The 144,179-nt window shown below is 44.1% G+C and overlaps 1 protein-coding gene across 1 annotated transcript; it reads left to right on the top strand.

Annotated features, from left to right (window-relative positions):
* Positions 1-38,705: 38,705 nt before the first annotated feature.
* Positions 38,706-137,027, top strand: TMX3 (thioredoxin related transmembrane protein 3). Its single transcript, XM_089657138.1, has 16 exons — positions 38,706-38,840; positions 38,980-39,034; positions 54,582-54,621; positions 61,687-61,810; positions 72,863-72,908; positions 78,240-78,320; positions 88,398-88,497; positions 96,557-96,634; positions 97,859-97,925; positions 109,122-109,220; positions 116,288-116,345; positions 119,824-119,877; positions 122,495-122,551; positions 123,681-123,810; positions 127,363-127,431; positions 129,988-137,027. Exons 1-16 carry the CDS (start codon positions 38,807-38,809, stop codon positions 130,249-130,251), a joined length of 1,356 nt encoding a protein of 451 aa, XP_089513264.1. The 5' UTR covers positions 38,706-38,806; the 3' UTR covers positions 130,252-137,027.
* Positions 137,028-144,179: the final 7,152 nt, after the last annotated feature.

Raw genomic sequence — 144,179 nt, 5'->3', positions numbered from 1 at the left:
CTCGCCTCGTAATGGGGTCAGTCTGGTGTCAGTCTCGCCTCGTGATGGGGTCAGTCTGGTGTCAGCCTCGCCCCGTGATGGGGTCAGTCTGGTGTCAGCCCCGCCTCGTGACGAGGTCAGTCTGGTGTCAGCCTCGCCTCCTGAGGGGGTCAGTCTGGTGTCAGTCTCGCCTCGTGATGGTGTCAGTCTGGTGTCAGCCTCGCCTTGTGATTGGGTCAGTCTGGTGTCAGCCTCGCCTCGTGATGGGGTCAGTCTGGTGTCAGTCTCGCCTCGTGATGGGGTCAGTCTGGTGTCAGTCTCGCCTCGTGATGGGGTCAGTCTTGTGTCAGTCTCGCCTAGTGATGGGGTCAGTCTGGTGTCAGTCTCGCCTAGTGATGGGGTCAGTCTGGTGTCAGCCTCACATCATGATGGTGTCAGTCTGGTGTCAGCCTCGCCTCGTGATGGTGTCAGTCTGGTGTCAGCCTCGCGTCGTGATGGGGTCAGTCTGGTGTCAGTCTCGCCTCGTGATGGGGTCAGTCTGGTGTCAGCCTCACATCATGATGGTGTCAGTCTGGTGTCAGCCTCGCCTCGTGATGGGGTCAGTCCGGTGTCAGTCTCGCCTCGTGATGGGGTCATTCTGGTGTCAGCCTCACCTCGTGATGGGGTCAGTCCGGTGTCAGCCTCGCCTCGTGATGGGGTCAGTCCGGTGTCAGTCTCGCCTCGTGATGGGGTCAGTCTGGTGTCAGCCTCGCCTCGTGATGGGGTCAGTCTGGGGTCAGCCTCGCCTCGTGATGGCGTCAGTCTGGTGTCAGCCTCGCCTAGTGATGGGGTCAGTCTGGTGTCAGCCTCACATCATGATGGTGTCAGTCAGGTGTCAGCCTCGCCTCGTGATGGGGTCAGTCTGGTGTCAGCCTCGCCTCGTGATGGGGTCAGTCTGGTGTCAGCCTCGCCTCGTGATGGGGTCAGTCTGGTGTCAGCCTCGCCTCGTGATGGGGTCAGTCTGGTGTCAGCCTCGCCTCGTGATGGGGTCAGTCCGGTGTCAGTCTCGCCTCGTGATGGGGTCATTCTGGTGTCAGCCTCACCTCGTGATGGGGTCAGTCCGGTGTCAGCCTCGCCTCGTGATGGGGTCAGTCCGGTGTCAGCCTCGCCTCGTGATGGGGTCAGTCCGGTGTCAGTCTCGCCTCGTGATGGGGTCAGTCTGGTGTCAGCCTCGCCTCGTGATGGGGTCAGTCTGGTGTCAGCCTCGCCTCGTGATGGCGTCAGTCTGGTGTCAGCCTCGCCTAGTGATGGGGTCAGTCTGGTGTCAGCCTCACATCATGATGGTGTCAGTCAGGTGTCAGCCTCACCTCGTGATGGGGTCAGTCTGGTGTCAGCCTCGCCTCGTGATGGGGTCAGTCTGGTGTCAGCCTCGCCTCGTGATGGGGTCAGTCTGGTGTCAGCCTCGCCTCGTGATGGGGTCAGTCTGGTGTCAGCCTCGCCTCATGATGGGGTCAGTCTGGTGTCAGCCTCGCCTCGTGATGGTGTCAGTCTGGTGTCAGCCTCGCCTCGTGATGGGGTCAGTCTGGTGTCAGCCTCGCCTCGTGATGGGGTCAGTCTGGTGTTAGCTTTGCCTCGTGATGGGGTCAGACTGGTGTCAGCCTCACATCATGATGGGGTCAGTCTGGTGTCAGCCTCGCCTCGTTATGTGGTCAGTCTGGTGTCAGCCTCGCCTCGAGATGGTGTCAGTCTGGTGTTCAGCCTCGCCTAGTGATAGGGTCAGTCTGGTGTCAGCCTCGCCTCGTGATGGGGTCAGTCTGGTGTCAGCCTCACATCATGATGGTGTCAGTCTGGTGTCAGCCTCGCCTCGTGATGGGGTCAGTCTGGTGTCAGCCTCGCCTTGTGATGGTGTCAGTCTGGTGTCAGCCTCGCCTCGTGATGGTGTCAGTCTTGTGTCAGCCTCACCTCGTGATGGGATCTGTCTGGTGTCAGCCTCACATCATGATGGTGTCAGTCTGGTGTCAGCCTCGCCTCGTGATGGGGTCAGTCTGGTGTCAGCCTTGCCTCGTGATGGGGTCAGTCTGGTGTCAGCCTCGCCTAGTGATGGGGTCAGTCTGGTGTCAGCCTCACATCATGATGGTGTCAGTCAGGTGTCAGCCTCGCCTCGTGATGGGGTCAGTCTGGTGTCAGCCTCGCCTCGTGATGGGGTCAGTCTGGTGTCAGCCTCGCCTCGTGATGGGGTCAGTCTTGTGTCAGTCTCACATCATGATGGTGTCAGTCTGGTGTCAGCCTTGCCTCGTGATGGGGTCAGTCTGGTGTCAGCCTCGCCTCGTGATGGTGTCAGTCTGGTGTCAGCCTCGCCTCGTAATGGGGTCAGTCTGGTGTCAGCTTCGCCTCGTGATGGGGTCAGTCTGGTGTCAGCCTCGCCTCGTGATGGGGTCAGTCTGGTGTCAGTCTCGCCTCATGATGGGGTCAGTCTGGTGTCAGCCTCACATCATGATGGTGTCAGTCTGGTGTCAGCCTCGCCTCGTGATGGTGTCAGTCTGGTGTCAGCCTCACCTCGTGATGGTGTCCGTCTGGTGTCAGTCTCGCCTCATGATGGGGTCAGTCTGGTGTCAGCCTCACATCATGATGGTGTCAGTCTGGTGTCAGCCTCGCCTCGTGATGGTGTCAGTCTGGTGTCAGCCTCACCTCGTGATGGTGTCCGTCTGGTGTCAGCCTCGCCTCGTGATGGGGTCAGTCTGGTGTCAGCCTCGCCTAGTGATGGGGTCAGTCTGGTGTCAGCCTCGCCTCGTGATGGGGTCAGTCTGGTGTCAATCTCGCCTCGTGATGGGGTCAGTCTGGTGTCAGTCTCGCCTCGTGATGGGGTCAGTCTGGTGTCAGCCTCGCCTCGTGATAGGGTCAGTCTGGTGTCAGCCTCGCCTCGTTATGTGGTCAGTCTGGTGTCAGCCTCGCCTCGAGATGGTGTCAGTCTGGTGTTCAGCCTCGCCTAGTGATAGGGTCAGTCTGGTGTCAGCCTCGCCTCGTGATGGGGTCAGTCTGGTGTCAGCCTCACATCATGATGGTGTCAGTCTGGTGTCAGCCTCGCCTCGTGATGGGGTCAGTCTGGTGTCAGCCTCGCCTTGTGATGGTGTCAGTCTGGTGTCAGCCTCGCCTCGTGATGGTGTCAGTCTTGTGTCAGCCTCACCTCGTGATGGGATCTGTCTGGTGTCAGCCTCACATCATGATGGTGTCAGTCTGGTGTCAGCCTCGCCTCGTGATGGGGTCAGTCTGGTGTCAGCCTTGCCTCGTGATGGGGTCAGTCTGGTGTCAGCCTCGCCTAGTGATGGGGTCAGTCTGGTGTCAGCCTCACATCATGATGGTGTCAGTCAGGTGTCAGCCTCGCCTCGTGATGGGGTCAGTCTGGTGTCAGCCTCGCACCGTGATGGGGTCAGTCTGGTGTCAGCCTCGCCTCGTGATGAGGTCAGTCTTGTGTCAGTCTCACATCATGATGGTGTCAGTCTGGTGTCAGCCTTGCCTCGTGATGGGGTCAGTCTGGTGTCAGCCTCGCCTCGTGATGGTGTCAGTCTGGTGTCAGCCTCGCCTCGTAATGGGGTCAGTCTGGTGTCAGCTTCGCCTCGTGATGGGGTCAGTCTGGTGTCAGCCTCGCCTCGTGATGGGGTCAGTCTGGTGTCAGTCTCGCCTCATGATGGGGTCAGTCTGGTGTCAGCCTCACATCATGATGGTGTCAGTCTGGTGTCAGCCTCGCCTCGTGATGGTGTCAGTCTGGTGTCAGCCTCACCTCGTGATGGTGTCCGTCTGGTGTCAGTCTCGCCTCATGATGGGGTCAGTCTGGTGTCAGCCTCACATCATGATGGTGTCAGTCTGGTGTCAGCCTCGCCTCGTGATGGTGTCAGTCTGGTGTCAGCCTCACCTCGTGATGGTGTCCGTCTGGTGTCAGCCTCGCCTCGTGATGGGGTCAGTCTGGTGTCAGCCTCGCCTAGTGATGGGGTCAGTCTGGTGTCAGCCTCGCCTCGTGATGGAGTCAGTCTGGTGTCAATCTCGCCTCGTGATGGGGTCAGTCTGGTGTCAGTCTCGCCTCGTGATGGGGTCAGTCTGGTGTCAGCCTCGCCTCGTGATAGGGTCAGTCTGGTGTCAGCCTCGCCTAGTGATGGGGTCAGTCTGTTGTCAGCCTCACATCATGATGGGGTCAGTCTGGTGTCAGCCACGTCTCGTGATGGTGTCAGTCGTGTGTCAGTCTCGCCGCGTGATGGGGTAAGTCTGGTGTCAGCCTCACATCGTGATGGTGTCAGTCTGGTGTCAGCTTCGCCTCATGATGATGTCAGTCTGGTGTCAGCCTCGCCTCGTGATGGGGTCAGTCTGGTGTCAGCCTCACATCATGATGGTGTCAGTCTGGTGTCAGCCTCGCCTCGTGATGGGGTCATTCTGGTGTCAGCCTCGCCTCGTGATGGGGTCAGTCTGGTGTCAGCCTCGCCTCGTGATGGTGTCAGTCTGGTGACAGCCTCGCCTATTGATAGGGTCAGTATGGTGTCAGCCTCGCCTCGTGATCGGGTCAGTCTGGTGTCAGCCTCACATCATGATGGTGTCAGTCTGGTGTTAGCCTCGCCTCATGTTGGGGTCAGTCTGGTGTCAGCCTCGCCTCGTGATGGGGTCAGTCTGGTGTCAGCCTCACATCATGATGGTGTCAGTCTGGTGTCAGCCTCGCCTCGTGATGGGGTCAGTCTGGTTTCAGCCTCGCCTCGTGATGGGGTCAGTCTAATGTCAGCCTCGCCTCGTGATGGTGTCAGTCTGGTGTCAGCCTCGCCTCGTGATGGGGTCAGTCTGGTGTCAGCCTTGCCTCGTGATGGGGTCAGTCTGGTGTCAGCCTCGCCTAGTGATGGGGTTAGTCTGGTGTCAGCCTCACATCATGATGGTGTCAGCCTGGTGTCAGCCTCGCCTCGTGATGGGGTCAGTCTGGTGTCAGCCTCGCCTCGTGATGGGGTCAGTCTGGTGTCAGCCTCGCCTCTTGATGGGGTCAGTCTGGTGTCAGCCTCGCCTCATGATGGGGTCAGTCTGGTGTCAGTCTCGCCTCGTGATGGTGTCAGTCTGGTGTCAGTCTCGCCTCGTGATGGGGTCAGTCTGGTGTCAGTCTCGCCTCGTGATGGGGTCAGTCTGGTGTCAGTCTCGCCACGTGATGGTGTCAGTATGGTGTCAGCCTCGCCTCGTGATGGGGTCAGTCTGGTGTCAGTCTCGCCTTGTGATGGGGTCAGTCTGGTGTCAGCCTCGCCTCGTGATGGGGTCAGTCTGGTGTCAGCCTCGCTTAGTGATGGGGTCAGTCTGGTGTCAGCCTCGCTAGTGATGGGGTCAGTCTGGTGTCAGCCTCGCTAGTGATGGGGTCAGTCTGGTGTCAGCCTCGCCTCGTGATGGGGTCAGTCTGGTGTCAGCCTCACATCATGATGGTGTCAGTCTGGTGTCAGCCTCGCCTAGTGATAGGGTCAGTCTGGTGTCAGCCTCGCCTCGTGATGGGGTCAGTCTGGTGTCAGCCTCACATCATGATGGTGTCAGTCTGGTGTCAGCCTCGCCTAGTGATAGGGTCAGTCTGGTGTCAGCTTCGCCTCGTGATGGGGTCAGTCTGGTGTCAGCCTCGCCTCGTATGGGGTCAGTCTGGTGTCAGCCTCGCCTCGTGATGGTGTCAGTCTGGTGTCAGCCTCGCCTCGTGATAGGGTCAGTCTGGTGTCAGCCTCGCCTCATGATGGGGTCAGTCTGGTGTCCGCCTCACATCATAATGGTGTCAGTCTGGTGTCAGCCTCGCCTCGTGATGGGGTCAGTCTGGTGTCAGCCTCGCCTCGTGATGGTGTCAGTCTGGTGTCAGCCTCGCCTCGTGATGGTGTCAGTCTGGTGTCAGCCTCACCTCGTGATGGTGTCAGTCTGGTGTCAGCCTCACATCATGATGGTGTCAATCTGGTGTCAGCCTCGCCTCGTGATGGTGTCAGTCTGGTGTCAGCCTCGCCTCGTGATGGTGTCAGTCTGGTGTCAGCCTCGCCTCGTGATGGGGTCAGTCTGGTGTCAGCCTCGCCTCGTGATGGGGTCAGTCTGGTGTCAGCCTCGCTTCGTGATGGGGTCAGTCTGGTGTCAGCCTCGCCTCGTGATGGGGTCAGTCTGGTGTCAGCCTCACATCATGATAGTGTCAGTCTGGTGTCAGCCTCGCCTTGTGATGGTGTCAGTCTGGTGTCAGCCTCGCCTCGTGATGGTGTCAGTCTGGTGTCAGCCTCGCCTAGTGATAGGGTCAGTCTGGTGTCAGCCTCGCCTCGTGATGGGGTCAGTCTGGTGTCTGCCTCACATCATGATGGTGTCAGTCTGGTGTCAGCCTCGCCTCGTGATGGGGTCAGTCTGGTGTCAGTCTCGCCGCGTGATGGGGTAAGTCTGGTGTCAGCCTCACATCATGATGGTGTCAGTCTGGTGTCAGCCTCGCCTCGTGATGGGGTCAGTCTGGTGTCAGCCTCGCCTCGTGATGGGGTCAGTCTGGTGTCAGCCTCGCCTCGTGATGGGGTCAGTCTGGTGTCAGCCTCACCTCGTGATGGGGTCAGTCTGGTGTCAGCCTCGCCTCGTGATGGGGTCAGTCTGGTGTCAGCCTCGCCTCGTGGTGTCAGCCTCACATCATGATGGTGTCAGTCTGGTGTCAGCCTCGCCTCGTGATGGGGTCAGTCTGGTGTCAGCCTCACATCATGATGTTGTCAGTCAGGTGTCAGCCTCGCCTCGTAATGGGGTCAGTCTGGTGTCAGCCTTGCCTCGTGATGGGGTCAGTCTGGTGTCAGCCTCGCCTCGTGATGGGGTCAGTCTGGTGTCAGCCTCGCCTCGTGATGGGGTCAGTCTGGTGTCAGCCTCACCTCGTGATGGGGTCAGTCTGGTTTCAGCCTCACATCATGATAGTGTCAGTCTGGTGTCAGCCTCGCCTTGTGATGGTGTCAGTCTGGTGTCAGCCTCGCCTCGTGATGGTGTCAGTCTGGTGTCAGCCTCGCCTAGTGATAGGGTCAGTCTGGTGTCAGCCTCGCCTCGTGATGGGGTCAGTCTGGTGTCAGCCTCACATCATGATGGTGTCAGTCTGGTGTCAGTCTCGCCTCGTGATGGGGTCAGTCTGGTGTCAGCCTCGCCCCGTGATGGGGTCAGTCTGGTGTCAGTCTCGCCTCGTGATGGGGTCAGTCTGGTGTCAGCCTCGCCCCGTGATGGGGTCAGTCTGGTGTCAGTCTCGCCTCGTGATGGGGTCAGTCTGGTGTCAGCCTTGCCTCGTGATGGGGTCAGTCTGGTGTCAGCCTCGCCTCGTGATGGGGTCAGTCTGGTGATCACTTTCTTGTACTCGATGGAACAGCTCTTTCTTTTTGCAGTCATCTTGTCCACACTTTGCAACTTATGAAGTAAATAGTGACGTATATAATATAATGTGAAAATACAAGTATAGTACTTTTAAGCTGACCTTGACTAGGCCTTATTTTTGGGGTAGGGCTTATATTACAGAGCAGCCTGAAAATCATGCTAGGGCTTATTTTCGGAGTAGGTCTTATTTTCGGGGAAACACGGTAGGGAATGCAGGGTCCTGGGTTTAGTAACACTTTAAATCCAGTGTTTATAGTCAGTAAAAGAAATAAGACCTGTGTCTGTAATTGTGCATGGTGCGATGATTAGTAATGAGCTCTGGTGTGTTTGGACTAGGATCCAAAGGGGCCAATAATTTGTGGATGGGGCATTCCCCGCCCTGCAAACATGCATAAGCAAGATATATGCATACTAAATGTGACTGCAGGCAGGGAATTGTTCATACAGGTGACAGATTCCTGGATGGTTTGCACAATTGGCAGGGCTTTCATAACACTTGGGCACCCCTGAGCATGGTCTGGGGCCCCAAGTGCATTGGGGCCATGCAGTTCCACCTATTTTAGAAGGGGGAATCACATGTAGACAGATTCAGTGCGGCGAGTTACCGATCTTTTATGTAGCTCTCCCTGCAGAAGCTGAAAGCCGGCATCTCTTCTTCTTCTTGCTGACTTGCACCTGCTACAGCAGCCACACAGAAGATCAGTTACCCGCTGCACTGAATACCTGCTGGATTGGAGGAAGATAAAAAGAGTCTGTGGTGGCGGAGGCGGGTGAATGATGGCCAGGGGACCCAGGGATATAGCGAGGAGAGTGCCTTGTCTTTGTGTACAGTGGTGAGCTCAGCTCTCTATCCCTATCTGTAGAGTGTGACCATGTCTGTGCATTCAAGTGTATTCGTCTATTGGGGTGGTAGGACTACAGGTCTCAGAACACCCGGCATCATAGTTTCTTTTCAGGGGTAGATGGTTGCTATTGCTTGGGGTGTGGTAGTCAGCAAGGGTCACAGACCCCCCCTTGCCAGACCTGCGTATGGAGGGTGCCCTCTGTGCGCAGTGCTCTGGGCCATATTGAGTGATTTAAAGCAGACCTTCACCAAAAAAGGGGAAGTCCACCCCCCTTTAAATAAAGTTTTTATGTTATTAAAATTATTAATTTTATTAACCACTTGCCCTCCAAAGGATTTACCCCCCCTTCCTGACGAGGCCATTTTGTGAGATACCGCTCTGCGGTATCTTAACTGACAATTCTGCGGTCATGCAATGCTGCACCCAAATTAAATTTATGTCCTTTTTTTTCCCACAAATAGAGCTTTCTTTCTGTGGTATTTGATCACCCCTTTTATTTTTTGTGCTATAAGAAAAAAAGACCGACAATTTTGAAAAAAAAAAACAATATTTTTGACTTTTTGATATAAAACATATCCAGTAAAAAAATTTGAAAAATCTAATTTCTCCATAAATTTAGGACAAAATATATTCTGCTACATGTCTATGCTAAAAAAAATTGCAATACGTGTAAATTAATTGGTTTACATGAAAGTTATAGCATCCACAAATGGTGAAATATATACTGGAATTTACATTTTTTTTTATACTAGTAATTAGAGATGAGCGAATCGAAGTAGGCGAAGTGGAATTCGTTTCGAATATTAGGAAAATTTCGATTCGCGTCGAATCCGAAAATAAGCAGACTTCGGATGCGCGAATCAAAATTTTTCCTAAAATGGCGGCGACATGTGCGGCGACGGAGCGGGGATGTCTGGGAAGGCGCGCAGACAAGGCGCGCTGACCCATAATGCATTCATTCATGACATGTGATCGCATTAGCCAATCAGCAGCCAGCCAGCCAGCACAGTGTAATGGTCGAGCTATAAATGGCGGCCATTTTAGAATTCTCCATTTGCCTCCAGTCATTCAACAGAGGCAGACCTGGCTGTATTCAGGGAGAGAGTTAGGGACAGAGAAACGTTAGTTAGGGCCATAGAAACGTTACATAGGGCCACAGAAACGTTTACTTAAAGCCACAGAATCGTTAGTTAGGGCCACAGAAACGTTACTTAGGGACACAGAATTGTTACTCAGGGACAGACAGAATTGTTACTGAGAGATACAGAATTGTTACTGAGGGCCACAGAATCGTTACTTAGGGCCACAGAAACGTTACTTAGGGCCACAGAATTGTTACTTAGGGACAGACACAGAATTGTTACTGAGGGACACAGATTTGTTACTGAGGTCCACAGAATCGTTACTTAGGGCCACAGAATTGTTACTTAGGGACAGACACAGAATTGTTACTCAGGGACACAGATTTGTTACTGAGGGCCACAGAATCGTTACTTAGGGCCACAGAAACGTTACTTAGGGCCACAGAATTGTTACTTAGGGACAGACACAGAATTGTTACTGAGGGCCACAGAATTGTTACTTAGGGACAGACACAGAATTGTTAGTGAGGGACACAGATTTGTTACTGAGGGCCACAGAATCGTTACTTAGGGCCACAGAAACGTTACTTAGGGCCACAGAATTGTTACTTAGGGACAGACACAGAATTGTTATTGAGGGACACAGAATTGTTACTGAGGGCCACAGAACCGTTACTTAGGGCCACAGAAACGTTACTTAGGGCCACAGAATTGTTACTTAGGGACAGACACAGAATTGTTACTGAGGGACACAGATTTGTTACTGAGGGCCACAGAATCGTTACTTAGGGCCACAGAATTGTTACTTAGGGACAGACACAGAATTGTTATTGAGGGACACAGAATTGTTACTGAGGGCCACAGAAACGTTACTTAGGGACACAGAATTATTACTCAGGGACAGACAGAATTGTTACTGAGGGATACAGAATTGTTACTGAGGGCCACAGAATCGTTACTTAGGGCCACAGAAACGTTACTTAGGGCCACAGAATTGTTACTTAGGGACAGACACAGAATTGTTACTGAGGGACACAGATTTGTTACTGAGGGCCACAGAAACGTTACTTGGGGCCACAGAAACGTTACTTAGGGCCACAGAATCGTTACTTAGGGCCACAGAAACGTTACTTAGGGCCACAGAAACGTTACTTAGGGCCACAGAATTGTTACTTAGGTACAGACACAGAATTGTTATTGAGGGAAACAGAATTGTTACTGAGGGCCACAGAACCGTTACTTAGGGCCACAGAAACGTTACTTAGGGCTACAGAAACGTTACTTAGGGCTACAGAAACGTTACTTAGGGCCACAGAATCTTTACTTAGGGACACAGAATCGTTACTTAGGGACAGAGAAACGTTACTTAGGGCCACAGAAACTTTACTTAGGGCCACAGAATTGTTACTTAGGGACAGACACAGAATTATTACTGAGGGATACAGAATTGTTACTGAGGGACACAGAACCGTTACTTAGGGCCACAGAAACGTTACTTAGGGCCACAGAATCGTTACTTAGGGGCACAGAAACGTTACTTAGGGCAACAGAAACGTTACTTAGGGCCACAGAATTGTTACTCACGGACAGACACAGAATTCTTACTCAGGGACAGACACAGAATTGTTACTCAGGGACACAGAATTGTTACTGAGGGACACAGAATTGTTACTGAGGGACACAGAATTGTTACTCAGGGACACAGAATTGTTACTGAGGGACACAGAATTGTTACTGAGGGACACAGAATTGTTACTGAGGGCCACAGAACTGTTACTTAGGGCCACAGAAACGTTACTCAGGGACACAGAATTGTTACTCAGGGACAGACACAGAATTGTAACTCAGGGACAGACACAGAATTGTTACTGAGGGCCACAGAACTGTTACTTAGGGCCACAGAAACGTTACTCAGGGACACAGAATTGTTACTCAGGGACAGACACAGAATTGTTACTGAGGGACACAGAATTGTTACTGAGGGACACAGAATTGTTACTGAGGGACACAGAATTGTTACTGAGGGCCACAGAACTGTTACTTAGGGCCACAGAAACGTTACTCAGGGACACAGAATTGTTAATCAGGGACAGACACAGAATTCTTACTCAGGGACAGACACAGAATTGTTACTCAGGGACACAGAATTGTTACTGAGGGACACAGAATTGTTACTGAGGGCCACAGAATCGTTACTTAGGGCCACAGAAACGTTACTTAGGGCCACAGAAACGTTACTTAGGGCAACAGAAACGTTACTTAGGGACACAGAATTGTTACTCAGGGACAGACACAGAATTGTTACTCAGGGACACAGAATTGTTACTCAGGGACACAGAATTGTTACTGAGGGACACAGATTTGTTACTGAGGGACACAGAATTGTTACTCAGGGACACAGAATTGTTACTGAGGGACACAGAATTGTTACTGAGGGACACAGAATTGTTACTCAGGGACAGACACAGAATTGTTACTCAGGGACAGACACAGAATTGTTACTGAGGGACACAGAATTGTTACTGAGGGCCACAGAACTGTTACTTAGGGCCACAGAAACGTTACTCAGGGACACAGAATTGTTACTCAGGGACAGACACAGAATTGTTACTCAGGGACAGACACAGAATTGTTACTGAGGGACACAGAATTGTTACTGAGGGACACAGAATTGTTACTGAGGGACACAGAATTGTTACTGAGGGCCACAGAACTGTTACTTAGGGCCACAGAAACGTTACTCAGGGACACAGAATTGTTAATCAGGGACAGACACAGAATTCTTACTCAGGGACAGACACAGAATTGTTACTCAGGGACACAGAATTGTTACTGAGGGACACAGAATTGTTACTGAGGGACACAGAATTGTTACTCAGGGACACAGAATTGTTACTCAGGGACACAGAATTGTTACTGAGGGACACAGAATTGTTACTGAGTGCCACAGAACTGTTACTTAGGGCCACAGAAACGTTACTCAGGGACACAGAATTGTTACTCAGGGACAGACACAGAATTGTAACTCAGGGACAGACACAGAATTGTTACTGAGGGCCACAGAACTGTTACTTAGGGCCACAGAAACGTTACTTAGGGCAACAGAAACGTTACTTAGGGACACAGAATTGTTACTCAGGGACAGACACAGAATTCTTACTCAGGGACAGACACAGAATTGTTACTCAGGGACACAGAATTGTTACTCAGGGACACAGAATTGTTACTGAGGGACACAGAATTGTTACTCAGGGACACAGAATTGTTACTGAGGGACACAGAATTGTTACTGAGGGACACAGAATTGTTACTCAGGGACACAGAATTGTTACTCAGGGACAGACACAGAATTGTTACTGAGGGACACAGAATTGTTACTGAGGGACACAGAATTGTTACTGAGGGCCACAGAACTGTTACTTAGGGCCACAGAAACGTTACTCAGGGACACAGAATTGTTACTCAGGGACAGACACAGAATTGTTACTGAGGGACACAGAATAGTTGAATTAAAGAGAATGTCAGACAACATGCAGAGGAGTGGCAGCGGAGGCAATGTTTTAGGAGCGAGCAGACGTGGCAGCAGAGGAAGGGGTCGAGGCAGCACTATTCGCAGCCAGAGGCCAGTGCTCCCGGTGTCATCCAGTACAGTGAGGAAGAGCTAACAGAGGGCGGTCAGGAACGGGGGGAGACATCCGCCTCTTCAGCAGCCAGCTAGAGACAGGTCTGTCTCCTGACCCACACGCAGCCGAGGGGGCTAGTAGTGAGGCGGAGACCCTAATTGATGATGATGAGGCTGATCGCACTTGGCAGCCTCGTCGTCATCAGGCTATTGCTTCCGCATCATCAGGAGAAGAGGGTGGCAGCTTGGCAGCGAGCAAAACAGTCGGTGGGTTGTCTCCATCGCCACACTCTGCCATGTGCCACTTTCAGGTCTCCTCACACACTGCTGGTGTGTTCCATTTTTTGTCATAGGGTGCTGGCAGATTACGGGCCTCCCATAGCTGCTGCCAGGCCCCTAATCTGCCATGGGCCCCTGTACCGCCTCCTCATGCTGCTGCCAGGTCCACAGTGTCTCATGCCATGTGCCACTTTCAGGTCTCCTCACACTGCTGGTGTGTTCCATTTTTTGTCATAGGGTGCTGGCAGATTACGGGCCTCCCATAGCTGCTGCCAGGCCCCTAATCTGCCATGGGCCCCTATACCGCCTCCTCATGCTGCTGCGAAGTCCAGAGTCTCTCATGAGTCCCTGTACGGCCTCCCATTGCTGCTGTCTCCATCGCCACACTCTGCCATGTGCCACTTTCAGGTCTCCTCACACACTGCTGGTGTGTTCAATTTTTTTGACATAGGGTGCTGGCAGATTACGGGCTTCCCATAGCTGCTGCCAGGCCCCTAATCTGCCATGGGCCCCTATACCATCTCCTCATGCTGCTGCGAAGTCCAGAGTCTCTCATGGGTCCCTGTACGGCCTCCCATTGCTGCTGTCTCCATCGCCACACTCTGCCATGTGCCACTTTCAGGTCTCCTAACACACTGCTGGTGTGTTCCATTTTTTGACATAGGGTGCTGGCAGATTACGGGCCTCCCATAGCTGCTGCCAGGCCCCTAATCTGCCATGGGCCCCTATAGCGCCTCCTCATGCTGCTGCCAGGTCCAGAGTGTCTCATGGGTCCCTGTACGGCCTCCCATTGCTGCTGTCTCCATCGCCACACTCTGCCATGTGCCACTTTCAGGTCTCCTCACACTGCTGGTGTGTTCCATTTTTTGTCATAGGGTGCTGGCAGATTACGGGCCTCCCCTAGCTGCTGCCAGGCCCCTAATCTGCCATGGGCCCCTGTACCGCCTCCTCATGCTGCTGCCAGGTCCACAGTGTCTCATGCCATGTGCCACTTTCAGGTCTCCTCACACTGCTGGTGTGTTCCATTTTTTGTCATAGGGTGCTGGCAGATTACGGGCCTCCCATAGCTGCTGCCAGGCCCCTAATCTGCCATGGGCCCCTATACCGCCTCCTCATGCTGCTGCGAAGTCCAGAGTCTCTCATGGGTCCCTGTATGGCCTCCCATTGCTGCTGTCTCCATCGCCACACTCTGCCATGTGCCACTTTCAGGTCTCCTCACACTGCTGGTGTGTTCCATTTTTTGTCATAGGGTGCTGGCAGATTACGGGCCTCCCCTAGCTGCTGCCAGGCCCCTAATCTGCCATGGGCCCCTGTACCGCCTCCTCATGCTGCTGCCAGGTCCACAGTGTCTCATGCCATGTGCCACTTTCAGGTCTCCTCACACTGCTGGTGTGTTCCATTTTTTGTCATAGGGTGCTGGCAGATTACGGGCCTCCCATAGCTGCTGCCAGGCCCCTAATCTGCCATGGGCCCCTATACCGCCTCCTCATGCTGCTGCGAAGTCCAGAGTCTCTCATGGGTCCCTGTACGGCCTCCCATTGCTGCTGTCTCCATCGCCACACTCTGCCATGTGCCACTTTCAGGTCTCCTCACACACTGCTGGTGTGTTCCATTTTTTGTCATAGGGTGCTGGCAGATTACGGGCCTCCCATAGCTGCTGCCAGGCCCCTAATCTGCCATGGGCCCCTGTACCGCCTCCTCATGCTGCTTCCAGGTCCACAGTGTCTCATGCCATGTGCCACTTTCAGGTCTCCTCACACACTGCTGGTGTGTTCAATTTTTTTGACATAGGGTGCTGGCAGATTACGGGCCTCCCATAGCTGCTGCCAGGCCCCTAATCTGCCATGGGCCCCTGTACCGCCTCCTCATGCTGCTGCCAGGTCCACAGTGTCTCATGCCATGTGCCACTTTCAGGTCTCCTCACACTGCTGGTGTGTTCCATTTTTTGTCATAGGGTGCTGGCAGATTACGGGCCTCCCATTGCTGCTGCCAGGCCCCTAATCTGCCATGGGCCCCAGTACCGCCTCCTCATGCTGCTGCCAGGTCCACAGTGTCTCATGGGTCCCTGTACGGCCTCCCATTGCTGCTGTCTCCATCGCCACACTCTGCCATGTGCCACTTTCAGGTCTCCTCACACACTGCTGGTGTGTTCCATTTTTTGACATAGGGTGCTGGCAGATTACGGGCCTCCCATAGCTGCTGCCAGGCCCCTAATCTGCCATGGGCCCCTATAGCGCCTCCTCATGCTGCTGCCAGGTCCAGAGTGTCTCATGGGTCCCTGTACGGCCTCCCATTGCTGCTGTCTCCATCGCCACACTCTGCCATGTGCCACTTTCAGGTCTCCTCACACTGCTGGTGTGTTCCATTTTTTGTCATAGGGTGCTGGCAGATTACGGGCCTCCCATAGCTGCTGCCAGGCCCCTAATCTGCCATGGGCCCCTGTACCGCCTCCTCATGCTGCTGCCAGGTCCACAGTGTCTCATGCCATGTGCCACTTTCAGGTCTCCTCACACTGCTGGTGTGTTCCATTTTTTGTCATAGGGTGCTGGCAGATTACGGGCCTCCCATAGCTGCTGCCAGGCCCCTAATCTGCCATGGGCCCCTATACCGCCTCCTCATGCTGCTGCGAAGTCCAGAGTCTCTCATGTGTCCCTGTACGGCCTCCCATTGCTGCTGTCTCCATCGCCACACTCTGCCATGTGCCACTTTCAGGTCTCCTCACACACTGCTGGTGTGTTCCATTTTTTGTCATAGGGTGCTGGCAGATTACGGGCCTCCCATTGCTGCTGCCAGGCCCCTAATCTGCCATGGGCCCCAGTACCGCCTCCTCATGCTGCTGCCAGGTCCACAGTGTCTCATGGGTCCCTTTACGGCCTCCCATTGCTGCTGTCTCCATCGCCACACTCTGCCATGTGCCACTTTCAGGTCTCCTCACACACTGCTGGTGTGTTCCATTTTTTGACATAGGGTGCTGGCAGATTACGGGCCTCCCATAGCTGCTGCCAGGCCCCTAATCTGCCATGGGCCCCTATAGCGCCTCCTCATGCTGCTGCCAGGTCCAGAGTGTCTCATGGGTCCCTGTACGGCCTCCCATTGCTGCTGTCTCCATCGCCACACTCTGCCATGTGCCACTTTCAGGTCACCTCACACTGCTGGTGTGTTCCATTTTTTGTCATAGGGTGCTGGCAGATTACGGGCCTCCCATAGCTGCTGCCAGGCCCCTAATCTGCCATGGGCCCCTGTACCGCCTCCTCATGCTGCTGCCAGGTCCACAGTGTCTCATGCCATGTGCCACTTTCAGGTCTCCTCACACACTGCTGGTGTGTTCAATTTTTTTGACATAGGGTGCTGGCAGATTACGGGCCTCCCATAGCTGCTGCCAGGCCCCTAATCTGCCATGGGCCCCTGTACCGCCTCCTCATGCTGCTGCCAGGTCCACAGTGTCTCATGCCATGTGCCACTTTCAGGTCTCCTCACACTGCTGGTGTGTTCCATTTTTTGTCATAGGGTGCTGGCAGATTACGGGCCTCCCATAGCTGCTGCCAGGCCCCTAATCTGCCATGGGCCCCTATACCGCCTCCTCATGCTGCTGCGAAGTCCAGAGTCTCTCATGGGTCCCTGTACGGCCTCCCATTGCTGCTGTCTCCATCGCCACACTCTGCCATGTGCCACTCTCAGGTCTCCTCACACTGCTGGTGTGTTCCATTTTTTGTCATAGGGTGCTGGCAGATTACGGGCCTCCCATAGCTGCTGCCAGGCCCCTAATCTGCCATGAGCCCCTATACCGCCTCCTCATGCTGCTGAGAAGTCCAGAGTCTCTCATGGGTCCCTGTACGGCCTCCCATTGCTGCTGTCTCCATCGCCACACTCTGCCATGTGCCACTTTCAGGTCTCCTCACACACTGCTGGTGTGTTCAATTTTTTGACATAGGGTGCTGGCAGATTACGGGCCTCCCATAGCTGCTGCCAGGCCCCTAATCTGCCATGGGCCCCTATACCGCCTCCTCATGCTGCTGCCAGGTCCAGGTGAACGTAGTCACACAGGGGAGGAACTTCTCAGTGTAATGAACAGAGAAATCGACAGATGGCTGTCTCCGCGCAAACTGAAAATCGGAACCATGTTGACCGACAACGGAAAGAACATGGTGTCTGCTCTGCGTCAAGGAAGGTTGTGCCATGCGCCATGCATGGCTCACGTGTTCAATCTGGTTGTCAAGCGGTTCCTAAAATCCACCATCCCACTGCAAGACATCCTTAAAATGTCACGTAAACCTTGCATGCATTTCAGCCATTCCTACACCGCAAAGCACACCCTCCTTGAGCTGCAGCGGCAGAACGGAATTCCACAGCATCGCCTGATCTGCGACGTTGCAACAAGGTGGAATTCAACCCTACACATGGTAGACCGCCTTTACGAACAGCGAAAGGCCATCACCGATTTCATTATGTTACAAGCGGATAAAGGTACTCCCCTGTGTAACTTCGATGTCAGCCATTGGCAGCTCATGCGTGACACCTGCCGCTTGCTCAGGCCCTTTGAGGAGGCCACGCTATTCGTGAGTCGGCAGGACTATGGGATGAACGACGTCATTCCTCTGTTGCACGTGCTGGAACAAATGCTGTTAACAATGGCTGGTCAGGGTGCGGTAGACGTGGCGCACAGATCTCAACGCCACATGACCCCTGTGGGGGCAGGACAGGAAGAAGAGGAGGAGGTAGAGGAGGACATTTGTGCTCAGGAATTATTGAGTGAAATGGGTGGTTTTTCCACTCAGCGGACAGGAGTGGAGGAGCAGGAGCATCTGGTAGAGGAGGAGGAGACAGAGGACCCAGACGCACCGTGGCAGTATGCTGTGGAGATGGAGTCAGGGAGTCCCTCGCATTCCTTGGCACAAATGGCCCATAGCATGCTCGGTTGCTTGCGTAGCGACAGCCGAATAAGAACCATCAGACAGAGGGATGACTTTTGGCTGTCCACCTTGTTGGACCCTCGCTACCGTTCAAAAATGGTGGCCTTTTTCACACCTGCTGAGAGGGAGGCCAAAATAACGTACTATAAAAACCACCTATGTAGTCAGTTGGTCTCTGCCTTTGTGCGCCAACGTCCATCCTCAGACACCGTGGGCCCTGTGCGCTCGCGTTCCGCTGCCATGGCAGCAAAGGAGGGGTGGGGTGGTAGGAGCAGTGGCAGCTCCACCAGCAGCGGCTGACTCAGTCTGCAGTCGATGATGAGTAGCATTCTTCACCAGCGCAGTGAGGAAACTACTAACCAGCCGCAGCAGCAGCAGCATCAGGTGGACCTGGAGCAGGACCTCAAACAACAGGCTTGGGCCTACTTGGACAGCACCCTGCTAACCGAGGTAGACAATCCCCTTGACTACTGGGCAACGAAACTTGACCTTTGGCCCCAACTAGCTGAATTTGCCCTTGAAAGGCTGTCATGCCCGGCCAGTAGCGTGGCATCGGAGCGCGTGTTTAGTGCGGCAGGAGGTATTGTAACTCCGCGGAGGACACGACTGTCCACCCAAAGTGTGGAGAGACTCACGTTTGTGAAAATGAATCAGGCGTGGATTAGTCTGGATTTCAAACCACCAGTTCCTGACACAACTGACTAAATCCGCCATGAATCATGCCCCTGCCATGTGCCACTTTCAGGTCTCCTCACACTGCTGGTGTGTTCAATTTTTCATCATAGGGTGCTGGCAGATTACGGGCCTCCCATAGCTGCTGCCAGGCCCCTAATCTGCCATGGGCCCCTGTACCGCCTCCTCATGCTGCTGCCAGGTCCAGAGTCTCTCATGGGTCCCTGTACGGCCTCCCATTGCTGCTGCCTCCATCGCCACACTCTGCCATGTGCCACTTTCAGGTCTCCTCACAATGCTGGTGTGTTCCATTTTTTGTCATAGGGTGCTGGCAGATTACGGGCCTCCCATAGCTACTGCCAGGCCCCTGATCTGCCATGGGCCCCTGTACCGCCTCCTCATGCTGCTGCCAGGTCCACAGTGTCTCATGCCATGTGCCACTTTCAGGTCTCCTCACACTGCTGGTGTGTTCCATTTTTTGTCATAGGGTGCTGGCAGATTACGGGCCTCCCATAGCTGCTGCCAGGCCCCTAATCTGCCATGGGCCCCTATACCACCTCTTCATGCTGCTGCCAGGTCCAGAGTCTCTCATGGGTCCCTGTACGGCCTCCCATTGCTGCTGTCTCCATCGCCACACTCTGCCATGTGCCACTTTCAGGTCTCCTCACACACTGCTGGTGTGTTACATTTTTTGTCATAGGGTGCTGGCAGATTACGGGTCTCCCATTGCTGCTGCAAGGCCCGTAATCTGCCATGGGCCCCTGTACCGCCTCCTCATGCTGCTGCCAGGTCCAGAGTCTCTCATGGGTCCCTGTACGGCCTCCCATTGCTGCTGTCTCCATCGCGACACTCTGCCATGTGCCACTTTCAGGTCTCCTCACACACTGCTGGTGTGTTCCATTTTTTGTCATAGGGTGCTGGCAGATTACGGGCCTCCCATAGCTGCTGCCAGGCCCCTAATCTGCCATGGGCCCCTGTACCGCCTCCTCATGCTGCTGCCAGGTTCAGAGTCTCTCATGGGTCCCTGTACGGCCTCCCATTGCTGCTGTCTCCATCGCCACACTCTGCCATGTGCCACTTTCATGTCTCCTCACACTGCTGGTGTGTTCCATTTTTTGTCATAGGGTGCTGGCAGATTACGGGCCTCCCATTGCTGCTGCCAGGCCCGTAATCTGCCATGGGCCCCTGTGCCGCCTCTTCATGCTGCTGCCAGGTCCAGAGTGTGTCATGGGTCCCTGTACGGCCTCCCATTGCTGCTGCCAGGAGGCAGCAGGGTCGCAGCAGTGTCAGTGGAGGCAAACGGCCACGGAGTAGAGCACCAGCTCCACTGCAGCCTACCACCACGGCCAGTAGTGGTGCCGGTGTGCACGGAGGAAGTAGCAGTCAGCCAGTGAGGAGTAGCGGGGGCAAAGTTTCCTACTCGGCAGTGTGGCAATTTTTCGTCAAGCCGCCCGAGGAAGTAAACGTAGCCGTATGTCGACTATGTGGCCAGAAAGTCAAGCGTGGCCAGGGGGCCCATGTTGGGACTACAGCCTTGCGTCAGCATATGCAGCGTCGCCATTCGGGCCTCCCATTGCTGCTGCCAGGCCTTAATCTGCCATGGGCCCCTGTACCGCCTCCTCATGCTGCTGCCAGGTCCACAGTGTCTCATGGGTCCCTGAACCGCCTCCCATTGCTGCTGTCTCCATCGCCACACTCTGCCATGTGCCACTTTCAGGTCTCCTCACACACTGCTGGTGTGTTCCATTTTTTGTCATAGGGTGCTGGCAGATTACGGGCCTCCCATTGCTGCTGCCAGGCCCCTAATCTGCCATGGGCCCCTGTACCGCCTCCTCATGCTGCTGCCAGGTCCAGAGTCTCTCATGGGTCCCTGTACGGCCTCACATTGCTGCTGTCTCCATCGCCACACTCTGCCATGTGCCACTTTCAGGTCTCCTCACACACTGCTGGTGTGTTCCATTTTTTGTCATAGGGTGCTGGCAGATTACGGGCCTTCCATTGCTGCTGCCAGGCCCCTAATCTGCCATGGGCCCCTGTACCACCTCCTCATGCTGCTGCCAGGTCCACAGTGTCTCATGCCATGTGCCACTTTCAGGTCTCCTCACACTGCTGGTGTGTTCAATTTTTTGACATAGGGTGCTGGCAGATTACGGGCCTCCTATAGCTGCTGCCAGGCCCCTAATCTGCCATGGGCCCCTATACCGCCTCCTCATGCTGCTGCCAGGTCCAGAGTCTCTCATGGGTCCCTGTACGGCCTCCCATTGCTGCTGTCTCCATCGCCACACTCTGCCATGTGCCACTTTCAGGTCTCCTCACACACTGCTGGTATGTTCCATTTTTTGACATAGGGTGCTGGCAGATTACGGGCCTCCCATAGCTGCTGCCAGGCCCCTAATCTGCCATGGGCCCCTATAGCGCCTCCTCATGCTGCTGCCAGGTCCAGAGTGTCTCATGGGTCCCTTTACGGCCTCCCATTGCTGCTGTCTCCATCGCCACACTCTGCCATGTGCCACTTTCAGGTCTCCTCACACTGCTGGTGTGTTCCATTTTTTGTCATAGGGTGCTGGCAGATTACGGGCCTCCCATAGCTGCTGCCAGGCCCCTAATCTGCCATGGGCCCCTGTACCGCCTCCTCATGCTGCTGCCAGGTCCACAGTGTCTCATGCCATGTGCCACTTTCAGGTCTCCTCACACACTGCTGGTGTGTTCAATTTTTTTGACATAGGGTGCTGGCAGATTACGGGCCTCCCATAGCTGCTGCCAGGCCCCTAATCTGCCATGGGCCCCTATAGCGCCTCCTCATGCTGCTGCCAGGTCCAGAGTGTCTCATGGGTCCCTGTACGGCCTCCCATTGCTGCTGTCTCCATCGCCACACTCTGCCATGTGCCACTTTCAGGTCTCCTCACACTGCTGGTGTGTTCCATTTTTTGTCATAGGGTGCTGGCAGATTACGGGCCTCCTATAGCTGCTGCCAGGCCCCTAATCTGCCATGGGCCCCTGTACCGCCTCCTCATGCTGCTGCCAGGTCCACAGTGTCTCATGCCATGTGCCACTTTCAGGTCTCCTCACACACTGCTGGTGTGTTCAATTTTTTTGACATAGGGTGCTGGCAGATTACGGGCCTCCCATAGCTGCTGCCAGGCCCCTAATCTGCCATGGGCCCCTGTACCGCCTCCTCATGCTGCTGCCAGGTCCACAGTGTCTCATGCCATGTGCCACTATCAGGTCTCCTCACACTGCTGGTGTGTTCCATTTTTTGTCATAGGGTGCTGGCAGATTACGGGCCTCCCATAGCTGCTGCCAGGCCCCTAATCTGCCATGGGCCCCTATACCGCCTCCTCATGCTGCTGCCAAGTCCAGAGTCTCTCATGGGTCCCTGTACGGCCTCCCATTGCTGCTGTCTCCATCGCCACACTCTGCCATGTGCCACTTTCAGGTCTCCTCACACTGCTGGTGTGTTCCATTTTTTGTCATAGGGTGCTGGCAGATTACGGGCCTCCTATAGCTGCTGCCAGGCCCCTAATCTGCCATGGGCCCCTGTACCGCCTCCTCATGCTGCTGCCAGGTCCACAGTGTCTCATGCCGTGTGCCACTTTCAGGTCTCCTCACACTGCTGGTGTGTTCAATTTTTTGACATAGGGTGCTGGCAGATTACGGGCCTCCCATAGCTGCTGCCAGGCCCCTAATCTGCCATGGGCCCCTGTACCGCCTCCTCATGCTGCTGCCAGGTCCACAGTGTCTCATGCCGTGTGCCACTTTCAGGTCTCCTCACACTGCTGGTGTGTTCAATTTTTTGACATAGGGTGCTGGCAGATTACGGGCCTCCCATAGCTGCTGCCAGGCCCCTAATCTGCCATGGGCCCCTATACCACCTCCTCATGCTGCTTCCAGGTCCAGAGTCTGTCATGGGTCCCTGTACGGCCTCCCATTGCTGCTGTCTCCATCGCCACACTCTGCCATGTGCCACTTTCAGGTCTCCTCACACTGCTGGTGTGTTCCATTTTTTGTCATAGGGTGCTGGCAGATTACGGGCCTCCTATAGCTGCTGCCAGGCCCCTAATCTGCCATGGGCCCCTGTACCGCCTCCTCATGCTGCTGCCAGGTCCACAGTGTCTCATGCCATGTGCCACTTTCAGGTCTCCTCACACTGCTGGTGTGTTCAATTTTTTGACATAGGGTGCTGGCAGATTACGGGCCTCCCATAGCTGCTGCCAGGCCCCTAATCTGCCATGGGCCCCTATACCGCCTCCTCATGCTGCTGCCAAGTCCAGAGTCTGTCATGGGTCCCTGTACGGCCTCCCATTGCTGCTGTCTCCATCGCCACACTCTGCCATGTGCCACTTTCTGGTCTCCTCACACTGCTGGTGTGTTTAATTTTTTGACATTGGGTGCTGGCAGATTACAGGCCTCCCATAGCTGCTGCCAGGCCCCTAATCTGCCATGGGCCCCTGTACCGCCTCCTCATGCTGCTGCCAGGTCCACAGTGTCTCATGCCATGTGCCACTTTCAGGTCTCCTCACACTGCTAGTGTGTTCCATTTTTTGACATAGGGTGCTGGCAGATTACGGGCCTCCTATAGCTGCTGCCAGGCCCCTAATCTGCCATGGGCCCCTATACCGCCTCCTCATGCTGCTGCCAGGTCCAGAGTCTCTCATGGGTCCCTGTACGGCCTCCCATTGCTGCTGTCTCCATCGCCACACTCTGCCATGTGCCACTTTCAGGTCTCCTCACACACTGCTGGTGTGTTGAATTTTTTGACATAGGGTGCTGGCAGATTACGGGCCTCCCATTGCTGCTGCCAGGCCCGTAATCTGCCATGGGCCCCCGTACCGACTCCTCATGCTGTGACGTTGCAACAAGGTGGAATTCAACCCTGCATATGTTAGACCGCCTTTACGAACAGCAAAAGGCCATCACAGATTTCCTGATGTTAAAAGCGGATAAAGGTACTCCCTGTGTAACTTAGATGTCAGCCATTGGCAGCTCATGCGTGACACCTGCGCTTGCTCAGGCCCTTTGAGGAGGCCACGCTATTCGTGAGTCGGCAGGACTATGGGATGAACGACGTCATTCCTCTGTTGCACGTCCTGGAACAAATGCTGTTAACAATGGCTGGTCAGGGTGCGGTAGACGTGGCGCACAGATCTCAACGCCACATGACCCCTGTGGGGGCAGGACAGGAAGAAGAGGAGGAGGTAGAGGAGGACATTGGTGCTCAGGAATTATTGAGTGAAATGGGTGGTTTTTCCACTCAGCGGACAGGAGTGGAGGAGCAGCAGCATCTGGTAGAGGAGGAGGAAGAGGAGACAGAGGACCCAGACGCACGGTGGCAGTATGCTGTGGAGATGGAGGCAGGGAGTCCCTCGCATTCCTTGGCACAAATGGCCCATAGCATGCTCGCTTGCTTGCGTACCGACAGCCGAATAATAACCATCAGACAGAGGGATGACTTTTGGCTGTCCACCTTGTTGGACCCTCGCTACCGTTCAAAAATGGTGGCCTTTTTCACACCTGCTGAGAGGGAGGCCAAAATAACGTACTATAAAAACCACCTATGTAGTCAGCTGGTCTCTGCCTGTCTGCGCCAACGTCCATCCTCAGACACTGTGGGCCCTGTGCGCTCGCGTTCCGCTGCCATGGCAGCAGGGGAGGGGTGGGGTGGTAGGAGCAGTGGCAGCTCCACCAGCAGCAGCTGCCTCAGTCTGCAGTCGATGATGAGTAGCTTTCTTCACCAGCGCAGTGAGGAAACTACTAACCAGCCGCAGCAGCAGCAGCAGCAGCAGGTGGACCTGGAGCAGGACCTCAAACAACAGGCTTAGGCCTACTTGGACAGCACCCTGCCAACCGAGGTAGACAATCCCCTTGACTACTGGGCAACGAAACTTGACCTTTGGCCCCAACTAGCTGAATTTGCCCTTGAAAGGCTGTCATGCCCGGCCAGTAGCGTGGCATCGGAGCGCGTGTTTAGTGCGGCAGGAGGTATTGCAACTCCGCGGAGGACACGACTGTCCACCCAAAGTGTGGAGAGACTCACGTTTGTGAAAATGAATCAGGCGTGGATTAGTCTGGATTTCAAACCACCAGTTCCTGACACAACTGACTAAATCCGCCATGAATCATGCCCCAAACATGTGCCACTTTCAGGTCTCCTCACACTGCTGGTGTGTTCCATTTTTTGTCATAGGGTGCTGGCAGATTACGGGCCTCCCATAGCTGCTGCCAGGCCCCTAATCTGCCATGGGCCCCTATACCGCCTCCTCATGCTGCTGCCAAGTCCAGAGTCTCTCATGGGTCCCTGTACGGCCTCCCATTGCTGCTGTCTCCATCGCCACACTCTGCCATGTGCCACTTTCAGGTCTCCTCACACTGCTCGTGGGTTCCATTTTTTGTCATAGGGTGCTGGCAGATTACGGGCCTCCCATAGCTGCTGCCAGGCCCCTAATCTGCCATGGGCCCCTATACCGCCTCCTCATGCTGCTGCCAGGTCCAGAGTCTCTCATGGGTCCCTGTACGGCCTCCCATTGCTGCTGTCTCCATCGCCACACTCTGCCATGTGCCACTTTCAGGTCTCCTCACACTGCTGGTGTGTTCCATTTTTTGTCATAGGGTGCTGGCAGATTACGTGCCTCCCATAGCTGCTGCCAGGCCCCTAATCTGCCATGGGCCCCCGTACCGACTCCTCATGCTGCTGCCAGGCCCGTAATCTGTCATGGGCCCCTGTTGTCGCTTGTTGGCATATTCCGCTCGTTCAGATGCTCCTTCTCCTGCTACTCCTCTTCACGGATTCCGTCAGCAGTCTTTCTTGGAATCCGTTTCCAAGAGACAACAGTTTGCGAGCACGCACCCGACGGTGCAGAAGCTGAACGTCCTCCTGTCCAAGTTGCTGCTGCCAGGCTCGTAATCTGTCATGCGCCCCTGTACCGCCTCCTCATGCTGCTGCCAGGTCCAGAGTGTGTCATGGGCCCCCGTACCGACTCCTCATGCTGCTGCCAGGCCCGTAATCTGTCATGGGCCCCTGTACCGCCTCCCCATGCTGCTGCCAGGTCCAGAGTGTGTCATGGGTCCCTGTACGGCCTCCCATTGCTGCTGCCAGGCCCGTAATCTGCCATGGGCCCCCGTACCAACTCCTCATGCTGCTGCCAGGCCCGTAATCTGTCATGGGCCCCTGTACCGCCTCCTCATGCTGCTGCCAGGTCCAGAGTGTGTCATGGGCCCCCGTACCGACTCCTCATGCTGCTGCCAGGCCCGTAATCTGTCATGGGCCCCTGTACCGCCTCCCCATGCTGCTGCCAGGTCCAGAGTGTGTCATGGGTCCCTGTACGGCCTCCCATTGCTGCTGCCAGGCCCGTAATCTGCCATGGGCCCCCGTACCAACTCCTCATGCTGCTGCCAGGCCCGTAATCTGTCATGGGCCCCTGTACCGCCTCCTCATGCTGCTGCCAGGTCCAGAGTGTGTCATGGGCCCCCGTACCGACTCCTCATGCTGCTGCCAGGCCCGTAATCTGTCATGGGCCCCTGTACCGCCTCCCCATGCTGCTGCCAGGTCCAGAGTGTGTCATGGGTCCCTGTACGGCCTCCCATTGCTGCTGCCAGGCCCGTAATCTGCCATGGGCCCCCGTACCAACTCCTCATGCTGCTGCCAGGCCCGTAATCTGTCATGGGCCCCTGTACCACCTCCTCATGCTGCTGCCAGGTCCAGAGTGTGTCATGGGTCCCTGTACGGCCTCCCATTGCTGCTGTCTCCATCGCCACACTCTGCCATGTGCCACTTTCAGGTCTCCTCACACAGCTGGTGGTTTCCATTTTTGTCATAGGGTGCTGTATGGCCTCCCATTGCTGCTGCCTCCACCGCCACACTGTGGCTCCACACTCTGGTTTTGGCCCCGTGACTGCCCAAATGAGTGAAGTGTGCGGTGATTCTAAGATCGACGGCACTCATCTGCATGTCATACTGACTGTCAGTATTATTTCTCTTCCCCAGCAGACTCCAAGGGCATTTAAATTAAAGGTACAGTGTTCTGCACTAATATAAAGTCTCTCTGAAGCCTAGAAACACCCTTTTATAAGTTAAATTCGCAGCGAATATATTCGACTCGAATCAAAATTTTTCCACGAATTCGCCGAATCAGTCGAATCGAATTTTTGAATACTTCGCTCATCTCTACTAGTAATGGCAGTTATCAGCAACTTATTGAGGGACTGAGGTGGGCATTCTGCCACTGGGTGGGAACTGACTAACTACCACTGACATCCCCTGTGACACTAATACAGTGATCAGTGCTACCAAAAAGCACTGACACTGGACTAATGACACTGGGCCGAAAGGGGTTAACATCCAGGGTGGTCAAAGGGTTAACTGTGTGCTGTTTTACATTATGTGTGTTTTACTAGGGTAACATGCTGTTGTGTATTTCTCTGCTACACAGCAGTATGTTCTTGCTGACAGGAGAGAGACCTGTGTTGTTTACACACAGGTCTCTCCCCTGTCAGTGTTACTTGGCGATCGCGGGGGCTGGCAAAGAATTTCCCGGTGATTGACATCCATAGCCGCCAATGTAAATGCAAATCACATATATATACATGACTTTGCGCAGCCCTGCCGCCCTGTAGCAGTAGTTCTGCTATAGGGCGGGGGGGCAAGTGGTAAAACCTCAATAGAGTTCTACATCCTAAATAAAAGCCATTCAAAATTACTTACTGACAGGTATTTTGCATTTATTCTTTTGTTATTTCTAATGTTTAGGGGGGTAGCCGCACTGGATGGCTACATTGTTGTAATAAGAGAAGTACTGAAACATCAACCAGTCTGAGCTCAGAGCCTGTGTTGGTGGGGAGATCACATGACCAATGCCTAGGCATTTAGTAGGTGGTCAAACTAAAGAGATCCTGAAGCACCAATTTCTTTCCTTTATTTAATATTCAGTTTCTTGCATAGTTCCAGCCAACTCTTTAAAGCTAGCAGTTGAATAAAGAGAGCCTGGTGTCAGCATAAAACAGAGAAAGGGAGTGGAGGATCTATGTCCCCAGTCCCTTTCTCTGACCCAAAATGACCCTTCCAACAGCGTTGTGAAAAAATGTAAAAATTAAAAAAACTGTAAAACATTTAAAAAAAAATGTAAAAAAATAGAACAAAAATTGTAAAAAAAAATAAAATAAATGAATATGGGGAAAAAAGGATCAGTGTCTACAGGGTGAAAGTGTGCACAGAGGGTGGGACAGTGTGTACAGTGGGTGAATTTAATTTGGATTGTGTTATTTGTTGTTTATAATCCGACTAAAAAGCCAAACCCAATATGCAACATAATTTAGCCACATCCACTTTTACTGTGGCCTGCTATGCATGTCGCAGGTCACCATCTCCCTGGTAGGGGCCCCAGTGCATTACTTTGCCCAGGGGGGCTTGATGCTATTAAGATGGCACTGACATATGGGTTTGAATCCTAGTCCAAACATGCCTAAGCTCATCACTGGCCATTTTGCGCAGGATTGGAGGAGGATTGTACAATGTTAGACAGGAGCTTCTCGGTTGTGAAGTCATGCAATGTAATAGACTGCTATAATTAAATACAGTTCTGTGATGCTTACTTTTCTATCTAATCCTACAAGATTAAAGGATAAACACACTACCTGTATCCAGAGTTAGTCTATTTCCATTAATAAGCTCCTCATTGCTATGCATACCCTTCCAGAAATCATCCATTTTCAGCTTCCAGCAACCAGGCCTCACTCTAAGATTCCACTTATGCTCTAGCTGAAATCAATAAGTCAAGAGGTAACTAAGAGCTCCTAAACATGTGTTTTGAAACAGTAGCAAACTCCATAAAGATATGTATTAAATGGATTGCTTGTACTAGCTGACAACTACATAATGGAATTGATTTACTAAAGGAATAGAGCATGTTCACTTTGTAAAGTCTCTGTTCACTTTGCAGTTTGAAAGTTCACTTATCTTAGTGGCTGAGATGAAGCTGTGTTCACTGTAATCATCCAGTCATGTGCAAACAAAAATCCTATTTTTTATTATCTATTGCAGATGATCGAGTATTCGAAGTAATACGCAGCTGGGGGGAAAGTCTGTATGGGAAAGGGGGACTGTACTGAGGGGAGAACTGTACTATGAAGGGGGATCTTTACTAGGGAGTAGGGGGAAATCTGTACTGGGAAAGGGAAGGGAGGTAATTTTTCTTTGACCCCTACATTCTGCACTCCTGACTCCATCACTGTGCATTACACACTCCTGACCCCTTCACAAGGTGCATTACACGCTCCTGACCCCGTCACTTTGTTCATAATGCACTCCTGACCCTTTCACTATGTGCATTACACACTTCTGACCCTATCACTCTGTGCATTAAGCATGCCTGATTCCATCACTTTATGCATTACCCACTCTTGACCCTTTCACTCTGTGCATTACGCACTCCTGACCCCTTAACTATATGCATTACGTACTCCTGACCCCATCATTCTGTGCATTATGCACGCCTAACCCCTCACTTTGTGCATTATACATTCCTGACCCCTTTCTCTCTGTGCATTACACACTCCTGACCCCATCACTTTGTGCGGTATGCACTCCTTACCCCTCTACTTTGTGCATTACGCACTCCTGACCCCTTCACTCTGTGCATTACACATTCCTAACCCCTTTCTCTCTGTGCATTACACATTCCTGACTCCTTCACTTTGTGCATTACACACTTCTGTCCCCTTCATTCTGTGCATTACGCACTCCTGAACCCTTCATTTTGAGCAATATGCACTCCTGACTCCTTTACTTTGTGCATTATCCACTCCTGACCACATCACTCTGTGCATTACGCACCTCTGACCCCTTCACTCTGGGCATTACACACGCCTGACCCTTTCACTTTGTACATTACACACTCCTGACCCCTTCGCTATATCCATTACACACTCTTGACCCCTACACTCTGTGCAGTACACATGCCTGACTCCTTCACTTTGTGCATTACACACTTCTGATCACTTCACTCTGTATATTACGCACTCCTGACCCCTTCACTCTGTGCATTACACACTCCTGACCCCTCCACTCTGTGCATTACGCACTCCTGAACACTTCACTTTGTGCATTACGCACTCCTGACCACATTACTCTGTGCATTACACACTCATGACCCCTTCACCCTGTGCATTATGCACTCCTGTCCACATCACTCTGTGCATTACACACTCCTGACCCCTTCACTCTGTGCAGTACACATTCCTGACCCTTTCACTCTATGCAATACACACTCCTGACCCCTTCATTCTGTCCAGTACACACTCTTGACCGTATACTCTGTTCATAATAATTAAAGAATATTTTTTGGGTACAAGGACTGTGACATACGCTCCCATGTACACAATGTGCAGGCTCAATTTTTATGGCCCTTCTCCTACCACCACAATTCCTCTAATATTTTCCTCTAGCTGCCCAAGGCTGAACTCCCCAATCCCCACAGGATACTAATTATCTACAGGCCTGTGGAAAAGATAAGAGAAGTCGTAAAGTGGTGAGGAGTACCTAATCTGACACATTCTGTCCATAATACCACTATCATAGGCAGGCCTGATCCAAGTCATATCCGTAATCCATCTTTATAAAAGGTTTGTTGAAAGAGCCCTAAAGGTCCCATGTTGCTCTTGGCTCCAAACATCTGGCTCTGAGTTCAAGTTTGTGGAGATGATGGCACAGGATGAGATTGTGATCATAACTCTTTACTTCCTACAGAACTGCAGTAGTATACAGACGTGACCATTAAAATACTCCTGGGGGCCATACTGACCATTCTGCCCGTAGTGTTGTCAGACAAGTTCTGGCTATTCATCCATCAAAAGATCAATCAGTGTTACTGTTCAACCAGCACCCAATTAGCTGTTATATGGTCACCAATGTGATCTCAGGTCAGTTTGCCCTGAGGGCATGCTTTAGTTTTATATCAACAGAAATCATGAAAAAAAACAAAAAAGCTTCCTGGTACCAAATCCTATTGATACAGAAGAAAAAGAAAATGAACTGCTAAGTACAGCAAAGGCATTGGATTCTTTGGGCACAGTAAGAGACCACACAGTAAAATATATAATAATTTATTGACATAAAAGAGTCATATATTCATAATAGGACCCATAGTACAAACATGCCCCTCAAAAGAGGGAGCAAGAGCAAAAAAGATCATAATTATAAGCACAATGCCTCCCTCATGTGTATAAAAAAAAATACCACTGAGCACATAATTACAATATGCATACATCAAAATACGGTCAATGCATTTCGCCTGTGCATTTGGCTTTTTCAGGACCGTAGCTTGAATATGAGGGAGAATAGTGCGACTGCATGTATAAAGAGAATACAAAATGAATGTACAAACAAACACACAAATATACATAAGATAAATCACATAATTATATGTATTTTACTGTGTGGTCTATTACTGTGCCCAAAGAATCCAATGCCTTTGCCGTACTTAGCAGTTCGGTTTCTTTTTGTTCTGTATCAACAGAAATCAATTTTTATCAGCTCTAACAACTCATGTTTATTTGAAAATATCATTCTTTACATGCACAAGGCTTTTCAAGGTTTGGTAAATACGTGTTTGTACCAGGGGCGGACTGACAACTCATGGGGCCCCCAGACAATAGGAAATCATAGGGCCCTTGTGTCCTCGCCCACAATCAAACCACACCCAAAAAAGCCTATGAAAGGTACCAGGGGCATCTCATGGGGCCCCTACTGACCCTGGGCCCCCGGGCACTGCCCGAGAGCCTACATGGTAAGCCTGCCCCTGGTTTGTACATGAGACTTATAGTACAGGAGCAGAATTGCACATTTTTGGCCTCAAAGACTTTATAAATGGATGCCCCTTTCCTTTTGGAAGGCGTTTCCATTAAAGTTTATGGAAACAAAATGTGCCCCAAAGAAGCTCATGTTGTTTTTTTGACATGTGACAAGTGACACAACAATCAGGCATGAATGGGTCTAAGTAGAATAGATACACTGCTCAAAAAAATTAAAGGAACACTTTGAAAACACATCAGATCTCAATGGGGAAAAATATCATGCTGGATATCTATACTGATATGGACTGGGTAATGTGTTAGCAACATAAGGATGCCCCATCGTTTGATGGAAATGAAAATTATGAACCTACAGAGGACTTAATTCAAAGACACCCGAAAATCAAAACGAAAAAATTATGTAGCAGACTAATTCATTATGATGAAATTTAATTGCAGAAACTCAAAATGGTACTCAGTAGTTTTTATGGCCCCCCATGTGCTTGTATGTATACCTGACAACGTCAGGGTATGCTCCTAATGAGACAATGGATAGTGTCCTGGGGTATTTTCTCCCAGATCTGGACCAGGGCATCACTGAGCTACTGGACAATCTGTGGTGCAACCTGGCGGCGGCGTTGGATGGACCAAAACATGATATCCCAGAGTTTGTGTATTGGATGTGGGTCAGGCAAGCGTGGGGGCTATTCAATGTTATCAATTCCTTAATCCTCCAGGAACTGCCTGCATCTTGCCACATGAGGCTGGGCATTGTCATGCACCAGGAGGAACCCAGGACCCACTTCAGCAGAGTAGGGTCTGACAATGGTCCAAAGATTTCATCACGATACCTAATGGCAGTTAGGGTGCCATTGCCTGTGCGTCCCTCCAAGGATATGCCTCCCTAGACCCTCACTGACCCACCACCAAAATGGTCATTCTGAATGATGTTACAGGCAGCATAGCATTCTCCACAGCTTCTCCAGATCCTTTCATGTCTGTCACATGTGCTCAGGGCAAACCTGCTCTCATCTGTGAAAAGCACAGGGCGCCAGTGGTGGACCTGCCAATTTTGGTGTTCAATGGCAAATGCCAATCGAGCTCTATGGCACCGGGCAGTGAGCACAGGATCCACTAGAGGCCGTCTGACCCTCAGGCCACTCTCATGAAGTCTGTTTCTGATTGGTCAGAGACATTCACACCAGTGGCCTGCTGGGGGTCATTTTGTAGGGCTCTGGCAGTGCTCATCCTGTACCTCCTTGCACAAAGGAGTAGATACCGACCCTGCTGATGGGGTAATATTGCCCAGTAGGCAGGTGGTTAAGGACCTTCTACCACCCTGTCCAGCTCTACTAGAGTAACTGCCTGTCTCCTGGAATCTCCTCCATGTTCTTGAGACTGTGTTGGAAGACACAGCAAACCTTCTGGCAATGGCGCGTATTGATGTGCTATCCTGGAGGGGTTGGACTGCCTGTGCAAACTCTGTAGGGTCCAGGTATCGCCTCATGCTACCAGTAGCGACACTGACCCTAACCAAATGCAAAACTATTGAAAAACAAGTCAGAAAAGATGAGTAGAGGGAAAAAAATGTCAGTGGTCTCCATCTGTAAAACCATTCCTGTTTTTGGGGTCATCTCGTTGTCCACCTAGTGCACCTGTTGTTAATTTCATTAACACCAAAGCAGCTGAAACTGATTAACAACCCCCTCTGCTACTTAACTAACCAGATCAATATCCCAGGAGTTTAATTGACTTGATACTATACTCTGATTAATAAAGTGTCACTTTAATTTTTTTGAGCAGTGTATATCAGTGAAAAAAAACTAAAACTCCACAATGAGTGAACTGAGACACATCAACAAACAAAGCTCTTCTCTTCATCCACCAACACCAGTGCATTACTGCAGTGTAGATAAAATGCAGGCTTACCAGATTAAAAGACCCCCATATTCAGAGTGGTCATAAACCACTTGCCTACCGGGCATTTTCATCCCCTTCCTGCCCAGGCCAAGTTTCAGCTTTTAGCGGTGTTGCACTTTGAATGACAATTGTGCGGTCATGTAACATTGTTCCCAATATGAAATTATACTTTTTTTTGGACAGATAGAGAATTCTTTTGGTGATATTTAATCCCCACTGTTTTATTTTTTGCTAAAGACTGAAATGTTTGGAAAAAAAAAACATTTTTCTTAATTTCTGTAAGAAAATTTTGCAAATAAGTAATTTTTCTTCTTCACTGATGAGGCAGCACAGATGGGCACTGATGATCAGTGCCATGATTATCAATGTAAATGTGCCTGTGAGAATTGCTGGTTACTGGCTCACCTTTCCTCACACTGTGACAACGCATGAGCAAAAGACTGCCAATAAGCAGAAAGTCTGTTTACACTGTGATCAGCTGTGATTGGACACTGCTGATTACCTAGTAAAGGGCTGCTGTGATTGGTCCTTTACCTCGCCCTGTGATCAGTTGTGTTCGAAGGGGGTGGGGTTCTAGGAAAACGTCAACAGACGCCATCCCAGAACTAGCCAACCGCGTTGTAGCCATCATTCGACTACAGCATGGTTGGCAACTGGTTAATCACATTTATACGCCAGTATTTTACTGATCATTAGGCAGGAACTTTTCTCCTAGAAAACACGTTCAATAACATCAGTAACAATTTTATGGTTGAGTAAACGAAACCTAAAATCTTGAACCTATGCATGCATTTGATGTACATTTTACATGCAGCTGATGCGCATTTACACACAGTTGACGTGCACTTTTCTATCTGCATTTGTCTTGTGAGGTCACTTCCTTCTTCTTTCTTTCCTTGGGCCTTATGTGCACAGTGATGCGTTGCAGTGCGGTTTTGCTTGTTTGAGGTGCGGAAAAATGCAGCAAACTGTACTTTTCTGCACTGCAATGGTGTGAACTCTGCCCATAGGATAGCCTGGATTTTGGACTGTCTGTACAATCCAAAATGCAGCCAATTGCATCCCACTGCATTAGGTGTGAAACGGTCCTTAGGCTGGCCATACAGTATACAATTTTCTTCTACAATTTTCCTTAAGGCTCCGTTCACACCAATGCGGTTTTTTTTGTGCTTTTTGCAGAAACGCACTACAGTCCATTTAACATGGTTTCTTATGGAACATGTTCACATCTATGCTTTTTTGATCTGCTGCGTTTTTGGATAGGGTCAGGAACTTTTTTAACCACTTGCCGGCCTGCCACTGTAGAAATACGGTGGCAGGGCGGCACGGGCAGGCAAAACCACGTTTTAAAACATGTGTTTTGTAAACAGATAGGGGGCGCGCACGAGGCGCGCCGCCGCCTTATCTGTCCCGCCGATCATCGCCGCGGATGTCAGTCGCCGGGTCACAGCCGGTCCTTACTGACAGTAGCTGTGCTGTCTGTCACTTCCCTGACAGCTCAAGGACGAGCTGATCGAGAAAGAAGAGTTTCTCTCTCTCGATCAGCGGTGTCCCGTGCAGCACACACCCCCGCCCCCTAGTAAAACACTCCCCCTCACACAGATAACCCTTCCCTGCAAAATAAAGTTAACCCCTTCCTCCCCAGTGCCATTAGTAGTGTCAGTGTTTTTTTTTTTTTGCACTGATCACTCTATTAGTGTTTTTGGGGATGTCAGTGACCCCAAGTCAGTACCCCCCAATGTCAGAATGTCCGCCGCAGTCCCGCCATAAGTCGCTGGTCGCTGCCATAAGTCACTGATCGCCGCCATAATTCTCTGATCGCCGCCATTATTAGTATAAAAAAAAACTAAAAATCCCGGTATCTTTCCCACCATTTGTAAACGCTATAACTTTCACGTAAACCAATTTACACGTATTGGTTTTTTTTTTTTTTAGCAAAGACATGTCGCAGAATGCATTTTGGCAGAAATTTATGACTAAATTTGATTTTTGCATTTTTTTTTTACTGGACATGTTTTATAGCAAAAAGTCCAAAATATTGTTTTTTTTTCCTTAAAATTGTCAGCCTTTTTTTTTATAGCGCAAAAAATAAAAACCGCACAGGCAAATACCACCAAAAGAAAGCTCAATTTGTGGGGGAAAAAAAAAGATGTTAATTTCATTTATGTACCGTATTGCATGACCATGCAATTGTCCGTTAAACTAGCGCAGCGCTGTATAGCAGAAAAATGGCGTAAATTGCAGTATTTATACCATAGTTTGTAGACACTATAACTTCCACACAAAGCAATCAATATACACTCATTGGTATTTTTTTTTACCAAAAACATGGAGCAGAATACATTTTGGCCTAAATTTATAACCAGCTTTGAGTTTACTATATATTTTTTATAGCTGAAAGTAAAAAATATTGTTTTTCTTCAAAATTTTTGGCCTTTTTTTGTTTATAGCGTGAAAAATAAAGAGTGCACAGATGATCAAATACCACCGAAAGAAAGCTCTATTTGTGTGAAAAAAAGGACGTAAATTTTGTTTGGGTGCAGCATTGCATGACCGCGCAATTATCAGTTGAATTAGTGCAGCGCCGAGTAGCAAAAAGAGGCCTGGTCATTAAGGGGGGTAAATCCTCTGGAGCTCAAGTGGTTAAAAGCAAAAAGCAGCATTTTTGCTACAATAGAGTTCAATGAAGAATCTGCTGAAATGCATGGTAGTGTATTTTTGCCACATTTTGCGTTTTGCATTTTTATTCAGCCCAGTAAAAAAAAAAATTCCACTTTAAAAAATAAAAAAAGAGCTGAATAAAACGCGTCACAAATATGTAAAAAATGTCTTAGGCTAGGTTCACACCTATGTAGTTTGCGTTTGATTCGTTTCTGCAGCGCTTTTTGTGTTTTTACACATGCATTTTTTTTGTGCGTTTTGCGTTTTTTCCAACTTGTTCCTGGGCAGATTAAAACACAAAACGCATCATAAACATGTCAAGAACGCACTACATGCATTTATGCAGCATCTCCATTGAAGTCCATCAAACCAAAAACGCAACATTTTGCATTTAAAAAGTCCCTGACCCTTTCCAAAAAACGCACCAGGAGAAAACGCGGAGATGTGAACCTGTCCTATAGGAAATCATGCTAAATGGACTGCTGTGCGTTTCTGCAAAACGCAACAGAAAACGCATAGGTGTGAACCTAGACTTAGCCTGGGTTCACACTGATGTGATTCAGCACATCACATGTGATTCACACAGGAACTGCACCATATTCCTGTGCAAATCACATGCAATTTCTGTGCAGTGCAATTTGAGCCATTTTGTACGGCTCAAATCGCACTGCATCGCAATAAAAAAGTTCAGGACCCTTTTTTAGTCCGCACCAGAATGATCGCATGGGTGTTCACGCCCATACAATCTGATTCTGCACATCGCACCGCATTTTGCAAACTGATTTTGGGATGTCATTAACTTACAGTTCACTCCCACAGTGGTTCGTATGAACAGGGTACGATTGTGATGCGGTGCGGAAATCGCACAGAAACCGATGTGAATTCCGCACCGCATCAGTGTGAACCCAGTCTTATGCAAGCCATAGACGGTTCGTTTATCGGATGAATTTTCAGCCAAAAAGCAAAAAAATCGGTCGTTCTGTTGCCACCAATGATTACGAAGATCGGCTGTTTTTCGTAAATTTTCCAGCATGACCGGTAAAAGAAATGAGGGGGAACCGCGATTATTCTTTCAAACCGTCTATTGCCTGCATTAGATTTACCAAAAACCAAATTTAACAAACCTGCTCCCCATTCACACCTGAGACCTTGTAACACTAACGAGTCACATGACATCGGGGAGGGAAAATGGCTAATTGGGCCCAGTTTGGACATTTTCACTTAGGGGTGTACTCACTTTTGTTGCCAGTGGTTTAGACATTAATGGCTGTGTGCAGGGGCGGACTGACAACTCATGGGGCCCCAGAGCAACAAATGGTCAGTCCGCCCCTGGCTGAGTGTTGAGTTCTTTTGAGGGGACAGCAAACTTACACTGTTATACAAGCTGTACACTCACTACTTTATATTGTAGCAACGTGTCATTTCTTCAGTGTTGTCACATGAAAAGATAGAATAAAATATTTACAGAATGTGAGGGAATGTACTCACTTCTGGGAGATATTGTAGTTGAAGGGAAATCTAAAGGAAATTGGACAGAAATGTGTAAGGAAATTGTATAAGGCTAGGTTCACACCTATGCAGTTTGCGTTTGAGCCATTTCTGCATTGCGTTTTGCGTTGCGTTTTTGCCACGTTTTGAATTGTTTTCCCTTTTTTTTGTTGCTAGGCAGATTGAAAATGCAAAACGCATTTAAAATGCGGCAAAAATACAAAAAACAAACTACATTCTTTTCTGCAGCGTTTCCATTGAAGTCTATAGAACCAAAAACGCAACTTTTTGCACCCAAAAAAGTCCATAAGCCTGAGTTCACACTGATGCGGTGTGGAATTTGCAGTGGTTTCATCACAATTGCACTCTATTCATGCGAACCGCTGCGGGTGTGTATGTTAACAACACCCTGAAATCGGTCCGTGAAAAGCGGTGCGATGTGCAGAATCAGATCGCAGGGGTGTTCACACCCCTGCGATCCGATTCTAGTGCGGACCAAAAAAAGCGTCCTGCACCATTTTGGTGTAGATGCGGTGCGATTTGAGCCATACAAAATGTATGGCTCAAATCGCACCCCACAAAATTGGCATGGGATTTGCACAGGAATGCGGTGCAACATGCGATATGCTGCACCACACAAGTGTAAACCCAGACTGACCCTTTCCAAAAAACGAACTGGGTGAAAACAAGATGTGAATGTGTCCCACAGGAAATCATGTTAAATGGACTGTAGTGCGTGTCTGCAAAACGCTGCGGAAAGAGCTTAGGTGTGAATCTAGAGTCATGTATGACCAGCTTTACTCTGGTATGTCGCTAAACACGGGGCACGTTTGCGGACGCCGCTGTGCGTACGGTTCCATTGATTTCGGAAGTGCTGCATTTAGGTGCGAATGAGCCCTCTTACCCTTATGTATCCAATACATTGAGGACATGAAGATCAGGGACATGCAATGGATTCGATTGTAAGCTCCATGAGCAAGGCCCTTCTATTCCTTCTGTACTGATATGTATTGTGATTGTATTGTCCCCCTTATATTGTAAAGACCGGAGCACACTGTTGTCACTATATACATCCTGTCTAATAATATGGGATGTGTATGTGTGCCTCCCATACAGTGTACACATCTCCTGCTCATGGACTGGACCATACAATGATAGGAGCACACAGCCCCGCCCCCCTCCACATTACAGGGAGTGGCCTCCTCCCTTCTCTGTTTCCTTCCGGTATCACATCCTTCGAACATGGCAGCTGCCGGCCTCTGCTTCTTAGCAACAGGTAAGGATGACAGGCCGCGTCCATCGGTGATCGGTGATGGTCGGGGGGGTGTGTGTGTGTCCATCCATGGCAGTGCTGATCGTGCTGTGTGTGCTCATCAGACCTGAACTGTCACTGACCTCCTTGTCTTCTCTTGCAGTCTCCTTGTACCTGCTGGCCCCCACTTCTGCTTTTGTAGAGGATCTGGATGAGACGTAAGATTTCCTCTTTATTTACACATCTGCCTGTCCTCTTGATCTCATTGTGTGTGATGGCTGTTCTCCTGCAGATAATCAGTGGAGTGATCCAAGGACACACAGCCTGGATCTTGCCTCTTCCATTCAGAAACAAGACTTTCCTCCAGCAGGGCTGTGGGGCTCATTCACACAATCGGTATATGTGATGGTGTACGTTGTATAGGGGCGGGGTGATGACTTGTGCTGCGTACAAACGCAGACCTGATATATTGCTGTCTAACGCACCTGAGAAAACGCTCACACGGCTGCGACCACCGAATTCCCGCGGCAGGAATTGGAGGATCGTTGTGGCTGGGATGTGCGGGGCATGTGATTCGCAGCGGCTGCTCAGCCTTTGTACTAACAGTAGCCCTGCTGTTCACACGCAGCTTTGTTGTTTATTTTGGCATGCAGTTATTATACAGGATTTAAATAGCACCACCCGTTCGTTCAGCACTGTACATTATAATGGGAGACAATACAATAATACACGAGGGGTTCGAGGGCCCTGCTCCTTGGAGCTTACAATCTAGGAGACCGTTTCACACACATGTTAGCGAGGTGTGTTGGAGCAACATGGCCCTGCTGTGTGCATGCAAAGGGATGCGCTTTTTTTAAATGCAGTTTTGCGTGTGTTTCTGCATCCAATCTGCATGAATCTAACATGAAGGATGCTGGAGAAAAGAGAAGCGGTTGCCTGTAATCATGTATTTTCTTTCCCCATGAACTCCAGCTAACATTTTCTTGGCAGGCAGGCTCCATTCACACTTGGCATTTCCAGAACGCACAACAAAGTGCACAGAAAACCTGCAATTTGCTGCACATTTCCGAAATGCACTGCAAATCTGCATCACACTCGCAGCGCCATTGATAATATCACCTCAAGCGCTGCAAAGGCGCTATAAATGTGGCAGCACAGTGGCTAAGTGGTTAGCACTTACGCCTGGCAGTACTAGGGTTGTTGGTTCAAATTCCAACCACAGCACCACCTGCCTGGAGGCTGCATGTTCTCTGTTTGAGTGGGTTTCCTCCGTGTACTCCGGTTTCCTCCCACACTCCATAGACATGCTGGTAGGTTAATTGAATCCTGTCTAAATTGTCCCTAGTATGTGTATGTATGAATGTGAGTTAGGGACCTTAGATTGTAAGCCCCTTGAGCCCTGGTTCACACTGATGCATAGTGGAATTTGCAGAAATTTCTGTGCGAATTCCGCACCGCATCAGAATCGCACTCCGTTCATGCGATCCGCTGCAGGTGTGTATGTTAACACTCCAAAATCGGTATGCAAAACGCAATGTGATGTGCAGAATCGGATTGCATAGGTGTGAATACCCATGCGATCCGATTCTAGTGCGAGCAAAAAAAAAGGGTCTTCCACGTTTTTGGTGCGGTGCGATTAGAACCATACAAAATGTATGGCTCTAATCGCACCGCACACAAATCGCATGTGATTTGCACAGGAATGCGGTATGGATCACATGCGATGTACCGCACTGCATATATGTGAACTCAGGGTTAGGGACTGACGTGAATGTAAAATATATATGTAAAGCGCTATATAAATTGATGGCGCTATATAAGTACCTATAATAAACGTGCCAAAATGCACAATGAAAAAAAAGGTCCCATGCTCTGCTCCGAAAAAAAAAAAGCAGCTTCTTTGGGGTGTTTGTCACATGACAAGTAGAAACGCTACAAAGTGTACCAAAAAAAAGTTCTGCTACACTGCTTGCCATTTTTTTTTTTTTTTTTCTTTTGGGGAAAAAGGTTTAACATGAATATATAAATGCTGATGGCTGTAAGTAGGGATGCATTGAATTTTCGGTGTCCAAAACATTTAGCCGAAAACACCCCTATATGAAAATAAGCAGGTACAGGTGCCGAAAATATCTCCGCCTCCTGCCGCCTGAACACCCAATCAACAATCACGGCGTTGGGCATAGAAATCAGTGAAGGAAAGATGGCCTCATCTCTATGCCCTTGGAGGACTGGAGCAACTTCATTACGTTACTTCAAGTTCAAGGCCATTTTTTTTTTTTTTTTTTTTTTTAAGAGCACTAGATCAATCCTTTTTTTTTTTTTTTTAAGAGCACTAGATCAATCCTTTTTCTTGATCTAATGCTTTACATTGTAGAGGAGAGATGTGGGGTCTTATTGACTTCATATCGCTCCATAAAGAGGACTTGTCACCGCTTATTTCTATCACAAGGGATGTTTGCATTCCTTCTGATAGGAATACAAGTGATTAAAAAAAAAAAAATGAAAGGGACAGTGTAAAAAAAAAAAAAAAAGTAATAAAATAAATAAAAGCTTAAAGTTCCCCCCCCCCCCCCCCCGTGCTTGTGCATAGTGGTGAACGCAACGCATACGTAGGCCACACCCACATATGCAACCAGTGTTCAAACCACACATGAGGTATTGCCCTGAACATCCGAGTAAGAGCAATAATTTTAACACCTCTGTAGTTTTAAACTCGTAACCTGTGAAAAACTTTAAAGCTTCACCCATGGAGATTTTGAAACCCGTGGTTTGGTGCCATTCCATGAGCATGTCCAATTTTAAAGCATGACATGTTGGGTATCTATTTACTTGACGTAACATCATCTTTCATATTGTTAATCATTAAAGTGTATTTTTTTTCCTAAAAAAATAGCATTTGAAAATATATTAATTTTTAAAACCTGTCCATTTCGGTTTTCGGCCAAGTGCATTCTGAAGTTTCGGCACCAGAATTTTCATTTCGGTGCACCACTAGTTGTAAGCACCCCTGTCAGTGGCAAATTATTATACAGGATTTATGTAGCGCTATATATAAAATGACTAGTCTCAACCCTCTAACTGCTACATTTGCAGGACAGCTTGTTATGTTGGAAAAACAACAGACTTACTGGCAGGATCACTAGGTGAAAATAGATGAAAGCCTAAAAAAGAAAACTAAGGCAGTCACCATCCAAGAATTGTTAAGCTGCAAAATAATAAATGTTTGCCATTGAGTTTAATACCGCTTTAAAACTAAATTCCAGATACAGCAATTTTTGTTTAGTTATATTGGATTACTGTAGGTATGTTCGCTCCATACCTGTGGGATCCTTGTGGAAGCTGGAAATCACTGTAGTAGACACCAATACTGCAGTGATCGCCACTAACATCCGGGTCCTGTGCTGAGCAATTGCCATGCTGCTAACTGAACACAGGAGGTTGATTGCTCAGCACAGGTGCCATTCAGTTGGTTGGAATGAAAAATGATTTGGAATGAAAAATGCTTTTCATTCAATGATCTCATTGAATGAAAAGCATTCTCTGATTGGACGAGGTAGAGATTTGAGGCAGTAGCATTGCAAAATCCACCAGAATGCTTTGGCATGTGGGCTAGTGGGAATGATCATTTAGTCCTGTTAACACTACTGCTCTGTGATTCTGGCAGTAAAATGCACCACATTCCTGTACCATTTATTTTGTATGGCTCAATTCGCACCACACCCACATGAAAGGCGCAGCCACCTTCTTTTTTTTTTTTCTTCTCTGCATTGAAAATGGTTCTAAAGACTCAAGGTTTTTTACCTTCATGCATTCTATGTATGAAGGTAAAAAACCTTTTGTGTGCAGCATTCCCCACAGCACCCCCCTAATACACAGCTAAGCCCCCTCTCGATCCAGCGATGTGCACTTGAGTCTTGGCTATCCCGGAACTCCCTCTTCTCATTGGCTGAGACAGAAGAGGAATCCATTGGCTCCTACTGCTGTCAATCACATCCAGTGAGCCAATGGGAAGAGAGAGGGAGCAGGGGCCGAGCCACGGCTCCGTGTGTGACTGGACACACAGAACAGCAGGTTCCCCCATAGCAAGCTGCTTGCTGTGGGGGCACCCGACAGGAGGGAAGGGCCAGGAGCGCCAGCAGGGGACCCGAAAAGAGTGCAAAACCACTCCACACAACAGATAAGTATGACTTTTTTTGTTATTTTTCTTTAAAAAAAAATAAGCCTTTAGTATCACTTGAAATGTGATTGCATGGGTGTTCACACCCATACGATTCAATTCAGCCAATCGCATTGTGTTTTGCAAATCACATTTGGGGTGTTGTTAACTTAAAGTGTTACTAAACCCCGGACCCTGCATTCACTTTATCCAGTCTCCCACAGTACACACAACATGGAAGTGCAATTATTTTAGTAAATATAAACTGATAAATACCTTTTCTCATCAGCAGTTACAGCAGTCTTGTGACTTCTATCAGTGTCCAGCAGAGCACTGATTAAAGCTTGTAGGATGAATTTTCTTTTTGCTCTACGAAGATGCAAAACCCCTGACCCTCTGTCTGGATAGTGCTGATTGGCCCTGTGCTGATTACATGCACTCTCCCAAGAAGAAGAAAGAACCCCTCTCTAGCAATACACACTACACTGAGCATGTGCAGAATGGCTATGGGTTCAGTCCGGAGACAAGACGTGGACATTTGAACAAGAGGGGGAGCAGAGAAGTCAGGATCAAACAGCAGTATTGTCATCTTTTGCACAGTTGGTGCTTACTCACACGTGTGTTGATTATGAAGAATGAAGCAGTGCTCATTAACACACCTATGGCATTTATGATGTGTTTATGTTGTGTTTATGAAGCACTGAAAACACTTCAAGAATGCTTGATAAATATCCATGAATGTGCTGCTTTTCCAGTGGGAGATGCTTAAAGCGGAACTTTACTCTCTCAATCAACATTGACTATTTTTAATCCTTCTGCTGCTAGCATTTGTAAATGGATAGGAAGGTTTATCATATTGACTTGTTTTAGGGCCAGTTCACACTATAGAAACACAGTCCTGATGCATTTTTTCATGCACATTTTTTATGCGTTCTGGTGCATTTTTTTTATGCATTCTAGTTCATTTTTTCCCCTCTCTTATTCAATTTAAATAGGGAAATGTGTGTTCCAGTGCGCTTTTGGTGCATTCCGGTGCACTTTTGATGCGTTTTACTGCGTTCCAGTACAGTTCTGTGCAGAAAAAATGCAGCATGTTTTTTTTTTTTTTTTTTTGCATCCGGAACGCACTGGAACTGCAAGCACTAATGTGAACTTTGACATTGAAAACCATTTACCCTACTTTCTGTGCGTTTTGGATGCAGAAAAAACACAACTGAAACACATGTAGTGTGAACTGGCTCTTAAACTTTTTAACACGTCTTCAGTCAGTGGTGTCCCGAGGCAGGTGCGGTAAGTTGTAAAGAAAGCCGACGATCCCTGCAGGATGGATCAGATCCTTCCTGTGGGGATCGTCGGCTTTCTTTACAACTTACCTTTTTTGTGGAGCGGTTACAGTGTCACCCCGTATAGGTTACATGCCGATGATCCCCGCAGATTGGATCGGATGTGCGGATTGGGGAGCATAATTAATCGGAGTCCGATCCATTATGCTAAATCCGCATATCCGATCCATTCTGTGGGGATCGTCGGAGGGGATGTCATCAAGTGTTATCGCACCAGGTGACACCAACCCTAGGGACGCCCCTGTCTTCAGTTACTTCCTGGCTTCCATGCCTGGGCAAATGATGTCATACATTCCAGGAGCCTTCAGGAGAGGAGGGAGGGTTCTCAGCTCAGCCAATGCCTGAGCTTAGGGCAGATGGATTCCAGAAAGTAACTGCTACATGAATCATCTGCCCTTACTCAAGATGGCCACTGCCAGAAATGCTAGCGTGTGTTTTTCTCACTAAAATAAAGCATTGAGACATGGAGTGATGGGTGGATTTGCTCTGAATATTAGCAATGAATGAATCAGCAGTTTTGGCTTGTGGTGCTCAGATGCAGTGCATTTCCACTTTAAAGGGGAAGTGATGTAGAGGAATGGATCTACTTTGACACGTGGCTAGGCTATGATGTGTTTGCAGACATGTTTGTGAATTCTTTGAAAGATGGATTTGCATACCTTGATCTCTGAAGCTTGTCTTGGTCCAGCTCACCTTTTCTGAAACAAAAAGCAATGCCACTGGCAGTAATACTCAATGTATCTGGTCCTGACCATCAGTATTGCTGGCTGGCTTACTGCTTTTGCCTGCACATAGAAGCAAATGGAGTTACTACACGGCTGCCCTGTACAACCAAGAAGTGACTGGAGCTGCTCTGTCCTAGTTCTCTCTTATTTCCCATTGCATTCTGGGATACCGGAACCTCCACTGTCTCTCCCCGAGTGCCCAGCTAACACTTTATAAACGTGTCACTAACACTCTATAGATGCTAGAAGTGTTGTTAAATGGTGCTTACAGAGTGCTATTATTGAAATCAATGGAGGCACTAACAAGTGTCAATGCCTCATGAAAGTGACTTGCCACTTTACCCTTTCCCATCGGCTCCCGGCCCTTTAAAGGATAAGTTCACCTTTTGGAGAAAATCAATGCACATTTTTTTCAGGTAAAAAAATGTGCATTTATTATTTTTGTCCAAAGGAGCCTGTAAAGCAGGGGTGTCAAACTCCATTTCATCGCGGGCCGTATCAGCATTATGGTTGCCCTTAAAGGGCCGATTGTATATGTAAGACTAGATGGCCAGAGCACCCCCACCCCCCATTACATCAGATGACAAGGATCCTACACGCTCCCTAACATCATTGTGCGCCCTCTTTGGGGGCAGAGCTGGAAAGCAGAAATTGCAGGGTCTGGAGGAGGACCAGAAGAGGAGTGGAGTCAGTTACCAGAGTCTTTTTAATGCTGAGACCAGGGAAGGCAGAGATGAGGGGGTGCTGCAGCTGCACTGAGAGGTGCAGGATTTGGCAGAGGAGTTCTATTCTCCTCTCTGCTGCCGACTGCTGAGACAAGGTGGAGGCGGAGACAAGGGGGTACCTGCAGGAGAGGTGCAAGGGCCACATGAAATGGTCTGGAGGGCCGGATTCAGCCCATGGGCCTTGTGTTTGACACCTGTGCTGTAAACCATTGCACCAGCGATCAGTAGATTGCTGATGCCATGCAGGTCTCCTGCAGACCTGCCAGAATTTCTGCTTGCCGTATGGGATGTATGGGCAAGCTGATATGCTGACAGGAAGCTTCAATGAACTACCATGGCGCTTCACAGCACTGCGGTAGTTCATTGAAAACTACAAGCCGACAGCCGCTAAGGCTGCTGGGACTTGTAGGCACTCATTCACAGAACACTGTGAATAAGTGATGTGACCAGGTGGGCGGAGCCCTGCACAGCCACACTGCTTTCAAATCTGACAGTACAGGGACACGTCTTCCCGTACTAAATGTCAGAGGGAGGAGGGGGCAGTGGGCACTGCTGTGGCTATGGGAACATGTTATATGTTCCACCCTAAAAACAGGTGGAACATGTTCCAAAGGTGAACTTCTCCTTTAAGTGGATCTAAATGCTGGAAGGTTGAAGTGCGCATTCTGATCATGTGATCACAGTAGTAGTAGTAGATAAAAATATTGAAAAATGAAAAGGAGGTAGTGGTGGTGGTGGGGGGGCTTGATGGAGCAATTGGTTCTTTTCCTGCTGTCACTCTTCATTGTTTTTATTTTTTAACTCTTTTCTGCATGGAGGTGGATGCAGCATGCAGAGGGCATCCTGATCATGCGATTGGCAGTCACAGATTATTATTATTATTATTCAGGATTTATATAACGCCAACAGTTTGCGCAACACTTTACAATATAAGGGAGGCTGTACAATTACAATACATTTCAGTACAGAAGGAATATGAGGGCCCTGCCCATGGAGCTTACAATCTAAAGGAAGGGGGAAGTGATACAAAAGGTGATAGCTGTAGACGATGTTCTGATGGAGATTGCTCAAGTACAGTTCTTAGGTGGAGGTGGGGTAGGCTTCCCTGAATAAGTGAGCTTTCAAAGATCACCTAAAGGCAGACAGGGTGGGAGCTGACTGGACATACTGTGGTAGGGAGTTCCAGATGATGGGAGAGGCTCTGGAGAAGTCCTGGAGGCGAGCGTGGGAGGAGGTGATGAGGGAGCTAGAGAGGAAGATATCTTGAGAGGAGCGGAGTGGGCGATTTGGCCGATATCTGTGGATGAGGTCGGTGATGTAGCTAGGGGCAGTGTTGTCGATGGCTTTGTAAGCTGTGGTTAGTATTTTGAATTGTATACGTTGGGTTAGTGGAAGCCAGTGGAGGGATTGGCAGAGAGGGGCAGCAGTTGCTGATCGGTTGGTAAGGTGTATGAGTCTAGCAGCAGCATTCATAATAGACTGAAGGGGGGATAGCCTGCGTAACAGTAGACCAGTGAGGAGGGAGTTGCAGTAATCAAGGCAGGATAAAACCAAGGCGTGGATAAGTTGTTTTGTGGTGTCATCGATCAGAAATGGGCGAATTTTGGAAATGTTCTGGAGGTTGAGGCGGCAGGATTTAGCCAGTGATTGGATGTGGGGCCCAAAGGAGAGGTCAGAGTCTAGGATTACGCCTTGCACCCTGGCATGAGGGGAAGGACCAATAGTTGTGCTGTTGATCTTAATGATAAAGTCATGAGTGGGGGATCGGGGGGGAGGAAATATTACAAGCTCAGTTTTGGAAAGATTGAGTTTAAGGTAGTGGTATAACATCCATGCTGATATGTCGTTTAGTAGATTCGTGATACGTGAGGAGATTGAGGGGGTGAGCTGGGGAGTGGAGAGATAGATCTGGGTGTCATGAGCATAGAGGTGGTATTGGAAGCCATGAGAGGTTATCAATTGGCCCAGGGAGGAGGTGTAGAGAGAGAAAAGGAGGGGCCCAAGGACAGAGCCTCGGGGTGCCCCAACAGGAAAGAAGGAGAGGAGCGGAGGAGTTGTATGTGATGCTGAAAGTGCGCTGAGAAAGGTAAGAGGAGAACCAGGAGAGAGCAGAGTTACGGAGGCCGATGGAGTGGAATGTACTGAGGAGGAGCGGGTGGTCGACTGTGTCAAAGGCAGCAGAAAGGTCTAGGAGTATGCGTATGGAGTAATGGCCATTGGTTTTAGCAGTTAATAGGTCGTTAGTGAGTTTTAGTAGGGCAGTTTAAGTGGAATGTTGTGGACGGAAGCCAGACTGTCGGGGATCAAGAAGGTTGTTGTCGGTGCGGTAGCAGTTCACATGATTGGGAGCTCATCCTGCGGCTCCCGATCACAAAAAGAGACCTAGAACTAATGGTGATAGTGTGGTCAGTAGCCTTGGTAGCCCCGCTGCACTTAGTAGAGCTTTAAAGGCTCATCCACTCACACCTTCTCTGTGCATCATCCCCCCCAGCCCTCCTAATACTCACCTAAGCCCCCTCTTGATCCAGCGATGTGCACTGGAGTTTCGGCTGTCCTACCTCTCCTCATTGGCTGAGACAGAAGTGGGAGTCATTGGCTCACACTGCTGTTAATGAAAGCCAGTGAGCCAATGAGCAGAGAGAGGGGGCGAGTCAAACCACAGCTCTGTGTGAGAATGGACACACAGAGCAGCGGGTGCCTTCATAGCAAACTCCTTACTGTGGGGGCACCCAACAGGAGGGAGGGGCCAGGAGCACTGGCAAGGGACCCGAGAAGAGGAGAATCTGGGCTGCTCTGTGCAAAACCACTGCACACAGCAGGTAAGTATAGACATGTTTTGTTATTTTAAAAGAAAAAAAATAAGCCTTTAGAATCACTTTTAAGAACTTTTTTCTTGCCCAATTTTATTTAAAAGAAATATTCACCACACTTCTGGACATCAGAATCAAAGAGTTTCGCTCATGGGTTTTCAGCATTTCTCTCTTGCAAAGAAATATACACTCCGCCTCCTAGTTTACATCTGAAGTGATGCTGCTCTGGGCTTACCCTTGTCTCATACAGACGGTCTTCACACATCGGTTCAGTTCATACACCTGGCACCTCCTTGCTGTTGTCTCCCACCTCTCTTCTAGGTGGAAACTTCTTGACTCCTGGCAGAGACCTCTACTGTCTGCCAGGTGGAGCTGAGAACCATGGTCAGGTCTCTACAAAAACCCCAACACACAGCTGCCTAATTAGTTTGCTGGTAGTTCTCAAAGCCAGGACCCAGGGTTGGAGATGTCATCCCTTCCAGATCGCAATGAAATTTCCAGGCTCCGGGTCCCAAAACGGGTTTCTACCAACCAGCGAGGAAACTTAAAGTGGTAGTAAAAGACACTTTGTTAATTTTTACCTACTGATGAGTTAATAATAAAACTTACCTGTAGGTGAAGTTAGTATCTCCTTAATGTGCACCGTTTAGGAGATATTCAGGATAGAAGATGCCCATGCCGTTCCTTCAGAACATTGTGCCATGTCTGAGACTCTCATCCACGGGAGTGACGTCATCGCAGCTCAACCAGTAAGATGACCGGAGCTTGCGAACCCAGAAGGAAGACTGGGTGCAGATTGAAGCCTCTATAGTGGTGACAGTGTGCCACTGGAGGGCTTCGTTTTAATATGTCTTAAAAATGTGCTAGTATGCGATACATACTAGCACATTATGCCGTTACCTTAAAGGGATTTTTTTTTTTTTTTTTGGACGCGGTTTACTGTCGCTTCAAAGACCAGTTTCCTCCATGTAAGACATGCACCCTGGAACCCCTCAACATACCTGGATGAGAATCCTGGGTGATATCAAACTCTTTTTACATGGTGGCAAAGCACAGTCCTGTCACGAAATGCATTACCGTAGAGGGGAGGGTGGAAAGCTGAGTATATTGTCTTTTATTCCAGGAAGGGTTCTATATGGCAAGGAACCCTGTGCTGACAAGATACCTTTTTAACCTCTTGGCGCCGGCCGCACGCAAATGAGTGGCCTCCCAGCGTCTGGGCCTTGTCGCCGAGCGGACGCATATTTGCATGCAATTAAGAAAAACATATGTGCTGAGAGCACGCACGCTCCCAGCACACATGTCTGGTACTCACGGAAAGGTCCTGATCTCTTTCAATTTGGGACCTTTCCTAATCATGTGACCTCTCTCTGTGACAGCGAATCACTTTGGTCACATGACCCTAAAACCCCACCCCGCCTCCCGGCTTCTGAAACCCTTAAAGGGCCAGGAGGCACCGGTGCGAAGGGGTTAAAGTGGTTGTAAACCCTTACACATCGTATACCCAGTGAAGTGACTAGTCTCAGGTGTTACACAGATGAAACAAATCCTCCTACCTGTTTATCTGCTGTCTTCTCTTTTCTACAGCTGTTCAAAGTTTAGACTTTATACAGCTTGTCTGAGCTTTCAGAAAGCAGGGGGTGGGGAGCTTAAGTTACAAACTGTATATTTCAGGGAGAGCAGATTGGGGAGGGAGGTATACGCCCCCCTTCATACAGCTAACAAGAACAGAGCTGAGGCTGTCAATCACAGGCTGTGTGCTGGAGCTCCCTCTCCTGTCACCTTTTAATCTCTTAGTGTCAGGAAAATGTCTCAGAAGTGACTCATGCAGCTAGCAGAGGAATGAGACAACAAAGAGAAATACTATTTAGTGCTCTTGACTGAGACAAGTACACCCTATAGAGGAATATGTTTCGTTAATACCTGTCTGAGGTTTATAACCATTATGCAAAAAAGAATGGAATGATTTTTTGTTGCAGCATCTGCTTTTTATTGAGTATGTATATAGCTAAACGGGGCTGAAATTTGAGCTGAGCATGCTGAATATCCCAGTGTGATCTCCTGGTATCGAAAAATCTTTTCTTTGGGGATTTATAAATGTTTGGTTCACTGAGTAGCCATCAGATAATTGGCTCAGCAGAGCGCACACTAAGCTATGATGGTATACTGTAAAGTCAGGAGTCTGAACAAAACATTGTAGAAGAAAATACATGCTCTGTTTATGTAGGACTTCCACTGACATTGTTGCAGTGATGGCAGCTTTCCTTGGAAAGTGAGAAACTGGGTGTCATAATAAAAGCAATCATGATTTGTTATGTCAGGTCTGGGAGCAGTGCTCTGGGGAGTTTGTGTTGCAATAATGGCATTGAGTTTCAAAGCAAGTGGGAAGAATCCTGACTTCTGTTCCTGTCATTAACCATCCCTTCTTTTTAAAATATGCTTCACATTGTGTTAAACAAAAAACAATCGGGGTTGTCCTTTATATTACAAGGTGAATTAAAATGTTTCTGCTAAAAAATCCAACTTCTTTCTAATGTAGAAAAACACATTAACATGCATGACATAAAATGAATTATTGTAAAAGCCCAACTCCAGGAATAAGTTTTTTTTGTTTAAAATGAAAATACAGCAACTGGTACGCAGGATCTTACTGGGCCCAAGTTCCTGCGTACAAAGTGCTCTCTACGCATGTAATGTTTGTTTGTTTTTTTTGTTTACAAACAATTTTATTTTTCAAGAAATAGACTGTAAAGTAGCATTACAGCTTCAAACAGTATATAAAAACAAACAAGGCACAACTGAAATGTGCATGTCAGAAAGTACAATCACGTAAGGTAAAGAGAAAAAGAAGCAAAAACTTAAGTACATGAGCAATATAAATAGAAAAGTATACAGAATTATTCAGCTACTGACAGAGTAACTCAATCAATCCAAACATGGGTGTTTCTTAATCGTGTAGTAAATGCCTGAGTCTTCCAAATTTCCCATTTTCTATCAAATAAGTGCATTTTGTCCAGTAAAGTGTAATGAATTCTCTCCATGAGCATCACAGCATCAATCCTATGTAGAACAGAAGCCAATGGTACTGTGAGGGACTTCTAGTGTAGGGAAATAGCCCATAGGGTGGATATACAAATGGTATGGATTAGCCTCATAACCTCAGTCTGAACTCCCGAGATATGGGCTCCCAGTAGGCAGGACTGCACAGTCATATGCATCAGAGCCCCCACCATCGCAGAAGCCGCATGTAATGTTTTAAATGCATACTGCATTACCATGTAATTGACTCTCAAGGAAACTGTGTAGTGTCCTCCTTTGTTAGGACACCTAGCATCCTCCACTGATGGGATGCAAGTTCCTTTGCAAGGAAGCCACCTAACGTCTTCCATTGCTAGGACACCTAGCATTTTTCATTGATAGGGCGCAGGTGGCTTCCCGAGGAAGCCTCCTAGAATCCTCCATTGCTAGGACACTTAGTATCATCCACTGAGAGTACACAGGTGGCTCCCCAAGGAAGTCACCTAGCGTCCTTCGTTGCTAAGACACCCAGCATCCTTAATTGATAGGACGCAGGTGGCTTCCCAAGGAAACTTCTTGGGACCTCCATTGATAGGACACCTAGCATTCTCCATTGACAAGACACAGGTGGCTTCCCAAGGAAGCCTCCTAGCATTCTCCATTGCTGGGACACTTGGCATCCTCCACTGATTGGACACAAGTGCCTTCCCAAAGAAGCCACCTAACATTCTTCAGTGCTTGGTCACCTAGCATCCTTCATTGATAGGACGCAGGTGGCTTCCCAAAGAAGCCTCCTAGCATCCTCCATTGCTGAGACACCTAGCATCCTCCACTAATAGGATGCAAATGCCTTCCCAAGGAAGCCACCTAGCATTTTCCATTGCTCCATCGTCAGCAGCTTGTGTCGACTAGAGTCTTTTACCAGTGCTAGCATGCAGGCAGCTCTTGTACTCCACTAAAATCTATTTGTGCAAGCACAAATGTTTACATATGTACATTGTAAAATACAGTCCATACAGAGGACCTTTTAATACCAGTTTTGTTTAAATGTATCTGAATGCAGCACAAGTTTACTGATCTTTACAGAGCTGTGTGCATAAGCCCTTACGACTTCTTTCAGGTTTTTAATTTGGGGGATGCACATCACTTTTGTGTTCTGGTGACACCACCTGTCAAAGGGTGGAAAGACAAAGCTCCCCAGTGAGGACACAGACAGTAAAAAAAAACAAAAAACTGTGCATTAAAAGTATTATTTTAGTATAGTAATTCTTACCAACATTTTGTTGCTTTGCAGCCTAAAATGAGACAGACACAGTTTTTTTTTTTTTTTGTTTATCCAGCTGTATTTACTCAATTTATGATATCCAAGTGAAAGATATGACAACATGTCAGAAAAAAATTCAAAAACAGAATCTCTGAGTTGGAAAAAGCATCACCCCCTCCTAAAAATGACTTGTAAACCCAATCAGGTGTAGCTATTCACCTTCCCAATAGCACACAAAGCCATTTGACTTTCAGCTGTGGTACTTTTGATTAGCTCAACATGAAAAGAGCTTTCCTGGAGTGCATCTGAAGTAAACAATCAACTATGGGTGGCAAGGCACTGTCAAAAATCTGATTTCCAGGATAAAGTTATGGGCAGGCTCAAAAAAATGGCTTTATCAATGCCTAGAAGCTCAGTGAAGTCTATTGTTAAGAAGTGGAAGATATTTAGTACAACATGACCCTGGATCAGGATGTCGCTCCAAACTGGATGAAAGAGCCAGGAGGAAACTGGACAGAGAGATTACCAAGAGGCCTACAGCATCTCTGAAGCAGTTGCAGGAATTTGTGACAACTGAGCTTTGCAGAATACTCCTTGAAGATTCTGAGGCCACATGGAAAAAGGTGTTATGGTCAGATGAGACTAAAATTGAACAATATGTCTGGTAGAAATCTAATACAGCTCACCATCCAAATAATACCATTCCCATAGTAAAGCATGGAGGTGGTAATATCCTGTTATGGGGGTTCCTCTGCAGCAGGGATTGGAGCACTTTTTAAGGATAGAAGGAAAAATAGATGGGGCAAAATACCATCAAATTCTTGAGGAAAAGCTGCTGCTCTCTGCTAGAAAGTTGTCAATGGGAAGAAGGTTTACCTCCCAACATGACAATGACCCAAAGCACACAGCAAAAATGACCACACAGTGGTTGGAGAAAAAGGGGGAATGTCCTTGCATGGCTTAGTTAGAGCCCAGAGTTAAACTCCTTTGAAAATCTGTGGAATGAATTGAAGACTACAGTCCACAAACAGCATCAAATTTAACAGTTCTGCAAAGAAGAGTTGTCAATTATTGCAAAGTCTAGATGTACAAAATTAATCGGGACATATCCCACCAGACTAAAGGCTGGATTTAACGCAAAAGGTGGTTCAACAATATCCTGATACAATGGGGTGATCCTTTTTCCAACTCAATAATTCTGTTTTTGTTTTTTTTTTTTCTGGCATGTTGATGTTCTATCTTTCACTTGGATGTTCTAAGTTGCACTGAGCAAATACAGCTGGGTAAAACAAAAACTGTGTCTGTCTTTATTTCAGGCTGCAAAGCAACAAAATGTGCTTATTTTAAAGTGGGGTGATTCTTTTCTATATCCACTGTGTAACAATAACCTCCTGCTTTCATGTTCTTTGTGCTTTGATAGGTAGGTCCTGTGTAAAGCTTACTTTGTTTACATTCAGCTTGTTTGCAGCACACTAACTACATAGGGAGGAAAAGAAGAAGGCCTCTGTATTTTATATTTCCATAGCACATTTGATGTCTTCTATGGCAGTGGGATGTTTGCAGATTAAAAAAAAAACAAAAACATCCACACACTTTTGACCATTTAATATGTCCATTCTAGTTACTTGTACAACTCTTCTGTCTCAAGCTCTGCTAGTGCTTTCGGTTATATACATTTTAATATTATTCAGTTTAATAATATCTTTCACACTTTGTTTACCTAGTTTCAAAGAAACGCGACAAGATGACATCTGGCTTGTTGATGTAAGTATTTCCTCTACCAATCGGTAACCTTGTGTTTGTGTGTACCTTGTAGTCCTAAAAACAACGGCACTGTTATACCATAGTATGCATGTCTGGGTGCCTGCATGTCTGTTTATTGTTAGACGATGAAAAGTTAACAGAATAAAAATGTAAAGAAAAATGTTTAAGCCTCATGCACACTGGGCAGTTTTAAACACTGCTTCTAGAGAAGTGTGTGTGTTTTTTTTTTTTTTTTCCTGCTTCTAAATGCCCCTCAGTGTTAGCCTGTGTGTCCATTCACACATAGGTGTTTACTGGCATTTAGAGACATAAAAACTCCACTGCCAGCATGTTGAGGAGCGACAGCGTTTTGGCAGTAAAAAAAAAAAACAAATTGAGCGGCTAAGCTCATTTAGACGCACTTAAGAGCTAAGTGGATCAAGCACTTGGGCATTAATTTCAATGGCTAGAAAAAATTTACATGAAATGAAGGAATGTCAAGCGCTTGATGCTCTTAATTGTGTTTTTAAAAACGTGATTTTAGGCAGCCTTTTGATGCTGCTTTTTCTTCTGTCAGGAGAAAGGCATTTAAAAGAGCTGGGCAAATGCCCAGTGTGCATGAGTCCTTAGGAAGCAGTTTTCAGTTGCTTGCTGATCAGAATTTAGAACACACTGGAAAAGCATACTGCACATTGGAAGCTTTCCTAGACACAATCAGTTCTTATACTTAAAACCTAAAACAAACCTGACTTTAGCTGCTAGCTGCCTGACCACTGTACATGTATTTTTAGTGGGTGGCACAGCCAGGCTAGGAGAGGTACATGTAAAATAAGATATGCAGCGCTATCATTATAGCGCTGCATATCTTATTTTACATGATCTTATTTTACATGTTCTCATCTGGGTCCCAAGGTTACCTTTTATGCTAGCTGCTTTACTTCCACGTTCCCAGCGCTCTATTATCTACTTATACATTTAGGAGAGGTACATGTTCTCCACCACTTTCTGATGAAGTTATTTTATCCACAGTGTGACAGTGGGATTCTCATGTCACGTCTCAAAATCAACACTTTGATTACATGTATTGAACATATTATTGGTATGTGCACATGACCGCAAGTTGTCCATGCAGTGTACATTCAGAACTAATTCTCTCCATGAGTTACAGGGACTGTGTACAGCCCACTTTCAGCAGGCTGTCAAATTCATTGGCAGGCTGAAATGCATAGTGTGCAGGAACGCATGTGCTGTGCATGCAAGTAACGCTTGGATATCTGTCAACTTAGGGGTTGTTTAAAGTGTTACTGAACCAGGACCCTGCATTCACTATATTTGGTCTCCCACAGTACACAGAACATGGAAATGCAATTATTTTAGTAAATATAAACTGCTAAATACCTTTTCTCATCAGCAGTATATAGCAGTCTTGTGACTTTTATCAGTGTCCAGCAGAGCACTGGTAAAAGCTTGTTGGGGGAGTTTTCATTCTTTCCCATTTGTTCTATGAGGCTGCATAACCTCTGACCCTCTGTCTGGACAGTGCTGATTGTCCTGTGCTGATCACATGCACTCTCCCCAGGAAAAAAAAACACTATCTAGCTATACACACCAAACTGAACACGTGCATCTTGTCCTCAAGGCTCTGTCCTATCAGGAGATGGATTGGGGACAGTAGAAGAAGGGGAGGATCAGAGAAGATAGGATCAAGCATTCTTTTTACACAACACAGAGGATTAACCCCTTAGGTTCCACAGTTAGTATAACAAGCATGCTTTACTGCATATGCAGATTAATTTTACTGTTGTGGATTTAGTAACACTTTACCTCAATGGTAGTGCATAACAGTGAGTCCAGTCCACTTCATCAACTCTTTTCGGGGCTTTTTTTTGCCCACTTTTATTTAAAACCGCAAAGAAAAGTTCAACAAATGATGTCTGTTGCACACATAAGGGTTTCCAGCATCACTGTAATTTGCCCAACAACAACTTCAGCCTTGTGTCTCACTCTGTTTGGCAATCCTGGTGCTCGGACCTCCATGCTTTGGTCCTCCTGACCCTCAAATGCTCATCTCAGTGCTCTCTGCAAATCCTGGCCCAGACTTCCATTTTACACCGTGGCCTGGCCTCACCCTGACACACTGCATACAGGCAAAGCCTGCTTTAGCCTGGTATTGATTTTGCCAAGAATTACTCTTGAATGTGTGCTGCATGAGACCTAAAAGAAACCTGTGCTGGGAGAAATACACAAGCTGCCACTGTTTGAAAATGCTGGTTATCAGGCAGATCATCCTGACCCATTTTCTGTTGGGCTCATTTACACATTTATAGATGTGATGCCAACTATTCCTATTGGATAAATTACTGGACTTTTTTTCCCACCACACCATAATGCATACTCTCCATTGGGGCACTATTCACAATGGCGGTGCCTTCATATGCAGAAAAAATGTATGCCCGAGGGACAGGAAGGATCAGCAATCATGTGGCCACTGTGATTGGCTATCACAGTGGTCACTTGATCAGGAGCTGATCCCATTAGCTACCTATCTTCAGTGGGGACCGAGAACTGTCTTTTGACAGCTCAGTCTCTGTGCCGGGAGCATGCAGTGAGTGCACTCTCAGCACAGAAACATTGCCTGCCCAGTGACACATACTGTATGTGCGTCATGTGGGCATTAAAGCCTGCCCTTTTGGTTCAATCTTATTTTATTGAGAGTGCATACAAAGTACAGGTATAAAATTCAAAAAGAAGAGTACTGAAGAAACATATGTGGTTTCAAGCATTATTAAGCAAAACGGTATAGCATATTGTCTGATTTAGGCCCCTTTCACATCTCGCTTAGTGGGAGCTTGTGTTCCCACCAGCAATTTTGTGCGACAAGCTTTGCACAATTTTTAATTGCGCTTTTTTTTTCCCATGTTTGACACTCACAGCAAAATCTCAGTGTTTGGGGTGCTATTAAGAATGAATTGCACCCAAACACTCAATGCTCGTTTTGCCAAAATTTGGAATCACAGGCAGAATCGCAGTGATTCTGAGGGCGATTCCAAATCGCCAAGTTTAAATAGTGCCTAAGAAGCAACCAAATAGGAATGGGCATTGCAAGTTTAGGTAATCTATCTTTTGGCCAGTAAAACAAATTAATTAGTATGAACACTAGGACGATCAGATAGAGGGTATCCGTAATTACTGGTATACACTATATTGCCAAAAGTATTGGGACACCCCTCCAAATCATTGGATTCAGGTGTTCCAATCACCTCCATGGCCACAGGTGTATAAAATCAATTTGTGAAAGAATGGGTCGCTCTCAGGAGCTCAGTGAATTCAAGCCTGTTACCGTGATAGGTTGCCACCTGTGCAATAAATCTATCTGTGAAATTTCCTTGCTACAAAATATTCCATGGTCAACTGTTAGTAGTATTAAAACAAAGTGGAAGCAACTGGGAACAACAGCAACTCGGCCACTAAGTGGTAGGCCACATGAAATGATAGAGCGGGGCATCCAATGCTGACGTGCACAGTGAGCTAAAGACCTCCAAACTTCGTGTGGCCTTCAGATTAACACAACAACCGTGCATAGTGAGCTTCATGGAATGGGTTTCCATTTCCGAGCAGCTGCATTCAAGCCTTACATCACCAAGTGCTATGCAAAGCATCGGATGGAGCGGTGTGAAACACGCCATCACTGGACACTGGACTGCACAAAGCAAGGTCCATAAAGACATGGATGAGCAACTTTGGAGTGGTGGAACTTGACTGGCCTGCACAGAGTCTTCACCTCAACCCAACAGAACACTTTTTGGAATGAATTAGAGCGGAAACTGCGAGCCAGGCCTTCTCTGTCCAACATCAGTGCCTGACCTCACAAATGCTCTCCTGGAAGAATGGTCAAACATTCCCATAGACACACTCCTAAACCTTGTGGACAGCCTTCCCAGAATAGTTGAAACTGTTATAGATGCAAAGAATGGGCAAATCAATATTGAACCCTACGGACTAAGACTGGGATGCCATTAAAGTTAATGTGCGTGGAAAGGCAGGCATCCCAATACTCTTGGCAATATAGTTTATGTACCCAGTGATGAAGGAAAAAAAAAGATATAAATTGTGATCAGAATATCTGAACAAAAAAAGAGAAGGGATATAAACCGTGAAGAGGAAAGGTGAAGGAAGAGGAAATATATATTTTTTAATTGGGTTTAGTAAAACATTTAATCCCAAATGCTCCCAAAAAGTAGGAAACTATTATTCTGCAGCAATAAAAGTGAAGAGTACTCTCCATTTTTTTTCAAGCATATCTTCCATTAGTACAACACATTTACTTTTACCAGTTGGTTATAGTACCTGTTTATGTGCGTCCTTCTTCACACTATGAAAGGCAAATGGAATACAGCCGAGTAAATTAGCAGTGATTGTGTACATCTAAAATATAGCTGAAATGTGCTGTGAAATTAAAAAAGACGTCTTGCAGGCGACATTGTGTTTTTATTGATTTTTGTAGATTTCATTCCCCAAGTTTTACACAAACAACTTGCAAAGATTGCAAATATGCCTTAAATCCTGTAATGAGTACGAACCAAAGGGATTGAGAAGAATGTAATATGTTCAGCTGCAGATTTCTTTACAATTTGTTGTTAAAACATTTATCTGGATTTTAAATCTAAGATTGATTAAACTTTTTTTGGAGAATTCCAGCTGTTGTTCATATAGATCCTGGTTTGATTGCTGCTATAATACATCAAAAAAAGTGCATGTGTTAGCAGAAATATAGGCTCAGGAAAATGAAACACAGTGGGGTGCTGATGGCATTTTTCTTACAAGAAAGGCTATTCTTCTGATTTTCTAACAAATATATAAGTAATGCGTTTAATAAAAATGTTTGTTTTCTAATGCAGCCTAATTCCATGCATGCATTTCATGGGAATAGATTACAAGACTTTACTTAATCGGACACAATGCCAAGCTGTCTTTTATCTTGGTCTTTGTGTATCTATTTTTGTCCATGTCATGAATACAATGCTCCGGTGTTGTATCTTGTTAAAGGGGGAAGAAAGAATATAAAAATTATGATTGGGAGACTGCTACTGCTGATTGCTCTGGCCATAGATGAGTAGACATTTTAGAAAAAAAATGTTCTAAAAAGTCCTTACATTTTTCTAATAATTAGTGGGTCAAATCAACATTGGTTTTGGACCGCAGTGATGAGAAAATTAGAAGGAGCATGGAAAATGTTTCTCATTTCTCAAACAAATACATTTCTAACACTGTATGTGGTTTTCATTTGGTAATGTTTATACATTCCAAAATCAAATATTTAAAAGCAAACAAAATCTTTTGACCGATATTCAAATGTCCTGAGAATTTTCATACAAGTTTTTTCTAAGACTTTTCCTAAGAATTTTGAGATGAATATGGAAGTCCCTTCGCTGAGCCATTATATTTTTACAGCGGGACTCCTCTGATGCCAGAATACACTGATCCAATAGACTGCAAGCGCTTATTAAACAAAAATATACAGACAGTCCCAGTCGGGAGGCATTGATTACTTGATCAGCTCTTCCCAAATGGGAACAGCCATACATGGATCAAATTTCTGCCAGTACCAGCTGAAATGGCTGAATTTTGAACCATGCATGGCCATCTTAAGACTATGGATAGAGAAGGGTGTTTCAATAATGAAGATTCCCATAGATGGGCACTGGTCAGCCACACTTTTATTTAGCTTTGGTTGAATGTGGTATGGTTATGCACTCTGCTGGCTTCTCTGGCACTGGCTTAACCTCAGAAAACACTTGGCAATCTGTTAGAGAAAGCATTTGGACTAAACAGTTGTTTATTCAAACTTAGTTGGGCATGGAATGTCCACGCAGATCCCAAAGTTAGCAGAGCCGTTCTGTCGTGTCCTACTCTACTCAAAATGATTTAAATTAGACATTAGTCGCTTATGTTTCTTGGCATAGTGCTGGTTTCCTACACCAATCACCAGTTCACTCTGCCTTCCCTCAGGCCATAATACTGTTAGATGACCAGTCACGAGAAGAGAAAGGCTAGAGTAAGATGTTCCAGTCTGTGGTGAGTGCGCAAAAGAATAACGGTTTGGCTGCTGGCCTTACATGGAATGATCAACCAGCTGGTCAAGAACTCATTTCACAACCATACTCTCAAACAGTAGTTTGACACAACACAAAGTTAATTTAAGTTCATTTTCTATTAACATAATCATTCCTTTTCAAATAAAGTGTATTAAATAACTGCTGTTTATTGAAAGCCCATTTTATTCAGTGACTATATTGTTACATATAATGATAATGTTAGGATATGATCAGCCTGTTGGTTTTGACCTTGGATCTCGTACAGAGCATTCGTAGAAAATGTGTTATATTCTTAGCGGGCAAAACCACTTAAAATATTTTTTTGTTTTCAGATTTCCTATTCTTACTATATTATTATTTCAGGTATTATAGCATCAACAGTTCACGCAGTGTTTTACTAAATAAATGGAGACAGTTCAGTTAAAATACAGTGCAAGAGGACTAGCAGGGCCATGCTTTTGAGAATTTATAATCGATAAAATGGATGGGCAAGGAATAGAATATGTTAAAACTGTTTATGGATGAGTTGATGGAGACCATAAAACTTCTCCCAAAGTTGAACAGAATAGGAGATAGCAGAACAGATGGGGTAGAGAGTTTGGGACGATTGGAGATGCTCTTCAAAAGTCTTGGAGGGGAGCATGGGAGTAGCTGACAAAGGTATACACTACCTTTTTACTCTAGTAGTATTCTGATAGTCGTCCAAAAAATCCTACTCTGGATTTTGATTGTCTCAGTCCCTTTAGCATAGTAGAAATCAGAATAAGAGCAATTGGTAAGATTTTTTTAATCTGAAGATATCAAAGTAGGACCTGGCAAAGACACCACCCTTGAATATCACATTGATTAAATAGCTCTTTCAGTGTGAATTTTGACTCCTGTAGAATGAGAAAAATGCTTACTGCCCATGTGCACTTTAGCTGTGTGAGGTGATGTGCAGAGTTGTGTTGTCTATACTATGACTTGTTTATGGCATATCTTTTTTTTCTAGTTTTATGCTCCTTGGTGCGGTCACTGCAAGAAGCTTGAACCTGTCTGGAACGAAGTTGGCATTGAGATGAGGTCTAGCGGTTCCCCAGTGAGAGTTGGAAAGATGGATGCAACAGTTCATTCAAGTAGGTGCATTGTACATTATCTGGGTTAGGAACATAATGCATGGTATGGTGGTCCCATTCAAGACTAAAACGTAAAGATACACGGTATCAGATTTTATCTTGTAATTAAACCAAGGAACCTAAAAAACTATAGCTGTAACCTATGTTCTTGCTTTAGCTGAAAAAAAAAAAACAGTCTGGGAATAAGGTTATTAATGGTCTTTTTTTGCTACTTGGTTGAAAAGCCAAACCTTTATGTGCCATGTTTAGGTAAAGCGTTTAACCCAATACTGATGATCAGCTGTAGGGTTCTTTTTGAGCCACAGTGCAGTGTCCATGCCAGGGGAAATATGTTGTTTCGTGTCTATTTTACTTGTGTAGGTCCCTGACCTTGTGCAAATTATCCTGCTTTGAATGCTGTAGAGATAAGATAACTATCTTTCAGTGTGGAAATTACTGCTTAGACTCCGCTATACAATGTATGCAAATCTATTGAATCCATGCTAGGGGAAATAGGGCTTGAACAGAAGAAAAGAATCTTTAGTGACATAAGGTCCAGGTAACGGTGTACATAAGGTCCTTTTTAATGTTTATGAAAAGGAATGTGAAATTTGGACCATTCCACTATCTATATAAAGGGCCAAAGCATGTATTAAAAGATGTATAGACTCCAGAGAGAGAGATATATCATTCTACCCCTGTACAAATCATTAGTAATACCTCATCTGGAATATGCAGTTTTTAGTTGTGGGCACCAATTCACAAAAAAGAACAACGGGGAACTGGAGAGAAAGGCAAACAAACTGATAAGAGGCATGGAGGTGCTCACAGAGGACAAGGGGACACTCTTTAGGTCTGGAGGAAAAAGAGACTTAATCTTCAAATATGGAAAGGTTCCGTCACAGTAAGAGCTGTGAAAATGTGGAGTGGACTCCCTCAAGAGTTGGTTCTGGCCAGCTCAGTAGATTGCTTTAAAAAAGGACTTGATTTTTTTCTAGATACAGAGTATAACTGGATACTAACCTGTATAGGTAAAGTTGATCCAGGGATTATCCGATTGCCTCTCGGGGGATCAGGAAGGAATTTTTTCCCCTGCAGGAGCAAATTGGATTATGCTTTGCTGGGAGTTTATTTGCCTTCCTCTGGATCAATTTTGAGTAAACGATTATAACTTTTTTTTTTTTCAATGTGTGAACTAGATGGACTTTTGTCTTTTTTCAGCCAGACTAACTATGTAACTATGTAAGGTGAATGAAGAGAGAGAAGAAGCACCAGTCTCTTTAGTCCTATCCTTTCACTTTCTGCCTTGGAGACACAACAGGAAGTGTGAGAAATCCTCCATTAATTGAAAATTACAGTTGTTACCAGGACAATTTTCCCCATTGTATGGTTTGTCTTCGCCTTCTGCTCTGGAGAAAACAACTTTTTTTAGGTATGGGCTTTAAACTCACTTTCACCTTAACCATACAGGGCAAAATGACAGTGTCTTTGTAAATGCCCCCCCCCACGTTACTAGTACTCTTGCCTCTGTTGCATCCAACACTGAAATCCAATATGTCGGCTGGTGTTACATGCTGTTCATGTGACAGTGCTCAATTGTAGTGATTGGCTGCTAGACCCAAGTGCTGTCACATGGGAGGAGGTCTAATGCTCCCCCATACCTGGAAGCAATGCAGAGTGTATGTAAAGTATTATAATCTGCTGATGGAGGCAGGAGTGGCGCGAGCGCATTGGTAAAATGGGTATCACTGATGTGGGGGCTTTTCAAAGGCAATGTCTCTTTGTGCTTAATGGGCAAGGTGACAGCCAAAGCTTTTTTGTCTATACTTCTCTTGTGGTTCACAGGAGTGCAGTTCGTTCTGTATCACCTAGGTGAGTATAATGTTTATTTTATATATTGCATACTTCTCTTTTAAAGGAATCTGAATTGAGAAATGGTGGGGGCTACCTGTTGTTGACCTCTCCTCCTGAAAATACCAGGTTCCTGGCGGTCTTGACAGTCCAGTGGTTTAGTCCTGTTTCATGTCATGCCCTGGAGCAAGAAAATCAGAACCTCTAATCTGCATAATTTCTTCTAGGTCATTTTCAATTGATGTATTGATGGCAGGGATAACCTGACATCTAGCATTTTCATGTAACAGTTGTCAATGCTGTTTCTGTATTTCTCTCTGTATAGGTTGCCTGTAATGAGAACTTGCTGTTATACCAAGTAATCTGTAGATTTTATGTAATCTCTCTGCATTGTCCCTATAGATAACTGCCATTCATTGTAAAGCTGTAAGCTTGCTGTAAATGTCACCATCTGCTTTTGTTTTTCTGCACATATTGTAAATTTTAAACTGTGAAAGGTAGTAAGGGCAAACTCTTGAAATGTAAACCAATCTGTCAGAAACACATCGCCATGTTTACTGTAGCCTATAATTAGCATACCCTTCATTTGCATTTAATATTGATTTGTTAAGTAAGAGCTGGTTAATGCTATAGATATTCACCAGCAATACTCTGTTATTTGAAGGACTAATGTTACAAGATTAGTCTTTACTACAAATGTTTAACTCTAATTTCTTTTAAAATATATTAAACATTTTGTTCAAAGGATGAGTATTGACTTCCTAAAACAGATTTTTAAAATATATTTTTAGTTCCATCATAAATCCCAGTCTATTTTTTATTTGTTATGACTGCACAGAGTGTTCGTGAAGCGTAAGTCGTGTAATCGCCATAAAAAAAGGGCCATGAGCTTGCAGACTTCGGCCATGCTATTAAAGTACATGTTTACTTGTTCATCAGCATTTGGCCTACCTCCCAAAACTCCTGCCAGCTTAATAATTGTCTACCAGGACAACTTACTTTTATTATTTTGCACATGTTAAAATCTGCATTTTTTTTTTGCTAGAAATTATCCAATAGAATAAAATGGTGGTAGTTGCAATTTTGTTTTGTTACATGATATATGCACAGTTGAAATGCACATTTTCAGGAAACCATTCACTAAAATGAATTTTAGTGCAAATAAACACAATATAATACCCAATTTTTTGGTAAAAATTTAAAGATGGGCATCTGTCAAGTATATAAAATTGCGCACACCCCTGGAGTCGCAAAAAACTATGGTACCAAAAATTCTCCATAGGCGTAGCTTTAAACAATTTTACAGGTCATCAGTTTACTGTTTCAGAATGATTTCCTCCTTTACATCCCACCCCTGCTCCCATACACCCTCCCCGCCCCCCCCCCTCCACACTGCACAGGGGTCATACTTTCTTTTTTTTCCCTCTTTTATTTGCTAACTTTCTTTTAAGAAAAATTCTCGGCCCGTCCCCATCTTCCATCTTCTGTCATTTTCCTAGGCCTCCTTGCCCTTTCCCTCTTAGGATATTTGACGTTTATATCCCAGGAGGCATTGGGAGCAGTACACTCAATTCCATTCTTCAAAACAGGAGGAGGTGGGTCCAGCAGCGCATCATTGGAAGGCGGTGGCTGAAACCGGAAAAGCCTCCTAATTATGTCCCAGGAGAAGATGGCAGTGCGTTACCCGAGCGCTGACTGCAGAAAACAAGATCTTAGTGGGACAACGCTGGATCCACTGGGTGCGTAATTATCAGAACTGGGCAGAACACCACGTAAGCAGGGGGAAAAAAAAAATCTAAAGTTCCTCTTTAAATTGGCATGATTAAGGACCTGATAAGCATGGTATACAATTTTAATATTTTATTGACATTGGTGCTCCTTAGCCTACCCACCCCCTTGTCCAGTTAAAGCACCCTTATTTGCCATAGAAGTGCTTCCATTGGACCAGATAGCAAGGACGGGCTTATCTCTAAACGGGATAGTGGGTCCCTGATAAAAAAAAAAAAAATGAAATGGTGAAGGAGTGCTCATAGGAGGTTTTCTTGGGTAAACAAGGTTGTTGCTCTTATGAAGTACTTTTTTTAAATAAAGTTTAAAACAACTGTCTGGGTCACTTTAGACTCTGATAAATAAGAGTATATTTTGTCCTGTACAATGAAATCTTCACCTTTTGTCAGCACACTGCACAGACAGCACACATTATTTCCCATCATGTGGGTTACCAGGTCGCACTGCTTAGTATTTATTTATTAGATTTTTTTTTACTTTTGCACTGCAAATAATTCTTCCAACATTATGGTCTTTACAGAAATAACATTGGAAACATTCAGAATGACAATCAAATGCAAGGTTGTGCTTAATAGTCAGACAGAATATAAATAGTCAATGCTACTAAGTCTGTCATTTACTTAGCTATAGTGATATAAATGTAACATTTCATCTAATGATAAGTTAACTTCTCTGCTCCTATTAAAGACCGAGCACTTGCGCTTCCTTTTTATTGTTCTCTGTAGAAAGCACTCTGGAACTTTTTGAGTCTTTATTTTTATTGCAATCTCTAAAATGCAGGTAGACCTTTTTTGAGTTTTTTTTCATGTACTCTCTAAAAAGTGCAGTGGACCTTTTTTGAGTATTTATTTTTATTGTACTCTGTAAAAAGCAGGTGGACCTTTTTTGAGTTTTTATTCTCTTAAAAAGAACAGTGAACCTTTTTGACTCATTATTTTGATTTTACTCTCCAAAAAGCGTAGTGGACCTTTTTGTAGATCACAAAGAGTTTTTAAATTTTCCTGTTTTAAACTTTAATGAGTCTCAGACCGAAGAGGAGAAATGTCATGATGTAAGAGTGACAGATGTTAGGTGAGGATAAATATTTCTTATGGGATTATTCTAGTCTATGGAATCCTGATATAACTATGAGAAGGATTAGCATTGCGGTAATGCATTGGGAAAAACGTCTGACTTATGAGCTGTGGGAGCTGCTATTATACGGCAGCTCCCACAGTGTTGACATAATAATTTCATGGTTTTTTTTTAGTTCTTTCAACATCAGAGGTAAGTTTGACTACTTGCATAAAACCATGATTTATAATAGAACTCCAATTAGGATCAAAATATCTAGTAGACGAAAGGTGCCCACACACATTTAAATTTGATGTCTAGTTAATTCAATGGCTTCCATATTCTGATTGTATTCATGACATAATCACAAGCATGGATGGACTGTGGCATTCATAGAACAGCAGTATTAAACCTGAAAAATGTAATATATTGTAGCTTACCACTCATTAAATGTGATGACTGCATTAGTTTTCTTTTTCAGGGTTATAATCCCTGTTCGTTTTTCTTTTTGCCATTTATGTCCTGTTGGGGGTATTTCCCTGGGGGTATTTCACTTCCTGTCCCATATTCATAACAGTAAATGAAAAGAAATCCTATCAAGGCGAGGGAATCCCTGGTTGTCCCCATTAGAAGAGCTCCCCTCTATTCCTGTTCTACTGACTACCTAAAATGAGGGATTTTCGTGCACTTTCACTCTTGGTGGTAATAGTAAAAAGGACAAAGAGAAGGTTGATCACCCTAACGGGGACACAGATATACAAACCTGACAGGTGTTCTAATCCCTTTCTCTCTATCTAAAGACAAGAGTAAACACGTTTTGCCTTTAATTATACTTTAACTGTATAGATTGTAGTTTAGCCAAAGGAGAGAGTAGATGAGCTACTGTAATTCTTCTACTCCTCTGTTTACCAACTGGTTTATATTAGTTATCTTCCACTTTTAAGGGTACACTGTTTTCAATCAGCTAGCAGTATCGAGGACTTGCATTGTAGGAAAGAACAACTGCTGTATATCGAAGTCAAGCTGAAAGCAGAGCCTAAATAAAATAATGTATGTGTTGCGCTCCTCAAAATATTGTTTGGTGATATATAATATAATATATTATGACGTATGTTTGAGATAAATTAAATAAATAAATAAAATAAATATAATCTCATAATACTGTAATGTGGATAAAGTAAAAACGTGCCCAGTGCTATAATTAATATAAAAATAACTAAAAATAATGTGTATAATAATGATAAAATATATGATATAATGTGCCACAAATCAAGTAAACAAAGAGAAACCTCTTTGATCAATAATGAATATGTGCAAAAAAATTAATGCATGTGCAAAAAATGCAAATATTGCCCTAAACAATGAGAAATATATATATAATGAAATGCAATACTCAATTAATTATTAATAAATAATACTAAAAAACGTGCAAATCATGTATGGTTATCACTCCACTTGTACCACCTGAGACGGTGATTAGGATTACGTGCTCCTAATTCTTATTTAGGCTGAAATATAAACGTCCCAATCTATGTAGATATATGAAAAGTCTAAAGTGATAGTAGACTGTGATGTTGCTTTCCTTCCACTAGATGGCCTCCCAGTTCCTTCCGAGTATGAGGGATGAGTGGATAGATATAGGTATCTCCCCTCCTGTGGTTTTGGGTCTGTCTCCTATTTCCTCTTCCTCCCCTTTGCTCCTCCGATTTAGGCCATGAAAAAGAAGAGAAATCCCCACATGGTGCTTATATCCTTTAAAAAGGTTTTAATGTGTCTCCTGACAATTGCACACTCACATTGCCAAAGATCAATACAAAGCGTTTTTTTTAAATTATGTGCCCGCGCACAAAGACAGTACTCGCCGTTCCTCTGATGTTGGCGTCGTGACGTCAGAGCCCCTCCCCTACGCGTTACGCCACAGGGTCACGTGGCTTCCTCAGGGGGATGTGATACGACGCCATGACGCTGTCGCCCTTATATAGGCCATTTCAGCGCCATTTTCCCGGAGTCCGCACGGAAAAAAATTTTTTGGATATACTAATGGTAAAAGAAGGAAATATGATGTATACAAAAAACTCCTTTAAACAAACAGACCGCAATGCTTATATACCAACCACAAGTTGCCATTATCGTCCCTGGATTAACAATATGCCTAAGGGTCAATTCATAAGGCTTAAAAGAAATTGTACTAAAGAAATTGACTATAGAGCACAAAGTGAAGTACTAAAACAAAGATTCATAGATAAAGGATATGCACCGGACAAAATAGAGATTGAAAGAAATATAGTAGGCCATATGGATAGAGACATGATGATAAGGGATAAACCCAAGATAAGCACAAAAAATATTGAGGTACCAGTAGTCTTGGGTTACAACAAACAATATAAAGCGGTACAAAAAATCATTTCCAAACACTGGAAAGTTCTAAAGCTAGATAAACATCTAAAAGACATAATACCTGATAAACCGAAATATATATACAAGAAAGCACCAAACCTGAGAGACAGACTAGTAAAAAATATTTTGGAACCTCCCCATTCTAAGATTACCAGTTTATTTCAGGGTGTAGGTTTTTACACATGTGGACGTTGCTACAGCTGCAGTAGGGTTCGTAATAACCCCAGGCGAAGATATACATTCAGTAATACCAATAACAACAAAGAATATAAGATCAAACAATTCATTTCGTGTGATACGAGAGGAGTCATTTACGCTTTAAGATGCCCTTGTAATCTCATATATATAGGCAGAACCAAAAGAAAGGATTAAAGAACATGTATACAACATAAATAGAGGTTACAAGTATCATCACGTATCACAACATTTCCGCTTATTCCATAACTCAGATGCTTCCCATTTACAATTCTGGGGAATAGAAAGGCACATTAAACATTGGAGAGGGGACAATATAATTAGAGAGATTAGTAAGAAGGAGTCAAAATGGATATATGAAATGGATTGTTTGGATCCAAAAGGCCTGAATAAGGAATTTGACTTATCCTGTTTCATCAGTAATTAATGAAGAGTACATCACTTCAGGAGACTTAGATAGATACATAATATTAATAGTATGCCGGGACGGCTGTGTGTTCATGTCCACGCACATATCTATTTTTATGCGGGCGGACATGCACATACAGTTACAACGTCATTGCGGCAGTAACTTTAGTTAAGAGTGGTGCAATTGATGGTAATGGCTTTTTTTAGATCAACTTGAAATATAAAAATATCTTCTGACATCACATATTTTCCATATGTAGAGTGAAATATAATTAAACTATAAAAACATAGTATAACATCCACATATGTATTGTGACAGGACTGAATGACCAAATAGTAAGGGGATCAAATTATTTTTATTTTTATTTCAATTTTATTTCATTTTATTTTATTCTATTTTATTTTTATTTTATTTTATTTTATTGTATATTTATTTTTACTTTTATTTTCATTTTTATATTTATTTTTATTCTTATTTTTATTTTTATTCTTATTTTCATTTTTATTTTTATTGTTTATATTTATTTTTGTTTTTATTTATATTTATTTTTATTGTTTTATTTTTATTTTTATTATTTCTATTATTTTTATTTTTTTATTATTTTTATTTTTATTATTATTTTTATTTTTAATTTATTTTATTTTATCTTATTTCTATTTTAATTTTACTTTCATTGCTAATTTTTTAATAAAAACATTCACACATAATTATTCATATTATTAATTTTCCCCTATAATCTATCTAATTAGTTCCTTCTTGCAGTTATATTTTAAAAGTACTGAATAAAAACTTTTTTAAATTTAAATGGTGGCACTACAAGTGCCATGATTATTTATATGTTTAATTAAAGGATTTTGTTTATATAGTTATTGTATTTGATGGTGCCCGGCCCGATTACAGCACTAGTGACATCAAGTCAGAGTAAAAGGGTGTAAATTTTGATAACATAATATAAGCAATATGTCCTGGATATGTATATATCGCAGGACTATTAACAAGTATTTGGCCCCATAGAGATGGCCGCCTCCGTGCGGACTCCGGGAAAATGGCGCTGAAATGGCCTATATAAGGGCGACAGCATCATGGCGTCGTATCACATCCCCCTGAGGAAGCCACGTGACCCTGTGGCGTAACGCGTAGGGGAGGGGCTCTGACGTCACGACGCCAACATCAGAGGAACGGCGAGTACTGTCTTTGTGCGCGGGCACATAATTTAAAAAAAACGCTTTGTATTGATCTTTGGCAATGTGAGTGTGCAATTGTCAGGAGACACATTAAAACCTTTTTAAAGGATATAAGCACCATGTGGGGATTTCTCTTCTTTTTCATGGCCTAAATCGGAGGAGCAAAGGGGAGGAAGAGGAAATAGGAGACAGACCCAAAACCACAGGAGGGGAGATACCTATATCTATCCACTCATCCCTCATACTCGGAAGGAACTGGGAGGCCATCTAGTGGAAGGAAAGCAACATCACAGTCTACTATCACTTTAGACTTTTCATATATCTACATAGATTGGGACGTTTATATTTCAGCCTAAATAAGAATTAGGAGCACGTAATCCTAATCACCGTCTCAGGTGGTACAAGTGGAGTGATAACCATACATGATTTGCACGTTTTTTAGTATTATTTATTAATAATTAATTGAGTATTGCATTTCATTATATATATATTTCTCATTGTTTAGGGCAATATTTGCATTTTTTGCACATGCATTAATTTTTTTGCACATATTCATTATTGATCAAAGAGGTTTCTCTTTGTTTACTTGATTTGTGGCACATTATATCATATATTTTATCATTATTATACTCATTATTTTTAGTTATTTATTTTTATATTAATTATAGCACTGGGCACGTTTTTACTTTATCCACATTACAGTATTATGAGATTATATTTATTTTATTTATTTATTTAATTTATCTCAAACATACGTCATAATATATTATATTATATATCACCAAACAATATTTTGAGGAGCGCAACACATACATTATTTTATTTTGTCTAATTTTCACACAATGTTTTGAGTATGTGTTTTATGTGTTGATGCACCACTTTATTTAAAATAATTAACCGAAAGCACCTTTTTTACACCATAGTAGCTCACAAGTATACACCTTTATAAAATGAAAGCAGAGCCTGCCTATGTAATGGAAATATGGCTGCCCTCATATACATATATTATTAGTGCACATGAAAACAAGTTTTTGAAAACCTTACCACATGTTTATATAGTTATTATTTATATCAAGCAGATCTCTTTTAGGTGTGAGTATTGAAAAGAAAAACTTTCCCTTTTAAGAGTTCTGTTTTACAATGTTTAATGTTTTTGAGATATCTACATCAAACTAACAGTACCCATGGGAGTTTTAACGGGTACATTACTATGTATACGGTTAAGAGTGATTTTACATTTTTATTAGTTCAAAAGCAGTTAAAATGTTTTTTCACAGTGTTTTACACAACATTAAATTGTACATCCAAAGATCATCTGTTTAAATGGAATCACAAGGAGAGATGGACACTGTTCAGACCAGCCCACATGGATTGAATGGAGAGTGTCTATGTTGGCCTCAGCCCTTGCTCCGGCAACACACTCTGATGTGTTTTGCCCCGCCCAGCAGGGGGCTTGGCCTCTTTGACCAAGCCCTGATGGGCAGGGTGAAATGCATCAGAGGGTGTGGCCAAAGTGAAGGCTGAGGCCAACACAGACACTCTCCATTCAATCCATGTGGGCTGGTCTGAGCGGTGTTTATCTCTCCTTGTGAATCTACACCCCTGGATAAGTGTCAGGATGTCTGCTCGCACTCTCGGTGCATCAGCAGGGTTACTTTATATTTCCCAACTTTGAGCGGTGTCACAAGCCTACTAGATCACTGTTTAAATGAAGTATTATTTTCACCGTTGTGGTCAGGGAGATGTTCTTGCACAGTTCTACTGAGTGGAGCAACACTTCACATTTTTCAACGCGTTTCATCAATTTTTCACTTCATCAGGAGAAGAGCAACACCATGCTGTCTACTCTGGGAGCTGTGCGGGGCTGGAATCCCAAAGTAGAAAGACAGGAGGAAAAGCAAAGACAAGATGACAGGGACTGTGGGAGCAAGCCAAGGAACCCATATATAATGATTTAGCCTTATATATTTGTTCCAAAAGATCCTGTGGTCCTGTTCCAAGTCCTGAGTTTGCATGCTGTACTTCTAAGAAGTAGCTATTAGGGATGTTGGTACATCAGCTTATGTGCCAGTTCACAAAAGATAATGTTGTAATTAGATTAGATATACTGTGAAACCATTTTCCAGCATTTTTTGTATCTTCTTGAAATAATTGGTATATTAAAATAAAACAATTCATCCTTTGTGCTCTTTGCAGGTATTGCTTCAGAATTTGGGGTCCGTGGATTTCCAACAATAAAACTGTAAGTCCTATATTTTTTTCTTTCTTTCTTTCTTTCTTTCTTTCTTTCTTTCTTTCTTTCTTTCTTTCTTTCTTTCTTTCTTTCTTTCTTTCTTTCTTTTCTTCTCTCTCTCTTTCTTTCTCTTTTCTTTCTCTCTTTCTTTCTCTCTTTCTTTCTCTCTTTCTTTCTCTCTTTCTTTCTCTCTTTCTTTCTCTCTTTCTTTCTCTCTTTCTTTCTTTCCCTTTCTTTCTCCCTTTCTTTCTCCCTTTCTTTCTCTCTTTCTTTCTCCCTTTCTTTCTCCCTTTCTTTCTCCCTTTCTTTCTCCCTTTCTTTCTCCCTTTCTTTCTCCCTTTCTTTCTCCCTTTCTTTCTCCCTTTCTTTCTCCCTTTCTTTCTCCCTTTCTTTCTCCCTTTCTTTCTCCCTTTCTTTCTCCCTCTCTCCCTCTCTCCCTCTCTCCCTCTCTCCCTCTCTCCCTCTCTCCCTCTCTCCCTCTCTCTTTCTTTCTTTCTTTCTTTCTTTCTTTCTTTCCTTCCCTTTCCCTCCTTCCTTCTTTCCTCTTTCCCTCTTTCCTCCTTCCTTCTTTCCTCTTCCCTTCTTTCCTCCTTCCTCTTCCTTCTTTCCTCTTCCCTCTTCCTTCTTTCCTCTTCCTTCTTTCCCCTTCCTTCTTTCCCCTTCCTTCTTTCCCCTTCCTTCTTTCCCCTTCCTTCTTTCCCCTTCCTTCTTTCCCCTTCCTTCTTTCCCCTTCCTTCTTTCCCCTTCCTTCTTTTCCCCTTCCTTCGGTTCCCCTTCCTTCTGTCCCCTTCCTTCTGTCCCCTTCCTTCCTCTTCCTTCCTTCCTCCCTTCCTTCCCTCCTCTTCCTTCCTCCATTCTTCCATCCTCTTCCCTCCTTTTTCATCACTGTTATAAGAAAACCAGTAATTTCATTTGCTGTTAAAAGTGAAACTTCAAATCTTTCCAATAGGGACACAATAAAATTGGGACAAAAATGGGCTGGTGTTTAACATTTGTTTTTATTACCTTGTACCTGCATATTTAATTAAATGATTATAAATCAATATTTCTTGAATTACTAAAGGGTAAGAAAACTTTGTGGAAAGTTTTGCCTGCACCCCACCATCAGGTGTAGCTCACCCCTCCCCAAATCACCATACTTGTCTAGATCTCACTTTGTGGCCATGGCATAGTTCACACATGCCCTTGAGAAATGGGATACATTTCCCAGTTTGCCCAGTTTGCTGCCATCGATAGGCTATGACACTACATGTGGCTTGTTTTTAGCTTAACTGCTACTCTGCAAAATTCTTGAGGACTGTTCTGATATAAAGATCAGCAAACAATAAAGGTCAAATTGTTTTTATGGCCAAGGTTTGAAAATCAGTTCAGGTAGATGATTGGCTGTTATCAGGATCTAGAAAATCTTTTTATGGATGAGGCCTTCAGTGAATAGAGAGAGAATACAAATCAATATATGTGCATGAAAAACATCGATTACCTTTGCAGACGCCTTTCACACCATTGAGATCAGCAGGGGATCTGTCTGCTGATCCCCTGCTGATCGGATCAGCTGAGCGGGCGGATGACACATTCATGCATAAATAGAGCGGACAAGGACAGAGCCCACTTTGCAACATGGGTGGCTGGGAGTAAATGGACTCCGCTGTCCGTTTACACCTGATGTAGAGATCGGAAGGCCCAGGAAAAAAACTGTTTGTTTGTTTTTTTGGGGGGGAGGTTTAAAGCCTTTTTGTTTTTCCTGAAAATTTTAAAAAAGGTGTGGAATATGTTCTTTACAATGATAAATAATATATCTATGACCTGTTATTTAAATTATATAACATGAAGACCCTAATGAAAGATGAGACTTTATGTAAATTCTTACATTTTTGCAAGTTCTCTCAGCTGAAGACAAGCAAATCCTGTAAAACTGTTCAAGTAAAATTGTACTTCTCAATTCAGTCCTTAAACAAAAAAAAAATGTCTGCCACTAGGGGCACTGCAGGGGAAAGGCTCCAGTTTAGTTTGCTTGTGGGTTCCATGTTGTACTTCCTACAGTTGGGTGATTGTTGGGGTACAGTAGATAGTTTCTGTCCTCCCAAGCCTTCATTGACCGGTAAGAGGATACATTTATCTGACACATTAGTTTGTCTTTATAATCTTTAAATTATACCTATTAATGTTCTCTACCAGCACAGCATAATGTTTACCTATAGTCTGGTCAAAAAAAAAATATTCTTTTCCAAATGCTACAAGGTTGACAAAACACATCCTTGTATTCCAGAGGTTCCCTAAAGACATTAACAAATACTTTATGTAATGAAATGATGAGGACCAGAATGAAAGTGCAAGTTTCTTTTTCCCTTCATAGCTTTCATTCCAGAGACACTCTGTCTGCTAATTCTGGATCATCACAAAGTGTTTCTTCACCAGCAGCATCTTCAAGGAAAGAAGTGTTACAAACCACGGACTCCCAAAAATACACAATCCCTTCATTTATAGAGAAAATAACACCTGAAAATCAGGGAGAACAATGATCAAGCAAGCTCTTCATAGAGCAATATATGCTTCTGGATCAGTATTGTCAATAACTGATAATGCATCTTGGCAGTAAGCTTTTAATCTATTATGAGCGAAAGGGGGGCGGTTACCTGTTCTCATGTATAGTTGAAATGTTCTTAACATACAGTCAGGTCCATAAATAATGGGACATCGACACAATTCTAACATTATTGGCTCTATACACCACCACAATGGATCTGAAATGAAATTAACAAGATGTGCTTTAACTGCAGACTGTCAGCTTTAATTTGAGGGTATTTACATCCAAATCAGGTGAACGGTGTAGGAACTACAACGGTTTGCATATGTGCCTCCCACTTGATAAGGGACCAAAAGTAATGGGACAATTGGCTTCTCAGCTGTTCCATGGCCAGGTGTGTGTTATTCCCTCATTATCCCAATTACAATGAGCAGATAAAAGGTCCAGAGTTCATTTCAAGTGTGTTATTTGCATTTGGAATCTGTTGCTGTCAACTCTCAAGATGAGATCCAAAGAGCTGTCACTATCAGTGAAGAAAGCCATCATTAGGCTGAAAAAACAAAACAAACCCATCAGAGAGATAGCAAAAACATTAGGCGTGGCCAAAAGAACTGTTTGGAACACTCTTAAAAAGAAGGAACGCAACGGTGAGCTCAGCAACACCCAAAGACCCGGTAGACCATGGAAAACAACTGTGGTGGATGACCGAAGAATTCTTTCCCTGGTGAAGAAAACACCCTTCACAACAGTTGGCCAGATCAAGAACACTCTCCAGGAGGTAGGTGTATGTGTCAAAGTCAACAATCAAGCGAAGACTTCACCAGAGTGAATACAGAGGGTTCACCACAATATGTAAACCATTGGTGAGCCTCAAAAACTGGAAGGCCAGATTAGAGTTTGCCAAACGACATCTAAAAAAGCCTTCACAGTTCTGGAACAACATCCTATGGACAGATGAGACCAAGATCAACTTGTACCAGAATGATGGGAAGAGAAGAGTATGGAGAAGGAAAGGAACTGCTCATGATCCTAAGCATGCCACCTCATCAGTGAAGCATGGTGGTGGTAGTGTCATGGCGTGGGCATGTATGCCTGCCAATGGAACTGGTTCTCTTGTGTTTATTGATGATGTGACTGCAGACAAAAGCAGCAGGATGAATTCTGAAGTGTTTCGGGCAATATTATCTGTTCATATTCAGCCAAATGCTTCAGAACTCATTGGATGCCGCTTCACAGTGCAGATGGACAATGACCCAAAGCATCCTGCAAAAGCAACCAAAGAGTTTTTTAAGGGAAAGACGTGGAATGTTAGGCAATGGCCAAGTCAATCACCTGACCTGAATCTGATTGAGCATGCATTTCACTTGCTGAAGACAAAACTGAAAAGAAAATGCCCCAAGAACAAGCAGGAACTGAAGACAGTTGCAGTAGAGGCCTGGCAGAGCATCACCAGGGATGAAACCCAGCGTCTGGTGATGTCTATGCGTTCCACACTTCAGGCTGTAATTGACTGCAAAGGATTTGCAACCAAGTATTAAAAAGTGAAAGTTTGATTTATGATTATTATTCTGTCCCATTACTTTTGGTCCCTTAAAAAGTGGGAGGCACATATGCAAACTGTTGTAATTCCTACACCATTCACCTGATTTGGATGTAAATACCCTCAAATTAAAGCTGACAGTCTGCAGTTAAAGCACATCTTGTTCGTTTCAAATCCATTGTGGTAGTGTATAGAGCCAAAAATGTTAGAATTGTGTCGATGTCCCAATATTTATGGACCTGGACTGTAGATAGTACTTGTAATTCAATGTGTAATAAACATACAATTTAAAAAGCAAATTTAGTTTATTTACTGAAATAGCCGTACTTTTATTTCAAGCATAGTACTTTTTTATACACTGCATTTCACGTTCCCAGTGTAACAAACCCACTTTCAATTTGTAAAACTACTCCACACACTTTATTTAAAAAAAAAAAAAAAAAAACTACCCTCTGATCGGATCCACCTAGATACAAGAGGAAGGATCACCTTCCATTTTATTATTTTTTTTTTTTTTTTTAGGTGGACCGGATCGGACCAGAGGTAGGCGGGGGTAAATCAGCACAAGTCCGTTTACATCCGCAGTCCATAGGGGTGAATGGACTGTCCGATCAGGTCTACCTAAAAAACCGATAGGCAGACCCGATTGGATCCTTCATATGAAAATGCAATTTTAAAAAGTTTTCCATTTCTCACCTTAAGCCCAATTCCAGCCCGTGTTCTTCCCCTACCTACTTTATGGAGTTGTCCACCCTACATTTATTTGGGGGAAACTGTTGTAGAATTAGATTTTTTATATACCTTCTGACAAACAGTCCTTTTCCCTGTCACCATTTCTCCGGGGCTGGGCGAGAGCATTACTAACTTGATGGCATCAGCACCATTGTCTGCAAGAATGTCCTTTGAGCCAAGGGTAACATAATGATGCAGCATGTGGTCCCTTTAGATCTGAGATGAATGACACTGAGAGTCATTCACTTAACAGAAGATCAGCACTGCACCACAGAAGGGAGTCTTAAGGGACCAGGTGAGTAATGTTTTTATGTTCCAAATTTCAAGGCTTTTGGTTTCTTTAACTAGAAACAATGCAGTATTTTATTAATGTCTTTTGACAAGCTAGTTCTAGTCTGTATGTTGTAGTCTGCAAGCATATTTTGTAAATGATTTGTAATGTTTTCCTTTATATTGACACATTTAGATATTGTACATGTACTAGTTAAGTGGAATCTATTTCTACATGCACTTGTTCATTGTGTCATTTGTTTGTCTCTTTAAGATTAAAAGGTGATATGGCATATAACTATAGAGGCCAGAGAACAAAAGAGGACATTGTTGAATTTGCAAATAGAGTTGCTGGGTAAGTAGGTATACTAATACAATGCATGATAAGCAAAACCCTACCTCTGTATAAAAATCAAAAAACAGAACTGGAGCACAAGGTGGCCTAGGCAAGATCCTAGGGTCTGGTAGATGTCAAGGGGCCAAGTACCACCTTCTTACTCCTGCAGTAAATCAAGGGGATAGCCCAATTAGTCAAAGCTTTGCACATTACCTATCACTTTAAAAGGGAAGTTGCACTTGTACGCAGTTTGTGTCAAATGGAGCTGGCAGTGCAATTACAGACACTGCAAATGGGGTAAATATTATCCTAATTGTCACTGCACAGCAAAATACCAATTTCCTTAAAATGTTACTAAACCCACAACAGTAAAATCAGTCTGTATATGCAGTAAAGCATGCTTGTTCTACTCCCTGTGGAACCTAAGGGGTTAATCTTTCTGCATTGTGTAAAAATGCTGTTTGATCCTGACTTCTGTGATTCTCCCCTCCTGATAAGACATATCGTGTGGAGTCACTCTGCACATGCCCAGTTTGGTGTGTATTGCTAGAGAAGTTTTTTTTATTTTTTTTCTTTATGGGAGAGTGCATGTGGCCAGTACAGGGCCAATCAGCACTGTCCAGAAAGAGGTCAGGGGTCCTGCATCCTCCTAGAGCAAAATAAAAACTCCTATAAGCTTTAACCAGCACTTAGCTGGACACTGATAAAAGTCTCAAGACTGCTGTAACTGCTGATGAGAAAAAGGTATTTAGCAGTTTATAATTACTAAAATAATTGTATTTCCATGTTGTATGTACCAGACATAGTGAATGCAGGGTCCTGGGTTTAGTAACACTTTAATTATAGCAAATTAGCACATGCTGTGAATCAAATTTAGCAGTGCTCATATAATCCAGATGATTTTCCTATTTAAATAGAGTCTCCTTCTGCCCGATTATGTCTATTGAGCTTGTTTAGACCTAATAAAATTTTGAGACCTGAAGTGAGATATACTGTGAAGAAAAGAAGTATTTGATCCCCTGCTGATCTTGAATGTTTGCCCACTCACAAAGAAATGATCAGTCTAAAAATCGAATGGTAGGTGTATTGCAACACTGAGACATAATAGCAACAAACATTTCAAAAGAATGCATGTCTTAACAAATTATGCACTGATTTGCATGTTCATGAGGGAAATAAATTTGATCCCCTATCATTCAGCGGGATTTCTGGCTACCAGGTTATCTTACATACAGGTAAACAAGCTCAGATTAGAAGCAGTCTCTTAAAGGGAGTGCTGCTAATCTTTTTGTTACTTGTATAAAAGACACCTGTCCACAGGAGCAATCAAACAATCAGATTCCAAACTCTCCACCATAGCAAAGACCAAAGAGCTGTCCAAGGATGTTAGGGACAAGATTGTAGACCTAAACAAGGCTGACTGAGCAACCAAACTATCGCCAAGCAGCTTGGTGAGAAGGTGACAACAGTTGGTGCAATCATTCGCAAATGGAAGAAACACCAAACAACTGTCAGTCTCCCCTAGGTCTGGTGCACCATGAAAGATCTCACCTCGTGGAGTATCAATCATCATGAGAACAGTGAGGAATCATCCCAGAACTACACATGAGGATCTGGTCAATGATCTCCAGGCAGCTGGGACCACAGTCACCAAGAAAACAATTGGTAACACACTACACCGACAAGGACTGAAATCCTGCAGTGCCCGCAAGGTCCCTCTGTTCAAGAAAGCACATGTCCAGGCCCGTCTGAAGTTTGCCACTGAACATCTGAATGATGGGAGAGGAGGACTGGTTTGAAAGTGCTGTGGTCAGATGAGACCAAAATCAGCTCTTTGGCATCATCCAACTGCCCATGTTTGGAGGAGGAGGAATGCTGCCTATGACCCCAAGAACACCATCCTGACTGTCAGACATGGTGGTGGAATCATTCTTCTTTGTGGGTGTTTTTCTGCTAAGGGGACAGAACAACTGCACTGCATCAAAGGGACGAGGGATGGGGCAATGTACCATCAAATCTAGGGTGAGAACCTTCTTCCCTCAGCCAGGGCATTGAAAATGGGTCATGGATGGGTGTTCCAGCAGGACAATGACCCAAAACACATGGCCAAGGCAACAAAGGAGTGGCTCAAGAAGAAGCTCATTAAGGTCCTGGAGTGGCTTAGCTAGTCTCCAGACCTTAATCAGATTGAAAATCTGTGGAGGGAGCTGAAAGTTCGAGTTGCCAAACGTCAGCCACCAAACATTAATGACTTGGAGAGGATCAGCCAAGAGGAGTGCCAAAATCCATCCTGAGATGTGTGTGAACCTGGGGGCCAACTGCAGGAAGTGTCTGACCTCTGTGATTGCCAACAAGGGATTTGCTACCAAGTACTAAGTCATGTTTTGTGCAGGGGATCAAATACTTATTTCCCTTATGAACATGCAAATCGTTGCATAATTTCTTAGACATACATTTCTTTTGAATTTTTTGTTGCTATTCTGTCTCTCAGTGTTACAATACACCTACCATTCGATTTTTTTAGACTGATCATTTCTTTGTGAGTGGGCAAGCATTCAAAATCAGCAGGGGATCAAATACTTATTGCCTTCGCTTTATACAGATATACAGTATAGGAGAGCACTGTCTAGTGGTATATATTTGGATAAGGTGTTTGTCTACAGTGTGTTATCTCAGAAGAGTATTCCCAGAATTTTTTTTTTCTTCGCTTCCTTTGGATTGGCACAAAATAGTTGTATATTATACAAATTGGACTTTACTATTGCTGATGTTATATGCACATATTTTTGTTTTTATGTTTTACACTTTCACTGTTTGAATGTAACACAAAGATGTAAGTTTTTTTGATGATTTTTGCAGGAGTATATTAAAAGTGATAAGGTTGGGATAAGATTGGTTTATTAGTGCTGCCCAATTTTTATATATATTTAATGCAAATGGGATGACTTTTCTGTGTCAATTGTAATTTTTATTATTGTCATTTGGTGAATTGAAGGGAGGAGAGCAAAATTGCTACCTTGCCCAGGGTTCCAATCTTGACTTATTCTGTCCATAAAAATTAGATAAAAGAACATCATGTTGTTGCCTGGAGTAACTAATTAGTATCCACTTTTTTTTTTTTTTTTTTGCCAAGAATCTTTTTTGTTTTTGTGTAAATAACTCTGGGGTTTTACAAATCACCCTCATGCTGTTAATGGAATCTTGATGACTAGTAGTCTCCAAGACATGGGAATGCAGTCTATACTCTCCTATGTTTATGTCTTTATACAGACACATGATAGCTACCTCACTATTCTTTAAGGCTTCATGCACACTAGCTTTTTTTAAGCTCCTAGAAGCTAGTGATATCCTATGTGTCCATGTACACTATTTTATGCTAGTAGCGTTTTTCAAGCTTCAGCGCTTAGGAGCAGAATCGATTTGTTTTTGAAGACTTTTAGGACCTCTTTCAGCAGAAAAAAACGCTAAACGCTCCTAACAGCTTTTTTCAAGCTTTTTTTCCTATATGTACTGTAAAAACGAACGCTAACAAAATGCTAACACTCCTAAATGCTGCTGAAACCCTACTAACAGCACTATTACTAGCTTTTTTTATCCAGCATTTTTTCAGTTTTAAAAAAACTGCATGGAGCCTTATTTTCATGTACCTAGGTCCAACAAAATATGAATTCCAGCATGATTTGAGTGTCTTTTTATTATGGCTATATATATATATATATATATATATATATATATATATATATATATATATACAGTGGGGATTGAAAGTTTGGGCACCCCAGCTAAAAATTTGTATTCATGTGCATAAAGAAGCCAAGGAAAGATGGAAAAATCTCCAAAAGGCGTCAAATTACAGATTAGACATTCTTACAATATGTCAACAAAAGTTAGATTTTATTTCCATCATTTACACTTTCAAAATAACAGAAAACAAAAAAATGGCGTCTGCAAAAGTTTGGGCACCCTGCAGAGTTAATATCTTGTACTGCCCCCTTTGGCAAGTATCACAGCTTGTAAACACTTTTTGTAGCCAGCCAAGAGTCTTTCAATTCTTGTTTGAGGTATCTTTGCCCATTCTTCCTTACAAAAGTCTTCCAGTTCTTTGAGATTTCTGGGCTGTCTGTCACGCACTGCTCTTTTAAGGTCTATCCATAGATTTTCAATTATGTTGAGGTCAGGAGATTGTGAAGGCCATGGCAAAGCCTTCAGTTTACGCCTCTTGATGTAATCCCCCGTGGATTTCGAGGTGTGTTTAGGATAATTATCTATTTGTAGAAGCCATCCTTTCTTTAACTTCAGCTTTTTCACAGATGGCATCAAATTACCATCCAAAATTTGCTGAAATTTTATTGAATCCATTTTTCCTTCTACTCGTGAGATGTTCCCTGTGCCACTGGCTGCAACACAACCCCAAAGCATTATTGATCCAACCCCATGCTTAACAGTTGGACAGAGGTTCTTTTCATTAAATTCTGTGCCCCTTCGTCTCCAAACGTACCTTTGCTCATTCCGGCCAAAAAGTTAAATTTTAACCTCATCGGTCCACAGAACTTGTTTCCAAAATGCATCAGGCTTGTCTATATGTTCATTTGCAAAGTTCAAAAGATGATTTCTGTGGTGAGGACGTAGAAGAGGTTTTCTTCTGATGACTCTTCCATGAAGACCATATTTGTACAAGTATCTCTTTATAGTGGAATAGTGTACCACAACTCCAGTGTCTGCCAGATCTTTCTGGAGGGATCGTGCAGTCAAACGTGGGTTTTGAATAGTTTTTCTCACAATCCTGCGAGCTGTTCTGTCTGATATTTTTCTTGGTCTTCCAGATCTTGCTTTAACTTCCACTTTTCCTGATGACTGCCATTTCATAATTACATTCCGAACAGAGGATATTGACATCTGAAAACGCTTTGCTATCTAATTATAGCGTTCTCCAGCTTTGTGAGCGTCAACTATTTTCAGTTTCAGTTTTCTAGACAACTGTTTAGAAGAACCCATGGTGCTGATTGTTGGGGCGAGGTCAGATGAGTCTGGGCATTTAAAACCTTTGAGATTGACATAACCTGGTCTTCCCAGACAATGATTGAGAACAATCCATGACACTGGCAGGTCTCAGCTTTGCAAAGGGGGCAGTGCATGCTATAAATTCTGCAGGGTGCCCAAACTTTTGCAGACGCCATTTTTTTGTTTTCTGTTATTTTGAAAGTGTAAATGATGGAAATAAAATCTAACTTTTGTTGACATATTATAAGAATGTCTAATCTGTAATTAGATGCCTTTTGGAGATTTTTCCATCTTTCCTTGGCTTCTTTATGCACATTAATACAAATTTTTAGCTAGGGTGCCCAAACTTTCGATCCCCACTGTATATATATATATATATATATATATATATATAAAATCTCAATCAAAATTTAAAGTCCTGAGCTACTAGCTAGGCCTTGAGAGTTGCTCGCCACCAACTGCCCACCTCCCCTAATTCCAAAAAACACACCCTCATAAATTATCTCATGAAATGACACTATTAAATGTTTCATGCAGATTAGCGCCAGCTATAGAAGGCTACAAATCTAAGCAATACATAATAAAGCAGTGCAGAATACCACCAGCTATAGAGTAGTACAAATCCCAGTAACACAGAACATTGACAGAACAGTGCACAGTTCATCTGATCCAGGTGCATCTTCCTCTCCTGGTGGTGGTAGTGGTGGGGGGTGCAGCAATGTTCTTCTTACATCAGTGTCCTCTCTCCCCGCAGCATATCACAATCTCCCCCTTTACATCAAAGTCCTTCACGTCTCATCACAGTTTCCCCTTCACGGGAGTGTCTTCATCCCCCCTTCACAGTAGTGTTCTGACTGAACCCCCCCTTCACATCACCCCCCCTTCATTCACAGTGGTATCCTCTGCCCCCCACTTCCACTTACACCCCCCACAGCCATGTCCTCTACCCCCCTTTGCCCCTTCACACACCCCCCATCCATGTCCCCTATCCCCCTCCCCCCCACAGACATGTCCTCTGCCTCCCTTTACACCCCCCACAGCCAAGTGCTCTACCCTTATCACACACCACTTCCCCACAGCCATGTCCTCTACCCCCCCAGCTATGACCTCTACCCCCGTTCAAACCCCACTTCACAGCCCCCACAGCCATGTCCTCTACCTCCTCTTCACCCCCCCCACAGCCATATCCTCTACCCTGATCACACCCCCCTTCTCCACAGCCATGTCCTATAACCCTGTTCACACCCCCGTTTTCCACAGCCATGTCCTCTACCCCTGTTCACACCCCACTTTACAGACCCCACAGCCTTGTCCTTTACCCCTGTCACATACACACCCACCCTCTCCCACAGCCATGTCCTCTACCCCCATCACACACCTCAAAAAGCCCACCATGTCCTCTATACCCTTTTCACATACCCCCCTCCCACAGCCATGTCCTCTACCCCCCCCCCCCCAACCATGTCCTTTGCCCCCTTCACACACCCTCACCCATGTCCTCTACCCCCTATCACATCCTTCTCCCACAGCCATGTCCTAAACCCCCCCTGGGCACAGAGCGCAAAAAGAGTTAAGATGCAGAGACTTTTCAAGTTAACCAGCAGGTGATTGGTTGCTAGGGAGTTCAAGCAACCAATCACCAGCTTGTTAATAAGAAAAGTTAACCTTGGCATCCTGATACCTAATGGCAGTCAGGGTGCCCCATTGTCTAGCTTGTAGAGGTCTGTGCATCCCTCCATGGATAGGTCTCCCCAGACCCTTACTGACCCACCACCAAAACGGTCATGCTGAACGATGTTACAGGCAGCATAATGTTCTCCATGGCTTCTCCAGACCCTTGCATGCCTGTCATGTGCTCAGGTTGAACCTGCTCTCATCTGTGAAAAGCACAAGATGCCAGTGGAGGACCTGGTGTTCAATGGCAAATGCCAATCAGGCTCTATGGTGCTGGGCAGTGAGCACAGGATCCACTAGAGGACGTCGGGCACCCAGACCACCCTCATGAAGTCTGTTTCTAATTGTTTGGTCAGAGACATTCACACCAGTGGCCTGCTAGAGGTCATTTTGTAGGGCTCTGGCAGTGCTCATCCAGTTCCTCCTTGTACAAAGGAACAGATACCAGTCCTGCTGATGGGTTAAGTACCTTCTACGGCCCTATCCAGCTCTCCTAGAGTAACTGCCTGTCTCCTGGTATCTCCTCCATGGTCTTGAGACTGTGCTGGGAGACACAACAAACCTTCTGGCAATGGAACGTATTGATGTGCCATCCTGGAGGAGTTGAACTGCCTATGCAACCTCTGTAGGGTCCATGTATCACATCATGCTGCCAGTAATGACACTTTCACTAGTTTTGCATTTGGCTATGGTCAAACAGTCAGAAAAGATGAGTAGGGAAAAAAATGTCAGTGTCCTCCATCTGTAAAAACCATCCCTGTTTTTGGGGTTGTCTCATTGTTGCTCATCTAGTGTACCTTTTTGTTAATTTCATTAACACCAAAGCAGCTGAAACTGATTAACAGCCACTTAAATGACCAGATCAATTCCCCAGGAGTGTATATATGTGTGTGTGTGTGTGTGTGTGTGTGTGTGTGTGTGTGTGTGTGTGTGTGTGTATATAGATATATATATGTATGTGTGTGTACCCCGTATTGAACAAAAGCTGTACAGTAAGGTTAAGCATTCTCAATTTCAGCTGATGTTAATCTTGCAAACCTTGCCTAAAGCACATTTTAAGTTCTCATGTGATCACAACTGGATAATCCAGTTCTCGCATGTTCAAACCCCTGCTCCACCTAGATTCTGTATTTGGACAGGCTTATCATTAATGAATAATGATACATAATGTTGAGCCTATCGAAACCTTGAAAAAAGATGTAGCAGCTGTAGTTCAAACTTCTACTTGACCAGAATCTTGTCTGCTTGAGTAAAGGTTCTTACAGAGTCTTGGCATATAGATTTCCATATACATTTACTGGCCTCATCTTCCTTATGGAAACTCCCATTGTCCCCTCATTTTAAAAAAGCTAGTTGGTCTACAAGAAAAGGGTGTTTATTTTATACCTGGCAGCGAGCGTGCTATGCAAAATTGCATTTCAGTATGTATAAAAACACAGGGTGTAGGAACAAGAAGAGCTGTTACAAAATGCTCATTGTAAGTGTGATATTCACAACTGACATGTCTCATGCTGTTTAAAGGCCATCCTAGGCCTGCATTGTTTCTAAGAGCTCCAGTTCCCTGGTTTCTAGGTTAAAATCAATTTTGGAGATGAAACCGCTCATCCACCTGTACCCCTATGAATGTTTTTCAGTATTGGCAGTGTTATTAAACAGGGAAGTGGTGGGTAATTAACTTTTCTTAGAAGTTGGAGAAGGCAAGCCCTTTTTTTGTTTTGGTTATCCGTATTTATTGTGGTTTTTTTTTTTTTTTAAATCTTTCAGTTATGCCTAATCCTTGATGAAAGGGGACCATGTAAAGCCCCAACACATGTTGGCTGTTACTAGGGTTGCACCAATACCGGTATTGGTGCCTATACTAAGCATTAGTACTCATGCAAATTCTCCAGTACCTGAAACCGATACCTTTTCTGTGCAATTTTGGCCTATACAAAATGAGGCTTGAATCGCACTGCAAAGAATTGCCTGTGATTTGAACTGAATTTGAGCTGAAGTAGCGGTGCAATTCCTGTCCGAATAACATGCAGTGGTGCTATTTGCATTGCTATTTGAGCCATTCATTTTGTATGGCTCAACTCGCACTGCAAATCACACCGCACGCACAGGTAAACCGCATTTGTTTCGGAGAAGAATCGCACCACTATTTCATCTCAAGTTCAGTTCACATCACATGCAATTCTTTGCATTGCGATTTGAGCCCATTATTTTTTATAGGCTCAAATCGCACGGCAAAGGTATCAGTAATCAGTATTGGCAAGTACTTGAGCACAAGTATCCGTACTTATACTCGCCAATTAAAAAAAAAAAAAAATTGTATTGGTACAATTCTAGCTGTTACCAAATACAACTTCCAATAAAACTTAAAGTGGAGCTCCAGTCAAAATGTAAAAAAATAAGTCAATCGCTACAAAACTGTAGCTGCTGATGTTTAAAAAAATACTCACCTGTCCCTCGATCCAGCAGTGTGCTCACTGTAGCCGGGTGAAGGGCCATCCTCTCTCCCCAGTGTCGGCATTTTAAGTGCAGGCACCCCACTAAGACAGCTTGTGGCTTCACAGCCGGGTGTCCACTACACATGCATGAGTAGCGCTGCTCCTTGTGAATGGCACTGTGGGGAGGGAGGACAACTTCCGCTTCTGATCGCCTATGTGGTTGCAGAGGAAGTGGGAACGAGTATCTCACAAAATTGGGTACCCGCTCCCTAAAGGTTCCAATCCTTAATGGGGAGTGGGGGACGAGGCCTTAAAGTAGAACTTCCCCTTTTGGGTGCAGCTGTTCTTTAACTTCTGAACTTGTCTGGCACGTTCCTGACTACACACCAGTCTTTATACAAAAAGTGTGCCATCCTATGGCTCTCTCTCTGCCTAAAAGGAAAACTCTTCATTCTTCAGGCCTGAACTCTTTCTAACCACACCTAGGCGTTTTCTGCAGCATTTTGCAGAACCGCAGTACAGTTCATTTAACATGATTTGCTATGGGACTTGTTCACACCTGTGCGTTTTTCACCGGTGCGTTTTTTGGAAAGATTCAGGGACTTTTTTGAACGCAAAACGTTGCGTTTTTGGTTCTATAGACTTCAATGGGAATGCTGCAGAAAAGCATGTATTGTGGTTTTGCAGCGTTTTTGATGCGTTTTGCATTTAAAATCTGCCTAGCATGAAGAAAAATGAAGAAAAAAAAAATGAAAAACGCAGAAAAAAAGCAAGTGCAAAAACGCAAAACACACCGCAGAAAGCATTGCAGAAAGGGATCAAACACAACCTGCATAGGTGTGAACCTAGACTAAGAAAGGGAATTTGTGATGAAATAGACCTGTTTCTTGATAACCGGCATAGCATTTGTTTCTAAACTATTAAAATAGCTGACCAGTTCATTTTAATTTTTAAAATGTTATTCTTTGATGTTCACTTTTCATTTTAGGCCTCTTATACGACAGCTTCCCAGCCAACAGATGTTCGAACATGTGCAGAAGCGTCACCCAGTACTATTCGTATATGTTGGTGTTGAATCAACTCTAAAGGTGAAAAGATAAACTTAAGTTGTATACATTTTGAAAAATGTTTATGTATGGGACTGTTTACATGTGAAGAAATACACATTATATGAATAGTTTGCTATGAATGTTAATTAGGCTAACTAGACCTTATACATAATGACCTTTATTGAGAAAGGATAGGTGTGATTTTTGGACATTCACATTGTTCATGTAATTTTACCCATAAGTAGGTGTAGCTAGACTTCACATGCCCAATCAAGGCACGTCAGCCCAAATACCAGACAACCCATAGTAGTTTTCTTGTTCAAACAATTTTATTAACAATAAATCAGAGTGGGACAAACAAAGAGACATTGCTAATGTACACTGGACATTGAAATGGCAATAGGACATAAAAAAACCCCAATATGAATGAGGGTCATAATACAATTGTCTATACATTACTAGCGGAAACAGGTAGGTAAAAGTTGACAACAGAAGACATTATTGTTCCGGCCAATCAAAGTGATGTCTCCCAAATGCATTAAAGAAATAGGGGGAAGTTTGAAGGGGGTCAAACAGGGGTGGGAGGGGGGGGGGGGGAGAAGAGGAACAGCAACAATGACTCCATGAGCGTTCAGCAAGTGTACAACAACCCCTACGTATTACGTACAATGGGCCGATGACAATATCTTTAGCGCACAGTACACAAATCAGGGGAGAAGGAGTGATTCGTCAAAATTAGGCGGGAGGAAGCGATCTACCCAGGGGCTCCATATGCGCAAGAATTTAGGAATCGTGTTGAGAATTGTGGCTTCCACCTTTGCATGTATCATGGCTTGCGTTATTCTGGTTTTGATGGCCGCGACACTTAGGGTGGGGGATTTCCAGGATTTCGCTATAACCTGTTTAGCCGCTGTCGTTACTTGCATGATGAGCTTAAATTGTGAATTGGAGATGCCAGGGGGGCATTGATTGAGTAGGGCGGTCGTTGGGTCGGGTTGTAGGGTAATAGTGCTAAGTGTAGATAACATGGCGAAAATTTCATCCCAAAAGATTCGGGCTATTGGGCAGTCCCACCACATATGGTAATGTGTTCCTGGGTCTGTACAGCCTCTAAAACAGTTGGGCGAGTAATTAGGGGTGAATTTTGCGATTCTCGCCGGGACCAAGTACCAGCGGGTTAAGAGTTTATAATTCTTTTCCAATGCTATGATGTTCTGTGAGGATGATTTTGTGTTGGCCCAAATACGGTCCCATTCAGACAGATCAAATTCCTTACCCAAATCCACTTCCCACTTGTGGGTGTACAGAGGGGGGGACGTGGTAATCGAGGTAGTAAAGAGTGAATATAAGCAGGAGATAAGCCTACGTCTGAGGGTCTTTGCAGCACGCTCGTTCAAAGAGAGACATGGCGTCTGGTCGATTGATTATTGTGGTGTAGGGGGCGTAAAAGTGTTGTAGCTGCAAGTACCGAAATATCTCAGAGGCTGGGAGGCCATGCTTTTCCCGCAGCGAGGCAAAGGATTTAAACTTATTCCTCTGTAGGAAATTATGTGTACGGAATAAATTAGCAGAGGACCAGGCTTTGAATAAAAGGGGTGTCTGCCAGGCCGGGGGAAAAGCTGGGTTTCGCAGGAACGAGAGCATAGGATTATGTGGAGATTGGAGGAGATAGCGGGTTTTCAATTTGTCCCATAAGGATAGGAAGTGAGACGTGATGGGGTTGGATATAGTGCGGCGGTCTATTGGTCTCAACCAGAGTAAGTTAGCTGTGGATAAGGGGTCACATTCAATCGATTCAAGCACAACCCATTGAGGGATTTCAAAAGTTGCATGATATTTAGGTAACTGGGCTAAATGCGCTGCTAGATAATATTTGCTAATATCAGGTAGGCCTAGACCACCACTGAGCTTAGTGCGATAGAGGGTGGAGCGAGGTATACGAGGGCGAATATTGTCCCAAACATAGGAAAAGATGCGACGTTGTAGTGTGCGGAGGTAATGAGGGGGGACTGGGACTGGGTGGACTCTAAACAGATATAGAATTTTTGGGAGGATTGACATCTTAATAACTGCTATTCTGCCTAGCCATGCGAGGGGGAGGGAAGACCATTTGGTCAGAAGGGCAGAAAGGTGATTTAGCATTGGAAGATAATTAGCTGCATAAAGGTCTGATAGCTTAGGAGTCAGTTTGATTCCCAAAAAAGGGATATGGCACTGTGACCAAGGGAATGGTAAAATTTGCTTCAAGTGCGCCAATTCTATAGGGGGGAGAGAAATGTTGAGTGCTGTTGATTTATTAGGGTTTATTATTAGGCCCGAGAGCTCGCCAAACTTCTCGAGAAGCCGGAGTAAGGAAGGAGAGGAAGTCAATTGAGATTTGAGAAAGAGCAAGACGTCATCCGCAAAGAGACATAATTTATGATGTGTGCCCCCTATTTCGAGTCCCTTAACATCCGGGTTAGCTCTGATTAAAAGGGCTAGGGGCTCTATAGCCAGGGCAAAGAGCAGGGGGGACAGAGGACAGCCCTGTCTTGTGCCTCTAGAAATCGGGAACTGAGCTGACCTGTGCCCCAGATACCTAACTCTGGCTGAAGGCTCTCGATACAGCGAGAAGATCCAGGTTAAGAAGTGTGAGCCAAAACCCCAACGATGCAAAATATAGTTGAGGTATGGCCATGAGACGGTATCAAATGCTTTCCGGATATCTAGGGAAAGGAAACAGGCAGGAATATTACGAGACCTGGCTAAGTTTGCTAAAAGGGATGCACGCCTGATGTTATCTCCTGCTTGTCTAGTTGGGATAAAGCCCACTTGGTCGTTATGAATTAGAGAACCAATACACAAGTTAAGACGTGAAGAGAGGATTTTTGCTAACAGTTTGATATCAATGTTGAGGAGAGAGATTGGCCTATAATTGGACCACTGCGTGTCATCAGAATTTGGCTTTGGGATCATTGAAATGTTCGCTTGCACTGTTTCATGGTTGAAGGTTTGGCCAGATAGTAAAGCGTTAAAACCATTAGTAAGGATGGGTGTGAGGAGATGAGCAAATTTCCTATAATAGGTAGCCGAGAAGCCATCCGGTCCTGGGCGTTTCCGTAATTTTAGATTTTTAATAGCGTCTAGGGTTTCGGCAGGGGAGATGGGTCGCTCAAGCGCCGCCAACTGGCACTCTGAGAGTTTCGGGAAGGAAATGGAAGTGAGAAGGATATCAGCTTGTGCGGGGTCAAAGGGTGTGGAAGAAGAGTAGAGCTGTGACAAGTGTTTATGGAAGGTCTGTAGAATATGTTCCGGGTTACTAGTAAGGTTGCCAGAGGAGGTGCGAATCCGGATAGGTTTAGTGAGCTGGTCGAGCCTACGTAGTGAGAGGGCAAGGAATGTATTGGGCTTATTCGCCTTAGTGTAATATTTATGTCTAGATCTACGGAGTGAGAGTTCAGCTTGATCTGTGAGAATCTGTGCCAATCTAGATCGCTCCAAGGCTTCACGATTGGTTGGCGTAGGAGCCGTCTGAAAGGTTTGATGGGAACGATCATAGGTTTGCTCCAGTAAGACACGTTGTTGCCTTTTGGTTTTATTTAAGAAGGATGCTTTGCTAATGCAGAACCCTCGCAATACCGGTTTATGCGCTTCCCATAACAGGAGAGGGGATATATCGGGCGACTGGTTAAGAGTAAAATAGTCTTTTAATGCTGCTTCGATTTCTAGACAGTGTGCTGGGTTTGCAAGCAGGTTATCGTTAATGATCCAAGAGGATTCAGTGGGGGATGCGGCTAACGAGGCCATAGCCGTGAATACGGCGCAATGGTCAGACCAGGGGATTGGAATTATTTTAGAGGTCAGAAGCCGAGAGGAAGAGGCGGTGGTAATGAAAATATGGTCTATTCTGGAGAATGACTGGTGGGGATGAGAATAGAAGGTGTATTGGCGTTTAGTCGGATTGAGTTCCCGCCATGTGTCTATCAAAGAATAACGTTGTAGTATGGCTTGGAAGGTTTGTTTAGGGGCAGGGACAGGGGATGGTTGAGGAGATTTGTCGAGAAAGGGATATATTACACTGTTAGAGTCTCCGCTAACAATTAAAGTTCCGCGCTTATGATGGTCTATAACCGATAGTAGGTGGGAAAGGAATGGTAAGGGGTCTTGGTTTGGGGCGTAGTATGCAACAATGGTAACATCCACATCTAGGAGTTGCCCTACTAACAGGAGGTAACGACCCTCCGGGTCTTTGCATTCGGTGCATAGCGTGAAAGGTGTTGTGCGGTGGAAGGCAATCAGTACCCCCCTGCGTTTGGTGGTGGCAGAGGCTGTATAGACCTGAGGATATCGAGGACCAAAAAACTTTGGAGTGGAGTTGGGAGTCAAGTGTGTTTCCTGTAGACAGACCACGTGAGCTTTAAGTGTTGCAAAGGTTCGGAAAGCCTTATTCCGTTTTTGTGGAATATTGAGACCCTGTACATTCAGGGTGAGGATATTTAACGAGCCCATGGATAAAGTGCGTAGTGGTTTGAATAGCATGGCACTCCCACTCGGGATGTAGCCTGTCGAGTACTGCAGGGGATGAGAACATTACGGAGTGTGTTGCGCAAAGTCATGGAGTCATGTTGAAAGGAAGGAGGAGGGGTACGGTATGAGACAGGTAACAGGAAAGAAGGGGTGTAAAAGGCCATTAGTGGCCAAAGAGGTGGGTTCCCAAGGACACCCTGAACAGGGTGGGCCAGGGAACAATAGTAGCCCAAGTGTTAAAAAATAACCAATAACACAGGGGCTAGGGTGGAGTGTGCAGGTACGCGGACCGCGAGGATGACAGCAATGTAATTAACAAACTGTGGCAAGGTCCCGGTAAAAAACAAAAACACAGGTACATAAAAAGAACATGCAAGAAAATCAAGGATCCTAGACTCAGACGGCATTAGTAGTGCTGGTGAGACAACATTGGCGCAGGGGTGTAGCTTCCCATGTCGCCGAAGTCCAGGATCCCAAATATAAGCTACAATGTAGCACCGAAGGGGGGTGTAGAACGATCCCCAGGTAGTGGGACAACCAAAATTCAACAGGTAGAGGGAGAGAGGATAACAACGGTATTAACTGCCCTGAAAACCAAACGAGTACACCGTATGGTGTGTGTGGCAAAAAAAAGTGGGGGAAAAGGGAAGAATAAATGTAGGACAGTGTTCAGTCCATGGTATCTTGTGAGGTTAGTCCTGGAGACGAAAAACACCCCCTCTTGTGGAAATTGAATTGACCTTCAGTTGCACGTGCAGGGAGGGACTTCCACGGCGAGCAGGATGTGGACCTCCGTTTGGCGCTTTCTGAAGGCGTCGCTGGGGGATGTAGTTGCAGGGCCCGTAGGATGTCTAAAAGATCCTCTGGAGTTTTGCAGGTGAAATCTCGGGACTGGTATCGGAATCGCACTGCGAAAGGGAAGCTCCACCTATATTGTATAGCGTGTTGTTGAAGTACTTGTAAATAGGGTTTCATAGCCCTGCGCTTGGAGATAGTTGTGGGGCATAGATCGTGGAATAACTGGTAGGGATGACCTTGGAATTGTAGAGATTCTCCGTTACGGGCAGCTTGTAGGAGTTGCTCCTTAGTACGGAAAAAGTGGAGCTTGGCTATAATATCGCGTGGTGGACCATCCGCGCGTCGTGGCGCTAACGCCCTGTGAACTCTATCCAATTCCAATCTGTCAATTGGGATAGCTGGGGCAAGCTTTTGGAACAGAGCTGTTATCGTGGATTGGACATCGACGATCGTTTCTGGAAGGCCACGGATACGTAAGTTTGAGCGCCGTGCTCGGTTTTCAAAGTCCTCCAGTCGTGTTAATAGTGTTGCGTTTTTGTCACGCAGAAGATCAAGGTCATCCGTGTGTGTCTGAAGCGAGGCGTCAAGACCATCTACCCTCAGTTCTAGGTCCGCTGTGCGTTGTCCTAGTTCACGGATTTCCCTAGATAGCGTGGCTGTGATGCGGTCTGAGGTTTGCTTCAGAGCTTTGTGTAGCATTTTTTCAAAGCGTGATAATAGGTCAGGGGGTGTAAGGTCAGGCGTCAGGGCTTGTGTAGGGACATCTGTTTCAGTGTCAGACTCACCCTCAGACGTGCAGGGATGGCTGGGCTGCGGGTCCTGCAGAGCTGCATATGCCCCCGCTGCTTGCTTGCTTCCACGTGTTGGGGCGGTGGCCATTTTGGTGGAGGCCTTTGCCAGGGCCTCTTTGATGGTTTTGGTTGATGGGGGGACCTGGTGCCGGGATGCCCCTTTAACCATTTTGCTGCTTGTCAGGAAGGGGGGGCTGTTATAATGAACTCAGCCCCCCCAGCTCTCTCCCTCTTCAGCCTGTGTGCAGTAGTGAGCTGTGTGCTGTGTGCAGCAGGGGGCGGGCCTATGCACAGCTCGCAGCGGGGATGGAGTCCTCAGTCAGAGTACTCTGACTTGGAGCGGAGGATCCGCCGCGGACCCGGGTGGATCAGACCCCGGGAGAGTTGCCTGGGGGATCGGATCCCCTTAGAGTATATCGCGGGCCGGGACCCGCCGCTTCTGGGTGCCGTCACCCGACGGGAAAGCAGAGCCTCATCGGGACATGGCCGTCCCGCCAGCCGCGCATGCGCACTCCGTTCCCCATAGTAGTTTTCACCAGGATCTTCATATGTTTGAACAATGTTTTTAAGAACATGTAGATCCTAGGCAAAAATTTGTAGGTACAACCCTGGATTTGAAAAAGGCATTTCTATATGGGTGCTGTTGCTTGGTATGAGACTCCTTTCTAATCAAAGAACCCATAATGATTTGTTTTTCTCCAGTACTTTTCCAACCATCTTTACTTAGCATAGCTTGTTCTGTACCTTGTATGCATTGTTGGATGCGAAACAAAGGTAGCCACCTGTGTAGAAGTAATGTTAATCCCCAAGTTCTTTTTGTAGGTTGCTTTGAGTTCAAACCCAGAAAATCAACATGCATACCTATTGAATTACTCACTACATATCTTTACATGTATTTATCAGGTAGTCCTAATTCATCAAAATTCAGGTAATAACACTACACCTGTAAATCATAACTTTTCCTTTGAAAATTCCAATGCCACATGACAGTTTTCATTATTCTCCAATGATGTAACTATGGTCCTGAAGACCAAAGATAGGATCCGAAGAAGAAACAAAAAATACCAAATGCAGGAAATGAAAAGATTGGCAGTTTTTGTGATGAGACACTCACTGGATTGGATTGCAGGCTTAAAGTATTAATGTTTTTTTACCCATTTGTAATATTTTAATTCTCAACTACCACTATATTATTTCCCAGCAGTGTTTCATTTGGTTTTGTTACACCCAGCATTAAACATAATGATTGATAGCCTGTGGGAGTAAGCGTTATTAGCATGTTTTTATCTACCTTGCCTATTGAAGGTTTAGGTTTTTATTATCTTTAATGTAATTCTAAAGGCAAACTTTTTATTTGTTTAAAAATAACAAACGTGTTCTTCTTACCTGCTCTGTGTAATGGCTTTGCAAAAAGCAGCCCCGATCCTCCTTTTCTCGGGTCCCCGCCAGTGCTTCTGGCCTCTCCTCCCTGCCAAGTGCCCCGATACCAAGCCACTTGCTGTAGGAGTACTGGTGTATACTCGTTCCCAAGCCAGCTCTGTGTGTCCATTGACGAACACAGCCAGCTCAGCCCTGTTATTAAGTCTATGGTCACATCAAGCTCGACTTACAGTGACCTGCCAATTTCAGTTGCAATTTGCAAGACATCTGACACAGTTGTCTATGCAAATCACAACAAAAGCAGTGCATTCACTACTTTAGAAATCAGTGTGGCTCTGACCAAGTCGGAACTGTACCGACATGACCGCTGTATTAGCGGACAATAGGGTGCCACATGGCATATGATTTGCAAGTCGCATGGCATGCAAATTGCATCCAATGTGACCGGGGTGTTAACTAGTCCTCGACAACTTGCTGCAGAAAGAAGCATTAAGACAAGCTGAAAAATTAAAAAAAACTGTTTAGCGCATTAAAAATGACTATGGGTGGTTGATAATTTTTAGTGGATACCAAGTGAACAGTACAGTTGTGCCTTCCATCAAATGTATAATTTGTTTTTACAGGAAAAATTCATTGAAGTTGCATCAGAACTTATTGTGTACACATACTTCTTTTCTGCTTCAGAAGATGTCTTGCCTGAGGTAATAATGCTGTTTTTATAATATGTTGGGGTGCGTAGACCTCATGCTGTTTTTTACAATTGTTTTTCTCAGTAAATAATACCTGCATAGTGCTAACACCCATTTATTTATTTTTTTATTACAATTAACAACAGTACATAAAAGGTCTACTTGCATTGACTGTCGGTTCACACTGAATCTGACTATTTTTAAAATTGTACGACTTCAAAGCCGCAAGTCAGTGTGATTTGAGGTGCAACTTGGCTGACATCTGTGTTACTTTATGCGCAATTGTCTACGCAAGTCACACCAGAAATCAGAAAGAATCGTGCACAAACCTTTTTTCAAGTCGGTGCGGCACCGCAGAGTCTGAGTCACACCGATTTGAACAGTTCCATTGCGGACAGTAGGGTGCGACTTGTCATGCGATTTGAAAGTTTCAAATTGCATGACAAGTCGCACTGGTGTGAACCAGGGCTAAGTGTTTTTTTTTTGCCCCAGTTATGACATTTATCTAATCTGCTATTTAATTTTTGATATGTAAAAAAAAAAAAAACATTTAAAAATGGAAAAAAAAGGTGTTATTATTCAGGTTCTCTAAGTTTCTGCATCTCTGATATGAACTCTCACAGGCCAGTAATTTCACTATCATTGGTGGTCTGGAAGTGACTGCTGTAGCTTCAAAAGATATAATGCTGCCTTTTCTTTTTCAAGCACTGCTTTATACTGTACATTGACGTACTTCTGTTGGAACTTGGTCTGTGCAACCATTATGATCACCTGCTGACTCAGCTGTCTCCACAGTCAGCTTAACTCTCCAATAAGAAACGACACTTTAATCCAAAGTAGTTTTACTTGTAAAATGCAATACATGGATGTTCAGCTATGATATCAAAGTGTAAATGAACAGTGATCTTCAAAACCCAGAGTTCACTATGAAGGCTAGATACTAACTGAGAAACATGAAGAAGAATAAAATTAAAATCATCTCTAAACCTGATGCTAATAGTAATGTATCATAATACAAACTGTAATAATACAAACTATTTTTCAAACCCAAAAGCACTCAAATATATATGACTCAGTGACTTGAAATAAAAAAGAGGAAAGCAATGTCTCAAAATGTGACCACCAAAAATGTAAATGTTAGGCCAAGTGTTTTTTTTATGATATTGATAGTGATTGTACTGTACTGTGTATTCTAAGTACTGTTATCATATTATTCTAAATGTTTTTGCTTTGCAGTATGTCAAGCTGAATGAAGTACCTGCTATATTGGTGTTTAAAGATGCAACCTACTTTGTTTATGATGGTGAGTGTTTCTTGCACTTATACAAATGGATGAAATACAGCAACTTAAATCTCTGTCATGAAACATGGAAGCTGTCATTTCTAGCTTGTTTTGTAAAGGCGCAATTCCTGGGAAACCTTTGTTTCACTACTTAGTGGGTCACTACCTGGAATAAACATATGCATATCTGGTATCAGGGCCGCACATGCATAGTTCAAGTAACAGAATAACAAGCCAGATGGCCTTTGATCATACACCTTCAAGGCTTCAAAATGGCCACTCCTATATTTCCCTATAAATATAAAATATGGACTTTTTTTTTTTAATAAAATTTTCAGTTAGCTTCTTACTAAATGGAAATAAATATTTGTATTTTCACAGTTTATTTATGATAATCATGACAAGGGGCAATTGGAAAAAGTAGGACATATATAGTATATTATGATCAAGGGTTTCAACTGTGTGTGTATAAGAGGGTGTAATGTGTTTAACCCCTTCACGCCTAAGGGTAAAACAAATCTAAATGCCTAAGCATAATTTTGCAATGTTGACCTGTTAGTAAAACCATCCATATCATCACAACTACTTTGTAAATCCAGGTGGATTATACCTTGTTTTTTCAGGACAAATTGGGCTTTCATTTGGTGGTTAATGATAATGGATATCTCCTGATTTTATTTTTTAATTTTTTTTATTATCAAAGGAAAACTGGCCCAAAATAGTAAAAAAAAAAATCTTTTTTTTTATTTAGCTGTGTGTTTCTTGTTACTACTATAACCTACCAACCCTAAATAAATTCTCCATGTGTATGTTATTTGTTTGTACCCGTAGTACAGCCCAGAAACAATAGTGCACATTTTGTTTGTCTTTTTTTATTTTTATACCTAAAACACACTGATGCCAATTTTTGTGGGTTTTTTTTTTTATAAACTGACCTTTGACCTTGACCTTTTTTTTTTTTCTCCCCTCTATGCCAGGAGTTGGAGAGATTTAATGTATCTTTCCTCCATTCATAGAGAGAAAAATCAAAAACAAGGGGGCTGGGCTGTACAGTGACTGATCACTGTGATATCCAATCAGAGGCTATCACAGCGATCATGTGACCCAGAATCGGGAGTCCCGGGTCCCGATCGTTAGAATGGGACCTGGGGCTCTCAGTGACACCGCGGTCTTTGTGCTGGGAATGTGCCGTGCGGCGCGCTCCCAGCAGAAAGACAGGTACGCAAATATGCGGCCCCACGGGAAAAAGCCCAGTTCTGTTAGGCCGTATATTTGTGTTACGTCCGCATCAAGGGGTTAATTAAAATTAGCACTAGAAATTATTGAAAGATCCAATGCACAGTTTTGTACAAAATAATATCTATCCCCCCCGAGTGTGTCAATTTGTTCTCCATTTGGGCCCCCCACGCTCACCCCTCCCATACTCAGCAGCTCACAGTGGGTGGGTTTTAATAAGAGTCAGTGATGACATTCTAGAAAGCAGCAGGCAGGATTAGGTGTAGGTTTGCTGCCTCATGACATGCTACAGATTTGCAGTGACAATGCTTATCATCACACCCAATGCAATATCTTCTCTGTAATGCAAGCAGGCACATCCTAAGTTAGCTAAATGTTGAAAGATCAGCGAGCGCTCAAGAATCTGATGAGGTCAGCAGCATACGCATTAGAAAGGAACACAAAACCTTATATAAAACATACACAAAAATTGGTGCAGCGCTGAAGGAATTAATATAGAAAAGTGCACTAATAAAAAATATGAAGTTATTAAACACAATTGATAACATGGGAGTGAATCGCTACAATGAGCACAAATAAATATATAAGTGCAGCTGTGAAAGTCAAAAAACAGACAAAGAAAGTGTTCATATGATGGTGAGGGTCTGACAAACACTGGTCAGAAAATTGTGCTGCATACAGATCCTGTTCCACAGGTGGTATCAAAGAATTCCACGTGACTTTAATCCATGTGACTTTAATCCATGCAGGGAATTTGATAAAAATGCACACTCACCAGATGCGCATAGTAAAAGCTCAATGTGTTGAATCGTATAATGACCAAGCCCCCTTTAGGTGGACCAGACAGACCGCATAGGAAGAGACTCCCTCCTCTGGATCTGAGACTGCTCTGCAACTGTTCTCTGGCTGGAGTCCTGGAAATCGTTTAGCTCAATTCTCCTCTGCTGCTACTTCCAGCAATGTCTCCTCTTTAATTCTTCCCCATCCTACATGACGGTTGACAATGCTGCATGGAATGCAGTAACAATCAGCAGTGCTGTCACCTCATCAATGTAGCTTCAACTGATATTTGCAATAATTTAAAAGGGCTGTAGCACATATTTTTATTAATGGGAAGCTATAGATCTACTTTATTTATAACACTTAATTAGTTGCATTTTGAAAACTCTGAAAGCTCAGTGTAGTCCACAGCCTGTGTTTCAGATTGCTGTAGTTTTGGCCGGCTCTATTCTGCAATACAACACAGTACCTGTGTCTCATTGATTTTTTTTTTCAAAGGCAATTTAGTTTCACTGTTAATCGTATGTGTGCATCTGCATGTAGGGGGTACACATAAGCTCTCACTAAACATCTGAGGCTTCTGTGTGGCCTCGAGGCACAGTATTTTGAGATATCTGTATAACAGAGAGAGACAGTATTATAGTAAAATATTGCAACATAAGGTGCAGTATTAACACAAAAACCACTGACATTGCTGTATATACTTATTTTTATATAAAAAAAACTTTTTAAAGTTTTTTTTTTTTTTTTTTAATTTTTAAATAAGAGTGCACTAGGGCAGCACTAGCGCCCCATGATTATAACATTGCTTGATTACAAACATTTCTGTATGGCCACTTTTATAGTAATTAACCTCATGTGTGCATTTTGTTTAAATCAGTGGTTCTTAACCTGGGTTCGATCGAACCCCAGGGGTTCGGTGAGTCAGTCTCGCGGGTTCGGCAGAGGTGAAGACCCACACCCGACTCATATGATTCGTGCAGTAAATATTCATTATTATGTTTTTGTGTGAAAATCATGTTTTAATGGTTTTGTTCTTAACGGTTTTGTTCATTTTGTGCACCTATGTATAAATATATACCTAAATATATACCTATGTTTTGAATTTTAAAAATCATATTTTATTTTTCCAATTAAGAAGGGTTCGGTGAATGCGCATATGAAACTGGTGGGGTTCAGTACCTCCAGCAAGGTTAAGAACCACTGGTTTAAATACTGCGTACAACTGTCAGATTTACTTTAACATCTCAAACTAAATTTTACATTTCATTTGGGTATCACTATATGCTACATATGTAGCATTTCTATAGCGCTTTTTGCTTTGTACCTTTTCATGTTAAAGGCAAGATAAAGCAGGGGATTTTACATTAGCACTTTTTTATTACATAGTAATAAAGAGAAACATACTCCACACCAACGGAAATCATTTGTTTATTCTTTTATTGCCAACATGACTTTTTTGGTACTGGTAAAAACACAACATGACATGACATACTAGAATGCAAATTTCCTTAAATAACCTGAGAAATGAGCAAGCCATTCAATAATAATTTAGAAACCACAAAATAATTTAGAAACAACAAAATAAAAACTAGAAACATAGAAAATGTATTATAGTACCTAGATATAACACATCAATTATATAATACAAATTTACTGATAACTGTAATAAATACTTGTAAATAAATATTTTAAAAAAGGTAGTAGTGTGTAAACAGATTACTCGATTTGCTAGCTGCGGTGTTATTTGCCATTACAATCCTTTACAATCCTTATTTGTAGCCATGTGAAATTCTTTGCATGTTAATGGTAAAGAGCTGATCAGATCTCTAAATAAAACTGATCAATTTGATATAAGAGGGCTTCTAATGTGCAAGTTAGCCAGTTTCCTAAAAACCTTAAAATATTTGCTATGCTTTGGGTGATTTTGGTTTCTGTTCCCAGATTTACCATGTGCATAATGATGACTCACACATAAAACGGGAACTTCTACTTACACTTTTTTTTTTTTTTTTTTTCTTGGTCGAAACCTTTGTAATTATTGCATGTAGAGGGGAAGGAGCGATTACATCCTGATTAACTCTATGAACAGCATATGTTTTACCCACAGGTTACTTTTCTGAAATTATATTAGGGTTGTGCTGTGTGGTTAGTATGGAGAATGTATAGCAAACTCAATCAAACAGTGGAATAATTGGAGCCACATTATATGTTCTTTTGTAATTTAAAGCTGAATCCCAGTCAGCTTCTAAAAATTTAAAAATGCCCTTTCAGTAGCACTCCTTTGTATAGTAAGGCTCTAATATTAATTCTAGGGGCTGTGACAGAGAAACCTCTTATTCCTCATTTCCTAGGCAGCTGGCACTCTCCTCTGCTCTCCTCTATTCCTGTAATGCGTGAGGACCCTCAACATCCTCAGGTACGTGCAGGACCAGTGGCTCTGCATTGTACATGATGACAACATACAAAGACAAGTGCATTTGCAGGATCAGTCACCCAGTGCATGGGTAAACCAGGGGGTGCAAGGAATAAGGTAAGTATCTTTTTATATTCTAGCCCCCTAAACATAACAAGCTTATTACAGCATTACTATAGAATGAGGGAGCTAACAAAAGGGCTTTTTTAACCACCTCCCGCCTGCCATATAGTAATATGACGGACGCAAGGTGGTTCTCTTGTTCTGGGAGGACGTCATATGACGTCCTCCCATTCTAACCACGCATGCACGGCTCCCGGAGAGCGCGGTGGGCTGGGTCTCTCGGACACAGCGGATCACCGATCCACAGAAAGAGCTGAAGATGTCATGTCATGATGTCATGTCAATCACAGCTGATCACATGTAAACAGGGAAATGCCGGTTATCGGCATTTCTGTCCTCACGAGATGTCTCGCTGAGTTGTCAGTCCACCCCTGATAAGGACCAGTGTTTTAACTCTCTTCCTGTTACCTAAAATTGAAATACCCTTTTGTGGACTGACCCTTTAGGCTCCTTTCACACGGGTAAATTCTGTTGTGATCAGCAGGGGATCTGAGAGCTGATCCCCTGCCGATCAGAATAGAGCGGTTGGATCTGAGTCCTCTCACTATCTGCAGAGCTGACACAGACAGAGCCCGGTCTGCTCTATGGGCGGCCAAGAGAAAATGCGCTCCACTGTCCGTTTTACAGCTGGCTCCCCCTGATCCGCTCCTCCTAAATGGAAGAGGATAGATCCCCTTCTGTTTTTATTAGCGGAAAAAAAACTGACAGGTGGACCTGATCGGAACACCTGTCTGAAATTGCCCTTAATCATTCTGATGAAATGTTCCCATTTTTGTAATATGGATGACCATGAGGGAATCTACCATCTCCCGTTTGAAAACATTGGTAATACCATATAAAAAACATCATAAAAGTATAGATTTTTTTAATACTGTAGATAATTCCAAGAGGGTCTATTCTGCAAATATAACAGTCAGAAAATGTATAGTCTTTTATATATATATACTCCCTACTAGGTGCATATAGCTTTTAATGACTTTCCAGTTTTTAAATGAAGGACAGCTTCCATGTACAGTTTTAAAGGTACCATTAGATAGTAGACACTTGGAGAATCCGACCTTAGGAACAATGACATAAACTTGCACATTGATCAGTGGCCATCAATACATTGATATGCAGTTTGTAGGCACCTAAAGTCCAGGCCTAAGACTTTTTGATCAGGTGTGTCCGCAGAGTTGTAGGCTTTCTTACGTCAGATTAGACCATAACCATTTCATGCCTGTGGGCACTATCCGTCATTCAGGTCAGGAGAAAAGGGGATGAATCTGAGAAGTATGACTCTGGGTGTCTCTCTCCTTTTGTTGAGATTAGGAACTTCTTGGTGTCGCACAAATGTTTCTTTTACTGTTACTAGGATAGATGGAAAGGCAGTCAAGTAGTACAACCAGTTATATTATCATCTTCAACAGTTTGCACCGACTGCAACCTCTCCAGATATATACATTTAATTTAGGTTTAAGTAAACCTCTAAATATTTCTCTATGCAAAACAACATTAAAGGAGTCACTTATTGACACAGGTTGTGAAGGTGACAATCCAAGTTCTTCATAAACATTTAATAAAATTTGATTGAAGATGTTTTTAATAACGTCTGAATTGAATGGTTGTATTTCTGGTACTAATATAATATAGGAAAGTTTTGTTCTGTCGTTTATGGTGGTTTCGCCTTGTTTGTAGTTTTCTGGCAAAACAAATTGAAGTGCCTTGATGGCCTCGATTAGATCCATGTTATGGCTTCTGACTTCTATTTTTAGGTATTGACGCATGGGGTGGTTTTCCACGTGGACATACATTTCTGTGTAGTTCCACTGTGAGCTAAAATTTAAAACGTTACAGCAAGTATTAACTAAACATCTCTTGTATGTCGGTTTATCCACAATAATCCTATAATACTGGAGGCTTATTTTTTTATTTATTTTTTTTTGCTAAGGATGACCTGTAAGCCATCTTCAACCTCGCATAAAGCACAGCAGTAACACCCTCCTCCCAGCTGTGATCGCTGACAATAACCCTAGCATGGGAAAAAGGGGGAATTCCAGCTCTGTGTACAGTGATATCTCTACGTCATCAGCCATGAATCATTTTACACGCAGCTACGGGCCTATTGACTGTGGAATAGCTTTGTCACTAATCAAAATACCTAACTTACTGTCTTTTTGGTACAAACAATGGTTTTACTATTGTGCACTGAAATTATTTTATTTTCCAAGTAAGTAGTTAAAAAAAACAAAATGTTTTTATTAGCAGATTAAATACTGCCTTGTGACATTTTCCCTAGTTATGACACTAAAATAGTGTTTTTTTGGTGCTTTTGGACCCATTCATGCTGGAACGTTGCCTTAACTTGCGTTTTGCTGTGCATTACATTAACCCCTTCACGCCTAAGGGTGAAACAAATCTTAAAGCCTAAGCACAATTTTGCAACTTTGACATGTGTTGGCAACACTGTACATATCATCACAACTACTTTGTGCATCCAGGTGGATTATACCTTTTTTTTTCTTTTTTTTTTTTTTTCTTTTAAGGACAAATTGGGTTTTCTTTTGGTGGTAAATGGTAATTGATCTCTCCTGATCCTTTTTTTTTTTTAATTATTATTATACAGTATTTATATAGCGCCAATAGTTCGCTCAGCGCTGTAATTATTATTATTAAAGGAAAACTGACCCAAAATAGGAATTTTTTTTTTTCCATTTCATTGTATATTTCTTGCTACTACCGTACCCAACCACCAAAGAACAACCCAAAATGATTTCTCCTGCTCCTGATGATCGCAGCCATACCACATATGTGTATGTTAGTTGTTGTTTGCACCCATAGCAGGGCCCAGAAACAATAGTGCGTATTTTGCTTTATCCTGACACTGATACTAATTTACAAATTTAAAGAAAAAAAAATACTGACCCTGACCTTGACCCAATCACTAACCCTGGCACTGACTTAGATCAAACCTTGATCTAGGTATTTTTATTTATTTTTTAACAAACTTAACTTTTTTTTTTTTTCTCTCTCTGAAAGGACAGAGAGAGATACACTGTATTGCTCTCCTCCATTCAGAGAGAGAAAACAAGGGGGGTGGGCTTCACAGTGTCTCATAGCTGTGAAAGCCTCTGATTGGATATCACAGTTATCATGTTACCTGAAATCAGGAGTTCCAGGTCCCAATCATTGGAACGGGACCCAGGGCTCTCACTGACACCCTGGTCTTTGTGCTGGAAGTGCTCCGTGCGACGCGCTCCAAGCACAAAGACAGGTACGCCAATTAGCAACCCCACGGAAAAACGCCCAGTCCAATGGGGCCACTAATTTGCGTATGTTTGGCGCCAAGGGGTTAAGGTAGCCCATTTATTTGTACTACCAAAGCTCAGAAAATTGACATGCACCTTTTTTATGAGGTAGCACATTGCAACACACAGTAATGTGTGGCAATGCAGGTACGTTGGCAAGGTGGATTGCGTTACTATCAGAGTGGAACTAAACCCTCCTATCTTTTTTTTTTTTTTTAATCCAAGGAAGCTGCCATCTTAGCCTCTGTTTGATCTTCAACTGCTATGGTGCTTGCTGCACTTATGACACCAGCCATTTGATGGTTTACCAATTTGGTTGAGAGCATAAGCAAATAGGAAAGTTACTTTTCCGGCATGTGCTGGCCATGTAACTGTTTCTTGAAACAATTAAAATGATGGGTTTAGTTCCGCTTTAAGAGTGAATGGCAGTGCCTTGCTCCAGCAAGCATTTATGCACTATGCTAGTTTAAATGGACCCCTAGAGTTTGCAGTAGCCGACATTGTGATCAACAGAATACAATGTAGCAATATTGTTGCCAAGATTCAATGCTTTTAGTCCTCATGCACACTGGACATTTTTACAGCTGCTGTTTTTGGCTTTTGGTGTTTTTTTTTTTTTTTTTTTTTTTTTTTTTTACAGTTAGTAAACTCCCCAGCATGTTATCCTATATTTTCTTTGCCACCATCGGTGAGCCCAGATTCATCAGTACAAAATTTGTGCATGGCCCATGGCTATGCAGATTAGTGAGTCCTAAAATATTGAAGTACCTAATTTCTAAATAATATTTACACTTTAAATGTAAATAAGAAACATGTTAAACATTCACCAATGTATTTTGGCAAATGGAAATCTAATCATTTGTCTAATCATTGTTGTCACCTGTCTCTTGCACATAAGCAATGCTGTTTTTACTGACTTGTAGATATTACTGTTTATATGCAAAATCTGTTCCATGCAAATAAAAAAAGATGGATAATTTCTCCCTGCTGAATACATTTTGCTGTGTTCAGTGACTTAAGCATGAACAAAGCCTCCATTTTTATAACAAGCAGTATCAATTCTGATTTACATTTACTTACTACAGAAACTTCTAACATTCAAAACTACTTATAGTTACTTACCAGATAAAACCAAATACAATCAAGAATAGGCCGCAAACCATTAGATATAGAACACTTTTGCCAAGTGCCATTCTAGTTAGCTTTCTCTGCTTCTGGAGAGCTTTTGAGGCTGTTGGAGCATTATAAGCTGACGGTTAGCTGAAGGATTGGTGCATTATTATTGTAGGCAGGGAAGTTGCATATGCCTGGAATCCACCTGTTAGATTAAGAAAATGAAACTGAAAGTTTCCAGACCTGAGACTACAGCTCAAGTGTAAAGTAAAACTGGTTCTTTTGTGCTGTAGTAAATATTTTGTCTCTTGTTTCCATAAGTAGTTTCCCCAGCTCAAGTCCATTTATTAAAAATATACTACACATCTAAAATAAGGCAAATAGAATGTTCTGTGGCTCATATATAATATATATACTGTATATGATTTGGAGACACATTCAGAAATCCCGTAGTGACTAATCGGAATTTCTTTTTCACTGGTCTGACTTGTAGTGAAGTAAATGCTGCTTTCTTTGGATAAATATACTTTGCACATGTAAATAAAAGCTGAATTTCAGGAAAACAAAAAAATTTTTATATTGAGCCCCCCCCCCCACAGGGCGTCTTCCCAGGTTCACAGTCTTTTAGTTGGGCATGAATAATGTAACTCCCATACATCTGCATGGGAGTCGCTTTGTCTTGGTACATAGTAGAGCAGAGACTGTATACTGAGCTGCGCATGCACAGCTCAGTGCACACAAATAGTAAAAGGGCTAACAAGCAGGTAGGAGCATCTATGAAAGAAAATACGAAAATTGGGCTTCAATGAAAAAGACTGACTTGATTCCACCATCCACACACACTAAAGGTGAATGGGGGAGTTCTCCCTGCTCAGCTATTATATAATGACAGTGGGAGAAATCCCTGCTATCAGAGTACACTGACTGTGCTACCTGCTATAGCCTGAAGCTCTGTTTGAATGGGGAAAATCTGACAAGGCGGTTGTACGGAAGTTCATTGGTAGATTGACTTCTGTACCACCAAGGTGCCCATACATGGGTCTAAATTCATCTGGTCCCTGCTGAACAAAAATTAGACATTCTGTTTTGAAATTAAGGCTATACTTCTACTAGAAATAGTACTCTGATGACCTCAGCTGTCCCCAGCCTGCCGAATGAACAGTGAAGAAGAAGATGACTGAAGAGGCCCCCCTACCCCTGGTAGCTTGTTCCTTGCAGCTTGCCTGAGTGGCTGCTTCTGTTTCCTCTATCTCTATCCTTTATTATTTTGGGATAGACGTTGAAAAATAAAAAATGTACTGGTGTTCATGGCCCTTTTGGCTGGAGTTTACCAACTGGGCAAGAAGTGAGGGGAGCAATCATCTCCAAGTGAGTGTGCTAAAAAAGTTGTTTGATCATCTCAGTCACAGACAAAAATAACCTGACAAGAAAACCATTGTCTGCTGACCTGAAGCCAAGACAATCTTCATCCCTCCTTGACATTTGTGATGCCAGTTTAGCTGTGTAGTTTTTTTGATTAGCCACCTATAATATGGTGGCTCACAGCATTACTACTAAAACCCATGTACGCATTTCAGAGTGGCTTGGAGCAATTCCTCAACCTTGAGGTAAGATGCACCTATTGTTTAATTTAGGTGCCCCTTTCTCATCATGAAGAGTCATTGGTCATCCAACCAGCTGAGCTCTCCTCACTTGTACCCATACCAGTCAACCGTATAAAGCCCCTCAACCACTTCAAGTCTGTTGTCAAATACGTCTATCTAAGAAAGCCACTAAAAACTGCTACTGTTCGCCTGTGGGGGTTGTTCCCAGTTTTTCAGTTGTATGTAATAAAGTAAAAAAACCTTTTTAAGATTTCGTTTTAAATAACGTTTTGAAATATCCAGGTGCAGATGTTATTGTGAGTTCAGATACAGTTGTTGTAAAATGACCTCAGAATGGAGAAATAGAAACCATCATTGCCAAGTCAGTCGGAGAGTCAGAAGTCACCTGAAATCTGATGTTTCTGGCCATTAACTGTCTGTCATTACACACCAAGTCATATCTTTACTATGAGCACTGAGCAAGGTCAGGCACAGGATAGGCGTATGATGTCCCCAACTTTCTAGCTGAAGTATCAGGTTTAGACAAAGTAAGCAAAGCTAAATGATGTGAAAATATAAATACTTTATATGTAAGCCTGTTCAGTTGTAATAATTAAAGCCTAAATATATTGCTCTCTTATCTATGCAAATGTTATTTATTTGTTTTATTTTTATTCAGAATATGAAGATGGTGATTTGTCCAGCTGGGTGAACAGAGAGAGATTTGAAGGGTATCTTCATGTTGATGGATTTACATTGTACGAGCTTGGAGACACAGGTATGATAATATGTGCTGTGGTTTCTTAAAAGCGACCCAGTTATTTAAAATATAAACCACAAGCCCATCCACCTATAAAAGAAGAGAGGGAATCTCCTAGTACTCAGCGGTTCCTATGTCAAATCTCATCATTACTGTATCCTGTAAAGAAAAGGAAATAAGCAATGTAACGTTAAGCGATGGAGATTTCCATGATTTGGTGATGATCTGTTTGGCAGCTGTGGTAACCTGCAGGATAAGTTTAAATTGTAGCTTTGTAATATCGGATGGTCGCAGGTTAAGCAACGCTGTTAGCGGGCTCGGGTGGAGGGTTTTCGCACTTAATAGGGAGAGTATTTTAAAAACTTCCGTCCAGAAAACTCGAACGGTTGGGCACTCCCACCATGTATGGAACAAAGTGCCCGGGTCTACGCAACCTCTGAAGCATGCCGAAGGATAGTTAAGGGTGTACTTAGCTATTCTTGCTGGTACTAAGTACCAACGGGTCAAGACCTTGTAGTTGGTCTCCAGTGCCACGATATTCTGCGATGACTCCTTGGTAGTAGACCAAATGCAGTCCCAATCTGAGGGGTCAATCTGATGGCCCAGGCCTGATTCCCATTTCTGTGTGTAGGAAGGTAGCGGAGCTGCGGACGGGGTCGTGAGGAGAGAATACAGGTATGATATGAGGCCACGTCTGTGAGGGTCTTTATGGCAAGCTCGTTCAAAAGGGGACATGTCGGGTTTTGGATTAGCGACTGTGGCGTACGGGGCATAGAAATGTTTCAATTGTAGGTAATGGAATATTTCTGAAGGTGGAAGTTCATGAGTTTCACATAGCGAGGCAAAGCACCTATATTTGTTCCTAAGCATGAAGTGATGGGTAAGGGTAAGATCCGCTGCAAACCAGCGGTTAAAGGAGTGCGGTGAGGGCCAAGCTGGGGGAAAGGCTGGATTTCGGAGACAGGAAAGGAGGGGATTATGTGGTGATTGTAGAAGATAGCGGGATTTTAGCTTATCCCAAAGATGTAAAAAATGTGAAGTGATGGGGTTAGTGACCGAATGGCGATCTATGGATCTTAACCAGAGTAGATTAGCTGTATATAGGGGGTCGCATTCTGTTGATTCTAGAATAACCCATTGTAGGGTTTCGTAGGTAGCATGATATTTTGGCATCTGAGCTATGTGCGCCGCCTGGTAATATTTGCTAATATCTGGGAGACCAAGTCCGCCATTAAGCTTTGGGAGAAAGAGAGGGTGGAGCGGGGGACACGTGGGCGGACCTTGCCCCAGACATAGGAGAAAATGCGGCGTTGTAAGGTACGCAGATAATGAGCGGGTATTGAAATTGGGAGAACTCTAAGGTATAAAATTTTGGGGAGGATGGACGTTTTCACGACTGCTATTCTGCCTAGTCATGCTAGTGGAAGGGAGGATCATTTGGACATGAGTGCTGTTAGTTGAGCTAAAATTGGGATGTAGTTGGCGGTATAAAGATCCAAAATGTTCGGGGAAAGTTTTATGCCCAAGAAGGGAATGGAGCCTTGTGACCCCGAAAATGGGAGGATCTGTTTCTGTTGGGTCAGATCGTTAGGGGGGAGTGAAATATTAAGCTCCAGTGACTTCTGGGGGCTTGTATGGAGGCCTGAAAGTGAGCTGAACCCTTCTAGTAACCGGAGAAGAGTAGGAGTAGAGGTCAGGGGCGAGGTGAGAGAGTAGGACGTCATCTGCAAATAAACAGAGTTTATGACAAGTGCCCCCAATCTCAAGACCGCGGATGTCCGGATTGGTCCTGATCAGAAGGGCCAGCGGCTCTATAACTAGAGCAAAAAGCAGAGGGGACAGGGGGCAGCCCTGCCTAGTGCCTCGTGAAATTGGAAACCGAGCAGACCGATGTCCTAAGTACTTGATTCTGGCCGAAGGTTCTTGGTAGAGAGAGAAGATCGCTGTTGGGTCTTTGGTCCTCATTTTTTAACCTGGCAGAATGTACTGCAAGTATGGCCATGAGACTGTGTCGAATGGCCTTGCGTATGTCCAGAGACAGGAAACAGGCGGGAATCTTGAGGGACTTGGCTATGTGAGCAAGAAGGGTTGCTCGCTGGACATTATCCCCAGCCTGTCGAGTTGGTATAAAGCCTACCTGGTCGTTATGAATTAGGGATCCAATACATGCGTTGAGACGTGTCGATAGGATTTTGGCTAATAGTTTGATATCTATGTTGAGAAGGGATATTGGCCTGAAATTGGACCACTGCGTGTCGTCTGAATTCGGTTTGGGAATCATCGAGATGTTAGCCTGTAGTGTATCGGAGTTAAAGGTATGACCCGGCAGTATGGCATTGAACACGTTTGTAAGGCCTGGTGTGAGAAGGTGAGCAATCTTTTTGTAGTATGTAGTGATAGGTCGTTCCAGTGTACTTTAAATGGTTTTCGGAGAGCTTCGGGAACGGAAGAGAGGCAAAAAGGGTATAAGCCAGAGAGGAGTTGAAGGGTGTGGATGCTGAATAAAGACGCGTGAGATCCTTGTAGAAGGTTTGTAGGATCCATTCTGGGTTACTGGTGAGGTGGTCGGACGAGGTACGTAGGCAGATAGGTTTAATGATCTGGTCTAGCCTACGGAGGGAAAGAGCTAGGAAGGTGCCAGATTTGGTGGCTTTTGTATAAAATTTGTGTCGAGACCTACGAAGGGAAAGCTTGGCTTGGTACGTGAGGAGAAGATCGAGGGCTAGCCTGGATTTTGCTAAGGTTTCGCGATTAGTAGCGGAGGGGTTGTTTTGAAAGGCTCGGTGTGATTGATCGTAAGTTTGTTCGAGAAGAAGGCGTTTTTGTCTCCTCTCCCTTTTTAGGAAGGAAGTTTTACTGATACAAAATCCGCAAAGTACGGGTTTGTGTGCTTCCCAAAGAAGGAGAGGGGAGGTTTCTGAAGTTTGGTTAAAAGATTGGAATTCTTTAAGCGCTGTTTCTATTTCTGCGCAATGTGACGGGTCCGATAGAAGGCTCTCATTGATGGTCCAAGAGGGGTCCGGGGGGGAAGGTGCCAAAGAGGCAATGGATGTAAGCACCACACAATGATCCGACCAAGGGATTGGTTGGATGTCGGAGCTCACCACTCGAGGGAAGGAACTAGCAGTCATGAAGATATGATCGATTCTTGAGAATGTCTTCTGGGGGTGGGTATAGAAGGTATATTGGCGTTTCACCGGGTTAAGTGCCCTCCATGTATCTATCAAAGAATATTGTTGCAGAGCGGATTGGAGTGACTGTTTAGATGTGAGTAGAGGGGGTGGTTGAGGAGATTTATCTAGGAAGGGGTATATCGTACAATTTGAGTCCCCGCTAACTAGTAGCGTGCCACGTTTGTGGAAATAAATAACTGATAGTAGATGGGAGAGAAATGGCAAGGGACCCTGGTTTGGGGCATAATATATGGCAATGGTGACCTCAAAGTCCAGTAGTAGTCCAATAAGGATGAGATAGCGACCTTCAGGATCTTTAACCTCAGTGAAAAATTTAAAAGGCGTCGTTTGATGGAAAGCTATAAGGACCCCTCTACACTTGATAGCTGCAGAGGCCGCGTAGACCTGTGGGTAGCGAGGGCCAAAGAATTTGGGAATGGAGGTAGGAGTGAAGTGCGTCTCCTGGAGACAGACTACGTGGGCTTTGTGCGAGGCAAAGGAGCGGAAAGCTTTGTTGCGCTTCTGTGGTATATTAAGACCCTGAACATTCAGGGTGAGAATGTTTAGGGAACCCATGGTAAGAACAAGTATCGAGTCAGATTAAAGAGTGGTACCAAAGGAGTGAGAATTAGGAACACAAGGTGTGAGACCGCTGAGTGTGAGAAGGTAATAGGCAAAGACGCAGAGTCGCAGAGGGGAGAGGGGGAACAGGCTAAGGGGAGATAACATGGGATGAGTGTAGCAGGCCTGAGTCAGGCCCAAAAGTGGTCCCCAGGAGCACCCTGAAGGCAGGTGGTCCGGGGAGCAGATATAGCCTGAGTGGTGTCAAAAACGCGACACCAAGGGGGCTAGTGGCGAGTGCACAGATAAGCAGGCCGCTGGGAAGACCGCATATGAACAAAGTGTGATGATGCGATCCTGGAGGAGATAGAAACATCAAGATTAAGACATAAAAATTAAGACCTAAAAAGGGGTTCAGGAGTTTGCAGGGTCAAGCGTCCACGGTCGTCTAAAAAGAAAAAGGCAAACAGGAATACAGGACTGAAATCTTCTGTGCCGCCGGACCCAGGAACCCTATACAAGCAAGATATTGGCAGAACCATAACAAGACTATTTCAAACGGGATTGTACCCATAAGTGGGGTTTAAGGCACTGTGAACCTTTAACTACTAAGGAAAAAAGGGTCAAAGAAACAACAGTCTAACGGTATGAGCCCTGGGGGCTTATAGATAGATACAAGTTTGCGGCGTCCGCTGTCAGGTGTGGAGGAAGAGGAGTAGACACAGCAGGTGTCGACTACGGAAGTAGCAGGAGTTCACTGCGTTGGATGCAGGCTTGAGAGTGGAAGATGGCTGACGGGGCTCAGTCCATAGAGTCCTGTGGAGACGGAGCGGGCGAGGAGAAGCGCCCGCGTTTGTTGACGTTGAGATGATCAATGGAGATATGTGCCGGATGCGACTTCTGAGGGGAGCACGATGCGGATCGTCGCCTGGAGGTTTCTGATGGCGTTGTGTGAGGGTGCAGCTGAAGGCTCCGCAATGTTTCTTGAAGTTCATCTGTGGTCTTGGAGATGTGGTCACGAGCTTGGTACCGAAAACGCACTGCGAAGGGAAAGCACCATTTGTAGGGTATACCATGTTGTTAACGCACCAGTAGATGCGGCTTCATGGCCCTCTGGTGATAGTGCTGGGACAGAGGTCTTGAAATAGTTGGTAGGTATGGCCTTGGAACATGAGGGAGTCAGCATTGCGGGCTGCTTGCAGAAGTTGTTCTTTTGTGCGAAAAAAATGCAATTTGGCAATGATGTCACGTGGCGGGCCGTCAGTGCGTTTTGGAGCCAGCGCCCTGTGAACCCTATCCATCTCCAGGCGTTCAATGGGAATAGCGGGAGCGAGCTCCTGGTACAACGCGGTGACCATGGATTGGACATCTATAATCGACTCGGCAAGGCCACGAATTTGCACGTTGGAGTGCCTAGCCCGATTTTCAAAGTCCTCCAAGCGCGACTGTAACATGGAATTTTTGTCACGCAAAAGGTCAAGTTCGTCTCCTAGCGTTTGAAGTGAGGTGTCAAGGTCATCCACCCTTTGCTCCAAGTCAGCAGTGCGTTGCCCTAGCTCGCGAATCTCCTTGGACAGCTTTTCAGTAATGCGGTCAGAGGTCTGCTTCAGGGCCTTATGCAGCATTTTTTCATCAGACTCACCCTCGGACGTGCAGGGATGGCTCGGCTGCTCTGCATGCAGGGCTGCATACTGAGGAGCTGTTGCTGGCTTGCTGCTATGTTTGGGCGAGGCGGCTGTCTTTGTGGCGGCCCGAGCCAGGGCCTCCTTAATCGGCTTCCCTGGCGGCGGCACTTGGTGCCTAAATGCTCTCCTGACCATGCTGGTGTGTGGCAGGGGGGTTCACAGTGCTGCTGCGGCTGATTGCGCTGCGGTACAAGCCAGGATCGCGGGCCGGCTGTCTTCCCTGCGGTACGGGGGAGCCTCAGGGAGACATGTCCATCACCGCTGGCCGCGCATGCGCACTCTCCTCACTCTTATTTTTCAGGTAGAGTCGTTGACCATTTTTATTTCTAATGGCAGGATCCTCTTAAAGCCGGTCATTCGAAAAAAAAAAAAACTTTTCCCCCTGCAAGGCAATGTCATCATATGCTAGCATGCATCGCATACTAGCGCATTATGTGAAACATGCCTTTAAAACAAAGCCCTCCAGTGGCGCGCTGTTACTACCACTTTAAAGATGGTCTCACTCCTTTTTAATCTGTCATGTTTACTGTAAAATGGGAAAGCAGCTTTTGTGTTACACATCGCTTTATTGAACAGGAAAATACTGCACAAAGTGTCTGCACAAGCAGAAATTCTGTTGAGATTGGAAGGAAATAGCAGGCTCATGTTTCAATGCCATTATTAGTTTAGTAATAAAGCATTAGTGGCAGTTAAGCTCAGCTCTCTGCATTTTCTGGAACTGTATATAATATTATAACTCTCTGTATTACAGAATGTATAATTAACTTGGATTTTCTGTTGGCAGTACTTGAATAGATCAGTATCACATGTTTTTAAACAGATAAAATGGGACAAATATGACATATGCATTAATGTGCAGATCCACTATAGGAGTAACATGAGTGAGATATAAAATATTCCTTGAGAAAAACTATAAAAGTTCTGTGCCTTTTTCTTAATGTTTTGGCTTTACATTCAATTATGCTTCTATTTGTTGTGCTGTTGCCTTACAGGCTGGTTTCTAAAGCTTGCAAGTGAATGTCCGTTGCCACTACATATTTCCACTTAGTGGTTGAACTGTGGCAGTTGTAGCAGTTCACTCACCCCCAGACCCCCAAAGCAGATGAAGCCCGAGATGCATGCTAAGGCTGATGTCACACAAGCGATTTTGACACTGACAGCAAATTGCCAACATCAGGATCACTATGAGTTTCTATGGAATCACTCAGTTGCTGACGGGGCCAGCAAGATGTTGCTCCTTCTCTTGTCTGTTGCTAGTGAAGGAAATGTGACACCATTTGAGACTAGAGAGGGATTGATTCCAAAAAGGTGCTGTTGAGCGCACATAGAAATTTTATATTTACGTTTTTTTCACACCATTATAATCCAGTGCAGTGAAAAAAGTACAGCATGCTGCATTTTTCTGCACTGCAAACACACAAAAATTTGCACAAATGCATAGCAATGTCTATAAAAGCACAAAGAAGAAGGAAGTCACCTCAAACAACAAATGTGGATGGAAAAATACAAAATGCGCAGTAGATGTGCAGTTTTTGGTATGAATGGGCCCTAATGATTCTATCCAACTGTAAAGCTAAAAAATTAGAAGAATTGTGACATTTTTCTGTATTTTTTTATAACTACATGAAGCATTGGCATTGTTAATAATTTCCATTTATACTTTTAGGAAAACTTGTGGCTGTTGCAGTAATTGATGATAAAAACAATTCAGTTGAGCATACTCGGTAAGAATATTTTATATAATTGTCATCTAGGCTGTCCCCTTGTTGTATTCATTTTCTTGATATAAATCATGGCATTGTATTATGGAGTAGGGAATGGATTAATGAATGCAGCCAGGCAAGTTAAAATAACACATCCACTTAGTCCAACTTAGTAACTCAAAAGTTTTCAAGCCATAAGATCACCTTTAGAACTAGGGACAGGTAGCCAGCAATGGCTGTACAGGTTTGCTTTCGAACCTTAGTAAATTAATGTAAAAAAAAATGTATTAAAAACGAATTATTCACGTAATCTGGACATTACAACAAACCATGAGCTTTAGACAAAAAAATAAAATCACTCCTTATGTGGACAAATGTGTGATATTTACATTGCCTCCAACAAGAAAGGATTTACGAATATAGGGCTTAAGTACACTGCTCAAAAAAAAGGAACACTTTTTTTAATCAGAGTATAGCATCAAGTCAATTAAACTCCTGGGATATTGGTCTGATCAGTTAAGTAGCAGAGGGGGTTGTTAATCAGTTTCAGCTGCTTTGGTGTTAATTAAATTAACAGGTGCACTAGATGGGCAACAAGGAGACAACCCTCAAAACAGGAATGATTTTACAGGTGGAGGCCACTGACATTTTTTTCCCTACTCCTCTTTTTTGAGTTTGTTTCACTAGTTTTGCATTTGGCTACGGTCAGTGTCACTACTGGTAGCATAAGGTGATACCTGGACCCTACAGAGGTTGCACAGGCAGTCCAACTCCTCCAGGATGGCACTTCAATACGTTAATATGTGCCATTGCTAGAAGGTTTGCTTTGTCTCCCAGTACAGTCTCAAGAGCTTGGAGGAGATTCCAGGAGACAAGCAGTTACTCTAGGAGAACTGGACAGGGCCGTAGAAGGTCCTTAACCCCTCAGCAGAACCGGTATTTGCTTCTTTGTGCAAGGAGGAACAGGATGAGCACTGCCAGAGCCCTAAACAATGACCTCCAGCAAGCCACTGGTGTTAATGTCCCTGACCAAACAATCAGAAACAAACTTCAAAAGGGTGGCCTGAGGGCCCAACGTCCTCTAGTGGGCCCTGTGCTCACTGCCCGGCGCCATAGAGCTCGATTGGCATTTTCCTTTGAACAGAATTGGCAGGTCCGCCACTGGCACCCTGTGCTTTTCACAGATGAGAGCAGGTTCACCCTGAGTACATGTGACAGACGTGAAAGAGTCTGGAGAAGCCATGGAGAGCTCTATGCTGCCTGGATCCATTGTCAGACCCTACGCTGGTGCAGTGAATCCGGGGTTCCTCCTGGTGCACACCAATGCCCGGCCTCATGTGGCGAGAGTATGCAGGCAGTTCCTGGAGGATGAAGGACTTGATACCATTGAATGGCCCCCATGCTCACCTGACCTAAATCCAATAGAACACCTCTGGGATATCATGTGTCGGTCCATGCAACGATGCCAGGTTGCACCTCAAACTGTCCAGGAGCTCAGTGATGCCCTGGTCCAGATATGGGAGGAAATACCCCAGAACACCATCTGTCTCATTTGGAGCATGCCACGATGTTGTCAGGCATGCATACAAGCAAGTGGGGACCATACAAAGTACTGAGTACCATTTTGAGCCGCTGCAATGAAATTTTGTCATAATGGACTAGCCTGCTGCATCATATTTTAACTTTGATTTTCGCGGTGTCTTTGAATTCAGTCCTGTTTGATAATTTTCATTTCCATGAAACGATGCAGCATCCTTACATTTCTAACACATTACCCAGTCCATATCAGTATAGATATCCAACATGCTATTTTTCCCCATTGAGATGTGATGTGTTTGCAAAGTATTCCTTTAATTTTTTGGAGCAGTTTAAATGCAAACCCAATTACTAAAATCTCATATAAGCTTTACCTTGTTAATATAATTTATAAAGTAATTTTCAATATCTTTAAAGTGGAATTCCAGGCTAGAAAATAAGCTTAACAGTATCCCCTGCCCCCTGTAACACCTATACTAACTACCCTGTAGAAGGAAGATGATTATCCTTACCTATTCTCAGGGTGCTCCAGTCTGGTCAATTGATCGTCTCTTCTCTCTCAGCTAGCAGTGGCTTCAGGAGAGAGGAAGGACAGTCGACAATTGATGCCCATGGTAAGCCTATGAGGGATGTCACCACTCAAGTATTTCAGCTATTGTTGGCGCTCTCTCCTCTCCCCTGAACCTTGGCCTCTGGGGAGATCATGAGACTGGTTTGAAGAGCTCTGAGATTATGTAAGTATATGCACCTTCCTTCTACAGGGTAGTTAGTATAAGTGTTAGAAGGGGGTGGAGATGGAAGTTGCTATATGTTTGGTTAGTTCTAGCCTGGAGTTCTACTTTAAATTTGCAGCTTTCATTAGAATACCTGGTAATCCTGCCACAAAGGTCCTTGTACAAGCTCTTCCTCTTATAGGGTGGCAATGTCTACCAGTTGTTCTCCAGCATTGTGTCACCCTGTCATACAAGCTTACAATTGAGGCTACAGGTTATTTTTCTATTAGACTCATATATAGAACATACACAAGGTATACAAAAGACAAAATTATATTTACAGGACACATACAGTATGTTTTACTTAGTAATAATGAGTCGTCTTGGGTTTCCTAAACCTAACATTGGACATAATTACCTTACTTAAAGCAGTAAGACATTTCTTTTCCTCAAAAGCAACCCCATGTCTTGCAGACTTTCTTCTACGTCCTGTAAATCTGCCAGTCTAGATGCTGGTATTAATACTGTAGTTTTGGGATGCTCTGAATGTAAACGTTCAGGCTTCAGAGACACAGCACTGCAGTCATGTCTTGATCTCCCGCTCCTCATGGCCATCCATAAAACATACAGCCTCAGGCTTTGTTTTGTGAATAGCTAGGGCAGACATGACCACAGTGCTGGGATCTTTGAGACCTGCAGTGCTTACATCCTTGTGGGCCAGAGGTTGCTGTACTAACCCTGGCATCTAAAAAAAACAGATTTGTAGGATATAGAAGAAAGTGAGGTTGCTGTGCCCAGAGTTGGACTTTCAGTAGCTTCCTTGTACAATTGGTAGGAATTAATTAAACTCATAGCTATTTATTCTTAAAACATTTATAACCAAGATAATGGAAAATAAGACTTGTTTATGAAAAATGTTTTATGAAATTCTGTAAGTTTCTTTACAGTAGTGTGATCCCTCCTAATATTGGTATAACTGAGGAGTCGGCTTCATATTTTGACTGATACCTTTGCCAATGTTTTTGTTAGTTGATCTTTGAATGTCCATTGAAATGAATAGATTTCCCACGCACCAGAACAGACAATCTGCATTGGAGTTGATTAGTGTATTGGGATGCCATTGAAAATGAATGGCACTTCAATTCACTAACTTGCAGGTTCCCGCACTTCACTCAAGAGGTGTAAAATGGTCCTCAATGCTTTATATTTAACAGTTGAGTGAACTTACATGTAACTATTTTTTCTTTTAGGTTAAAGTCTATTGTTCAAGAGGTTTCCAAAAGCTATAGAGATCTTTTTCATCGGTAAGTTGAGATATATGTTTAATACAATCTAAAGTATATCTAGAACCAAACCTTTTTTTTTTCACTTAAATGAAACAAGATGGTTAATAGTATACAAATTATTCATGAGAACAAAATAAGTCTCTCATATGTTATTTTCTGTACACAGGGCTGAATACAGTATATGTGAACCCTTGCCTTGTAAAACAACCAATTCAGTTTAATATACAGTACAGTATATACAGTACAGTGGGTAAAATAATTATTTGATCCCCTGCAGATTTTGTAAGTTTGCCCACTTTCAAAGAAATTAAGGGTCTATAATTTTTATCATAGGTGTATTTTAAATGATAGAGACTGAATATCAACCAAAAATCCAGTAAAAACATGATAGAAATGTTATTTTACTCACTGAACTGCAACTCAATTTGTAAGTATTTGATCCCCTACCAACCAACAATAATTCTGGCTCCCACAGACTGGTTATGTGTTCATGTAGTACACAGACTATAGTCCTGTCAATTTAAGAAGGTGCTCCTAACGACAACATGTTATGTGTATAAAAGACACCTGTCCACAGAATCTCATTTTTCCTCACCACCATGGGCAAGACCAAAGAGCTGTCAGAGACGAGATTGTAGATCGAAGGTCAGAATGGGCTACAAGACCATCCGCACGAAGCTTGGTGAGAAGAAGACAACTATTGGAGCAATTATTCGCAAATGGAAGAAATACAAAATAACCATCAACCTCCCTTGGTATAGAGCTTCATGCAAGATTTTGCCTCATGGGGTGAGGATGATCATGAGTAAAGTGAGGGATCAGCCCAGAACTACACAGGAGGAACTTGTGAATGATCTCAAGGAAGTTCGGACCACAGTCGCCAAACAAACCATTGGTAACACAATATGCCGCCATGGATTGATATCCTGCAACGCCTGCAAGGTCCCACTCCTCAAGAAGGCACATGCACAGGTCCACCTGAAGTTTGCCAGTGAAAATCTAAATGATTCAGAGAATGACTGGGAGAAAGTGCTGTGGTCAGATGAGACTAAAATTGAGCTCTCTTGCATTAACTTGACTCGCTGGGTTTGGAGGAAGAAAAAATGCTGACTATGACCAGAAAAACACCATCCTTAGTCAAGCATGAAAGGTGGAAACATGCCTTGGGGCTGTTTTCTCTGCTAAAGGTACAGGTCAACTATGCCACACTGAGGGGCCAATGGGTAGGGCCATGTATTGGAAGAAGGTTCTTATCCAAGATTTTACATCAGCCAGAACACTGAAGATGGGTTGTGGATGGGTCTTCCAGCATGACAGTGAACCAAAACATACTTCCAAAGCAACAAAGGAGAGGCTGAATAAGCATATTAAGGTTATGTCGTGACCTAGTCAGTCTCCAGACTTTAGTCCTATAGAAAATGTATGGAGGGAGCTGAACCTTCAAGTTGCCAAGCAACAGCCAAGAAACCTTAAGGATTTAGAGAAGATCTGTAAAGAAGAGTGGACCAAAATCCCTCCGGAGATTTGTACAAACCTGGTAACCAACTACAAGAAACGTCTTACCTCTGTGTGTACGTATTAAGTCATGTTTTTTGCTTGGGGATCAAATACTTATTTTACTCACTGAACTGCAACTCAATTTATAACATTTGTATCGTGTTTATTCTGGATTTTTGGTTTATATTCTGTCTCTGTCATTTAAAATACACCTATGATAAAAAATGATAGACCATTAATTTCTTTGTAAGTGGGCAAACTTACAAAATCTGCAGGGGATTAAATAATTTCCCCACTGGGAAGTAAGGCTTTGAGAGGCGGGAGTAGATAAATAGCAGGACACTGATTTTCCTAATGAATGGCTGTGCAGAGAGGGCATGCCAGCACATGATCGTTGGAGGTCAGGCAGGCAGTTCTCCCAATTCAGCCAGAAAACGAACCATGCTGGAATGGATGTACTCTAATTCCTAGGATTGTCCGTTTGAAATGAGAAAGTAGGGGGGCTGGCAGGAACACCAGGGATTTCACACAAAAGCAGTGCAAAAAGAACAGGATACTTTTAAACACAACTACATGGTACAGCAGGCACATATCAGGAATATGAAATGTGAGGGTAACCTATTCTTTGAGTGTGTCTAACAGGACTGAGATTGAACTCGGCAGTCACTTTTGCAGCAGTTGTTTTCTTATTCTGGGTCACAATCCTTGTCTCTTTCGGTCAGTTGACTATGTCGACCGACATGCTTATCAGACAATGTTTTCACGGAAACTGTATATGCCACCATAATCTTTGATACTGTATCTCGCAACATGGCAAATAAATTGGCAACTTCAGTCACAGAGGCACCAGCTAAGCGGGCACCAATAATTTGCCCTCTTTGTAGACCAGTAAGCTCTGACATGACTCCGTATTACTAGCACCACACGCAGTTAATGAAGAAAGTGAGGCTTCCCACCTTTTAGCTAGGTGTCTCATCAAACAGCAGAAGCAAAAGATTGTTACATCACTTACACTTTCAACACAAAATATGTTGTCACTATCACACCTGCAAATCATGTACAGTTTCCATTTTTTGTGTAACCCCTGTATATTGTACATTCGTGAACTAATACCTTTTAATTTTGTGTATTTGTACAGAGACTTCCAGTTTGGACACATGGATGGCAGCGAGTACATAAATAGTCTGTTAATGGAGTAAGTCACTTCATACTTAATGCATATTAACAGATGTACAGTGTGTATGATGTTCTTTCTAAACTTTGGTAGTGCAGCCAGTGCAAGAACTGTATTTACAGAAATTGATATGTATTATGTGCTTCTCCTACCTAGTTGACTGATGTAAATGAAGAATTAGATTTCTAGTGTAAACAGCATTACTGTACATGAACTTTTCTCACACTATTACAGTTTTGTGCAGACTATTACATAACTTTTATTTCTGATAGTAATCATATGTTATGCTATTCTATATTAAAGTGATTGTAAAGGGTACTTTTTTTAAAAATAACACGCTTGTTATACTTGACTGCTCTGTGCAATAGTTTTGCACAGGGCAGCCTCTATCATCCACTTCTGGGGTCCCTCACTGGCGCTCCTGGCTCCTCCTCCCTTCCAATTGTTCCCATAGGAAGCTGCTTACTTTGGGGGCACTCGTGCAGGCTCAATCCTGAGCTGGACTCTGTGTCCATTGACACACACAGTGTGGCTTAGCCCCGTCCCCCACTCCCTCCTCATAGGCTGTGAGTGGCCCACACTGTTATCTCCATGTCCAGTGAGGAAGGAGAGAAAGGGGAGCGCTGCTGCTCTCGGACGCAGCGCTGGAATAAGATCGGGCTCAGGTAAGTAGTTTGGGATGGGCTGGGGGGAGCTGAACACAGAAGGTTTTTTACCGTACTGCATTCAGCTAAGAAAGCTACCTTTTAGAACACAAGTTTGAAATACAGCTTGTTTGTAATCAATATAGTTGTTCTTCTTAGGTCTTCACCTTGATCAGGTGGTCCTTCCTGGCTCAGTTCGTCGTATTTCCCTAATATCAATTTCTAATTTAGTGTCTATGCTTGTGCCTATACCCCTGCTCTGACCAAGATGGTACATAGTCACAGTAAGGATGCCAGAAGTCCATTGGTAGTTTTTAGTTGTGTAAATGATAATGTTCTGTCAGAAAAGATGTTTGCTTGTGCTCCCTCTTTTAAGCTTGTGTTGCATCTGAACATTGTTTAGCTTATTGACGGGGAGAAAACACAGTGCAGAGTTCTCCCTTAGTCTTGAAGAAAGTAAATGTTATTAAATACTTTGACCAGATTTTGCATGTTCACTTTTCCAGTGAAGTTCAGGTCCCAACTATTGTTGTACTCAACACATCCAATCAGCAGTATTTTCTGCCGAGCAAGAAAATCGAAAGCGTGGAAGATATGATTCAGTTCATTAACAGCATCCTAGATGGTACAGCAGATGTAAGTTATGCACATTATGCCCAACAGTACATAAATTGTTTAGTAAAGCCTGAATACCCTAAAATGAGTCCATAGACATCCATACACAAAGGAAGAATAGTCCATGTAGTCCTCTCTGTCCCTCTACTCTTTTGAAGTGCACTGTATCCGTCTCTTTTCTCTTGTTTGAGGATCGCAGTCATCTACTGGCCTTCTGGCCCAGTTTCACGCTTTCTTGATGACTTCTCGGCATGGCTACCATACTTTCTCTCCTCTGAGGTGCCTGCCATCATCCTCAGTGACTTTAACATCCCACTTAATGTTAACACCTCAGCCACTTCTCAACTACTCAACCTACCTTCCTCTTTTAACCTAACACAATGGACACAATCCATCACCCACTCTAACGGCAACACCCTCGACCTTGTATTCTCCCACCTATGCAGTCCCTGTAACCTCTCTAACATCTGTTTTCCTCTCTCTGATTACAATTTTATCATCTCCTCCCTGGGCCCATGGGTGTATTTTACCACAAGGCAAACAAGGCATTTGCCCAGGGCGGCATTTTTTAGGGGGCAACACTGCCCGCCAGAAGAAGGGACACATTCAGCATGGGGACCAGGTGGGATCTGAGAGAAGCTGCGGGCTGCTTGATGCAGAAGCCCGACTGTCATTCCAGGGGATTCCCAGAGCTGTGAAGGTGAGTGTCTTTCTCTCTGTCACCGGCGGGGGGGGGGGGGGGGGGGGTGGTATTAGATGGAAGGCTCTCTCGGGTGGTGGTGTTTTTGGTCACTGTCAGGCTCTCTCCATGAGGAAGGGGGTCTGGTGTTGGTCGTTGTCAGGCTCTCTCCTCCAGGGAGGGGGAGGGCGTCCGATTTTTGCTTTGCCTAGGGCAGCACAAAACCTAAATACACCACTGCCTGGGCCAATTGATAACCTCCAATGACTTCTAATACCACCTCTATGCTGATAACACCCAGATCTAGCTCTCCACTCCCAAGCTCACCCCCTCAATCTCCTTATATATCACAAACCTACTAAGCGACATATCAGCATGGATGTCACACCACTACCTTAATGCGAAGTTCCACTCACGCTGTCAAAAAATAAAAATCAGCAGTTACAAAAACTGTAGCTGTTGACTTTAAAAAAAACAGCCACTTACCTGTCCCTCAGTGTTTACCCCGCAGCCCATTTCAATGGCCGCCCTGTATTCCAGGAGGCCGGCATCTTCAGTGTGGGTACTGGCTGTGACTGCTTGTGGCTTCACAGCTGGGCACCCACTGCGCATGCGTGAGTAGCGTTGCCCTTCATGAATGGTCCTGTAGTCCTCTGGGACCTGTCACGTGTCCCAAAAGACTACAGTGAGGGAGGACACCTAGGCGATCGGAAGTGGGAGTGGGTATCTGTAAAATTTGCGTACCCGCTGCTTGCTCCACGCCCCTTAAAGGTACCAGTTCTTAATGGGGAACGGGGAGCAGTCCTTAAAGCAGAACTTCCCCTTTTGGGTGGAGCTCCGCTTTCAACTCAATCTTTCCAAAACTGAGCTTGTAATATTTCCTCCTCCACGATCCCTCACTCATGACTTTACCATTAAGATCAACAGCACAACCATTGGTCCTTCCCCTCATGCCAGGGTGCTAGACGTAATCCTAGACTCTGACCTCTCCTTTGGGCCCCACATCCAATCACTGGCTAAATCCTGCTGCCTCAACCTCTGGAACATTTCCAAAATCTGCCCCTTTCTGACTAACGTCACCACAAAACAACTTATCCACGCCTTGGTTTTATCATGCCTTGATTACTGCAACTCCCTCCTCACTGGTCTATCGTTACACAGGTTATCCCCCCCTTCAGTCTATTATGCACGCTGCTGCTAGACTCGTACACCTTACCAACTGATCAGTGATTGCTGCCCCTCTCTGCCAACCCCTTCATTGGCTTCCACTAACCCAACGTATAAAATTCAAAATACTAACCACAACATACAAAGCCATCCACAACACTGCCCCTAGCTACATCACCAACCTCATCTGCAGATATCGTCCAAAACGCCTGCTCCGCTCCTCCCAACACATCTTGCTCTTTAGTTCCCTTGTCACCTCCTCCCACACTCACCTCTAAGACTTCTCCAGAGCCTCTCCCATCTTCTGGAACTCCCTACCACAGTATGTCCGGTCAGCCCCCACCCTGTTGGCCATTAGGTGATCGTTGAAAACTCGCTTATTCAGGGAAGCCTACCCCACTTCCATCTAAGAACTGTACTTGAGCCACCTCCATCAGAACATAGCCTACAGCTATCAATGTTTGTGCCACCTCCCCCTTTCTTTAGATTGTAAGCTCCACGAGCAGGGTCCTCCTATTCCTTCTGTACTGAAATGTATTGTAATTGTACTTTCTCCCTTACATTGTAAAGCGCTGCACAAACTGTTGGCGCTATATAAATCCTGTATAATAATAATAATGTAGTCTAATCCCACTTTAATACCATGTAATTAACCCCCAAGTCAGAGATAAGTCAATTATCCCACTGGCCTGAGAGAGTACATGTGTTCTATTCTGTGGATTCCTTCGCACATACAGTCACCACTCTACACCTTTAACATTTTTGTAGCTTTCAAAGATTATATCTCTTTCTTGGCCAGCCTTTCTCAACCCTTTTAATATAGAGGAACTGTTGAAATAATTTTCATGTCTGTAAACCCCTGTTAAATTATTACATCTCTAACTCATGGCACATTTCCATGGCTAGTAATTTGCAAATATATTTATACATAAAAGAATAAAGAACGTAGTGTATCTAGCATATTTTACACCTAGAGTAGATATTTTTTTTAACACTCCCCTGCTCTAAAGGAAAAATGTTTTAGTAACAATCTTGAAATAGCACAAATAATAATAATAACCAGAAAAGAAACCCCAAGTGTGAAAATTGTAGTGTCCTGTCACATTGGTGATCAGTGGTAAGCTCCTTCTTATATTGGTAGTTGGTGTAGTGATCCCATACATTGGTGGTCAAGTGGAAAAGGATCCCTTTATATCAATGGTCATCCGGTGAAGGACACTCTTATATTGTTAACTAGTGGAAAACTGCCCCTTTACACACAGCTAAAAAGAAAAGTGAAATTAGTGGGTACTGAGACAGAAACACTTTATTGCTTAAGAAACCCCTGACAGCCTCTGGAGGAACCCTAGAGTTCCACGGAACCCTTGTTGGGAAACCCAGCTCTAGGCTCTGCCACGTGGAATTAACCAAAGATGGAATGATATTAGTTGGATTGTTTGCATTTTTTAAAGTTGCAAAGATTATATACCATATATTAGTTGACTTATAGCCCAATCAATCACCCAACAGTAAAGTGTTATGCTAATCTGGGTGGTAGCACTAAAAAAATTCCATTGGTACATAGCAGTTTCAAAGTGTTAGCAGATGTCCTAGACCTTTTCAATGCTTTATGCTTTGTGGCCCATTACTGAAGCATGTATAGCCATCAGTTTGAATTAATAATGTTTATTATCTTAAATCCGCGCAGTTGTTTGTAATACATTTTCTTTATGTTGTGAATATTTAAGGCTCAAGGGGGTGATGGAATACTGCAACGTATCAAGAGAGTTGCGTATGATGCCCGATCTACTGTTGTAGTAAGTAAACTGTATATGTTTGTATTAAAATGTAATGTTTTTTTTTACCTTGTGCAAATGCTGATGAAGCTGATTCTTTTTAAAGTAGGAAGCAATAGAATGTCCTTTTATAGACCTTCCATTGCAAAATGAAATATGACAGATGAAGCTAAATCAGCATTGTCCAACATATCCTGTCTGTGTAGAAAACCCTTACGTGCCATTTTTCTGACTAAAATAAGCTAAATGCATATGTTTTAGGACTCTTGTACTTTCTATTACTGGAATAGAATTATAATATTCTCTCTATTGGATACAGTGAAGCTGATCAAACACTTACTGATGCAGCTGCGCAGTCTAATTTTGGAGGGCTTACTCTTTTTGTTTTTCAGATTTTTTTTTCCCCTTATTATATATGACCAAAATGATAGGGAACAACCATTTGATTTCAAAGGTCCTGACAATAGTAGTTGTAAGATGATCATGTGTAAAAGTCTGATTTTTGGTTCTGGGACCAGTCTTCTGGATACAATAACGACATCCCTTCTTTCCCGATTAAATTGTTTGAATTTAAATTGTTTCTATTGGCTTGAAGTGACCCTCCACTTGTAAGTGAAAGTACCACTCATCCTCCTCATCTATTCAGCCTCGAAGGCCCCTTTCACACAGTGCAGACTCAGGTTAGATCAGCAGGGGATCTGTCCATTGATCCCCTACTGAGCAAAGTGGGCGGATGAACCATCTGTGTCCTCTCAGTTTATGCAGAGTGGACATGGACAGAGCCTGCTGTGCTTTATGGGTGGTCGGTAGTAAATGGACCCCACTATCTGTTTACACCCAACTGCCATCCAATCCGCCTATATGGAGGAGGACTGAAGCCCTTCCATTTTCTTTAGCAGGCTGGATCAGACCAGAGGTAGGCGGGTGTAAACAGACTCAAGTCCCTTTACACCTGCTGGTTCGTAGGGGTGAATGGACTGTCCAATCAGGTCTGCCTGAAAAACTGACAGGCGGACCTGATAGGACCCTTTGTGTGAAAGTGACCTTACAGATTAGAAGAGTTTATTTTCTGGAAGTGGGTGCCCACGTCTGCCATTATCCCCCTACTACTGGGACATGTTGTACACCACTGTCGTGCCTTGCTCATGTGTAGTGGGGAGCCAGCTGTGAGATAGCAGGAAATCACAGCCAGCTCCCAAATCTCCAGGATGGTGACACTAGAGAGCTGAAGCTCAGCAAAGTTGTGGGGAGGACAGTGCTGAGTTCGATGGGTTTGTAAGTGTCTCTTTAATTTAAGTCAGTGGCTACAGTATTTGTAGCTGCTGAATTTTAATTTTTCAAAAACAGAGTGTTTCTCTTTTAAAGTTTCTTTTTAAATCATCCAATAGAAATAAATATTTCCAGCCAATGAGGAAAGTAGAGTAGAATAAAAAGTAAAAGTAAAGTTGATTTTTACACACACTATATAAGGATTACTGTGTGAGCTGGGAAATGAGAACATGAGCAGTAAAGAGCTCACTAATGTCTTTGTGCATTTTTTTTGGGATGGGATAGCACAAGGAATTGCATGAGCCACTTTAAAAAGGATTTCAACCTTTAGCTATAGGCGCCACATCTACCTGCATATTGGACTCCTCAATGATCATCTGTTCAAATCCCTTAGCTTTGAGGCTGTCACAGTACTTTGGGTTTTAGTATGATACATTTGGTCTATCTGATATTCCTGTACTCAAATTGGTAATCTTAGTTGGATTTAGATGGAGCATACATGGACCAAATAAATGATCCTCCTGATTACTAAGAATAATCAACCAGTTTCTAAATCTAAATTGGGGTGGGTTGTTTAAAGTGGAACTATACTCGCCTTCACTCCTCCGCTGCGCTGACCCAAAGCTCTGCTGTTAACTTCGGCTCGGCTGCTTCCGGCTACTGATCTCCGGCCATTTTAATTAACCGGGGTGAGGCAAAGTCACCCTCTCCCCAAGCTGTTTCTTGCAGTGGTGGACAGGCAGGTAAGAAACAGTATGTCTCTTCTGCATTAAAATTCCTGCCTGTTCTCCAAACCTTTTTTCTTTTTAATTCCTTGGTAAGGAGATAGCCATTTTATGCTAGAGGTGAATAGGCTCAAATAAATCAGGCTCCAGCTGTAGGATTTATGTAGGCAAACTGGATCTGTGTTAGAGGGAAGTCAGCTATCCTGATATAGTAATAGCAGGCACCATCTGCTTCTAGGTCATGCATACCCCAGGAGACTCAAGTATTCCTATGCAAAGCTTAACCTTTCTGAAATTAAACATGAACATGCCCTCAGTGTATCTTATTGTACACTACCAATTCCTGCCGTGGATGTGCCGTAATTGTATTGTGGGATGCAGTGCCTAGATTTCACGGTTTTTAAACCCATACACTGCATACAAAGGTTCTGGGGCTTCTGGGTTAGCAAGTGGGGTCTGCAGGTACTGCACACTTTCTGTTACCATCAGTTTAGCTAATTTTCAATATATATTGTATCTGTGTTATTACTTGATTTTAATTTTATTTTAAAGTATATCTATGAATATTCTTTTGTAAAAACAGTCCGTGTTCAAGAGTTCACCTCTTCTTGGATGCTTCCTCTTTGGTCTGCCACTGGGTGTCATCAGCATTATGTGTTATGGAATCTGCACAGCCGACACCGATGACGGCACTGAGGAAATGACCAGAAAGGATGTGATTGATCCAAGTCATACAGACGAGGGCAGCGATGAGGAACAAGACGAGGACAAAATGAGAGAGCACTCTTCAGAGGTGACGGATGAAGATCAAGAAGAAAAGGATATTATGGAGAAGAAGAAAGATTAACTGTTATGAATATTGGATTAACTAGGAATCCCAAACAAACTTATTTATTAAATTCAACCACTGACACAGCTTTATTAAGGGAAAAAAGAAAGAACTCTGCTTCACTGATCCTTGGCATGCCTTCAATTTACATTTTTAAAGCATCGGGACTATCTATCAGACATTCTAGAATTTAATAAAAGGTTTTGAAAGTAGAAATCAAATAAAAAGAGCCTCTGTTTTTCTTAATGTCAAGTCCCTACTGGTGTCCATCCAAGGGGTGATTCTTAATCAGCTTAAATTCTCAAATGTATATTATTCATACCACTGGAACATAGCTGAATTTTTAATAGTAGTCAGTTTTGTATGCAAGCTTTAGAATTCAGCTTTAGCAATATTTTTTTAATGTGTATAATGTATGCAAATGTACCAATTGGATGTATTTTAACAGTGAGGTTTATGTACATTGCTAAACCACTTTAACTGAAAGTAGTTTGTAACTTGCTTATGATCTGTTACACACTGATGTTAAGCTTGAGGTTGCAGTTTACTTGAGCAAAGATACTCCTTGATATAATATTAATGCTTTTGTTTTTGACAACTAAACTATCTATATTCTAACAAACATCCCACTCTAGTCCCTTACCCACCTGCCGACCGCTCATAGTAAATATACCACAAGTGCAGGCACAGTCACGGAAATGTACATGATTAGCCTGCTTCTGGGTTTGTGCGTGCTCCCTGCCGACCTGTTCTGTGATTGGACACAGCACAAATTTGGCACCGATTTTGGCTGAAAACAGACCTCTGTGTGTGATTGGATACAGCTGATAAGCTGTGTTTATAAAATACAGAACTTGCATGTACAGTGAACAGTGAACTGGCTGTTTCTTTTCCCTGAAAAGCAGGGAGAAAAACATTCAGACAGTAAAGTAAAAGTAACACATTACACATTGTTCAGCACTCAATTAACCCTTTGATTGCATCTAGATGTTAACCCTTTCCCAAGCAGTTTTATTAGTACAGTGACAGTGTACAGTATTAGCACTGATCACTGTATTAATGTCACTATTGGTGACAGTGTACCTCCCAGCCAGTGTCCGCTAGCTCCAGATTGCCAGCCACCCGATCACAGTCCCACTATAACTCTCTGATCACCGACATTACCAGTATAGTGTCATAGCTGTGTAAATTCCATTATATTTACCATCGTTTGTAGATGCTATAACTTTCACAAAACCAACTAATACACACTTATTGGGATTTGTTTTTTAACCAAAGACGTAGCAGAAAACATTTTGGCCTAAAGTAATTAGATGTTTTATAACAAGTAGAGAATATCATTTTTTTTTTTAATTATTGATCTTATTTCATTTATATAATACATATAATACAAATCCAGTGGTGATCAAATACCACCAAAAGAAAGCTCTACTTGTGTGAAAAAAAAATTGTATTTTAATTTGGGCACAGTGTTGCATGTGCGTGTACTCGCCAGTTAGAGTAGCACAGTGCTGAATAGCAAATAATGCTCTGGTCAAGGGGGTAAAACCCTCTGGAGGTCATGTGGTTAAAAAGCACATTAGCAATTTTGGAAATGTTAAGCCAGTTCCCTATAGTTTTCAATGCAGAGGTTTGCTCAGAACCATATTCACAACCTATTTTAAGGTTGGGCAAAAAAAAAAAAAGAATAATAATGAATTACTATTATAAGTATCAAGTGTACCTCACAAGTGATGGACTTGCAATTTGAGCCAAACACAGCACTCAGAGTGTACTTAGTATTAGGCCTCAGAGTTATTAGTGCTGTATCTTCAGGGATTTTTTTTTCTTCATTTTATATGCTTTTTTTTACAACATGGAAAACCTCTCCACTCCCCTCTTGGTCCTGACTTGGCTCTAAATTAACCTTTTCAGTGGAAAACCCCTGTTGTAAAATCTGTTGTAATCCATTATTTGAAAAATATTACCAAACAGACTTAAAGGGTAAGTTCAACTTTTCACAAAAAAAATGAAAAGCTGAACCTAACATACTACACCCTTGTACCACATCATCATCAGTCTCTGCGCTGTCATATCAACTTTTTTCCAAGTTCTAAACATTTATTTTCCACTACTGCACTAGATGAATGATTATCAGTCTCGGAACGGGAAGCAGCTATATGACTGGTTGGGCTGCAGGATTACATATGCTGTGCGAGTGAGTTGGAAGACTGGGTAGAATGTTGGAATTTATGTTGATACCTACTTAGCTTCTCATCCTCAAATATAGCTCCAGTTATGGTATATGATGGATTTGTGGGGGGTGCAGGTTTACAATATTGCTTGATGTCATTATATTCCATAAGGAAAGTAGTATACCATACGTAGAATGTGACGAAAACTCTATTTTGTAGACCTGGTACAAAATGTATATTTCACCTTCATATTGAGGACTGAACTGTTTACAAAGTAGCATGGTAAAAATGTACAATGTTATTTTTCTAGGTTTTTTTAGGGCATTATTTATCCTAATAACTTTTCCCAAACTTTGGGGTTGCCTTTAATTTGTATTTAGCTTGCTCTTTCTTTATTAATGTATATACTCTTATATTTTAAAATACTGTAGAAAATCTGCTGTACTACACTTATACATGGCATAATTGCCATGTGTAAATGTTTACTTCATAACTTGTACCTTACTGGTAAAATCTACCTTACTGTTAAATGTAATATTGTAATGTAGTACAGCAAAAGAGTTCACTTTGTAAATAGTATTTTTTGCTGTTTTGGTTCCCTCAGCCTTGTACAAGCCTATAAAGTTTCTGATGTGCTTTATGGGAAGTGTCAGCTCTTGATTTCAATAGAGGGAATTCAATGTAGACAGGTAAAATATAAAGGTTCTTCAGTAAACACAATCCAGGGAATTAGTGAACTGTCAGAAGTGGTATGTGCCACATTAATTAAAGATGGCCTGTGCCATTTTTTTCTTCTCTTTCTCAGAGTGAGATAGAAATGTGTGCAGGTCTACACCTAGTTAACATGGGAATCTGCAGCAGTTTTCTATATGGAAATCTTCCACTTTCCCTATCAGGTGTGACCTTGTTCTAAGGGATGTGAGCTGTCCGCCAATAGCGCACATCCCCCTCTCTGCCTGTTCAGTGATCACACTACATGAGCAGAGACTGCAGGGTTGTCATCCCTCCTGCTCTAAGAAGAACAGGGAGGCAGGACAGCAGAGAGATCAGAGCACGCAGCTTCAATTTTCTCTCCTGTGTGCTGTATCTCTCATAATAAGTCGCAATCAGTTTTCTGTTCTGCTAACAAAAGGGCTTGTTGTCCATTTGGTAATTAGGAGTGGCATCTGCTCCATTTTTTTGTTTAGAAGAGTGGTGCAAGCATTGTGCTTTCACAACTCTGATAATTTCCCTCAATGGCTTTAAAAGCCTCTGCTGACACAAATGATCAAGCTAGGTGATTTATTATTTATTGACTGGCTTGTTTTATACTATGGAATTTATTTAAAAAAATTAAAGTAAACTTGTGTTTTGCAAAGCAACAGGTTGGCATTAAAACTAACTCCAGTTGCATCCTTTACTTACCATCCCCTTTTTCTCCTGCTGCCAGAATTGAGAAGAAGCCCCTTCAAGCTTCCTAAGGGCTGAGGACTTTCCTGCCCCATGTGATAGCGCTGGTGCCTGAATGGCCAATTACCAAGCACCAAAGCTGTCACTTGGCAGAAAAGCAAGTTGCATAACCCGCTGTATTTAGAAGTCCTGGACAACTCAAAAGCAGAAATAGATTGATGGGAGTGAAAGAGAGGTGACTATATGTATCTGTGCATAGATAAAGCCCTGGTTCGTTTTAAAGTGCCTCTGAAAAGGCTAGGTGCCTGACTGTGTCCCAACTTCGGTATTTTGCAGTCACTATCTAGGAACAAAAATGCTGTAATACGTGCCAGAACGACTCTCCATGCGTCTTTTGGGTCAGCAACTCAGACAACATTGAATGGAAAGTTTCAGAATGACATCATTCTCAAAGGATAGTTCAGCATTGGCACCCCCATCAATCGCTCATGACAATGAGTGTCCCTTTATGCTTTAATTAGGAACGCGTGTTATCACTTTGTTAGTGTATGTTTATAAAGTCTTTTGCCACTTGAATGCTGTTCATTTGGGTGGATTCAAACTTGAAGGTTTGAATGGGCCCTGACAAAGGAACAGTAGATCGTCACTCTAGGAAGATAAATATTTTAAAAAAGTAATCTTTTTACAGATTCATTAAAGGGATTCTAAAGGACGTTTTTTAAATAATAAACATCTTATACTTACCTGCTGTGCAGTGGTTTTGCACAGAACAGCTCCGATCCTCCTCTTCTGGGGTCCCCCACTGGCACTCCTGGCTCCTCCCCCCGAGTGCCCCCATAGCAAGCTGCCTGCTATGGGGGCACTCATGTGGACTTCATCCTCAGCCAGGCTATGTGTATCCATTTACACACAAAAAAAGTGGCTCAGCCCCACCCCTGCTCTCTCCTCACTGGCTTTGGTTGACTGCAGCAGGAGCTAATTGCTCTTCTTGCTTCCTCTGTGTCCAGTGAGAAGACAGAGAGGAGAGTGCTGCTGCTCTCGTGCAAATTGCTAGACCAAGATAGGGCTCAGGTAAGTATAAGGGTAGGGTGAGGAGCTGCATACAGAAGGTTATTTTTTTTATCTTAATGCAGACAATGCATTAAAGTGGTTGTAAAGGCTCATGTTTTTGTTACCTTCATGCATTTTATGTATGAAGGTAAAAAAACTTTGTGTGCAGCACCCCCTAATACATACCTGAGCTACATCACGATTCAGCGATGTGCACAAGAGCCTCAGCTCTCCAGGGACACCCCCTCATTGGCTTCCTCTACTGTCAATCATAGGAGAGAGAGGGGGCTGAGCCAAGCCGTGGCTCTGTGTGAATGGTCATGCATATTAGGGGCTTGGGGGCTAGCTTGCTTGGGTGCCCCCATAGCAAGCTGCTTGCTCTGGGAACACTAGGCAGGAGGGAGGGGCCATCAGTACCTGTGGGGGACTCGAGAAGAGGAGGATCGGGGCTACTCTGTACATAACTACTGCAGAGAGTAGGTAAGTATACATTTTTTTTTTTTATTGTCTTTAAAATCATTTCAGGGCTAACCTTTTACTTTTAGAACCACTTTAAAAGGTAATTACCTATTAGTATGTATAGCTTATAAACGTTCCTAAATTTTTAATTTTTTTTTTATACCAGCCTCCTGTAATCCTTTGCACAGCAGCAATCAGACTGGTTGAGAGATAAGGCAATCGGAGCTCTGCTGCTTTGCACATTTCTGCTGATCTGTCATAGAGACTGTTAAACTCGATGTCCCTTCATCATCCGGTCACAAATAGGGCCAGGTTTGATGAGAATGTAATGCTCAGTTGTGGAGTGGCCTACAAAGAGGTGTCAGGGAATGCAGTATCTAGATGTGCCATCTGGCAAGGAGTTATCTAGATCAAAAAAAACGATTGAATGGGATTACAGATCCATTGTAAGGTAGACGGTTCACCCATACGTATATAGCTTTTACTTCTGTGTTCAGCTTTGATCCACTTCTACTCTTTTGGTTGTTATTTAATGACTGTATGCATAGAGGCTATAGCTTGCATGGATAAACAGTGCCTATTATTTATCAAATCTTCGCCCCATTTTGTTGCTTATCTAATGAAATATTGGCCTAAACAGAACTGAAGAAAAATGGTGACAACTCCTTGATATATGTATATATGCAAACTGTTCTTATTTGTTGTAGATTTTTATACAAAGAAGTGATTTTCCAAGATTGATGATTTTTGTCGATTTAACAATACACTTTTTTTGTTTTCTTGCGAGTAGTCTGTTACTGAGACAGTATCTAAAATGGTGAAACTGCAGAGCCTGTCTGCATGCAGAATCTCCTGGGAAAAGCAAAGTCAGAGTAAGCTTCACAGATACCATGGTGATCACCATAGTAACAAAATATATGCCGTTTTTTAGTTTGTAGTGAAGGCTCTGCTTTAATCTATGCGTTTACCTATAGGATTCAAAATGCAAATATGCAAACACATTTATAAATGCGTTGTGATTATTTTTTTTCTTGGCTAATGTGTTTTTTGTTTTTTAAAAATTTCTGAAAATCATTGGTATTGCATACCACACATCACAGCAATTTTACTTTGTACTAGATGATTATGTTTCAATGATTTCTTTATAACAGTATAGTAAAAAGCAATTTTAAAGTGAAGATATGTATAATAAAGTTTTAAAATAAGACACAACAGTCTGGGAGAAATGTGATGCTATTGTTCATCTAAATGTGCATTTTTATATACTGTAGCTTGGCTTTCATTTCAGTGTAAAGTTTTACTTTTAATGCTGTATTTTCATTGATTTGATAGAAATGTCTTTTATTTTTTCAAATGCGTGAAAGCTGAAAATCTAGACACAATCTTGAAAATGTTAAGGGAATGCTTAACTTCAAAGGTCAGGAATGTTGCAATATATTGATTCTATTGATGACTTAAAATGTCCAGCTTTTTCAGTGTCTAGGTAAACCGTGAAAAGAGAATTTCTGAAATGCATTTACCCACAGCAACCAGATTCCAGTATCACCAGTTTAAGGCCTTGTACGCACAGAGCTTAAAAAAACACCACTGTTATAGGCGTTGAGCATTCAGGATGCACTTGGCTGAAAACCAAAATGAACAGTTTTTAAAAGTGTATATATTTTTCAAACACAATTTTTTTGGAAAGAAATACATTTTAATGAATAAAAAAATGAAACCCAATATATACCCACATTTTTTTTTTATAAATTATGAAAGATGATGCTACGCTGAGTAAATAGATACCCAACATGTCATGCTTTAAAATTGTGCATGCTTGTGGAATGGTTGCAAACTACGGTACTTAAAACATCTCTATGGGTGACACTTTAAAAATTGCTACAGGTTACCAGTTTAAAGTTAGAGGAGGTCTAGTTCTAGAATCTTGCTCTGATGTTCGTGATGATACCTTACATGTGCGGTTTGAACACAGTTTCCATTTGTGGGCGTGGCCTACGTATGCATTCACCACTGCACAGGGGGGAAGGGGGCACTTTAGAAATTTTTTTTTTATTACTTTTTTTTTACACTGTCCCTTTAAAAAGAAATGTACCGTATTTTTCGCTCCATAAGACGCACCTGACCATAAGACGCACCTAGGTTTTAGAGGTGAAAAACAAGAAAAAAAAAATATTCTGAACCAATGGACTGCAGACACAGTACAGGGGATGACCAGAGACTGCGGACACAGTACAGGAGATGACCAGAGACTGCGGACATAGTACAGGAGATGACCAGAAACTGCGGACAAAGTACAGGGGATGACCAAGAGACTACGGACATAGTACAGGAGATGACCAGAGACTGCGGACATAGTACAGGAGATGACCAGAGACTGCGGACACAGTACAGGGGATGACCAGAGACTGCGGACACGGTGCAGGGGATGACCAGAGACTGCGGACACGGTGCAGGAGATGACCAGAGACTGCGGACACGGTGCAGGAGATGACCAGAGACTGCGGACACGGTGCAGGGGATGACCAGAGACTGCGGACACGGTGCAGGGGATGACCAGAGACTGCGGACACGGTGCAGGGGATGACCAGAGACTGCGGACACGGTGCAGGGGATGACCAGAGACTGCGGACACGGTGCAGGAGATGACCAGAGACTGCGGACACGGTGCAGGAGATGACCAGAGACTGCGGACACGGTGCAGGGGATGACCAGAGACTGCGGACACGGTGCAGGGGATGGCCAGAGACTGCGGACACGGTGCAGGAGATGGCCAGAGACTGCGGACACGGTGCAGGGGACGGCCAGAGACTGCGGACACGGTGCAGGGGACGGCCAGAGACTGCGGACACGGTGCAGGGGACGGCCAGAGACTGCGGACACGGTGCAGGGGACGGCCAGAGACTGCGGACACGGTGCAGGGGACGGCCAGAGACTGCGGACACGGTGCAGGGGACGGCCAGAGACTGCGGACACGGTGCAGGGGACGGCCAGAGACTGCGGACACGGTGCAGGGGACGGCCAGAGACTGCGGACACGGTGCAGGGGACGGCCAGAGACTGCGGACACGGTGCAGGGGACGGCCAGAGACTGCGGACACGGTGCAGGGGACGGCCAGAGACTGCGGACACGGTGCAGGGAATGACCAGACAGTGCAGGGAATGACCAGAGACTGCAGACAGTGCAGGGAATGACCAGAGACTGCAGACAGTGCAGGGAATGACCAGAGACTGCAGACAGTGCAGGGAATGACCAGAGACTGCTGACCTTTGGGGAGGGAGGGGGAGCGGGTACCTGAATTTGACAGGTACCCGTTCCCACTTCCGCGGAGTTTCCTTCCCTCTTCTTCCCGGGCCGGGTGACAGCCGGTTGCCCACTGCGCATGTGCGAGAAGCGCTGCGCTTTGTGAATGGCCCGGCGCCTTCTGGGACCTTTCATGTGTCCCAGAAGACACCAGATCATTCACAAAGCGCAGCACATGCGCAGTGGGCACCCGGCTGTCACAGAAGCCAGCGCAGGAAGACTGTGCAGCGCTGGAGCGAGGAACAGGTAAGGTCCTGCAGGAGACAACAGCTGAGCGGCCGGCCCGGTATTCTAACATGGTGGCCGCAAAAATACCGGACCGGCCGCTTTATATTCGCTCCATAAGACGCACTGACCTTTTCCCCCCTTTTTTGGGGGGAAAAAAGTGCGTCTTATGGAGCAAAAAATATGGTAATTACTTTTATTATCTCTCCTCTACAATGTAAAGCATTAGATAAAAAAAAAGCATTGATCTGGTGTAAACAAGGCCATTTTTTTTTTTTTTTTTTAAGTACTAGAACTGGAAGTGACGTAATGACATTGTTCCGATCCTCTAAGGGCATAGAGAAGAGTGGCGGCCATCTTTCCTTCTGGCCAATGGAATCCATTAAAGCTTAACGCGCCTAAATGCTTGTGCAATATGTGGCTTTTACCATATTTTTAAGCTGCTTTTCTCCTGCCAGGAGTTCTAGCTTTCAGAGGAGCTAAACAGATGCCCTGTGTGCATAAGGTCTAAATCACCCAGAAAAAGGAAATCTGTATTTTGATTTCTTGCTAGCAATTGTCCTTTTTAGCTTTTGCTTTCGGTTCTGTGGTTCTGTGCTGTAGACTGCGGTGTCTCTGTTTATTGTGCCAAAATCCAGCTAAATCAAATAGTTTAAATCACTGTACAGAAGTACAGGGCATTTAGAATTTCTTTCCTGTTGCAATTTTTTACATTTATTCCCATATTACTTCTCCATGGAAATGCAATCAATGCAAGCAATGAAATTTAATAGCGGTTTTTTTTCTCTGGAAAACATATACAATAACGACACAGGGCTTGACCTTTAAGTTTTTTTTAAAGAAACTTCCACTTTTTTAGTAATGTGCAAAGGTAGCCCATTCAAATTAATGAGCTACCAAGGCAGACAAATGGCCAAAAAACTGGCATGGCAGTACATTACCTTATGTTGTGCACTGCAACACTTGTGCTTAGGAGGACATTGAGTTAGTGCCTTTAAATGCCATTTCAAATGAACGGCATTGTAACACGATGGTGCACGTGCGTCTACATTCTCATTTTATTGTACAATCCAAATGCACACGTTCCTGCGTTTAAAAATGGTTGTGGGTATAAGTGGGACCCATATTGGTGATCTTCGGTGTGCTGGTGACATTTTCCCTTACCTTCTCATTCTAGCACACATGCTCCTGCTGCAGACTACAAGTAGATGGTTCAACAAACCACATGCTGGTATGACCCACTGTTTTCATCATCGGGGAAACCTGCACTGGGAAATGCCATGCAGTCATCATAGTTACATAGTCTGCATTCACATTCGAGGGATTTGTAGCTTGAAGCTCCAAAAAAGCTCAAAATTAATTGTCCTCTATTGTGCCTGGTCACACCTGATTGCACCAACAGGCACCATAGAGAACAATTGATATTCAAAGTTTGAGCGTTTTTGGAGCTTCAAGCTACAAATCGCCCAAGTGTGAATACAGCTTTAGTTTGGTTAAAAGAAGACACAAATCCAATCCACAGAGAAAAGAAACAAAACACACACAAATAGAAAACTTTAATATACACGATCCTATACCCACAGTTGAGCAAAAGGACGGCAAAAAAAACAAGTTTGCTCCAGTGGGGGGGGGGGGGGGGAAATCCTTCCTGATCCCTCAAAAGGCAATTGGATATTCCCTGGATCAACTTTATTTACAGTATAAATGAGTATCCAGTCATATTATGTGCATTTAAGGAAGAACCCAGGCCTTTGTTAAAACGATCTACTGAGCTGTCCAGAACCAGCTGTTGAGGGCTTTTTTTTTTTTTTTTTTAAAGTAGCATTTCATGCTACACAGGGCTGTGGCAATTAAAATGTCATTGAATTAGATTTTAGATTATCTTAGAACTTGTTACAGTGTGATCCACTGTTTCCCAAACCTGTCCTCATATCAATTAACCACTTGCCCTCCAGAGGATTTACCCCCCTTCCTAACCGAATCATTTGTTGTGTTATGGCTCTGCGTTGCTCTAACTGACAATTGCATGGTCATACAACGCTGCACCCAAATGAAATTTGCAATCTTTTTTAACCCACAAATTGAGCTTTCTTTCGGTGGTATTTGATCCCTTGTACATTTTTTTTTTTTTTGCGCTATATAAAAACACCAATAATTTAATAGAAAAGTCAAAAATATAGTTTTTTTCCTCAAACATGTCCAGTAAAAAAAATTAAAAAAATCAAATTTCGTCAAATTTAGGTCAAAATGTATTCTGCTATATGTCTGTTAAAAATAATCCCAATACGTGTAAATTAATTGGTTTACGTGAAAGTTATAGCATTGACATATGGCTGTATCTATACTGGGATTTTTTTTGGTTGTTTTGGCTTTTTTTTTACTAGTAATGGCGGTGATCAGCGACTTATAGTAGGACTGCAGCAGGCATTCTGACACTGAGGGGAACTGACTTGGTGTCACTGACATCCCCAGTGACACCAATACAGTGATCAGTGCTTCTAAAAAGCACTGACACTACTAATGGCACTTAACATGTGGGGCGATCAAAGAGTTAACTGTGTGCTGTTTTATTTTGGGCTGTGTCTGTGTGCTTCACTGTAAGCGCACTGCTTACAGTTCTCCCTGTCAGCTCGTGCACACTGCTTTGCATGGCACTGCTGTGCACAGCCATGCAAAGCAGTGTGCACAAGCTGACAGGAAGAACTGTTTTGTTTACAAACAGTTCTCCCCCCTGTCGGCAATCACCGGGCGTTGGTGAGTAATCTCTGGCTGGGACCTGGTGATTGACAGCCGCGGTCGCAAATTATTTCTGCTATAGGGCGGATGGGAAATGTTTGGTTGTAGTTATACACAGGGATGATGAACTATCCTTACGTTCCTTGCTGACATCCCTTGCAGAATATGCACTGTTGAGCAGGACTGGAAAGTAGAAGAATATACTGTCAGAAATTGTACTGATGGAATGCACAGGAAAAATACTGCATGCAAGTGTTCAATCCAAGTCTCCCTACCCTCACAATTTCTTTACTTTCTTATTTTTTCCTCTCTTTTCCCACTTAATTTTCCTTATTATATATATTGACTGGCCACTTTATTAGGTACACCTTACTAGTGCCAAGAAAAGAGTCCCTACACCATTACACCACCACCAGCACCAGCCTGAACCGTTGATATAAGGCAGGATGGATCCATGCTTTCATATTGTTTATGCCAAATTCTGACCCTACCATCTGAATGTCGCAGCAACTAGTCTGCCCATTCTCCTCTGACATCATCAAGGCATTTTCATCTACACAACTGCCACTCACTGAATATTTTCTCTTTTCTGGACCATTCTCTAAACCCTAGAGATGGTTGTGCATGAAATTGCCAGTAGATCAGCAGTTTTTTTGAAATATTCAGACCAGCCTGTCTGGCACCAACAACCATGCCATGTTCAAAGTCTTATAAATCCCTATTCTGATGCTCGCTTTGAACTTAAATAAGCCGTCTTCACCACATCTACATGCCTAAATGCATTGAGTTTCTGCCAGGTGATTGGCTGATTAGCAATTTGTGTTACCAAGCAATTGAACAGGTGTGCCTAATAAAGAGGTTGGTGAGTGTATATTCCACCATTGTATACTTATAGTAGATGGATAGTTAACACATCAGCAAACGTCCAAATTTTACCTCTAAGGTTGCTTTTGACCTTTTTTTTAATTGCAATATAATTACCTATTTGCTGTCATATGACTGGTAATCATCTGGAAATGAGCTGAGATTTCCCTATAGCACTGATGCCAGGCACAAAATGACGTCATTGTCACAGCTGAGCACATGCACTCTGGAAGAAACAGCTTCCAGGTCTTGACCATGCTGGGGGAGGGGAATCAACCATTTTCATTTTGGCTTAATATCGTTTGCACCGGAACAAACATCTGCATCAGGGAATGTGCAGGATCTCCAGGTAATATTTTCATAGTAACCTAAAGCAAAGACATGGGGGTATTGTGAATGGACATATTTTATGATCAAATTGCATAATAGTTTTTCATTTTGAGCTGAAATTTCACTTTACAATGTTTTGTGGTTTTGCACATATTTTTATTTTCTCTTCTTTGCTTTCTTTCCTTTCCTTCTTTCTTGTTTTTTCAAACACACGGTGACATATACACACACAACTGAATAAATTATCACAGTGAATCATCTCTTATTAGAAAGCTCAATCAAAACTTTTGTGGTTATCATTGTGCTGCTTCATATTACTAATACAAGTCAGAAAAGTCCTAATTTTAATACTTGTTTCAAATCAGTGACTCAAAATATTGGAGCCAATAACAATAATTTTTCAGGAGTAGGCCATCTATGACAATCCTGTTTCTTTCACTCAAAAACAAGTTTCACTGCTGTATATGTATGAAACGTTTAGGCTGCTTTGTGATCTGTAAGGTAGATGTACTTCTAAAAGTGAACATTTTTATTTTTTGTTTGGATAACTTAATCTAGCCTTTCTCAACCAGGGTGCCTTCATGTTTCTTCAATGGTTTCAAGGCAAAATGCCTAACAAATTACCCAAAATATGTATATAAGCCAGTAAAGGGGATGCAACCTGCCTTTTAGTTACACAAAGCCACAGGTTTTCATTGTGCACCATTATAACCTTCCAGTCATTGATGTCCTAACAACCATTGACGCCGTTAGTAATAAGGAGGATGTCAGGTGCCCATGCAGCATCCTTTTTTGTCCCTCCTGTCCCTCTCACTCAGGACTGGGGTCATATAAGTTGAGTGAGGCAGAAAAACTGAGGAAGAGAAACATTGGAATACTAATCAATACTAGTAAACAAAGATGTGTTTGCTTTGGAATTTTATTAATCACCTCTAAATTTGGGTGTCCTACGTGTTGGATGTTGCTGCATTTTGTATAACTATTATAAAGGGTGCCTTGAATGAAAAACATTGGCCAAGTAAACAAATTAATTATATATATATATATATACACACACACACACACTATATTGCCAAAAGTGTTGGGATGCTTCAACTCTTCTGGAAAGGCTGTCCACAAGGTTTAGGAGTGTGTCTATGGGAATGTTTGACCATTCTTCCAGAAGCTCATTTGTGAGGTCAGGCACTGATGTCAGACGAGAAGGCTTGGCTCGCTCAAATTTATCCCAAAGGTATTCTATCGGGTTGAGATCAGGCCAGTCAAGTTCCTCCACCCCAAACTCACTCATCAATGTCTATATGAACATTGCTTTGTGCCCTGTTGCGCAGTCATGTTGGAACAGGAAGGGGCCATCCCCAAACTGTTCCCACAAAGTTGGGAGCATGAAATTGTCCAAAATGTCTTGTCTTGCTGACACTT

This window comes from Staurois parvus, unplaced genomic scaffold (assembly GCF_062004578.1).
Source record: "Staurois parvus isolate SC_StPar_1 unplaced genomic scaffold, SC_StPar_1.0 ptg000967l, whole genome shotgun sequence".
Lineage (NCBI taxonomy): Eukaryota > Metazoa > Chordata > Amphibia > Anura > Ranidae > Staurois > Staurois parvus.
The sequence above is the reverse complement of the archived record's forward strand: the minus strand, read 5'-3'. Positions and strand labels throughout refer to the sequence as shown.

What these genes read in the sequence shown, in the direction of transcription:
- TMX3 (XM_089657138.1), top strand. Translation starts at nt 38,807, where the DNA reads ATGGCAGCTGCCGGCCTCTGCTTCTTAGCAACAG. An exon ending in GTACGAGCTTGGAGACACAG is followed by an intron (nt 109,221 to 116,287) that starts GTATGATAATAT and finishes TTATACTTTTAG; the next exon opens with GAAAACTTGTGGCTGTTGCA. An exon ending in ATGCCCGATCTACTGTTGTA is followed by an intron (nt 127,432 to 129,987) that starts GTAAGTAAACTG and finishes TTGTAAAAACAG; the next exon opens with TCCGTGTTCAAGAGTTCACC.